We start from the raw sequence: 144,179 nt of genomic DNA on the forward strand, positions 1-144,179 counted from the left end.
TGCCTCTAAAGGTTTCCTCTGCTAATTGCTTGGACTTTATTTAAGCTAATAGCTGGAAATGCTATTTTGTCACTGGAAGAGCCAGTTACTCTCCAGAGTCCTTAAAAACCAACATACTCTACATTACAAAATCCAGACAGGAAGCCCAGCTACAAAGGAAAATGGGAAATAGAAATTTCAGAATTCCTACAGAATACTCCCCTTTCATGACCATGTGCACTTATTTTCACTTTGGAATGTGAATAGTTGCTATTTAGAAATCTTTTATTCTGTGGAATTGTTTTATGATAATAAGCAAAAAAACCCCCAGATTTTAAAGAAAAGGCTGAAATTCAGGAGCCTTTCAGAAGGAGAAACACCTTATTTCCATGTTGTTCTAATTTCAAAGTTCACAGTTAAATCTCAAGAGATTTCTATCTGGTATAAAAGTGTCTGCAAAGTCTTACTACAAGATCGTGTATCATTGCTTTTTAACTGGTTACAAGAATTAAAAATAGCTGACAAATTCAAAGAGCTTCCTAACAGAAAGAGTTTCTATCACTGTAAGTTGAGAACATGATTGAAGAAAGCAAGGAAATGCATTTGGAATTTCAATTCATGTTCAGAAAAACACATAAGTACGTGCTTAGCTTTCAGCAGGGCAGACAACAAGCTTTAAGTTAAATTTGGTTAATATGCTTTCCTGAACAAAGATAATTTTCTGCATCAGGCTGTTAATGAACAAATGGTAAGTGAGACTCTTTTTTTCCCCTACACGTTCAAATGTATCATGGTAATTTCAGACTAGCAAGTAATAAAACTATATTGTGAGGAATACCTTACTAAGAAAATCTACTACGAAATGTTATATAAAAATAACAGATTGTTCTGCATTTGATTTCTCCAAATGATCTCATTTAAATGTAAATTTTAACTAAGTTATGCTTCCCTTGGTGGTATTACTGTTTAAACTAATTGCTGGCTGTTAGAACTCAAAATCATGTGTCTATGCAGCTGTGAATAATGAATTTCTATCATCTCGCTAAAGACCACAGGTTTTTCTCTCTTGATATCTCTTTGTCTTCATAGTATCTAACAGAACTAATTTTTACACTAAATGAAGTTAAAGAAACCTAAACTGAGAAATCTTAAAAATAGATTTTGTAAGAAATTAGGTGCCTCTCTTCTGAGGGAAACATAAGTAAGCTTGCACGATTTGACCTAAAAGTCAGTATAAGATCATTCACTTGTCTCAGCACAGCGACCTCTTGCAAATCTTTGCTGCTTTGCTCTTAATTTCTGTATACATTTTTTTTTCCTCTCATCAGAGCAGTTTATTTTTGGCAGAATTTACAATATGAGGACTAAACCAACTCCGCAGATTATGCATAAGTGGTATAACTATGCTATATCTCACAACTGTGATATTTTTTTTCTCTTAGATTCCTTTAATTTGTAGTTGGGAATTCTGCAGGCTCATGGCCTGGTTCAGATCTCAAGGTCTGTTTGTGCCTCATAGGCATGACCATGAAAAAGACCAAGATTTGCCCGCCACATACACATGAAAGCAAATTCCCCTTTGAGGCTCCAAAGGAAGAGCTGTGCATGTTCCACCTGTCCCCAGGGCTTAGCTTTCTCTTCCAAAGAGCTACACAGCACTTCAGCAGGGTGGCAACAGTTCCTCCCTCCCTCCCTCCTTAGTCATCTAGATGGTCAGATGAACATGGCCTCCACCCAACCTTGGACCCAGAATCACTTGTCTTCATACCAGTGAATGAGACTGGAAAGCAGGAACACACGTGGTGCAAAATGTTTCCCCAGGCAGTTTGAACGTATCAGGCAGAGATGGGGTTAAGCATGCTGAAGAATTTGGAGAGTAGCAGCTATTTGTTTCCAAAACAGAGCAGTATCTACTACCAATATGTAGAGTTGACTGGAAAGGGCATATGTTTGTGATAGCAGTTGGATCCACTCTGGGGATCCAAAGGAAAGGCCTTCAGCTCACACTTACCCTTCTGCATACTAAAAACACATTGCCATTTAAGCAGTCTGGGTATGAGATTGATTCTTATTGTGCATTTGAAACCTGCCTTGATCTTCCACTCCTCCGACCTTAGAAAATTTGCCAACAGTCATCTTGGTTCTGCTACTTGGCTCTTCTGAGCCCTTCTTCTCTCTTCTGTTTATAAGGAAATAGAGCAGGAAAGAGAAGCTGTTGGTCCATCACTAATTTCTAAAAGGTTTTTAGCAGTGCACAGGGGAAAGAAAAACAGAATTGCAATCAAGAAAAGATTTGGTGTAGGAATGATGTAGTTAGGGAGTGGCAGGTGATAAAATTTATGGTTTCACATGGGCAAATTGTGAGAATTAGAGAATGTTTGTTTTGAATTAGGACCAAATATTTGCAAAATTCTGCAAAAAACTGCTATTAGAAGTCATCTAAGTATAAAATTAAATCTTGTGGGGTGTTTAGCTACTATGGTCACAAACCCCCCTATAAATACTGTTATAGAAGTGTAATCAGATAAAGCTCTGATGAGAGTATAATCAGAGGACAGTGTGAATTCTGGATAGCTCTGAGAAATAGGAGATTTTGAATAAAACTGACTGGAGACCAACATGCAGTTTATCTGCATCATTTAAAATCCAGACTACTTAAAAAAAGTATTTTTTTGTGAATCTCTTGCCAGCAAAGCTGAAATATTTTACTTTGTCCAGTTTCCATTTTTCTGCCAACACTACAAAATTCATTCATCCTGCTGTCACTTTTCTTTAAATTAAGTTTCCAAATATTCATTTAACTTAAAATACAAGCTGCTGCTGCTAAGTTTAGCTCAGAGGTGGGTGTTTTAATGATTTAGGAAAATAGAAACTGGGCAGAATCTTTCAACTTTGATTACTGGTTAAAACCTAATCAAAGTTCCTTTCATGGGCTGGTTATGAAATTCATTGACACCTTGCACCTCATTCCTTGAACAGGAAACCACTTTATAACTCGCACTTACTGGCAGACCTGTTGGCAACCTAAGCAGAAAAAGCTAAGATTTAAGAGGATTGGAAATTGAATCTTTTCCAGGTGCCAAAGAGTGCAGCAGGTCCTTCTGCTGCTGTAGATGACGGGTTCAGCTCCTGAGCTGGAAACGCTGGGAGTCCTTCCACTTCCCACATGGGCTTCAGTTCACAACTTAAAGCTTCACTTAAACTTTTCTCGGCAGTTCCTCTGGGACTGTTAACAAGAACAGTGTCATAACATTATCACCATAGTTCATTAGTTGTATTTTAAGACTCCTGCACACAGTACTAGGAAAACACTAACAGTAGTAAAGAAATGGATCCTCCCCCAAACGGTATAAGCTTTATGATTGCCAAATGTAACACACCTACACTGAACCTGTAGATAGCCAGATTACACTGGAATACTTACCAGGTCACCACATAACATCAACAAAATTAAAATACTGCACCCCTTTTTATGTAAGTTCATGATCCACCAGATTTAGAGAGAAAAGGATAATATTCTGCAGTAGCTCTTGAAAAACGTTGATTTCTATAGTTACCGCTGGAACATAAACTGTGATCATTGCAATCAGTAGTAACATTTGATTTAAAGAATGAATCCATGCTCAAAATAAATGGGAACACTTCAATAACCATATATTTTGGTCTGTTTTCTAGTCTGCTAAAACAAATGGAAATTCCATTAAAGTATATCACAAAGATATAATAAGAGTTTGGAAATAAATCAGGAAATATAAAACGATGGTTCTGACCACAGCCATTATATTTTCCACATTGCAAAATGTCGTTGCAGCGTAACTTATTTTACTCACTTTAAATCAGGGTTAAGGCAGCTTAGATTGAAATTCTATTAATGTTAACTTACAAGATACCCACTGAATCTTGAGTAGCTCGGGACAAACCTAAAAGAGATTCTTCTTTTATTTGTTCTTGTTCTTTAGAAGAGAAATTACATAATTCTGACAAAAAAATACAGGCTTTCTCTTTGTCAGAGGAGAAAGACAGCATTTGTCACTTTGCAATATTGTCTCCATTGAATCAGATTTATCAGGAGAGTCAGTGGTCGTTATTTTATAAAATTAGAAAAAGAAAGTAGAAAATCTCTTGAACAGCATAAAGCAGGATCTGTAGTGGGGAAACTACAAACCTCAGCCCTCCTTTTTGAGAGTTGCTTGAATACTCTTCATAATTTTAGCTGAATATCTTTTTATTTGCTTTCATGGATTGCCTATGCAGCTATGGAACATTAGTTAAATTGAACCAATATAGATATATCATTTTGTATTATTGAAGGCAATTTTCTTTAATTAGCATAATAAGAGGAAAATTACATATCTTAGTAAGGGCCACTTGTGTCATTTCCCTGTGTACGCAGGTCTTTCCAGCTGATTGTTTTCAATCAACCTAGAAAGCACTACGAGTAAAGCTGCCGGAGTGCAGCAGTCTTACTTCCAACATTATTCATTGCATACATGACATATTTTCAAACATGGTTTCTGAGATCCAGACCACATGAAAGGATTTCTTTTGACTGTTTCAAAAGGTTTGCAGTCTATCTGTTCGCTTACAGTCATCATGGAAAGACTTACTCAATCACTGTATGTTTTTAGTGGTTTGGATTTTTTTTCTCCTTTTCTGTCTTGTAAGAGAAGATGAAAGAAGAACCTAATTACCCTAGGATTAAACTTCTTCATATGAAGGACATTTCACTGTGACTTTGAACATTAATATAGCTAGAAAACAGAGACAATAATTCTCATTTACCATGCAGGTTCAGATGATGCAATGAGCTGAATGAAAGGATGTAAAACTATAATTATATACATACAGCTTGTCAGAAAGTAAAAGGAATGTTATAATAGCCACTAATTAACTTTTACATAGTGAGCAAAGTTGGTTAGGTATTTCAAATTATGAGAAGGTGAAAAAACATGCTACTTCTGAACTGCGCACAATAGTGATAGGAGCACTTTCTCCCCCAAGAGAGATCACTCAAACACCAGATTAACTTGCGTTTGAAACTTGGCATGTCAGTAATGGCTCGTGATCGTGTTCTCTGATGCACTGGAAAAGATTTGGTTGTCAAATAACACAGGGCAAGTAGCAGCTATGGAGACATAGCTCTGAACTTTTAACAATGTGTTGTCATATATGCACATTAAAAGTAAATCTAAAGATCTGTCACTTGCTTTTCATTTATTATGAAGGGTTTTTTTCATTTTCTTAAACCTGAGAGACCAATTTAAAGAAAACAAGATTAATTTTTAAAAGATTACAGAAAATGTAAAAATGAAAGTTTCTGTTCAGATTTTATCATAAGACTTTATAGAAGCTAAAGTCTTTTCTGTTTGGTTTTTTTAATAGGTTTTTTTATGCAAATTAAAATAAATTACATTTCTCAAACAATTATAGTAGAAAATAAAGGAACTTTTGACATATACTTTTAATATACATCCACTATCGACTGGCCATGGCTCACAAGCTTACAGCAGTAGAAAACTAGGACATGCACACCAGGACAAGTAGCTAAACTCTATCTTTGGCTAAATGTTCTCATGTAGATAAGTCCTAATTACTCACCTAGACTCAGCCTGGTAACTTTATCTCTAGTGAGCAACACCCAGCTTCACCAGAAATCTTATGAAGACACTGGAGGAATGCTGACTAAAAGGAGAAATATGGAAATGCAATAGGAGTTCAATCAAAATCTGTATGTACCACAGTCTGTGTTCATTTCGAGCAATCTAAATTAGAAGAAAGTTACCCGTGTCACAAAGTATTGACTAGTGCTTCTGAGCAGAGTACTGATTTTTATTGTAAAATGACCTTTCAATAAAAAGTCAGATTATCATTTAAAAAAAAACCCAAAACATTCCATTTGCAGAGAATTGTTTAGCTGAAGTTTTATTTTATTCAGGCCAAATTTTCAAATGACCCAATTTATTATTTTTTTTTAATCTTGCCTTTGCATGAAGAACATCACTCATTGGCAGTGGGATCATCTGATTTTCCACGTTTCAAGCAAATCAAATTTTATCTTGGCATAAAAATGTATAGCATTCTTAATGCTTTGCCCTGTACCAAAGCAGTCATGACATAAAGCCCAGCATACCATTGTGTCAACCATATTTCTTATGTGACCATAATTCCAAGGTACTATTTTTACACTGCAGTTCACAAGCCTTTGAGCCAAACCCTTCCGTTATTCATTCCCTGCCTTTCCATTCTTTCCAGTACATGTGCAAGATTCTAGCATTTGAGGAGGCATGTTGTTTGCTTTTTATAATAACCAGTATCAGCATCCCCTCCAGGTTGCATCCTTCTCAAGTCAAAGACTACAAGGAACAAATAAATATCACTTTATGCTCCATTAATTAGCATTTCTTTTGCAATGACCAAAGGCAAGGTCACAGGGAGTTGCAAAGAACCAGTTTTGTAAACTTGTGCAAATTCAGTGCCCATGCTTCTCTGAGTAAATCAAACCAACTACTTTTTTTCCTAGAATTTTTAAATGTGAACTACCCACAAAAAGCTTCTGTGGCTTTGATTCTCCATTTGGATTACCTGCAATTGCTTGCTAGTACTTAGATGCAAATAAGCACCATTTCTTTTCAAGATCAAAGATTTATTGGATGTCAGATTTTATCTCTGACAATCACATCTCTATATGCACAAGCCTAATGCTGTATGTTCATACATTCAGTCCCACGTTCACTGTGTTAAACAGAAAGTAGGTCATTGCCACATAGTCAGTGAATGAGCATAACAGTATAAGAAATCTATAATTCTCTCTTGAGGGTTCAACAAGGGAAGTAGGGAAAGAGATTGGATTAATTCTACTGAAACAGTGCGGTTAGTCATTATTCTTTATGTGGATCAATATGAATTGAGTCTGGACTATTCTAAAATGTACTGCTACTTTCCAGAAGGCAGGGAGCTATTTTGGTGGTGTGCTCAAACTGTAATAGTTACATTTGTCAGATTATCTATTATACCTCATGTCTCCATAAAATTTCTCAGGGATTTGATGTGCTATTGGAATCATCTTGGATACTTTTACTTGGAGGTGAGATAATCTAGCTGGACCTATTTGGGGTAATTTTTTAAATGATCAACCATTCTTTAAAAAAAAATAATAATATTGAGGACAACTTGGTTGCAATTATCCCAGCCATCTTGGCTGCTTTAAAAATTCATTTACTGTCTAATCTCAGTACATCAGAATATACCGAATCAGACCTTCAAATATCAGTTGCAACCTTATTATTACCAGCAGAGTAGTCACTTCTTGAGTTTTTCTCCCTTTTGGAATCATGCAGCTTTCTTTCTTACCACAAGAATTCCTATGGATATCCAAGATGTATGAAATCCCGGTTGTCCCTTGGGAATACGTTCCATGGTGCTGTTGATGGCTGCTGATCTGATCCCGTAATGGGCCAAACAACTTCTGGAAGTGTTAAATTCTTTCTTCTAAGGACTAGGATTTTTGCTGATGTAAACTGTCGCTGAAATAAGGAGCTTCAATGGAACTATGGTAATTTAAATCAGCTAATATTTTGCCACCACTTTCATGATTTCAGAAGGAGTTGCAGCCTTTCAACACCACATTGCAGGATGAAGCCCTGAGGAATAAAAGTTAAAAATCCCCTTACAACCTCTATCATAAGGACTATGTGCTCAGAATGTATATTCAAGAAAGTGTTTAGAGCTGCATAATGTATGCTGTGCAAATGTCCTTCCTCCTTTTGACATTGACACAGATTGCCTCAACTCAGAATCCTTCCTGCTTATCGCTAACTTATTTTTCCTTTATTATCTTCACTGTATCTAATGATAGCGGGCACAATGTGCAGTCATTTGGACCAAAGCAGTGTGCTTCTATGTATTCCTGGTAAATGGGAATGAAACAAGGATGTCCAGAAGCAAAGGAGGGCTGCAAGAAAAACACGGAGGGCACTGAAAAGTCAGCTTTTTGAAGGAAATGTGTAAGGAGATTATTGTAATCATCTTTATATGAAGAAAAAGTACTTGACCTTTATCTTCACTGCAGCATTTAAAGGACGAGTGAAGTGTTTTGGTTTTTAATTCAAAAGACAAGAAATAAAATGTGCAAAAAAGCACCTATTTTCAGTGGTAGCTTTATCTAGATGGTAAAATTTATTTTCTTGTATTATGTTTAGTAGACACTGCTGCTCAGTAGATGTCAGTCAAAGCGAGTGAAAAGAGTTATGAACAGTGGCTCAAAATTCTTTCTTCTCTCGTTTGTTCAGATTTCAGCCTCTTTTCTCTTGAGATGTCATAATTCCATTGTATCTCCAGTTACCATATAGTCTTTCAGGATGGAAAAGAGCTGAATGCACATAAAAGGAGAGCAAGTGACTAACAATGAAAGAAAACCTAGGGTTTTTCCTTTTTCAATATTACTATTAAATGAGATTTTTGTTCCTGAGAAAATACGTACAATGGATTAAATTAATGCAATGCTGACGTTGTGACATGAAAATGCAAGGTCATTATTCATTTATTACACCCTACTAAGTCACAGAATTTAGAGAATGTGCACACATTCACATTCATCTCACACTGTATTACCTAAGGTCCTTGATCCTGCTAAGATGCACTTTAAACATGGAAATAATTTCATGTGTCTGTAATGGAAAAACTGACATGCTTAAAGTTAAGAAGCTGGATAAGCCTTTGTGGGGTGGAAACCCAGACACACAAGGCAGCTGATATGAATACAGAAATTAACCTGAATTTCTGTACACTAGCTCTGGAGAAATAAATACTTAGTTTGCTTCTGCTGGAATTAACAGCTTATTTTTACCTCGTGGATATCATTACACAACAGGAATACAAGGAGATTAAAACAATATATTACATTTGCAAACCAAAACCCTTTAAATTCTGGTAATTATCTTGCCTACAGGTAATGTTTCACACCTCCTCAACATATTTGCATTAAATCAACAGGGAGTGCAAACATGCAAAACCCTTACAAACCAGGTCAGTTGGGCAAGTGATGGAATGTGGATCTGGGCTTAGGATTTTCAAAGTTAGATCCCTCCTCTGCAATCTGTCTTCAAACCCAAGGGACTAGATGATGTAAGTGCCTGAATCTTACCGTCTTTCCTTTGATCTCCTGAAAATTCTAGCCTAGTATTGAAACCTGGGTCCCATTAAAGCCAGTAACAAATCACTCATTTGATTTCAACAATGTCAGGATCTCACCCGGGACATCTAACTTTACCCACTCCCAGACAAATGCTCTCTAGGAGCTTGTGTCTTCACCCATTAATAATTTCACTTAGAGCTAGACCAAACTATAGGAGATTAGCTTGACTTCAATGCAATTTAAGGTGAATGACCTTTAAGGAAAATGATCGTATATCCAATAAGGCATGAACAAAATATCCCCAATAAAAATCACAAATTTCTGCAAGGAGGACACGGGGGGTTTATCATTCTTTCAGTGGGCAGAAGCCAGTATCGCTGATCTGTGCTGCCACCCTGTGTCATCCAGCGCTGTGCCTTGTACTTTCAGCTGCTCACATACGGAGTCTTTTCCGTACAGCACTTGCCCCTCTCCCCTCTCTTTTGTATTGAACGTCGCCCACAGAAACCCCCCACACAAGATTTCCATGCATTGAGTGGCTACATATGCATTTTGTCTCAACCTTGATCCAAACCCGTGTGTGCCTTGACAGTTAAAAATTAAAAGCTTTCATCATACCAAAGTCAAACTGATATTTATTTACCACTAGGGACGGACATCATTGCATGCTAATTGTCAAATAGGTTATGCCCTGATTTAATTGGAAAACCACAATTGAAAATGATGGATAATGTTTTCATTATGTTTATTTCAAGGCATTGCTTAATCATACTTATGGTTCATGATGGGGGAATATTTTAATTGAATTTCACTCGGCCAGTCTGGGGACAAACACTGTCCTTTCATTTTCATGTGAAGTCCTTCAGGCAAGAAGATTTTGATCTTTAATCATGGCCTTTAAACACAACTAACAATTAATAGATACATAGTTTACATACATATATATATATTTAGCTGTAAATTATAGCTTTTAATTCTGAGTAGATACACAAGAGGTTGAATGGACACGGGAAAACCTAGCTGGCTGTTGCCTCACAGGCAACAATTAGTGTTTCCCTCTGTTGAAGGGTGCAAAGGGCAGAAACATTCATTCCTTTCAACCACGTTGTTCCAGTTCTTTAGGAAAATATTGCATATAGAGGACCTTATGATCTATTTGTTAAAGTTAGCTTCCAGCTCAAGCACATGATGCCCGCTCCCTTGGCAGTGAGGTAGAGGTAGATAAGGTAAAAGGATCAACTGAAGAATAATTTCTTTTGCACTGGGCAGTATTCGCTGATCAGTGAGCACCCAAACTTTATTTTCTTACATCTGAAGTGGCCTTTACTCTCTTCTGGTTTGTTCTTCCCTTCAGATTTCTAACAGCCAGGATGCTTTACAGAGCCTCCACAGACTTGGCTTTGACTCTTCAGGCTGTTCCCAATTCAGTCATTTTCCTTCAGAATTGCCTCTTTCCCAAACTGCCGAGTAGGGCATTTCCCATAGGTCCTGTCTCCTTTACAGAAATACTCACTAGATGCCTATCTTTGTGTTATATTTCACAAAACTACGTTAAGAGATTTTTAACAGGTATACAAAACCAAGCACACAGAAAATGTGAGACTAAAGACTTTTAGTTAATTGTAAATTAAGGAATGGTCTCTTTGACAGCATATTTTTTTCACAGTGTTATTTATTGATGAGTGTGGATACTACACAGCAAATTGGTATTCCTTTTATTTACTGTGTGTCATTTAAAGCTGTAAGAGTCCATAGGATGCTTCATCTCTTCTTCATGGGCCTTTGCATCAGTGTTATACAGCATGCTGTCTTAGGGACTTGGTTTTGCCACAGTATGAGAATCACAGTGTGTCTGTAACTCAGACCAGTATCTCTGCAAAGGAATGCACTTTGCTGTTTATCCACTCCAAACTACTCAAAGCTGGCAGAGGGGCCTGGAACTGTGTTGTCTTGTATCACACAAACATGGCCTCATCTTCCTTACACTGTGAAAAAGTAGAAATTGTTCTTCCTGTTTTAGGAAGAAGGACTATCCAGTTTTGTTCCAGTCTTGAAGTATCTTGAGCTCAATTTTGCAGAGCAGTTAGCATTTTTATGGCACTTTAAAGTACAGTTCCTTTTGGCTCCATTTGCAACCCAGATCTTGCTTTCAGTTTCAAGTTAACATCATCACATTTCAAAGCTCTGTCATGGCATGGCCAGTTTTGTAAAAAAGCAATAAAACCCCAGCCTAGACCACAGATTACAAATTTTGCATGACTTCAGCAGGAATCTACATCTCAACCTAGACCGTTTACAAAGCAAATTATAAATTGCACATGCAGTAGCCACAGTCCATTTTCAGAGGTGGCAGTGGCCAGCATTGGAGGAGCATTGGAGGAGCTCTAGAATAGAATCCCAGCTGCCCAGGGAGCTCTGGGGGCATGCCTTGCCTCACTGCCAGCTGCGGGGACAGGAAGCTATCTGAGCAGCGAAGGGATGGAAGCTAAAGCCAGCAGCATGACTGTCGGGAAAGCAAGGGTTAAGCTGGGGCTTTACCGTAGGAAGGGGTGATAACACCAGCTTTAAATGAGACACGGGTAGAAGCGGTGCTGTAACGTGGGATACAATCCTACTTCCAGGATACAACAGGGAGCACTCGCCCTCTAGAGGATTAAGGACCGAGAGCCAGCCCTTGCTCCGTCCAACCCACAGGTCCTTCACTGCAGTTTGGGAATGGTGCGAAACTGCTCAAGATGCAGAAAGTGCCTCTGCAGCCCTTCCTCCTCCCTGGCATCAGCTCTGCTGTGCTCCACGGCTGTGGAGAAGCCAGAGAGGAGGTGGCCAAACATACATCTGACAAAGCTTTCCCAGGAGCCGTCACAGGAAAAACTGCTATTGGTCCGAATGCTAAAGCTATCTTGAAATGATTCAGACATTTCTGGGGCTAGAAATGTACAAATTGTGACTTTCTTGGAACAAGTCAGAGCAGGTGTCACTTTCCAGTACCACTGCTTGAACAACTCTGCTCCTCAATCTCTCTTAAAACTGATACTACCACCATTTCCCATGTCATAACTTCAGCTTAGCTCTTCTTTCTTCCCGTTCCCTGGCCAGCATTAATGCCCCTGTGGGTGGCACAAGTCCCCACCTGTTTTCTCTTATACCTTACCCACAGCTTCAAAAGGCCAGGAACATCACAGAATCAAAGGACCACAGAATATACTGAGTTGGCAGGGACCCAGAAGGATCATCCAGTCCAATTCCTGGCTCCACACAGGACCAGCTAAAGGGACATTTTTTAAATTTTTCACTAATCCAATACCTAACATCACAGTGACCTAAAATTCTCCACTGCTGATATCAGTTTCCTGAAAACTGAGACATTAATACATGTGAAAAAAGCAAAATTTGCCACCTGAGGAATGTGCTGGGTATAACAAAACCTAACCCTGGTCGTGGAGGACAAAGCATTTTTTGATAGTTCCAAAGTGAGCAATCTCAAAGAGTATTCCCGAGATCTTTTAAGCAAGGTTAAACAGAACATTTAAGAGAAAACTCTTAAATATGCATGGTATGTAATGGCACTTTGGAAGCAGTTTGTACTTTTATTTTTGAAATATGTGTAAACTCGACCAGGGCTCCCTAAGGCCTGAATTTTAAGACTCAGTTGAATTTTAATTGCTTACTAACAACATTATGCAATTTTGCAATTAATCTTCTCTCAAAACAAGCTACCCATGAGATATTATTCCAAAGCCTATTTGTGTAAAATTGTTATTTTTTAAAACGAAAATAGATTTGATTTCCTAGCTGGAGTTAATAATTTCTATTTTAAACAGTGTGTTAAGCAGGGTCAGAAAATGTGAGTGACGGTTTTGCAAAGAAAGGCAGTCTTATTTGCGATTTAATTACATCAAGTCTCCCTCTGAAAACTCTCGATGTACCAGAAGAAGGTCTGTGGCCAATACTGGGACAGCAGATTCTACAATCTAGAACTGGAAGTGTTCTTTGCATATTTGGTAATTTATTTAAATTATTTGCACATGCATGATACACACATGAGCACTCAATACATTACATAGGACACAGGTAAATATTTTATCTTAGCCAAACATGGTTATCTGAAGGAAAAATGTCTATTTGGCGAGCTCTATTAGCAATAGATACACTACTGGAAGCAGGGCAATGATTTTTTGTATGTACAGTGATTTTTCCAGTGACTGAGGTTGTATCTGGCATTCAGTGTATACATTACTCCACTTATTGAAAACTTTGTTGGGTCTGTTTTCAATGGCAAACCACATGTGCTTGACTTATCACCACGGAAAAGCTTTTCATCGTTAACGGCACACAAACTGCAAGAGGCAAAAGCTCTGGCCCATGGCAATGCTTCTGTTTGCCAAGTGACACACTGTCTCATCCAAACGCAACTGCACCCCAAGTTATGTTTAAGAGTTGAATAGGTCAAAGTTATTATTCTGTTCACTTTTATGCTCAGCTCTTGCTCTCGGGATATAGTCTTTTGACACACACTGCCTGGCCCTGGTTTCTGTATTAGGTATTCATTTCATATGATGAATTAGAAAATGGGTATTTGATGCTCCAGAAACAGCGTGCCTCTTTCAGACTTGCTAAGTAGAGAAATATATGGGTAAAATGAAAAATATGTTTAATATTTTATTGACAAAAAGTGTTGAGAGCTTCAAGTATTCACTATTCATAGCTACACATTTTCAATTAGACTTTTTCACTCCCTGTTGTCCTGGCCTCACAACTCCATGCTGTATATTTTCTCTTTGTGACTGCGTACTACACAGTCATAGTGCAGTTCAGTTCTGGCTATTGCTTTTCCTGATAAAATGAAAGGACAAGCCCACATATGAAGCCTCACTGTGCTGATCCTATTTGCAGAATGGTCCTTGATTTGATGAGCAATCTTCACATCCTTTTCTTTCTCTCTTGTTTCTGGAAGACATGCAGTAATACATTCTAAACAGATAAAAAGCTGAGTGACAGACACATTCCACATAGGTACATATGAAAGCCTTACTGAAATATTGTTTGGGTTTTTTGTAAAACTGTAGGAGACTAAAGCTACAATGTTAATTTCAGAAGTTCTTTTTACACTGGTTTGGCTATGATTTTGACCAAAATGAGCAAGAGCAAGACACGGAGAATTTGTTGGTCCTGTGAACAATTCACCCCTGAATTTGCTTTCAGGCTCCCAAGAAAACTAACTTTAAAAACAGAAAAGTGTCAAAATGTGTACAGCCACCACAGAATTAATTCAGAAGTCTTTGCTCAAACCAGATTCATTTGTTCAGAAAATACATTTAAACCAAACAAATATTTCTGAAAAAATTACTTTGTTTTGAAATTCATAATGAAGGACTAAGATTAAAACATATTTCAAATATTTACAAACAAATTTGCCTATCTGTATATAGCGTGCCAATTCTTCAGGAACTCCTGAGGAAGTTTCACCCACATATGTCAACATACAGGTCCTATGTGATTCTAACAAAAAATAAATCTTGTTCCATAGTCCCACTGATTAGTTAATGAAATACTATTAGCTCAGTGTAAGAGATAGTAGTAGCAATCTTAACTCATGATTTCTTTAGGAAACTATGAAGCTAACACACTTGATGACTGAAGTAGATATTATAGTGAAGCAGAAGTCACTACTGACCTTAGCAAGGCCAGGGCTTCTTTTTGCAAGTCGGTGCTGGAGTTAAAAGATTCCTGAAGTCATGACATACAGTCTTCAGTTTTAATAACTACTAAAGGCATCAAAAATAATAACTCGATTCTTTTTTGTATTATTGGTGCAGGCAGCCATCCAACACTAAGCTTCTGTAGCAGGTTGCCTTCAATTATTAAGCAGTAAAAAGGTGTCAGGTCTTTATCAGGAACAGAGATGAAAGAGAATACTTTCCTTTAATACAAGAAGGGAGAGACATGTTGCTGAACATAATGAACTGTATACTGTGTGGAGTACATCATAATGGGCTCTTTATTTGGGTTACATGTGGAAGATGAAACAAATATGTTCATACATTCCAAAGACATCTTTTCAAAACTTCAAACCATAGCATTTCATTCACTTTGGATAATATTTTACATCTGACAAAGCATGAGATCATTCAGCAGATTAGGTCACATTACCCATTTGAAGACTTTATGGATTATTCAAAGGAGAGAGACTTACATGTCCTGAAAATCGTAGCTAAAATAAAACGTACATGATAAAACCCCTGGCTCAGCTCTGCAGACTTACTTCGATGAATGTCCCAGTGACTTGTGGCAGATAGCCACCGCTGCAGGAATGAGAGCTACAGGTACCCTGGCCAAAACCCTGAGGGTTACACAAGCTGCAGCTGTCTGTCAGCAGGCAGTCTGTCCCACTTTCCCAGGAGGACAGAGTGGTGCTACCGGCAATCGTTCACCTCCCCTTCCAGACAGCTATCATTACAGCCATGGATAAGTAGAATGCACCATAAAGAACAAAAGCTGTAGGGCAACACTTCACTGATGTTTACTTCATGAAATGCCAGTTTGTATGTCATTATGACTGACTACACCATATGCAACTTAGCAGAAATTGTTTGACCCATGAGACTTAAAGATTAACGGCAAACAAGGTTGTTGAGCAAATTAAAAAAAATTATGCACTGTTGTCACCATTTCTGAAGTGTTTCGACTCTGAACCTTGAGAACAATGACCCACATTTTGAAGTTTAACTTCAGCAGTACAAAATGATGCCACAAAGTGCAGACATTTAACAGGAATTACAATTGTGTCTCATGCCTAGAATGTGATTATAAGAGTTGGCCCACTGCAGTACCATGTAGACATTAACAGTGAAAGATACAGATGGTTTCTGCTTAGCATTTGTTTGTAATAACAAAGTCTACGTCAAGTTGCATTTTGTGCTGCATTTTGAACAGCTGTGTAAGAGCCAGTACAAAATCTAAAACCAAGTACGACTTAAAATATAACACTCTCTTGCTTTTCTCAGAAACAGTCAGTGAACTGGAGAATGTTTTGATTACTTTAACTTGAAATCTCTTGTGTGCCTTGGTTTTCTAAGAAAATTAGACTTGCAGCTCATGTTTTTCCTGTCTATCATTGAGTTCCCCTCTCCTCCGCCAACTGACTAATTGCGATGGAACCTGATGAGAACAGAAGTCCCAGGGATATTAAATTCCATGTTTTGTTAAAAGAGACAAATGAGCAGCAGAAAAACTTAAGTGCTCAGATGAAGGAAAATCAAGAAGAGCCCATCCATTATATGTTCAGTTTGCTGAGCAATCTGTCCATGCATCACTCCCAATCAGCTACAGCGTATGATTTCACACTGCTTGCACAGGCAGAGCGAGATCACAGCAGGGAGGAGAGCGTCCTGAGGGCACTGCAATATGGGGACATACAATGGGGAATGGCTTTACTTCAGTGTAATGGATGTAATAACAAGAAACAATATTCGATTATACCTGCTGGTCATGGAAGAACTTGTCCAAACACCTACCTCTTTACATAACAAACTTCCCATACCTAAAAGAGTCACAGACGCAAATACAGCATTTTTACTGCCACTGCTACTTCAGAACGTCAGAATACATCCAGCTGAATACACTCAGTGTTCAAACAAGCATTCAAATAAGGAAAGCTGAAGATTAGTAAAGAATTACTCTGCTGGTTATTGGAGTACTGACCCTGGCTACACAATTCCCTGATGGTTCAGATGACATAAACATTAATTCACTCTCAGGCTCTCTTTTGGAGTGAAAAACCTAGTCCTGAAACAAAATCTGGTAAGATTCTGGAGATGGTTTGTTCAAACACCTCTTCTAAAAGACAGCTGGAGCAAGACTTTACTGGGTCAGGCTGCCATCACCTTACATAACCTTCTGACTTAATCCTGGGGCTACCCACTCTCAGATTTCAAGGCCCTTTTCCCACACATGGGGTGATGCTGCACAGTTTCACGTCATAAAACCACTGTCCCTGTAAGCTGTACTACAGCACTCTCACTACTTCTGGTAATTTAAACTGAAATTCTCCTCCCCTCAGCTATGTCTTAGGGCCACATAGGGGCCAGAGGAGACCAAGAGCCAAATGCTTAATTCTTATGAACCTTCTTTGCAGTTAAGACTTCTGAACTTCTTTGCAGTTAGATGATGCTGTTCATAATGGAGATGCCCCGCTACTCTGACACTTAAGGATGTAAAACAGCCGCAAGAAATCTGAGGGTTAAATATTTTTTCTCTTCCTTCTTTCCCCTCCCAAAAATGAAAGGTATGCCAATATGTATCTGCACAGTTAAGGACTTTCAAAAGGTTCTCTGTCAACATGGTGACAGGAGGAAGTCTGAGGTGCTGTGCTGGAGCTATGTGAGATCCCCACATCTGCACAGCATTAATCTCTATTCTGGCTTGTCTCACTCTGGTGCAACAAAAAAGTTAAGAAAGGGAACGTAACCCAACTAAATCTAAAGGAAAATTCCTATAATGTGGATGATTCTGCACTATCAATAACTTGTTTATCCTCTTTTTGATACTGGGATACTTTATACAGCTTATATAAAGCTCTGAGACATCAACAGTGGAATTTCTCAGTAGTGAGTTTTCGTTTTTCTTCTCTCGGCAGAAATGGACTCAGATATAACTCATGATTACCTATGTTATGGCTATCTTTCAAAAGCAAATAACATCACTCAAAGTCAAATTGGAGATATTCTCAAAGTGTTTATAAAAGGATGAATGAAAAAAAAAAATTATAAGAATATGTAAGTCATGGAGCTGAATATTTCCAGGTATTATAAGCAACAAGCAAAAGAAGATCCCTCCATACAGAATTACGTTGGAAAATAAATTATCATTATTTAAGCCATACTTTATGGAATAAAATGCTGCCACTTTACTAATTCACTGTTTTTGTTATCCCTGAGATTCATACTCCTTCATCTGTCATCATTAACAAGCAACTCAGAGTCTGAATATAGCATCAAATTGGAATTTGGAGGGAGGATGCAAGTTGTGTGTGAAGTTCTGCTTAATCCCTGAGAAGTGAGGTGCTGAGCAACTTTCCACTCCTACACTTGTGATATTTTATAGCAACAGTTTTCAGTTAGTAACAATCCTTTGTGATATCCTGTTTCATACAAATAATGTTGATGTCAGTTTAGCTTTCCTCACTTATGTGTATGCATATTACAGAACCATAGAATTTTTGCCAACCTTGACCCAGCCCCTCTCTTCCCTTTACCTTCCCCTCTTCTTCCTGCCCCTGAACTCCTCACTCTCACACTATTTATTAGCAGGGGAAGGAATCAAAATATTTAAACCTTTTAATAAAGATGTGTGAAAAGATGGGAAGAAGGGTAGTAAAATTTTTAAAGGTAAATATTAAGCAAAGTTTTCATCTCGGTTGTAACCAGGTACTGCTGTCTGCTTAAGGTAATGTTTTAGCAAGACACATGATTTTCCTTTTTTCCTTCTCTCAAATCATTGGTTGGGAAGTAATGTGCTGCTAGCACTGTAGCAATGGGAGGTATCTGACAGTACAACGCAAAGCAGGGTCAGCACATGCCAGCCTCAGTCTTCCATGGGGTCACATATCCTGGTAAAGAGCCCATGTTCACCTTCTGGAGTCTTTTTGAGATAAATTTTCCAAAAATAACTACACTGAACGTTGTTCCCAGTTTTCATTCCATTTTCTGCTGTAAAATCTTTGTTGGGAACATTTCCTTCTGTTTACTACAGAATGTTGGGAACATTTACTTCTGAATAATGTGATGTATTCACTCTCTTCCAGCTGCCATGGACAGGAGTCCAGCTAAAGGGCAGACAATCTCTAGGATAGTCCCAAGTCCTAAGTTTCAGGCTAACCAGATGCTTGTGAAGGTAGGAAGGAAGCAGAAAAACAGCAGCAGCACAAACATCAGCTTCGGTCTCTACCTCTTACTTGCAATCCTATCTGGAAGAAAACATGGACAGTGTGCTGAGGCGTGGGAAACTAGTGGGGGTTAGTGATGTTTAAGATACAGCTGAAGCTGGGGTGATGCTCACATCCTCTCAAAGACCTGTTCTTACTAGAGCCTCTATGAGGAAGATGATGGGTGGTGACCACAGGGAACTGGGGAAGAGAAGGGCTGGCATCTGGGATGAGAAAGTTCATTCTTCCCAGCTCACTGGCTGCCACACCGTTGTCTTGAACTCCCTTAAAAGTCATTACTCATCGAAAAGGGTTGACAGGCAGAGTGTCCTTGTTATTTTGTCCACTGACAAAGCACAGCTTCTGACATCCCAACTGTATGCCCTTTCTTTCAGAACACCCTGAGCATAGCCTGTTTTCTCTTAACTTTTACTGACTTTCATACAGAGTTTTATGTTGCTTCTGATAACATGTAGTACAGGCCTGTGCAGAAAATCACTGGTCTCTGCCCTGAGAGGGTGAAGCAGCCACAGAGGAAATCACTTTTATTAACTTTAGCCCTGAGAAAACCCTGAGAAAGGTGCAGGCACAGTCTATGTTCTGTGGAGGGAGAAATATTGAGACCCAAGCATGCATGGTAGGGGACACTGTAGAAAAAAAGGTAGCTTCCCAGATGAAATAAGCACGAAATAAACATTTTTAATTTGGCAAAATTGGGGCCTTATTGTCCATGAAGATAAGAAAGGATGCAATTGACAAACAGGAGGGACCAACCTCTGCTGCAGAGATAAAGAATGGAACTGCTTAGTTAAACACAAAATAACATTCTTATTCCTAAACAGTTTTAGTGAATTTTTTTGAAAGAAAAATCTTGTGCAGGCATGGGACTCTTTAGCCCAAATATTTAATTAAGATAAACTTGGAAGTGATTGAAAACAAAATCTTTTGAAGGAAAAAATAACACTAAGTAAAAGTATCTCTCTAGTCAAACATTGAGGATTAAATAGTTAACTCATTTTCACCAGCAGAAAAACTGTTTGAACTAACTGCAGCTACACAGAATTTGTTGTTAAACAACTGAAAGCAAAATCTGGTCATGACAATCCATACATTTTTATGTGATTTATCAAGACAAGTCAACCAAGATACTAATTATGCTTATATCAGGCAACAAGGATTTTCTGAGTTACCCTTAAGAGGCAAAAGCCATGTTTACAAAAAGTGTGTATATATATATACATATATACATGCTTATGTGTGTGCTTGTATGTTCACAAAGAATATAATGTACTACTCTTACATTACCAGTGCAGCAGTAATCTTACAGTACATGTAAAAAAAAAAAAATGTAACACATCAGTTTCTATTCCATTTCCCAGAAGAAAAGTACAAAATGTAAGAAATACATCAAAGACAACAGCAGGAGAAAAAAAAAAAAAAGTATTTTTAAGTTGTCTAAGGGGTGGTATAAAAGATTCCATTTTGTGATTAAATTTAAGTTTAGGAATTATGTTTGTTGTACTTTGAAACTCTGCCCACTCAGATCGGTTAAGTTTGTGAAAGGTTGCCTGTCAAATGCTATGTCAGTGATATGAAAACAGACAGCCAGTAAATCATCCTTCCAATATAAACATCACCTAAAAATAAATAAATGTCTGCAGCAGAATGCCAGCCTGATGTTCCATCAAGATGGATGTTACAAAGCATGAAGCAAACTAAATATTGATGACAAGAAATCCGTAAAAAGAGACAGTAGCTTCTGGTCAAGTTAAGAAACTGTTAGTAAAGCCAAGCAACTGAACAGTCAACAGTCTTTTAAAATAAAATTGCTGCAAATTAACCTTGTTGTGACTAATGATACCCCATATAAAAATATTTAGACATATGTGCAAATTGAATGATACAGTGTAAACTCATGGTTCTATGAGAGTCTCTGAAGTACTACTTTTCATATGTTCATTATGTTGAGAACATTGTTCATTATAGGTTTATATAATTTTATTTTATTTATATGTTTTTATCTTGAAAAAATGTGGAAGTTTCTATCAGAATTGGGTCTCCATGGTTTTAGGAGCATACAGTTTCTCAAAACATGTCCTAAAAAGAAACATAAACTGGAAGCAGCTCCTATTGAAGCAGTGTGACTTGAGTCTAGTCTGAAACAAACACAGGGGGAAAAAGGACAAAAAACCACAGGAGGTGAAATGGCAGAAGGCAGGGAGGAAATCAGATATAGTGAAAACAGGGAGCAAACAAATTGCATTCACTAGGACATAGCATCTAACATGAAAGTTACTGGATCTTTTCACTAGCCTTAAAAAAGAATGAGAAAGATATGTAATTAAGATAGATGATGGGTTATATAGGTTAATGCACAACATCCAGACTTTAACTACAGCAAGTTATTGGCTTTTTTATTTAATTTAAAAATTAATGAAAAGGGAAAATTACATGGAAAACACAAACAGAGGAAATGAATGGTGCTGGAGCAACCAGGAGCCAGGGGAGATGGAGGACATGCCCAGGGCAGGGAGGGCAGAAAGGCAGCTGAGGCCTGAGGCACGCAGGAATGATAAAACCCTGACGTGACCAATCCCAGGCAGCAGCAGCCAGCAGACAACTGCATGAGAGACAGCAAACAGGGGGAAGAGGTCAGAGATGGTATAGATAAAAAATTCCCAGGACTCTTCAAATTCCAAATTTTTAGTTAACAACATAGCCAAAAAATGGGGTACAAGTAGTGTGGGATGTGCCGAGCACCTCCTGTCCACTCTGGTTTTGTTTAAAACCTCACGTAGTCTCCTCATCTAAATAGATAATCTGGCTCTTACACTGAGGAAGGAGGGATTGGCAATTTGGTGGCCGTACTTCACAGATGTTGGACTTCTGGGAAACATGAGCATACTATGTGGAATCAATTCTCAGGTTACTGTCCAAAAAACACATTAGTTTGCAAAATGGAAGGAATAAAAGTCCAGGCATGTACGAGCACTTGGTGGGTCCTGTGAAGCTTCACCAAGGTCCCTGTAACAACAGTGACTGGGAGAAGTACATATGCTCCTGTGCCAGGTTATCTACACTGTGCTGTCCCTGTGTGAAAGGCCCTGTGCAGCAGATAAGGGCTCTGCTCACACATAATTGCTGCCCTAAAGCCTGCTGTAGTTCCCCACTTAGTCTTGTTTACTTTGCTCATTTACCTCACAGTATCTTTGCATAATAAGATACACTGGCAAGACATGGCTAAGGAGAGACGCAGCCCTTGAAACACGTTTCTCTGGAGTGTTGTGGGTTGGGATTTTTAAATTTAAAAAAGCAAATAATGGGCTCTACTGAAAGATCACTCCTTTTACAAGCAACACAGCTTTTGATTTTCCTGGGAACTTCCTGAACAGGCAAGGACACTTCCAAGAGATTCCCCAACCCCTAAGATCAATCCTCCCCAAACAGTTGGACCTAGGCAGGTCCTGCCAAACTAAACTGATCGCCTTCTGTGACAAGGTGACCCACTTGGTGGATGAGGAAAAGGCTGTGGATGTAATATACCTTGACTTCAGCAAAGCCTTTGACACTGTTCCTCACAGCATTCTGCTTGAGAAGCTGACTGCCACTGGCCTGGACAGACATACTCTCTGCTGTGTAAAAAACTGGCGGGCTGGCTGGGCCCAAAGAGTTGTGGTAAATAGAGCTAAATCCAGCTGGAGGCTGATCACTAGTGGTGTTCCCCAGGGTTGAGTCCTGGGTCCAGTCCTGTTCAAAATCTTTACCAATGACCTGGATGAAGGGATTGAATGTTCCCTCAGTGAGTTTGCGGACAACACTAAACTGGGAGGAAATGCTGATCTGCTTGAAGGTAGGGAGGCTCTTCAGAGGGATCTGGACAGGCTGGATCGATGGGCTGAGACCAGCGGGATGAGGTTCAACAATGCCAAGTGCAGAGTCCTGCATTTGGGACATGACAACCCCATGCAGCACTACAAGCTTGGGGGAGACTGGCTGGAGAGCTGTCAGGCAGAGAAGGACCTGGTGGTGTTGATTGACTGCAGGCTGAATATGAGCCATCAGAGTGCCCAGGTGGCCAAGAAGGCTAATGGTATCTTGGCATGTAGCAGAAATAGCATGGCCAGCAGGTCCAGGGAAGCAATTGTGCCCCTGTACTCCGCATCAGTGAGGCGGCATGTTGAATAATGTGTTCGGTTTTGGGCCCCTCACTGTAAGAGACATAGAGGTCTTGGAGTGTGTCCAGAGAAAGGCACCCAGGCTGCTGAAGGGGCTGGAGAACAAACCTTATGAGGAGCGGCTGAGGGAACTGGGGCTGTTTAGCCTGGAGCAGATGAGGCTGAGGGGAGACCTTATCGCTGCCTACAACTATTTGTAGAGAGATGGGTGTTGGTCTCTTCACCCAAGTGACAGGTGATAGGACAAGGGGAAATGGCCTCAAGCTGCACCAGGGCAGGTTCAGATCAGACATTAGGAAAAATTTCTTCACCAAGAGGGCTATCGGGCATTGTAACAGGCTGCCGGGGAGGTGCTTGAGTCACCGTCCCTGGATGTATTTAGAAGATGGGTAGACGAGGTGCTCAGGGATATGGTTCAGTAGCGGACAGGTACAGTTGGACTTGATGATCTCAAATGTCTTCTCCAATCTAGCAATTCTGTGAGTTTATACATTGGGGTGGTGTGTCCCCTCTCTCCCATGCTGCTGAGGACCCGCTGCCCCCAAGGCCTGACCCTGCCGCGGGCCAAACACCGATCTGCCCCGCACAAGCAGCCAGGCAGCGTCCCCTGCCTTCAACCCGGAACTGCCGGGCCACGGCTCCGCTCCTCCCGTCGGCTGTCGCAGCACGGGGCGGGCCGGTGGCAGAGCGGGCGGAGTCTCCAGCCGCCGCCAATGCGGGCCGGGGCCCCAGCGCCTGCGCTGGCCTGGCTGTGCGGCCCGTCCCGTTGCTGAGGTGCTGAGCCATGTGGAGTCGCTACCGGGCGGCCGGGGGGCTGCTGAGCCGCGGCAGGTGAGGACGGAGAGGGAGCTGGGGGGACTTCACTTGTACTCTCCCCGCCTTGCCCGGTCCTGGTCCCCCTACTCGGCACTCCGCGAGAGAAACCGACCTCCCGCCGCTGCCCCGGGCACCGCCGTGGGCCTGGGCGGGCTCTGCGCTGCAGCCGGCTCCCGCGCTTGACCGAAAGACGCGGGGCGACGTGCTCTGTGCCTGGCGGAAGGGGCCCCGCTCCTGAGGGGCAGCTCCTCGCTGGGGGCTGGCGGAATCCCCGGCCGGGCGGTTCCGAGCTCTTCGTCTTCCCCCTCCCCACCTCCGTCCCACAGCGCGGGGTGAGGGACGAGGTCCCGGAAGGTCGCCGCGGGAGTGGGTTTGTTATAACGGGAGGTATTTATTTCAGGGCTCTGAGCCAGAAGTGGTGGAGGTGGAAGAGCGTTTCCGCTAATGAGAGAGCGCTGCAGTACCGCGTAGGCGAGCAGATCCATGGGTTCACTGTAAAGCAGGTAAGCATCTCCCTGCCTTTGCGTGACCGCTGCCTTAGTGTAGATGATCTCTCCCGGGGTGGAAAAGTGCCCAGTTGAGTGAGCCCAGGATCCTACACCCTAAAGAGTTGCATAGGTGCTTCGGGTGGTCAGTTAAAACATGACACAGTGGTTGCCTGTAGTTGTCTCTCTGCAACCAAACTCTTTAGGTGATGTTAGCACGTTACTGTAGGGAGTTGCCACTTCTAGAGCAAATAACGCCCCGTGAGTTTGTCTGCTGCAGATGTTGAGCATTTGGTGTGGTCTTCCAGAAGCCCTGACAGATAATGGAACTTCACTGTGTGCTATTGTGTGAAGCACTTTCAAGTAATAGCTTGTCTGCTAAGCTGCTTTTAATACCTTTGTTAAGGACATGCAGTGGAAATAATATGTCAAATTTCACGTTTTTAAAGAAAAAAATCAAAGGAGAGGGTAAAGGTAGTTTGTAAAAAATGCTGGCTGGTGCTAGAGCTGCTGGGTTGCTTGATTTTTCTGTTGCTGTCCTAACCGGTGGCATTTGAATGTATGTCTTTGCTTTGTATTTCTGATTGAGTTGTTCGTATCTTAATGCCTATACCAGAAGAGTATTGTTCTTTGGCTGTAGTGTATTTTAATTGTGTTTTTTAAAACTTTCTTTTCTATTTGCATACTTCTTTCCCCCACCCCCTCCAATCCATAGGAACAAAGAATTTGTTTAGTACTGTATATGGCCGTGTTACATACAGGATCAACAAACTGATCATTGCTATATGATCCATGATTTGACGTGGTTGCAGTCACACTGTAATACAGATGTTGTCTTCCAATGCAGGTGACAGCTGTTCCTGAGCTGTTCCTGACTGCAGTGAAGCTTAGCCATGATGGAACAGGAGCCAGGTATTTACATGTGGCTCGGGAGGACTCCAATAATCTCTTCAGGTAAAGTATTAATATATATAAAGTGTATTCCATTTCAGCATCACCTTGTGGTTTCTAAATTGTAATCCAGCTTCATACATGGATTTTTCTGGGATGGCGAAGAGGATAGAACTTCTTTTGAGGGACTTCCTTAAGAGTTTTTCAGGTTGGAACAGAGATCATGAAGTCCTTTGTTAAATCAGGGTCAGCACTTAATTCAGATGCTGTTCTTTAGACATTTATCTGAGTAGGCCTAGCCAAAGACAAAAATTATGCAGCCTCTCTGGCAACCTGTTCCCAGTGTTTGACTGTCTGTATGCTAGGGTCTTTTTTTTTTTCTTTAATATCAAGTTGGAGTCTCCCTTGCTTTGTTTTATGAACATTGTCTTTTGTCTCTCCATTGTGCATGCCTATGCAAAGAACTTGTCTTCACTGTAACCTTCTTGTAGGTAGTGGAAGGCAGCTGCTGAGTCCCCTGCAGCCTTTCCTTCTCAGGGCTAAATGAGCCAAATTACCTCTGCATCTTTTCACACTGTGTGGCTCCAGCCATATTTGTGGCTCTCAACTACACTACTTCAAATTTATTATCATCTCTTTTATATCAATGAGGCAAAAACTGGACTTTCTGATAAATTACCTTATCGTTGCAAGATGTAAACCAGTTCTTTTTTCCTTCACCTTCCATGAAGTTTTTGTCTGAGCCTTTTGTATAAAACATGCTTAGTTACATGCTGAAAGCACATGCTTAGTTACATGCTGAAAGCTTCTGTATGACCTCCAGAAGTAGAAGTGCAGAGGTTCCATTCTTTCTAGAACAGGTGACTGAACTCTCTAGTCTTTCTTAATAGCTCAGTAACTGTATACTGGCTTAGTTACTGGACAGTGGTAATGTTCCTATATGTCTCAGCTGCAGGTAGGTGGGCTTCTCATCACAAACAGCTGCATTCCTCTCTGTGCTTTCTCTTGCAGTATACAGTTTCGAACCACTCCAATGGACAGCACTGGGGTCCCACATATCCTTGAGCACACTGTGTTATGTGGTTCTCAGAAGTATCCTTGCAGAGATCCATTCTTTAAAATGCTAAACAGATCACTGTCCACTTTCATGAATGCATTCACAGGTGAGCCAAAAGTAACTAATACCACCTAAAATGCATGAGGTTTTATTGCGGTAGAGTTGCCTGTCCTGCAAAGCTATTATTTTTAAGTGTGAATGTTGCCAGGGAGAGATTAAAAAAGCTAACAAAGCAAGGCAACAAAATAGATCTTGTTCATTTGGCAGTTACAAAGTCCCAGTAGACATGGATCTTTATCCTCATGGGGGACTTCAACTTCCCTGACATATGCTGGGAGTACAGCACAGCACAGAAGAAGCAGTCTAGGAGGTTTTTGGAGTGCATAGAGGATGCCTTCCTGATGCAGCTGGTCAGAGAGCCCACAAGAGGAACTGCCCCGCTAGACCTGCTGTTCATGAACAGGGAAGGTCTGGTAGGAGATGTGAAGGTTGGGGACTGCCTTGGACAGAGTGACCATGAAATGATACATTTCTCAATTCATGGTGGAGCTTGGAGGGGGAATAGTAAAACTGCTACCTTGGACTTCCGGAGGGCGGACTTTGATTTGTTCAAGAGACTGGTAGGGGGAGTCCCTTGGCATTTAGTCCTAGCGAACAAAGGGGTACAAGAGAGCTGGTTGCTCTTCAAGAAGGAAGTCTTAAGGGCGCAGGAGCAGGCGGTCCCCCTGAGCCGCAAAATGAGCCGGCGGGGAAGAAGACCGGCGTGGATGAATAGGGAGTTATTCTTGAGGCTCCGGGAGAAAAAGAGAATCTACCGCCTGTGGAAGGAGGGACGGGCAACTGAGAATGAATTCAAGGAAGTCGTCAGGATGTGTAGAGGTGAAATCAGAAAGGCAAAAGCCCAGCTTGAATTTAACTTGGCCGCTGGGGTGAAAAGGAATAACAAACTCTTTTATAAGTACATTAACAGTAAGAGGAGGACAAAGGAGAATATCCACTCTTTACTGGATGAGGCTGGGAATATGATCACTGAGGATAAGGAAAAGGCAGAGGTTCTGAATGCCTTCTTTACGTCTGTCTTTAAAGGTCAGACCAGTTATGCTCAGGGTACTCCTCTCTCTGACCTGGTAGTCTCGGCTGGGGAGCATGCTAACTCCCCTGTGATTCTGGAAGAAACGGTCAGAGACTTCCTACTCCAACTGGACTGCCACAAGTCCATGGGGCCTGATGAGATCCACCCGAGAGTGCTGAGGGAACTGGCAGAGGTGGTAGCCGAGCCGCTTTCCATTATCTATCAGCTCTCCTTGTTGACTGGTGAGGTCCCAGAAGACTGGAGGCTTGCCAATGTGACTCCCATTTACAAGAAAGGTTGTAAGGAGGATCTGGGGAACTACAGGCCTGTTAGCCTGACCTCAGTTCCAGGGAAGGTTATGGAACAGATAGTCTTGAGGGAGATCATGCGGCATCTGCGGGATGGCCGGGGGATTAGGCCTAGCCAGCATGGGTTCATGAAGGGCAGGTCCTGTTTGACCAACCTGATCTCCTTCTATGATCTAGTGACCCATCTGCTGGATGAGGGAAAGGCTGTTGATGTGGTCTACCTAGACTTCAGCAAAGCCTTTGACACTGTCTCCCACGGTATTCTCCTGCAGAAGCTGGCAGCCCGTGGCTTGGATGGGTACACCCTCGGCTGGGTAAGGAGCTGGCTGGAGGGCCGGGCTCAGAGAGTGGTAGTAAATGGAGTTAAATCCAGCTGGCGACCGGTCACGAGTGGTGTTCCCCAGGGGTCGGTGCTGGGGCCTGTCCTCTTCAATATCTTTATTGATGACCTAGATGAGGGCATTGAGTGCACCCTCAGTAAGTTTGCAGATGACACTAAATTGGCTGGGAGTGTGGATCTGCCTGGGGGTAGCGAGGCCCTACAGAGGGATCTGGACAGGCTGGAGAGCTGGGCTGAAGCCAATGGCATGAGGTTCAACAAGAGCAAATGCCGAGTCCTGCACTTTGGCCACAACAACCCCAGGCAGCGCTATAGGCTTGGGGTGGAGTGGCTGGAGGACTGTGTGGAGGAAATGGACCTGGGGGTACTGATTGATGCACGGCTGAACATGAGCCGACAGTGTGCGCGGGTGGCCAAGAGGGCCAACGGCATCCTGGCTTGCATCAAAAATAGTGTTACTAGTAGGAACAGGGAGGTGGTTGTCCCCCTGTACTCAGCACTTGTGAGGCCGCATCTCGAGTACTGTGTTCAGTTTTGGGCCCCTCACTACAGGAAAGACATTGAGGCCCTGGAACGCGTTCAGAGGAGGGCTACTAAGCTGGTGAGGGGTCTGGAACACAGGCCTTATGAAGAGCGGCTGAGGGAGCTGGGATTGTTCAGCCTGGAGAAGAGGAGGCTCAGAGGAGACCTTATGGCTCTCTATAGCTTCCTTAAGGGGGGTTGTAGTGAGCTAGGGGTCGGCCTCTTCTCCCGTGTAGACAGCGACAGAACTAGAGGGAATGGTATCAAGCTGCGGCAGGGGAGGTTCAGGCTGAACATTAGGAAGCACTACTTCTCTGAAAGGGTAGTCAGGCACTGGAATGCACTGCCCAGGGAGGTGGTGGAGTCACCGACCCTGGGGGTGTTCAAGGAAAGACTGGACGTTGTATTGAGGGACATGGTTTAGTGGGAGCCAGTAGTAATAGGTGAATGGTTGGACTGGATGATCTTTTAGGTCTTTTCCAACCTTGATAATTCTGTGATTTCTGTGATTTCTGTGATTTATGCTATGCAATGCATTTAATTATTTATATGAATGGCAAAAGCAAAGTTTTCATGGTAAAATAATTAGAGTGCTAAACTTCAGTGTATTCCTCAAGAAAAATATGTATTATTAAGTTTCTTCTCTTCCAGTTATTTATATAGAGGAGAGGTTAAAAATCAATGAGGGCAAAATACATCTCAGACTTTCTAAATTCTGATTTATTTTTTTTTCATTTATACACAGCTAGTGATTACACCCTCTATCCATTTTCAACACAAAATCCCAAGGATTTTCAGAATCTCTTGTCGGTGTATTTGGATGCAGCTTTCTTCCCATGTTTGCGGCAACTAGACTTCTGGTAAGATGTGGACTGCTTGTGGTGTATGCAAAGCTTAAATTAAAAAGAAAACAAAAAAAACCCTGCCCAAACCCTCAAACTCCCAACTCTTTCTTATAAATTTTTTTCAGGCAAGAAGGTTGGAGGTTAGAACATGAGAACCCAGATGATCCTCAGACACCTCTAGTCTTCAAAGGAGTTGTTTTTAATGAAATGAAAGGGGCATTTGTAAGTTGGGGTTTTTTTTATGATATTCTTTTTTTATTTGCTTGTTTTGTGAATTTTTCTATTTTTGTTTGTTTGTTTTAATATCTTGTTTCTGGTAAAGTGGTTATCAATGGCACTGTTGCACCAGAGATTTCCACCCCTCTGTTGTAAAATTTAAGTTCTCAGTAAGGTCAGTAATCCATTGCATGGTTATTCTTAAAATTAGCCTACTGAAAGTTTGTTTACATATAAAGGAGCACCTTGCTAATGGATTTTATTGTAGAATTTTCTTTTAAATTGACATGACATAGGTAGCTTTATCTAAGGGACTACATGGGGCTAGAAAACAAAATGCCTATGTAGAGGAGGAACTCCTGTGTAAGTTAGAGCTCTGAGGTCTTATTGTATGCCTCTTATTTTAAAAATGTGTTTTGATGATTTTTATTGAAATGTGGTGTTTTGCTCTTAAGACAGATAACGAGAGGGTATTTGCACAGCACTTGCAGAATAAAATCCTTCCTGATCACACTTACGGTGTAATATCTGGTGGAGATCCATTGTGTATTCCTGATCTTACATGGGAGCAGCTTAAACAGTTCCATGCCACGCACTATCATCCAAGCAATTCCAGGTATCTGAAATCTGTGACTGGCTTCCTAGGCCATGCACTGTGCTTGTATCTTTGTGAGGGAAAGCCAGCAATGCAGTGTTTCCATTCACATGGCCAGCAGCTCAGGTAACCTGTGCCCTCCAGCAGCCAGCATGGCACTGGAGTAAGGAATTTGCTCTCGGGAGAGAAGTGAAGGGTGAACTGGAATCAGGGGTTGCTGAAAGAGAGTTGTCTTATTTTCTAGAGTACATCTGCCTGCTTGATTCCGAGGATGTGTTTTGGGGATTTTTGTTTACAGATGTTTCACCTCTAAATGGCTTGGGGAGGGTGGGGAAAGGAACATACTACTAAGTATTTGGCAGTGGTGTTAGGGAGCTATGGTACAGGTGGCACAGATGAGTCTAGGGGTTTCTATCCTTGAAGTCAACCCAGATTAAAAGGTACTAAAAAGTTACAAGTGCAGGGCTGTTCATTTGCTCCTGAATCACACATTGCTGTATCAGGTTCTAAATAATTGATACTCATTTGAGTCAGACACTTAATTCTGTTGGTACTAATAAGGTGTTTAAGCTAAACACCATTTTGAAAGTGGTGTGGAGGGAAATTGTATTGTGTGTTCTGTACCAATTTTGTGATCAGTGTATTAGTCTGATTAATTCAGTTACGGTACATAAACTTGTGTCATGATAGTGATTTTGCCATCCTTAGTTTTTCTCATCCCAAGTATTCTACTCTACCTGTGTTTAGACTTTTATCGGGGAATAGCATTTACCTGGGACATACCTCATGCTCCTATATAACACAGGGGAACTCAGCGGGGTTTTTTGTAGGTATGGGAGTGTGCATGATAGGCTGACCCACAGAGCCCAGACATGTTTTATAGATGAGCTGAGACATGGATCAGACCTGTTATCTCTGAAGACCATAGGAATTATATCTTTTGGAAGTTTAGAGCACTGGGATTCTGGCTTCAGTTACTAATACTCTTTCTTCAGACACGTTATATTGCTGCAACTAAATGTATTCTGGTCTTTTGGCCTCGAGCATTAAAAAGGAGCTGAGAAACGTGGAATTTTACCAGATCTGTGAGTTCTATATATGTGCCAGACTGGTGACTCTTTAACCTAGGAGCCTTACAAGACATGTCCCATTTTAGCTGTGACTGAATCACTCAAAGCCACATGAAATTCAGAATATAATAAAAGCTGCTACTGTAAATTTAATGTAAAAACAAATGCTTAATCCCAATCTTTCATGTAAAATACAGATTTTTCACGTATGGTAATTTTCCACTGGAGCACCATTTGAAACAAATACATGAGGAAGCATTGGTAAAATTTGAAAGAATCGAATCAAATACTGACATCCCAAAACAGAAACTCTGGGAAGGGCCTGTAAGTAAAACAAGTGCACATCCAGTTGTAGAATTGCAGAAATATTTTAGCCTAGCATGCTGGATTTACTTTTTCTGTTTGTTTGTTTACAAGCATGTGTGCTTGTAAAGGAGCTGGACTATTTTTATTTTTGGTTACAGTGGGGTAAAATTGCATTTACTTTTGAGTTTGAGTAATGTAATGACCATGCAATTGTTTGTTTTCCTGACTTCCGGTTTTAAAGTTCCTCGGCATTGGAGCACTGAAGCATTTATTAATGGAAAGCTTTTAGTGCTACTGATAGAAATATTGATACTTATTGTCAGGAAATACACTCTTTAATGGTGCCTAAACTTCCAAACAGTGGTATCAAAAATAACTTTTCCCATTCTCTCCCATCCACCTCTCCTTTTTCCTCTGTGGCTTGTCCAGAAGCATAAACACTTCTTCGAAACCCAGCTCAGAACATTAATTATGGCCTGATTTTCTTGATCCTCTCCTCTTATTCTCCACTTGTAAAATATGAATGGGCCACATTAATTTTCAAGCTATCTTGTGTTTATATATTTACTCATGAATATCAAACTTACTCGTTCGATATACTTAACTCAAGTATCTGTAAAGTTATTTGGAATCTTTGGAAGTAAGAAGCTATGAAGAAGCAAGCAGTCATTTTTTATTTGTAATTGCTGCTCTGAGTTTAGTCTGCATCAAACCTATTTATTATACCTCACAGAGAGAACACAGTATAACATGTGGCGTAGACTCATTTGCTGCCGATCCTTCCAAGCAGACAACTGTCAGCGTCAGCTACTTGTTGACGGAGTAAGTGTATCCACATGAAATTGTGACTCAAAAGCTCATTTTAGAACTTTAAGCAAGATGCTGGCATGTTTCATGTCCCCCCAGTGCCTCTTCATAAATGTCATCTCCAAGTTAAATAATGCCATGGGAAAGCTAGACAAATTCTGTCAGTAAATGAAAGTTTAATTGCTAAGCAGAGTTTTTTCCCTTTTTCTTTACCACATAGACATAACTAAAACCAGCCATTGTCTTACAGAACTGTTTAGGGGATTAGACTTCTGGGAACACAGGCTTCCTGTCTCAACTTCCTGCCATGTGCAAGCTTTTCTATATGACCCTACTACTAACTTTATCCTTTCAGCCCAATTTTAAATTGCTTTACTGCTAGTTACCAAAGTTTGGTGCAGTGTTCATAACTGATAATATTTCTCCCTTGCTCCCTCTACATTGTTTTATATAAATAGTTCCTCTGGAATTAACTCAGTTGTTATACTAGGGTGTTATATATATAGCTTGATTTTTATTATTTTTTTTTTGTATTTTAACAGCTATTAACTTTTCTTCAGTATTACAGACACTTTTGAAACATTCACACTGAGCCTGTTGTCTTCACTGTTGGTTGATGGGCCAAATTCTCCTTTTTACAAAGCCTTAATTGAGTCTGGTGTTGGTACGGATTTTTCTCCTGATGTTGGGTAAGTGTTACCATTTACATTTCACCACAGTAAGCAATATTAGAAAAGCTACAAACTACAATACTCTCACCATTAAGTTGGGAGAAGTCATGCCTCATACAGGCAGTTTACACTAAAATAATGTTAAAACATCCTAAGAGTTTCTGCAAACTGTTGAATTATAAAGCATTCTCACATGTAATTTTGGCTTTAAACAAAGTTATTCTGTTGAAAGCTTATGAACAAGAAAAAAGGGTAGAAAAAACATGCCCTAATAAAATAACAATGCCCTAATTACCTGGGGTTTCACCCTGGCCATTTAGTATTGCTCAGAAGTTTGCTAGCTCTTCTTGATGCTGCGTTAGCCTTGCTTTCTGTGGTTTAGTAGTAGGTAACTGGCACAAATGTGCTTTTGTGCACTTAGGTGCCATTAACTTGCCATTGCTTCAGCACAGAAGGGTATTCCTGCCCACACTTACTCAAAGTGAAGCTCTAGCAGCCAGTGTTGCTGGTTCTGTGCTGCAGACTAAGGGTGGGTGGATTGTCTTCACCTAACTACAGGCTCAGCTGCTCATCATAGTTTGCCTTTATTGTTAGCATAAAGAAAGAAGCGCTTCTGTGGCATGGTTCATCTGACTGATGGCAAAAATCATGCCTTTCTTTCCACTGGCTGGCTAAGATGTTTGAGTAGGAAACCTTAATATATTCATCTCTTATTTCAGTGCCTTAGGGTACTCTGCCTGGCTTGAACTGTCTCTGCATGAAGTGATGGGCTTCCTGTGAGCCTTGTGTCATGCATGCCAGTGCCATGCAGGTATCACAATATCACAGAACATGGCAGTAGACATCTCTCTTTAGGCACTGAGGTAGTGATTCAGTTGTATGTTCTGTCTGCTGAGCCTTTTCCAGGTTGATTATGTTAATATGATGTTGAACCATACAGGGAATTGGCTTTAATTTGCCTTAGGTTGATTCATCAGTGCAGTCACTAAGTTTGAGTCCAAAGATCGGTATTCTAGAATTCAACACCCAAGTTTACCATTGAATTCCATTTGTGGTTTTTAGACATGGAATAGTGGATGTTTAGAATTGATCCACACATACTGTTTCTTAAAGTACAAGTCTAAAAGTACTGCTCCACCCACCTGCTTAAGTAGAATGTATGTTTGATGTTACAGGCAAATAAAATTTCCACCTTAAAAAACCCCAAACATTTTTTTACCTGAAAGCACTTACAGATGAATAGGAAGATGAACAGAAAAGACCAGCTTTTCTTTAATATCATATGCCATATGTTTCTTAACAGTGCACTACAACTACTGAAATGGAACAAAAATGCTTTTAAGTTCTATTTCTTGCCTCTTTGGTCATAATTTTTCTAGATGGCTAGCTTTTAAAATCCTGTGTGTATGTGGAAATAATGGGTATTTTTCCCCTTCTACCCTTGCTGGCAGGTTTAATGCTTAAGTTCTAGTATTTGTCACTGAATTGAATATGCGGGTTTTTTTCTAGGTTTAATGGCTCAACAAGAGAATCTTATTTCAGCGTGGGTCTACAGGGTATTGCTGAAAAAGACATTGATACTGTGAAACAGATAATTGCTAGAACAATTGATGAAGTTATTGTGTAAGTAATACTGTATTTTTGAGAACTTAGTTCTTTCATACAGTCTTGTGCAATTAGATATTAATAATATTAGGCATATAATAATACAGGCATATATATAAACATACCTTAAAAATTTAGTTATATTAAGATAAATGCTCCAAAGAAGCAGTAATATTGTTCAATACTTTTAAAACTTGTAACTGCTACTTCCTTTATTGTAGCATATTCATCAGCATAACCTTCAGGAGTTTAATGATATTAGTGCAGTTTCACTAAATGACACAGGATGATAAAACTATTTTATATCAATTTTAATTCGGTGTAGAAGACATTATGTTGTAATGCTTCCTTTATCGATGTTATAATTCATTTTCATAACTTCACTTAAAGTGATTAGTCTTAATGGATATGATTTCCTTTTTTCATCACTCCTTCCCAAAGGAGAGGATTTGAGGAAGACAGGATTGAAGCTCTACTTCACAAAATTGAAATCCAGCTAAAGCATCAGTCTACGAGTTTTGGACTTGCCCTGACATCTGTAAGTCTGTATGTGGGGGTTGTGTATTTTTAGTAATGGATAAGAAACCTACTGTCTGTATTTTTATGAAATACGGGGTCATTTTGTAGGCTTTTGCTATATAAAACTTTTCACTTAAGGGTTTTTCCTTTGTCATCTCACTTAGATATATCTTCCTTCTTTTCAGTAGCCTTTGAATTATTTCTGGGCTCCACACTGTATGACTTAATCAGGCAGTGAGCCTGTTGTCTTTGTCTGAATTTGATAGCTTTGGCTGTAGTAGCACTGATTACTTCTGTAAGAGGAGCATGCCATGCTGGCTCTTGGAACTGTGTGTTTTGGCCAGATGCCTAAGTATTTGAAAAAGTCAAATAGAAGGACTAAGTTTTACTATGGGATTTAGGGTTGTATTGCTGTAATTTAATTTCAAGATTCATGAGCGAAAATTTGCACTAATTCAATTTTTGGCTTAAAATTTTGATACTAAAGCTGTTACAGAAAATGTTTTCCACAGCAAGATATAGCTTCTTTGAGAAGTCTGCAATTAGCTGTAAATTTGGGAATGAGTTAGCTGTAATATTTGCAGTAAGTTTGGAAATCAGGGCTTCCTGCTGCCACTGGTTCTGCAGTGTCCCCTGGGGTTTTTTTCTGCACTGCAGCAACTTCAGTTGCTTAGCAGCTCTTCTGCATTGTGTCTCTCAAGTGTTGTGGCTGCCTTGGGCGGTGGTTGAGTCACCATCCCCAAAAAAGAGGTAGATGAGGTGCTCAGGGATATGGTTTGTTAGAGGACAGGTATGGTTGGACTCGATTTTAAAGGTCTTTTGCAATCTATTGATTCTGTGATTCTTCACCCTGAACAGTTCATTACTTGGCATACAAAGTAAGGTAAAGATGCAGAGCCCTGGGTTAACGTGAGTCTTGTAAATAGGAGAGCAGAACCAAACACTGTTTCAAATCAGGTGTCCATACAGGGAAACAGACAAATTCTGGGTCTTTAATTGCCTGTCATGTATCGTAGTAGCATCTGGCAAAATGTGGCTGACTTTGATAGCCAATACTTTACAGCCTGTCTTCAGATTGTGTGAGTAATTCTGTCTAATGCAATATTTATGTATGTATTTCATCCTTCAATATTTTGAAGCCTTGCCATTGATTCCATTGTAAGGGCTTAATTCTAGAGCAGAATGGTCTCAAATTCTTGTTTCTAAAGACCAGTCACGCAGCATTTGGTGTTAATACTGCCATAGAGGAGGGTTATATTTCTGTACATTTCCCAGAACAAGGATGTTGTGTGGGATGGTGACTAAGTGGTCGAGACTGATGACATAAGTTTCTCTTCCCTCATCCACCAATGTAGTCACTCCCATTGTAGAATGACACCAAATTAGTCAGGTGCAGTTTGCCCTTTTTTGAAGCTGTCTTAGATGACAGCCTGTGTAATTTTCAATGTTGTGTGGTAGGTTGGAGTGCAGCCCTGCAGAAAAAGATTTGGGGGGGGGCAGGGTTTTTTGGTGGTAGGTAAGCTCAATACAAGTCACAAACATAAAAAGGGCCAACTATGTCCAGGGTTGAATTAAAGACAGGAGCTAACTGGTCAGAAGAAGTGATTGTCCCACTACATCCATTGGTGTGGCCTCACCTAGAGTACTGTGTGCAGTTTTGAGCTCCCCAGTAAAATAACATACAAATATTAGAACATGTCCAAAGGAGGGCAACAAAGATGCTGAAAGGACTAGAGGGTATGACTTATGGGGAGCTGCTGAGGATGCCAGGCTTGTTCAAACTGGAAAAGAGGAGACTGAGGCATGACTGCATTGCTGTCTAGAACATCCCACATGATGGGAGGTGGAGCAGGCACTTCTTCCTTCTCTCTAGTGTCCAGTAATAGGATGTGTAGATGTGTCTATCTCCATGTCAGCAAGGCTTTTGACAGCGTCTCCCTTAACATCCTCATAGGCAAACTTAGGAAGTGTGTTGGATGAGTGGACAGTGGGGTGAGTTGATAACTGGCTGAAGGGCAGAGGTTAGAGGATTATGAGAAGTGGTGCAGAGTTTGGTTGGAGGCCTGTAGCTAGCTGTGTGCTCCAGGGGTCAGTGCTGATCCAGTCGTCTTCAACATATTCACCAGTGACCTGGGAGAGGGGACAGAGTGTACCCTCAACAAGTTTGCTGTCAATACAAAACTGGGAGGAGTGGCCGATACACCAGAAAGCTGCACTGCCATTCAGTGAGGCCTGGACAGGCTGGAGAGTTGGGTGGAGAGGAACCTAATGAAGTTCAACAAGGGCAAGTCCAGCACCTGGGGAAGAATAACCCAAGGCACCAGTACAGGTTGACTTGCTGTGGTTGACCTGCTGGGAATCAGCTCTGCTAAGAAGGACCTGGGAGTCCTTGTGGACAAGAAGTGTTCCATGAGCCAGCAATGTGCCCTGTGGCCCAGAAAGCCAATGGTGTCCTGGGGTGTGTTAAGAATGTGGCCAGCAGGCTGAGGGAGATTCTCCTCTCCCTCTGCCCTGGGGAGGCCACATTTGGAGTTCTGTGTCAAGTTTTGGGCTCTCCAGTTCAAGAAAGACAGAACTACTGGAGAGAGTCCAGTGTAGGGCTACTAGGGCGATGAAGGAACTGGAACATCTCTTGTGTGAGGAGTGGCTGAGGGAGCTGGGGCTGTTGAGCCTGGAGATGACTGAGAGGGGCTCTGATGAATGTTTGTAAATATCTAAAGGGTGCATGTCAAGAGGTTGGGGCCAGACTCTTCTCAGTGGTGCCCAGTGACAGGACAAGAGGCAGAGGGCACAAACAGGTGAAGTTCTGCCTGAATATGGGGAAAAACTTCTTCACTGTGAGGGTGACAGAGCGCTGAGACAGGCTGCCAGAGAGGCCCTGTGTTCATGAAGTGTTTGGACAGCGCTCTTACCTACATGGTTACCCTTTTAGGTTGCTTACAGAGAACCAGCACTGGGTTCTTGCAGTGACCCCACGTAAGCCTGAAATAAGTATAGACTGCTTTTCTTTTAAGAGAATTAACTCGAGCATATTCTGGAAGAATAGTATTCTTTAAAACATACTAAGGAATTTCCACAAAACAGGAACAGATACTGCTGAAAAAATCTGAAAGGCTTGTGATAGCTGCTTGTAATTAAAGAGGTAAGTAAGCAGAAGGGAGTTTTGACAGTTCTGTTACATTTGCTTCCTATATGCTTTTAAGGGCTTTTTCCTTCAAATCTCTTGAGATATTTTTTATTATTATTATTTTGCTTTGTTTTGTTTTTTCCCCATTGACACAGAGTACAAATGGAGAAAGTTTTGCTATATTGCCCTGTGGGTGTATTTGAAGAACTTTCAATAGCAACTCAAGCAAACTTGATAGTTTCAAACCAGAGAAGAAAAGTAGAATAAAAAAACCTTCCAAAAGAAATATCCTGGGGATATTTCTAGTTATTTAGTATCTTCATTGGAGCTGGTTGCACAGGGAAGTGATTGAGTCACCATCCCTGGAGGGATTTACCACACACATAGATATTGAGCTTAGGGACATGGTTTAGTGCTTAGATTTTATGATCTTAAAGGTCTTTTCCAACCAAAACTATTCAGTGATTCTTTCTCTGAAGTCCTATCTGTGTTACATGTTTGAGTTACCTTATTATAAATCATTTCATCTGACTGATATAATAAATGAGTAGACTGTGATATTTATGTGCTACTTTGTCTGTGCCACCTGTTCCTTTTGTCCTCCTTTCTTGGGCAGAAAAATATAGTTTAATTTTAAATAGGATGGAGGAAAGAATATTACAATGCGTTTCCAGAATACAGATATGCACACCTATGCAAAAGAAAGAAATAAAAAGAAAGAAAGGTGGTTTGACAAGACAGAGTTACAGGACAGAATGGAGAGAACAGGGCAAAGATGATGATGGAATAGCCCTTTAATCTGAACAGAGATTTCAGAGTTTTTTCCCCCTCCAACTATATTAAACTACTCATTATATGTCTGCTATTAAAATATAAATGATAAGGTTGCTTTGGAATGCAGTTATAGAAATGTGGATGGATTGCCCTGGTCCTGCTTACCTAATTAACTCTTTTCCATTCAGTATATAGCTTCCTGCTGGAATCAAGATGGGGATCCAGTGGAGCTTCTGAAGATTGCAGATAAAGTCTCCCGGTTCAGGCAGTGCCTTAAAGAAAACCCCACATTCCTTCAGGAAAAAGTTAAAACCTATTTTAAGGTAAGAAAACTTCTGGAGAAATATCTGCAGTATTACTTTTTAAACAAGTTTGTAGTTAAAATTTAACTGAAAGCTGATTTATTTTTTTTTATAACCATACTGCCTATTTTTATGTGTGAGTGAACAGCAGAACTTCTGAATGAAGCACATTAATTTTAAATGGTTGGAGTGACAGCTTCTCAAAATGGGAAAAATTGTCTGGTTGGATGTTTGGAAACACATATTAGAAATTGATCAAATGGTGATGTTTTACTGAATGTGATGCCTGATGTTAGATGGGCACATGGGTGTTTCGTCATGAGAAGCTCAGGTGTGAACAGAGGACTATGGGCATAGTGATATGTATGATATAGGCCTAGTGATATGTATTGGCATAGCAAGATATATTTTTTTCTTCCTCAGAATTACTTTGGTTTTAAATAAGATTGTTCTGGTGTTCCTCCTGTTTGCTGAGCTGCTGTCTGAATGTGGCCATCCGTGCTAGTTTCTTTCTGCTCATTTTTTCCTCTCCATATGTTCTACTGGAGTTCTTGAAGGGTTATAACCAGTAAAGGCATGATAACATTGAATACTTCTGAAGCCCTGAATTTGCTGATGACAAAGAAAAATAAACAGTGGTAGTAGAGCAAAAGTAGGTTTGGGGGTGGAGGTGTGGGGGTGTTTGTTTTGTTGGTGGCGTTTTGGGTTGCTTTGGGTGTTTTTTTTTTACCCAAATTGTTCAAGTTGTTTTGAAGTGCAGATCTATTACATGTAACCTCCAACCTGATTTAATAGTGAGTAAATACTGCTTCTCATATAGTCAGTGGCATCAATTGAAATCTTTTTCCCTAAAGGCATTATTAGTGTCTGGAAGTAGCAGGGAGCTGTCAAAGTTTTGGCTTTTGTAGGGAAGAAACACGGGTGCGGTGTTTTTAAGTGTCCTTTACTATGCAGTTCTGCTAAGGGGGGCTAAGGCAAAAACATGACTCAGTAGGAATTAATGATAATAATTGGATGTATTTCTATCAGAAGATTATGTGGTGTTGTACATTGAGCCTGGAGATTAATAAAGCAGGAAGGCTTGGGAGCAAGGGAGAGAATGCTGTTCATCCTTCCCATTTCACTGTGCCTGGTTACTTTTCCATTTTCCCCTTCAACTCTGTAGTCAATCAACCAGGTTTCCACAGTCTTTCCACATAAGTGCGGGAGATAAACTCATAAACCAGGATCCGATTATGTTGCCCCAAATTATTAGCAGTGTCTGTCAGTGACAGATGTTGCAGTTTGACTCCTGCTTTGAAATGGGCAATGTTTGAGGTTGTTATTTTTTGAATAGCCTCCCAGTGTCACATAAAATGGAGGCTGCGTGGGTAATTTTGTTACTGAAATTCCACAGTCCATTATAAACAAAGAAATTGCACAGCAGTCCTGACACTTGCATAATGCATGGAGTTCTCTGGCAGCAAGACCACTGTAAAGTGTTTCTGAGCAAGATAAGGCATGTACGTTTTACATCATATGGCATCTCTGTGAGCTCAAGCTTGGGCAGGTTGAAAGAGGTGTTTCATGAAACCCTCCTGCATTTAACCAGATTCCCCATCTTAGAACGTTCTCCAGATACAGTTTGTGGCACGCCACTCTGCAGTGTTATGTACAGTTGTTTAACCTTGATTTAATTAAACTAATGAGTACTATGTGCTGTTGAAGGATTCTGACTCCACACTCAATTTTCACAGAAGGTTGGTCGTGCCTGTTCTTGTGGCAAGCTGCCTCTCTTCTCCATCCTTGCAGCAGGCTGTCCAGTATGGAATGAAGAGTTCAGATTGCCTGTTTGTGATACTTTTGATAATAGGCAAGCCAAACAATGTGCAGACTGTTTTTATCTGCTGCGGATGGAATGATAATGTGAGGCAAAACAGGAGGATGTTGCCCTCAATAATGCCTTGTTTTGGGATATATTTCTACAGGATAATCCACATAGACTGACTCTGGCAATGAGTCCAGAGAAAGACTACCATGATAAACAAGCAAAAATGGAAGCAGAAAAGCTGGAAAAAAAGGTCAATGCTCTTTCTGAAGAAGGAAAAAGACAAGTCTTTGAAAAAGGTTAATGTGATTTTTTTTTTTTCATATTTTTATTGGGGTAACTTCTTAAAAACACAGCCAGTTTTTTCGCTGGTGTTTTGTAGAATATCTTCAAATCTCAGGTGCTCTCCAGCATTTGCTCTGAAAGGGATGGGTTTTTTTGTTGGAAGTTTGTGTGTCTGTGTTGGGGGCTACGCTGAGTAATGTTTGCTGTACAGTGTATGATTGGCGTATTCCATTAGATTTAACTCTCAAAAATAGAATGTTCAACGTCTCCAGGAGGTCCAAAGAAAGTTTAAAAATGTTAGTCTGCTTATTCTTTTCTGTGTTAACTTGTACTCAGTACAAGATGAATTCCATTATTTTCTCTGAAGCTGTTTGGTTTTGAGCCTATGAAGTCTGCTGCTCCATGCTCCTATATAACTTACATTTGTAGTTCTTAGTTTTTCCACTTAAAAAGCCAACTGCAGAAATAACCTTTTTTTTTTAACTTAATCTAGACAGTAGCTTAAACTTGGAAACCCTGAACAGTCATCTGATTTTGTGAAAATAGTGATCTAGTCATAGAAATCCTCAAAAAAAAACCAGCCTTAATCTTCCAAAGCTTTAGTAATAGGTAGGGGATAGGGAAGCAGAAAATCAGAGAAGGTTTTCTACTGAGGTAAGTACATTGGAGAGTACTTAGAGGTGACCAGCTAGTATCTGCAAGAGGCTGGAATGTAAAATTAAACACAACAATTTGATTACATCATTGACAGAGCACTTAGTAAGAACTGGGGGGGAATGGGTTAGAAAGAAGCTTCTTACCTGATCTGGGTTGCCTAGGTTGGTGTTTGCAGAGCTGGGTGACAGGACAGGCTGCAGATGCCAGTTCTTCAGGGTTTAAATTGCAGGTTACTGTCAACAGGATGTGAGGGGGACTTTGGAATGAGAATTTACTGAGACAGAGTGATCTCTTTGCTGTTGTGACGTGCTAATCTGCAGGATTTGTTTCATACAATATTTGAAGGAACTGTTGATAGAAAACTCTGAACTTGAAAGTCTTTTGTGCTTTTTCTGCACTTCCATTAACAGCTGAAAATGACAAGTGGGTGTTCTGCTCCCCTAGGTTTGGAATTACTTGATCTTCAAAGCAAACCTCAGGATACCTCTTGTCTCCCAGCTCTAAAGGTGTCCGACATTGAGCCCAAAATCCCATTCACTGTGCTGGAGACAACAATGGCAGGTTGGTGTAAATGCTATTTCATCCTCACAGGAGCAGCACCATTGCAGTGTCGCCTCGCTGCTTGCCGGGTGTTGATCTTCTTTCTGCTCTTTACGAAGCCTATACATGCTCACGGCTTGCTGTCCGCAGCTCCTTTCCTGTAGTCCCAGCGGCTCCGCAGCCGACAGCTTGCAGTGGATCTGCGGTCGCTTCTCGCTGTTGCCTCTGAGGGGCGATATGGGGCTGTCCTCAGCCCGAAACAGCCACCTGCTCCTCAGGGCTCTGGCTCCGAAGGGAGCTGCCTGCGAAATCGCTGCCCACCCAGCCCTGCAGCCAGAGGACTCTCTAGGTGGCAAGTTCCTCTGCTCTTGAGCAATCTCCTCCCTTTACAAACACTTACCCAGGGTGCAGCACCCTTCCTTCCTGCTCTGCCTTCCTACTTGGCTTTTACAGAATATGATGGACAGGAGCCATAGAAAAACCCACAACCCAGTTGTTATCCTTCATGACTTCAGTGCAGGTTTCTCCCTGCTCATCTACCCCACAGCTTGATGAAATAAGAAATTGTAGATCTCAGTTTTGTTACATTTCTGTCACAATCTTGCAGGTAATATTGCTCTGTAGAATATTTCTAACAAACACTGTCAGCAGACGTCAACTACTGTATAAATTAATAATGAAATGACCTAGTTTTGTGAACATTCTAATGTGTACAGTCTGTTGCCCTTGCTCAGAATAGTACCTACAGCGTGGGAACCTACTTTCCTTGAATTTTGGGTGATGAAGGCAAACCATAAGAACAACTTCTTGAGGTGTTCAGAAATAAATTGCTGTTCTTTACTTGAATGTTACTTCTTGTAGAGGCCCCTGTCAACAGAATTCTCTTATCAGATTGCCCAGGAATCTGTTACCTTACCATAGTCAGAAACAATAGAACCCCTTCAGCCCAGCATTCAATCCAATGTGCAAAGCTTAAACAAGTGGCTTTAAAGTGCCAACAAAAATTACTCAATATGAAGCTCTTGTAAGATTTATTTGCTTTTATGCATTTATAATAAGCTGTTGGTTGTTCTTTGCTTTTGTGTTTATTTTTTATCCCTAGCTGATGAAGTTCCTGTCCAGTACTGTGCTCAGCCAACCAATGGGGTGGTTTATTTCAGAGCTGTTTCCAGCTTGAACACGCTTCCTGAGGAGCTCAAACCATACGTGCCCCTCTTCTGCAATGTCATTACAAAGTGAGGTTTACTTTCTTAGAAGCTAAAGCAATAAGATGTTATACAGCTTACTGAAATAATATTGCTTCTAATAAGTCCTGCAGCTCTTCTTGTTGAAGGGAAATGCTGATAAGTTGGTGTCCTGCAGAAACAGTGGCCTTCCCTCTTCACCACAGAGCTGATAACTTCTCCCCCCTTCTCCATCAGTCTCTGCATTGCCTTGTTCCCCAGCACCAACAAAAGCAATCCCCAAACAGATTGGAAAATTAAAAGAATGAAAAGCAGTCTAGCAGAAATTAAAGTTTTCATTGGATAGATTTTTGGTCTGACTTGGCCTTGTGGTCACAAGAACACTGACCCCATCACAGGGTGGAGAGTGGCACAGGGCAGAACAAGTCACCTGGCCTGGGAGGAACCTCTTCTTTTTGTTGGTGATAACAGCTTATGTGGTGTAACTCCTGCAGTTCCTTATGGATGTTGGTAGCAAGTCTGTACATAAAGCACACTTTTAATTTACCATTTTGAATTAACAAGATGCTTTAATTGCAAGGCTCAGTGTATTATTTTTCATAAGGTGTGAAGTATTACGTTTGCTTGATAACCCTCCACATTGTTTAGTTGCTACATTAATATTGTCTTAAACAGTCTCCTTTATGAATGGTGTATGGACCCTGGTGTTGGCATGCTCTGAAAATGGAAGTAAAACTCTTGTTCTCTGCAGGATGGGATGTGGAGCCCTGGATTACAGGGAACAAGCCCAGAAAATAGAACTGAAAACAGGTGGGATGTCTGTCAGCCCACATATCATTCCAGATGATTCACACCTGGATGTGTACGAACAGGTAAATTAATCATAAACCTGAAGATGTTACACTTGTAGTAACAGCTCTGTAGTTAAGGGTCAGTCAGGGCTCCCAGCAAGACAGTCAGCTGATGTGTATTGAAAACTTTGTGTATAAAACCCTTTTAGCATAAGATAAGGATTTGACAATTACAGTTAATACTTTGTTGTAAGGGGTGATTGTTTTAAGACAGTACTTCGCTAACATTTGTTGCTGTATATTTGAGAGGTGCAAAAATTTTGGAAACACAGACTAGAGGACAGAATGGTGTAGTGCTTTCCATACAGAGTGCTGCTTATGGGTGTGTGTCACTGTCAGTATGATTCAGAAACATGCAATGCTTGAAAGAGCATTAGATCTTGGTATTGGGCATAACAGTTATAGCAACACCTCTTCAGATTTTCATAGACTTTCCGGGGTTTGCTGCTGTTTTCTGCTCCCCTGGATCCTGGAGTTCAATTAGGGGAACCCCTTTGCAGAAAGGTGCCATCCCCACAACAGTTTTATTTGTCCTTCACGTGAAAAATCAGAAATTCTGTTTCTGAACTCCTTCTGATTGTTGAGGGAGGAATTGACAGGCTTGCTTTGTGTGAAGAACAATCACATTTCATATCTGCTCTGATTTCAGTAGTACAGCCTGCGTTAAAGTGGTTTTGTGATGTGTAGCATAAGGTTTGCATCACTGCATTGCTTTCATAAAAAGTTACTGTGCATTTCTCAGGCCATTGCTTTGACTGTCTTGTGTGAAGCGTGGGGGTTTTGTGTCTTTTGTTTTTTCCTTCAGGGTGTGCTCTTTTCATCTCTCTGCTTGGATAGAAATCTGCCAGACATGATGCATTTATGGAGTGAAATATTTAACAAGTACAGTACATTGGGTTTCATTTGTTTATGTGTGGCTTTGCATGTGTTTTGGCTTCTCTTTTTTTCTTTTTTCTTTTTTTTTTTTTCCCCTCTTTTTCTATCTATTCCCTTCTTAGAGAACCTGCTTTGGGATTTCTTTTAGTAACTCTACCTTTGAATGGCTCTAACTTTCTAAACCTAAGTATTCCATCATTTGCATGACTATATAATGGATTAAATGGGGAGAGTTAACAGTCTAAAGAGCTTTAGGTTGAACCTGGGATGATGAATGCATCAGTATTCCATTGGTGTGGTTTTGCATGAGAGACCTGCTTGTACTTTTGTGGTTTTTTTCTTCAGCCCCCGATTTGAGGAGGAAGAGCATTTCAGAGTGCTGGTTAAGAAAACAGCCCAGGAGCTGTCAAATGGGATTCCAGACTGCGGGCATTTGTATGCCTCCATCAGAGCCAGCAAAAACCTTACACCCTCTGGAGAGCTGCAGGAGATGTTCAGCGGGATGGATCAGGTGAAAAGCTAACAGAGTCCTTCAGTGAGGCCCAACTACTTGGCTTTGGAATCACAGCACTTGGCTTTGCTAATCCTTTCCTAATCTGTCGTCTCTCTGCCTTCCCACGCAGGTGAAGCTGATGAAGAGAATAGCAGAAATGCCCGATATTAAACCAATCCTGCGCAAACTGCCGCGCATTAAGAAGTATTTATTGAATAGTGACAACATCAGGTGAGTTCCCCTAAAAAGAAAAGCAGTTTTATGGTTAAAGAGAGGCTGTGGCCCGTGAGTGTGTATTTCTCAGTGTGCATCATGGAGTTCTGGGGTTTGGGGAGAGGAGAACTCTGGAAAAAGTACAAAAATGTTACCAGCTTAAATTCTCCTTGCTTGCAGAGTGTAGCTATGGCCCATTTCAGTTTTTAACAGGTAGGAGAAACTTAATTTAATCTGTAACTGTTGTACCAAAGGTGTGTAAACAGGATGTTCTAGAAATACTCAAAGTTTTGCCTTTTTTTTTTCCTTAAAGGTACCCAGGACACAAGTACAGTTTTGTACTGTAACAGTAGAATAAGTTTGATTTGGATTATTTTTCTCCTACAAGGAAAAGTAGCAACATTCTGAAATCTGCTATTGGAAAAGTAAGAGGGCACTTTAAGGTGTTGGTAGCACTTCAGGTGTTATTAGTTCCAAAATTAAGTCCATTTGAAGTGACATAAGTTGTGAAGTGTTTTTTAGGGAAGCATGAAATGATGGATAAAATTATGGAAAGATGTGTACTGTTTAAAACCATGGTAGGTCTGTCTGTAAAGACAGAATACAGAGGGCATTTTCTTCTAAGATGCTTATATTTGCAAAACTGATGTAGTAGTAGTTTTGTCCTGTGCACAGAAGTGGTGTGACAGCTGCTGCTAAAGTTTAGGTCTGAAGGTGGTTTTGGGCAAGCAAAAGGAAAGCAACTGGCCTGTGACTTTTTGTGTGTTTGCTTTGAGTGTGTTGCTTTTTTATCAGTGACCACCAATCTAACATTCAGATGATTTAATAGGAAATGTGTATGGAGACAAAGTGGTGCAAATTATGAATGACTGTCTGAAAACACTATAACATGTTTTTAAAATTGCTGTGTACTTTTTAACAGATGTTCAGTGAATGCAGCACCTCAACAGATACCAGAAGCATCTAAAGAAGTAGAGAAATTTATAAAGGGCATAGCTAGAAGTAAAAAAGAGAGAAAACCTGTTCGTCCCCATGTGATTGAGGTAAGAAATTACTTCATTTGTGTCTAGGTCATCAGACAGTTGGGTGTGATCTTGTGCAATCGGGAGAAGATCACTGGAACTCAGACACCACATCCTTACAAAGATGTCTGAAGGAATTTGCAAGAGTCAGCTCTGTGATAAACTGCTCTGTGTTTTGCCACAGAAGCTGCCTTCACCTCAGTTAAACAGGCAGCAGTAGTCCTGTAGATCAGCTGTCAAGCCTTACCCTGAGGTTACTGCTTTTGTGTGGGATATGGAAAGAGAAGTTCTCTGTCACATAAAACTGATTTCTTTTTTAGCAGAGCTCTACTTGAAGCGTTGGCCAGAAGGAAATGGGACATAATATGCAGCTTCTCAGTTGCATAGGAATTTGTTTCGTTGTCTGGACATTGGGCATAAAATGTGCTTGGCTCGATGGAGCTGACAAAGGATCTGCTTTGTTAGTATGCAGATCTGTCTTAATATCTGATGAGACTGGGATAAGTTCCCTGACCCAGAAGGGACGTGACAGTCTGAAACTTTCTGGGCCACATTTAATCTCTGTTTTGGTGTCTTTCCAAAAGAGTAATTTTGTACTGAAGTTTGTGGCATTAGCTTGGAAGTCCAAATATAAAGAAGTAATGTTAGAAGTAAAACTTGCTTATATATGTCTGTGAAGGCATAGTCTTGTAGTGCTTTCAGATAGGTTTGAAGGGTCAGGGTTGTGTTTGTAGTATTATTAGTTGAAGTTGTTGCATAATCTTTTCATATGGGGGCTGGGTCTCTTGTAGAAATCTTCAGAAGTCCAACATGTGGGAAGCGAAGCACTTACTGGTTTGCAGATCACAAGGAAGCTAGTTAATGTGAGTATCTTATTGGTTGGGGATATTGGAATTAGAGGACTGTTACTGATACTAATGGTCCACCTTAAGCTGTTAGAGATGCTCTTGCTATTCAGAAGCTGAAACATAACATGCCCTTTGGTTCCACCCGCTAACTGGATTATTTCTTTGAACTAGCCATTGGACTACTTCATCCTTCTGTGTAATCCTTTCTGGTTCTGGTGTGAAGGTCACTAGCTAACTTCACACCTGTGTTTGCAGGCAAACACCTGCCTGTGCTGTGTGTCAAAAGTGATGTTGATTTTATTTTTATCCTGGCTTCAGAAGCACATCTGTGTGGTGTCACTCCCAGTTACCCCCTTTTCCTTTACTTCCTCTCCTTCCTAAATGATTCCCAATGTGAGTGATAACTGACAGAGGAGGATCAGTGACAATTAAGTAAGAATTAAAAAATGTATTTGGCTGCAGGGTGAGCTCTCTTTTTGGAGAAGTAGTGAGAGGTAGCTCAGCCTGTGGTTTTGCTTGCTGACCAGTTGTGTATACGCCGCTGTGCTTGGCCCAGCCAGCCAGAGAGCTGCAAGGGGCTGGGAAGCAGGTTTCTGAAGTTAAGAAAGACTTGGGAGCATTGAAGTGAGGTCATTAAAGCTGGGGGAGGTGTGTAAGGCACTGATAATGCTTAAGTAGGCACACAAGCAGGGGTATGTGTGACAGGGGTAAAGCAATGAGTTCTGTGGGGGGCTGGAGACACAAAAAAGACAGGAAGCTTTGAAGTGGAGCTGTGAGGAAGAGTATATTGCAGAGGATGTTGGAGCAGAAATTCATGTGACTGCTGCTGTTCTCAAATAGTTTGCATTTTTTTTATGGATTTCAGCTTCTGAACCTAGTTTTAATACCTAAATTGAGTAGGTGGATTGACACGTGATATGGTGACTGTGCCCTTTCTCTAGCGGAGAGTTCCGAACACGTGGTTCAGTCAGAGACATAGCAGGGGCAGCATGGTGGGGGAAGCTCATTGGTGATAGCTCAAGGGCCAGTGTCTGTGTGCTTCAGTTTCCCAAGGCACTTCTGTGTGCTGGGCCGTTTATGCAGGCACAAGCCACACCTCAGTGACTGTGGTGTTAGTCATGTGGCAGCTTCAGCACTTCTGCTATTGCTGGTGGAAGTTCACAGCTCTCAGAAAGGCTGGAGTTCTCACATGGATTGGTGGCCTCCCCGATGCTAACTGTGACAACAATCCATCTTTCTCCTAGGACCCCACTTTCAAACCGTGCCAGATGAAGACCCATTTTGTACTTCCCTTCCCAGTGAACTACGTGGGGGAATGCATTCGAACAGTGCCCTTCACAGCTGCGGACTATGCAAGGTGGGAACAGAATCTGCAGGGAGCTTCTCTGTGTGTTGCATAGCACAGAGCAACATGGAAAGTGTGAGGCTGACCACAGAAAGAAGGAGTGTTGATAGAAAACATGGTGCATTTGTCACAAATCCTTTATGGAGCAGTCTTTGCGTGCCTAGGCTTGGAAATGCCCTGTTTTAGTGAATGCTGAGATTAAGTAATGAGGGTCTGCTGTTCCCTAACTACCAAATAAACAGCCCTGCCTGCTTTAATGGGTCTGAATTGCCAATCCTGTTGCATGAAACAAACTTTAGGAACGTGCTTTATATTTCATAAAGATGAATTAAATGGAAATAATCAAGGAACGTTCCAAAGCAGTGCCTCTCTTAATGCTGTCACCTTATTCAGCTATTATTAAATATTGAGCGTTACTGTTGCTGTTGTAGCTTACAAGAAGGTACAACTATTGCAGATGGGGATTTCTGTGAACTCTAGAGGAAGCTGGGTATGTTACCCTTGTCCAGTTTAACATCTTTGCTGTTGCTATTTCTGTCATTACAGCCTTCGAATTCTTGCACGGTTGATGACAGCTAAATTCCTACACAGAGAAATCAGAGAGAAAGGAGGGGCTTACGGTGGAGGTGCTAAACTGAGTCACAATGGCATATTCACTTTCTTCTCCTACAGGTAACAACAGCTGGTTCACTCTTCCGTGTTCATGTGTGAGGGGGCTGCTGACTGCCCTCACATATATGTTTTTTTGACTTAGTTGTTCCTCTCGCTCAAGATCAAGTGAAATACAAAAAATGTTGAATCACAAAGTAATTCAGGGCTGCAGACGGTCATAGCAGTTGTTGAAGGTGTATCAGTTCTGTTGATAAACCCCTCCCAGCTTTCTGGTTTCTGTCCTTCATGTGTACTCTCTTGGTACCAGACTTTCATACAATTGGCTCTCGCTTGTTTCGTCCTGGCTTGAGGGGGACCTGAAAAGGAATTCAAGATCATTCTAAATTTGAGACCAGGCAGTAGATGTTTGAAATGCTGCAGCTTCCTTTGGTGACTGGCCAGAATAATCAGAGGTTCAGCAGAAAGCATTGCTGGTGATGAGCTAGAGTTGCTTTTCTCTTTTTCTCTCTTTCCTCACTCCAGAACAGTTAATCTTGCGTTGGTCTGACCAGAGTGCTTTTGGATCACGTTTGAACTGGAGCTTGTTACAAAGCTGTGTGGCTAGAGTCCTGGCTTAAATAACTTCTCTAGACCAAAGGCAACCAAAGCACAGTACTCAGTCAGGATTCCTGGCTAAAATTCGAGCAGCCTTGCCTGTCTGTGAAGTTTCAGCATGGTAGGGCTTGTCCTGGTTGGTATTTCAGTAGCTGTTAACCTGTTTCACCTGTTTTGCAGAGAGCAGGAACAGGTGTAGCGGGAAACACAACTTGGAGAAGATAGGGCATATCATAAATACTACTGGAGTTGATATTAATGGCAGTTGTGCTTACTAAGCTGTTGCAGCAAACTGATAGCCAGTTGTAAACAGTGCTGGTTGACCATCTTTTTAAACACCAGTTCTCTACATGCTGCCTTGGAACTACTTCTAGGCAACTGAACTTGCTGTATTTGTGTATCTAAATTGGAAAATATGCTTGGTTTGTAACACTCCTTCTGAACATCAGAACAAAACCCCAAATAAATCACCCCTCCCACCTCTCTTTGTAAAGAAAGGAAGTTTATCACTCAGTTTAATCCCCTTGTATGTATGTGTATGTCAGGCATAGTAAACTATGGATGAAACAAACACAAAGCAATTACAGTATTTAATTTTGTAAGACCAAACTAATTCATTTGACTTTTTTTTTTTTTTTAAGAGACCCAAATTCGTTGGCCACCTTGAAAACATTTGAAAAAGCAGTTGACTGGGCCAAATCTGGAGAATTCACCCAAGAAGATATCGATGAAGCTAAGCTAGCAGTATTTGCTGCTGTAGATGCACCAATAGCTCCTTCAGACAGAGGTATGGTCTCACCAGCCTCCCAGTGCTATCAGTATTTGTTTATTTTTTGTTTAAGTTTAAAGGGGGAAAAAAGTTTGCTGAACTGTATCATCTGCTACAGTCTGTACTGGGCAGATGTGAGACCAGGAGGTGAGGAGGTAGATTAAGGAACAATTTTAGCCTCAGAAAGGGCATTAGATAGAAGCAAAATAAAGAAATACTCATCTCTTGATTCAATGAAAACCTTAAGGATTATTTTCCTGACACGAGTGTCTGTATTGGCTGTGAATGTCACCGACCTTTTGTGCATACTTCTGAAGAAGTTGAAGCATAAAAGTCTGCTCTGTGCTACAATATCTGTACAGATCTGTATACTTCTGATGGCCTGGGAGTATCCTCACCTCTTTTCAGTTTGCTCAGGTCACTTCTCGCTTAATCTCAATTTCATTTCAATCCCAAATTTTGCTAAATTTGAAAAAAAAAATGGAATACGTTCCTGCCCTATACAGAAAGGGTTAAAATTAGTGTTATTTCAATATGTGCTTGTATTGACGCTAACTTGGTCAACAGGGGGGCTTCAAAGGAAGTCAGCTTTCAGCTGATGGAACTTGGGTTTGGTCTGGGCAGTTAAAAAACGTAATCAGATTAAGGTGCAAATGAATGAAACGTTCATGTTGAACATCCTTGTTTGAGAACGCCATGACTTATGTTCTTTGACAGTTGAAGATGCATCTTACTGGAGCTCTGTCACCTGTAGTGACACCTGAATGGAAGGGTGTTGCTTGATGGGCCTGGAAGCTGTCGTAGTGGAGCAGCAGCCCTGTTCGTCTTGGGGCCCTGCGCAAGGATGAGCACTGCCTTCTCAGACTTGGGAGTCAGCCCTGCTTTGGGCAAGAGCTTGGACTAGTTGACAGATGTCCTTCCAAGCCACTCTTCTCCCCCCACCATGATTATTTGTGTAGCAACAAGCTTTTCTATCATTATTTTGGAGTTCTCTGGTTGATCATGGACCAGTGTTAATATTAACATTAAAATACCATAGGTAAGATTCCAACAAAGGCCTTAGAGTGTTTGTATGCACATTTCTGTGTGTAGTGCAAACAGGGATCAAACCTTTGTTGCACGTATACTGCAACAGATTGCAAACTCTGAGAGTTTGTTGTTACAAACCACAGTACAAAAAATGAAAGGCTGGTGAAAGGGAAGTACTTTGAGGGGAGTACTGAGGCACCATGGGATGGACCATGTTGGGATGCTGTAGGTTTCCTGGATCACCAATACATTTAGATTTTTTGACAAACTAAACCAATTCCAGTACACCAGTGCGGGGTGGGGTTTTGTTTTTTATTTCCCCAGGAATGAATCACTTCTTACATGGGATTTCGGATGAAATGAAGCAGTCGCACAGGGAACAACTCTTTGCTGTCAACAGTGATAACCTGGTTGATGTATCAAACAAGTAAGTCTGTGCTTGGTTTAGGAACATGTTGACTTGAAAAGCAGAACAAAACCCCAAGTGTTTGTACTGAAGTTCTTGGATTTCTTCCCTTGGACTTTTGTACTGCTTTCACCATTTGCTTTTGGAACGGGGAGAGAGAGGTTAATTCTGTCCTGCTTATTGCATTTTAGAGGATGTAAATCCCCCTTACATTCTGAATTTGTGGGAATATTGAAGGGTCCAGAAACTGCCAGGAGAAGGAGTGTACTCAGGCATCCAGGTCCTGGCGGTATGAGCTGGTTCTGCAGGACTTGTAACCCTTTGTGCTGCTTCAGAATTCCACTGCTGAGGGTGGCAGAGCAAAGGCGCCTGGATCTTGGCAGTGTGGTGTTGTGATGACTGGGGAGGAGACACTTGTCAGTCCAGACGATGCTGTGAACACAAACAGCACTTCTTCCTGAGATAGGGATCATTTTTCCTTGTATAGCAGAGTTATGGATAACTGCATGCAGCAGCTTCTCATGTGTTTGGGGTTGTGTCTTCTTGCAGGTATCTTGCAGTGGGGAAGAGCACTCGTGGTCAAGCTGTACTGGGCCCAGAAAATGCAGATATCACCAAAGATCCCTCATGGGTCAAACGATGACTTACTGCTGAACACCCGAGCTGACCCGAAACACACCATCTGTGTGACCATATAATTAGTTCTTTGTAGTAACTTTAAACTGTGCTATGGTCCCAACATCAGTGTTCGTTGCTGCTTTTACTGGTGTGCAACAAACCAAGTAAAAGCTGTCCTTGAACTAACCATGTGAAAAATGTTCTAACCCTACAGAGTGTTGGAGAGTAAGAATGATTTGCTGGTATGGCGAAGACAGACCATAATATTTCACTGAGGACTCCTTCCTCCATTCGCATATGAATACTATATAAATTAAATATTTTTGTATGTGTAAAACTCTAGTTTTAAATTGTGTTTGTTTGAAATCATGTTTGCTGATGGATATATAAAAACAGTATCTCATGCTGCCAGAGTTTGTTCTTTGGTGTGACAATTCCAGCTTCCTTTGAATGAGGTACCTGCAGGTGCAGGAGCTGTGTGGCAGGACCTTCCATCTGTAGTGAATTGCAGCCTAGTGCGTGAATCAGCCATTCCTGCCTCATTAGTAAAATCCTGGACTTATAGCATCTCCTGAGGTGGAAGGGACCTATCAGGATCATAGTCCCACCTCCTGGGTCCATACCAGGCCAGCCAAGTCAGAGCATGGGAGACTAAGAGCATCATCCAGACGCTGCTTGAGCTCAGCCAAACTCAGTGCTGTGACCACATCCCTGCGTAGCCTGTTCCAGTGTCCAGCCACCCTCTCAGTAAAGAGCCTCTTCCTAATATCCAGCCTAAACCTCCCCTATCACAGCTTCACGGTATTCTCTAAGGTTCTGGTAAGTTCAGCTTATCTTGCGAGTCTGGGCAATGTTCAGTCACAGTGTGATATGACATGGCTGATTTTGTCAAGGTCCAGTTAGCAGATAAGTTGGCACAGGGAACCGTTCTTAGCCATGTCTTCAGCCTGATTTCAAAAATCAAGTTTACCCTTTTTTGTCACTATGTCAATTAGTAGCCTTGAAGAAAGGAAATGAGAATCAAGGACCAGATCCCACCCTTCACCTTTTAAATTGTTAAAGCTTTTCTCTCCTCTCCCCTCTGACCCCCTGCAATAGCTTGTTTTTTCACCCTGCACAATGAGGAAGGATTCCTGGAGGAGCAGTGCAGCCCAGCTTGTCCTGCTGTGAATACTTTCTGCAGGGTTAGGGCAGGAAGAGGGCAGTTGCTCTTTATCCTCACTAGAGGGTGCAGAGAACCCTCTGTGAAGCACTGTTACCCCCACTGTTTAAAAGCCAATGAGTATTTCTGACACATGCCTCGTGATGTTTGCAACAGTACTTTATTTCACTTCAGATAGATTAAGCACATCCTGTAACTCAACACAAAGCTAGCCATCTACACGTAGGTCTTGGGTGTAAGTACTCTGAAACAAAGTGCAGAAGATGAGTAACTTACAGAGTGCGTAGAACAGTGTTGCACTTCCTGGTAGAGGGGAGTATCAGTACGTGGTGCTTAGCCATTAGATACTAGGGTTTGTTTTAAACATAACACAAATACAGGACAAAATCTGTGACATCTGAATTGTTTCACATAAAGTGCTGGTACAATAATTTAAATGTTACAAAACAAAGCTGTAACGATTCTAAAGCATTGTTACTCACAATGTGCATCTATTACAATAACTCTAAAAGTGATTTCTTTAGATGGCTCCGGTTTCTGCTTCCTTTGGGCTGTGCATAGCGACGTGCTCCAGCTGGCCTGAGTCTGAAACATCATAACTCGTCTTGTACTTGGCCAGGATTTTCATCAGGGGTCGCAGCTTCAGCCACCACTGCTCCTTGGGAATCCTGTGCCTGCATGAGAGATGCAGAGAAAAAAACAGGTTAAGGCAGCTCTAACAGTCGTGGCCTTGCAAACGGGATCAGGCACAGGCATTTGTGGTGAGGTACAAACCCTGACTTGGCAAGGACAGAATACTGAAGGAATGGGATTTTACAGAGGATGTTCTTTAGAGGCAAATACAACACCAAACCTGGCACAAAAATGCTGCCCCACTAAACTCCCAGAAGTAAGGTAATTCCAGGAACTTGAGCAAAGACAATTAAGAAGTTACTGAAAAGGACAGGGGATTCCTGGAATTCGTAATGAGACTTGCAAGTAGAATTAGGCTGCAGAGAAAGAACGGAGCTGTTAGGGAAGACGAATGGAGTGAATCGCTGGCTGACTGGGCCAGGGACAGGAGTGGAATAAAACGGTTGGCAAACACTGTGTCAGCACTGTGGAGAAGTTGCTCCTTTGATGTGGTGAAAGGAAGCCTGTGCTGAGATGTTTAAAATGTAAGCAGCATGTACATACACAAAGTCTGTTTCGTTCTTCAGCTCGGCCACCGGTTGGAAAACAAGGTTGCGTCTCCGCATTCCCAGCAGACAGACAGAGTCATCGGTGTTGGCAAATACTTTTCCTACAAAGAATGACATAATTCAGGATCTTTCTTGCTCACACTTCTAAGGGCAAATACCTTTTTTCTGCAATTAAATTGAATAGGGAGCTTACAGTAGCTTAATTTCAGTTACTGAACAATGTAATGATAAAACGTCAATTAGTACTTTAATGGGGTTAGGAGATGCCACTTTTAAAATTTAGCTTTGATGATTAGCAATGGAAATATAGTTTAATTAAGCGACAATAACACCAGAATTTAACATCTGATTTTAAATTAGATTTTAGTAAAAGGCACTTTACAAAAACTCCCAAAGAAAACGTATTACCTTCTTCTGTCTCCCATGTAAGCCACATGAAACAAAAAGGAAGAACAGATGTAACTATATAACCATCAATTCCTTCAGGCATGAAAAACTGCATTCACACTAGCATTTTTTTAAAGAAAGATAAGAAAACAGCTCTCTGAATTACAGACCTGGCTTGAGGAGAAATCATTCTGCAGGAAGCACAGCAAGGAATTACTAAATAACAAAAACATCCTCAAGAGGGAAACAAACTAACTCACATTCCAATGTTTACATGATATTCTTATATACAGATAAGGTAACCAAAGGCAGTAACAAGAAGAGCACCAAATATTCCTGCACCTTTTCTGTAGGTCTCTTTCAGCTTCTTGGAGATCCACTGCATAGCTTTGGCAGAAATTTTCGTCCCAAAGTTTCTATCAAATGGGGAAGGCGCACCACCCTGCATGAGAACGTAAGCCGGGGTTGGGTTAGTTTAGTTACCAAACCAGCACTTGTGCCTTTTATCAGCCATCTCTGTTCAGGGCCTGCTCTGCCTCATTTCCATCTCCCCTGTTGGAAAATCCAGCACACCAAAAACCCTCATCACACAAATCACACCAAAACATGGAAAATTTGCATTAAGCAGCTGTAGAATTCTCATTGCATCAATAATATTTTTCAGTTGGATAAACAGGGCAGTTTTCGCTCTTACACTTCCCCTTAGTGCTGAGGATGAATCACTGCCCAGCTACCATGCTACCGCAGGGCAACCTGCTGTCAACAGGAGAGACAGCAGGAACCTGTTGTTGAAGGGTGTCAGAGGGAGCCCTGGAAACACAGGCACTGATGCTGTCACCCAGGAAACCTGGGAAACATCGTGCTGTACTGCAGCTAGATCACGGAGGGCCACAGTGCTGTGTATGTTACACTAGCGTGAAACAACAGCATTGGCACTCCCCAGACTAGTAATCGCATTCTTTCTTTACTCTGGCTGTTTTCATTCCATGTGTAACAGCAGCCTTTATATAACTCTGGGAACAACAGTGTTTGGGGTTTTTTAAGCCCTCTATCTATACTATATAACATCTGACTTTTCCATCCACTTTCAATGCAGCAGATGGGACTGAAATAATACGTGAAGTAGTTCCAAATAGATCCAGATTGTTTGACTAATGCTGGTCTTGACCTTCAAACTAAGCTTTGTTAAATTTTATGCAGCAAGTGCCAACCTCAGTGTTGAATAATCTAAAAATATATGAGCAAGGGAAGTATACATACAACTTACTCAAAATTTAAAAAAAGGAAAACCAGTTGTTTCACTATTAGTACTTAGAAGTTTGACTGTGTATTTTTCACTCTAACTCAGTCTTGGTGGTTAATGTGGCCAAATTAGACGCTTACTACTTGTTCACTAACAAGTAGTACAGTGCAATAGATAGGTGCAAGGTACAAAGACCACAAGGAGTAGCTCACCTCTGTCCCATCTGCAAGAACAAGTAATCTGCACATGCTTTCTTAATTACAGATGGGCAGATATGCGTGTTCGAAGGATGTTTTACAATAACAAGATAAGATGTGTTATCTGTTTTAAAGGGTATAATTCTTTAATATGGACAAGAATATAAATTAAAATCATTAAGAATCTAGTATTTTTTTCCTGTATTTTTAAAAAAGGAATTGCAATAAAATATAATCCTAACAAAAACTTCTGAGCTACCTACAAATCCATGGACTTTTTTTTTTAATGCCCAGACTCACTTGGAATGCCTGAATAGCATATGTTCTTTGTTCCTACAAAGTTAAGCTTGTCTGTCATTTTAAGGTCATATTTACCTGCTGCATGTGGCCCAATACATTTTTTCGACAGTCAAACACTCCTTTTCCTTCTTCAGAATACAGCTGGTAAATGAAGTCAGTTGTGTAGTTCTCGTTGCAGTTCTCATTTCTATGACAATTAAGGTCAAATACAATTAGAAAATTTACCCTGAAGTAATGGATGTCTTTTCACCTACTGAGTGACAAATGTTTTCCCATTTTTTTCATACCACCAGACACAGCTTGGATCTTTTAATCTAAGACATAAGTTCACTTTCATATTATAAATAAATGCTCGAGAGAAGCTACAACCTGATTCATGCTGCCTAAGGAAATTAAACTTTAAAACATGCTTAAAAATATTTTAAATGGTTTTTTTTTTTAAATATTTTATTTTGTGTAATCTCCTAAAATCTAAGTAGGATTTTTACAGTAAATGCCATACTATATGCACACACATGCATGCTTGTTTTCATACTATCTTTAGTAAGAATCTACAATAAAAGGCAAAGCCTATGAGAAAATGGGGTAAAAGTAGGATAAAATATTATAGAGAAAAGTTATTTACATAGAAAGAAATAAATTTTGGACTTGAGCCTCCAGACAACTGCCATACTTGCCTTCTGGAATTACAGCTTTAGCAAAAATTTCATGCTAAAGGAATAATCAAGGCTTACAGACTTAGGAGTGTCTTTGCAAGTGGCCAAACAGCCTACTTGGCTGGAAGTGCTCTGCATCTCTGATGCCATCTATTAAAATTACTTTTACTTACCTCAGCACTAGACCACGCTGGATACTGGTTTTCATTTTTTCAGTCAAGTGTTCTACATTAGCCTAGAAACAACAGAAGTATTTTTACCAAGCCATGAAAAACTCTAAAACAACTTTAATGAGCCTACATATCCTGAGAACTTCAGTAATGTGTATTCCATCAAATATTACATACAAATTCAAGAAAGCAGCAGTATTTTGGAGATCCAGGATGATACACTGTGTATGGCTATCCATCTTGGCTTAAAACTAACTTCCCCCACGTCACAAATAACTGATTTTAACACCACCACAAAGTTGAGGTTTAGCGTGCTACACTGGCATAGCACCAAGTCAGGTAACATTAACATACATAACTTACTCCCAGCCCTTGCAAAAGTCCTACTATGGTCACCATGAGGCACTGCTGTGCTGGAACTCCCCATGTATGATATGAAGAGTACATGCCACTGAGAAATGACTGAACAGGAATTACAATGCATTTCACACCAATTTTCCTTTCAGAGAATTTCTATCCATTTAGCTTTGTATTTGTCCATGGCAGCACCAACTGCCTCAGAAGGGTAAAAGCCTCGTATTAGACAAGCTCCATATCCATTCACACCCTAATCTGTAATCCCTAAAGCCTGAGACCTTTGTTTTAGTAACACCTCCAAACATGCTGTGAATAGTTGTGGTATGAAAGTCAGCATCTAATACACCATCCAGACGGTACCACTCCTGACATGACTAGCTGTCTAACACAGCAAAAAGGTGGGTTTTTTCCCTATTTTTGTTATTCTTTTAAAACTGCCCAAGTCTGTTCATTCACATGTAATGCAAATTTCAATTAGAAGAATAAAAATTAAATAATTCACCTAGTAATGTTTAATGATTAATGCAAAAATTTTGTAAGTTAGCTGAATCTGATGCCAGGAATAACTGGTATATGTTCCTTACGTTACATGGCGTAAGAACTGGCATCATATGAAAGCTCTACTGACAAACAGAGCTTTTAGATAGAAACTAGACATTTTGGGGTTTTTTTTGTAACATAAGCTGTTTCAAATATATATATACATAATGCTATATGTGTACAACAATGTCAATTACTACCTGTAGCTCTCGAATATCAAACTGCTCCTCGAAGATATACGCAGCATCGGCTCCTGCAGCGAGGGCCCCCATGTTAGCCAGGTACCCACAATAACCACCCATGGTCTCAATGATGAAGACACGACGCTTGGTACCACTGGCCGATTGTTTGATGCGATCACACGTCTAATCAAAGACAGAATACTGTAAGTTTGGCTGAACTTCTGTGGTTTTATAAACCAGGCAATTTTGCATCACTTACTGGTGAAAGAATATAGAGAACTTATAAAAAAGTACATCTTTAAAAATTCCAACGCAGCATATAATCCACGTTACTAAAATTACTAAATAAATTAATTCTTATAAATCATACATTGAACACCACAGTCAGTAACAAAACATTTTATTTTATCAACTTCTGCTTGTTTGCTTCCTGCAAATACCAAAATAAAAATTAGTTCAGGTTTGTGAATGGAATTAGATGATCTGAGTTTTCTAACAGAGATACAAATAAATAAAAAGGAGCTTTTTTATCAACTCTAATGAGTAATGTGCTCTTCTTTATTCATTACTGAAGAGTTTATTTCTTCTTAGTATTGATTTTAAAATTCACTGCATTCCCAACCATACTTAACAGTTACAGTTTCATAAACTAAAGTCCAGAGCATGTATTACCCTATTGTTTACTTTCCAATAATGATATCCATATAAATATAATTCTTTTAGGCACTACTTGAGCCTTTTTTAAAAAAATGTTTTTGGTTTCTATTAATAGGTACATACTTACTGCAGAAAGACTACAACCTCCACTTGCAGTCTTACTCTGAGAAGCATAAGAAATGTTGTCCACAAAGAGAGCTCTTGCCTACGTGCCACCAATTAACACCACCATTTATTAGAGCTGCCTCAGAGAAAATCTCCACTGTCACAGAGATTCCTAAGGAAACTTTGGAAATTGTAGAAATGTGGGAAAACGTAGAAACCTAGGAACAGGGTTACTATCCATCTCCAGATTTCAATAATACACAAAAGGCTATTTGAGAAACTTTCACTTTCTAGAATGAGTTTTTCAACACTTCAAAGTTATTTTAAAGTCATCAGATAACATATCTTCCTTTCAGAAAGCAAATAATAGAAAGCATAAGATACTACTTCCTTCTTTGTCTTAAAATTAGATAAATAGGTTATACAAGACTTGGTGACAAGAAGAATTTTGCAGAACTGATGTACTGTCCCTGCATCAGTTCTCTTCAGCAAAAGTGCAATACAAATGTACCTGGGAAATTTGTCATCTTGAAACTTGAATCATGATAATATTAAAAAATCCCAACTCCTTACTGATTTTCTGAATGAGTAAGAGCAGATATAGTATTTGAAGTAGTTCTGTTTCAGGGATATTTATAACCAGAACCTTCACGTAGCTAACTGAAAATACTACTTCAAGCTCAAATGAGTATTGTGAGCAATACAGTCTTTAAAAATATAACTAAGACCAAAGAACAAATAATTAATTGGTACATGTGAAACCTTAATAGCAGATTAGAACTACTAACATTGTATGGTTTAAGACACAGATGGACCAAAACAGCCTATGGGTTTACTTAGGTCCAGCTACCAGAAAATACATTTAATTTATATATCTTTTATCTGCATATTTGTGTATGCCTGTGCTATGTGTATACAGACACACATGCAGATACAGATATACACACAAGAGCAGAATTCACATTCATTCAGAATATGGGCTGACATTCTGTTATTCTAAGCAGGAAGTATTGCCATAACAAACTACATCACAAACGACCACACTGAACGTCATCACAAAATGACACTTTCTTTTTACCTGTCTAAGATTTTGCAATGTTCTCAAGCGCTTTATTTTCCCCTTCCAGAGGTGGTTTTGTAAGAATTTTTGTGCAGTACTGGCATCTGATAAACAGTAACTAATTTATAAAAATCTCTATTAGTTTTAATAGTGGCATATGCAGCACTGAACCAATTTTAACTCACTTTTAAAAAGCTGCCTGGGACTAGATGGATAATGTGTGTTCAGCTTACAATATTGAAAAAACATTGGCTTTAGACACTACAGAAATAAATACACATGTGAATACTTCCTTTGTTTTAAGAGACTTAAAAGATCTGTAAGTGCCAAACCTGCTAAAAAAGTTTTCCAGCTGCTGGTAGCAGAAGGATTTTTTTTTGAGAAGCTCTAAGGAAGGAAGTAAATCATTTCTTGCTTTTGGGATTACTCACTTCAGATTTATTTGAAAGGATTTCTATCCTTGACTATACCAGAGTCTACTTGGCTTTCTCACTCAGAATGACTGTCACAGAAATACCCAAATACAAAACTGCATAGACAGTAAATTCATATATAAGTCTGTAGTTTAGAAAGGCCAACGCTCAAATGCCTGATGCAGGTTTTGGAAGCTTTTAGGCATGGTGACTCTTTTTGGAGTAGTCTCTGAAATTCCAGTGCTAGTTGAGCTTTCCTACAAGTTGAGCCAGCTTTGTGAAAAATCTTACAGCCAAAACTTGATCAAATTAGCAGTGTTCCATGTTTAGCATAAACATTCTAACCATAACGAAATTCAATAAATACAACATGTTGGGTTATTTTATTGAGAACATTACTGAAAGCTATAGAAATTGCAAATCATAATAAAAACAGTGAAATAAGAGGAAGCAGCAATACAGACGATCATGTTTTCCCACTGTGTTTTCAAGTTTTCACTTTTACAGGTCTATCATGGTTAGAAGTGATAACAGTCATAATTAGCAGACTTAGCCTGTCATTTGTAGCTGTAGCAGTTAACACCACAGTGGTAGAAGTACCCATGTCCTAACCACAAATGTATTGCCATGATTTACCCCCACTACATCTTAGGCCATCTTCATTCTGGGGTGCTGCATTGCATCTCCCGAAGACCAAGCTGTAATATATTCTCACACAGCTCTTTCAATTGTCTACTGGAGCTTTTTCACTCACTCCATTCAAATAAAGAGCACTGTATTGGAGCAGGAAACCAAACCTGCATTTCTCAGGCCCCTGAAGCTCCATTCTGACTTTCTTGGCCAATTACTCTGTAATTAAGTATATGGACTGATAATGAGGGGTTTGATAAAACCCAGAACTGTTCAGAGGTGTACTCATTTGTTTGCATTAGACCCTTTGCTGTGGCTCCAGCAGACTCAACAGGAAAGTGAAGTACTTCAGCAGTTGTACCAGGGGAAAAAGCTATGGCAGACTAAAACTAGAAAACCGGTTGTTCTGACTGAAATGGAGAAGTCAGTCATAGCAAATTGTGACTTCAAACAGTTTCGTTACCATCAGTGACAGACTTAGCTACTTACACTATGGATGTATTTATATGCACTTAATAGATGTTAAGCCTAGTGAAGTCTATGGGATTATTCATGTGTTTAGTGTTAACCGTGTACTTTAAATACTCAACTGCACTGAGCTCAGTCATTGGCCCATGCAAGAAATGTGGCATTTATTTGTAAAACGTGCTTTCTTCTTTCACCTAAGTAAAATGCTGAAGAGCTACTTAAGATTAAAACAAAAACAAAATCAAAGCAAGCGAAATATTTTCTCAGTAAATGTCCTAAGCACTAATGCAGCAGTCTTTGATAACAAAACAGAGTCTTGGAAAAGTTAACTTTAAAACATAAAAAAACCCACAGTAACTGCATTATTTTAGAAAATGAGATTTCAAGGTTTTTAGGTATCCTCATCTTACACACCTTATCTTTAACTTATAAAAGATATCTTACCTCCACAATAGCATTCAAGGCAGTGTCAGCACCAATGCTAAAGTCTGTGCCTGGCACATTGTTGCTAATAGTGGCTGGCAACACACAGATAGGTACGCAAAACTCCTCAAAGCGGGAACGTGCCTCGTGTAGCTGCAGACAACTTTCATAGGCCTGAAGCGGTGGTACAAGTATGAGTGACACATTGCTTGGCTTTGGATTGCTCTGCTAGTGACTCCTTGCCTGTGATGGTAAATTTGGCTGTCCACTGGCCCAAGTAAATACAAATGGTGAGATTATTTGGGGCACAATATCCTGTACATACCACAACAGTGCACTGGGTTGCATTGGCACAATGCTCTTCGAAGAATTGCGGAAGATTAGTGCGAGTTAATACAGAGTGAACGTGAAGTGTGCACAGCACAGAAGTCTGAAGCAGTTGAGCAGAAGACAGTGTAGACTAGAAATCGCTCCACAAGAAACCACTTAAAGAATAAAGTTTGATACATGTTAAGGAGTTTAGAAAGTTAACTAGTAAACCACCTACAACCTGAAGGGAAAGCTTAAAGAAAGCTGCTGTTTGAAAAACAATGTTATCCTATAAAGTCAGGACACACATCTATTTCCACCAAGAATAAAGGAAAAAAAGGTTTTGCCTATGCCTTCCAAGATCCTATCAACATCCCTCATTCTGCCTCTGTGCACAGACAGGACACAGGTGCAGTAAAACCCAGGAACACATGCACATGGATGAGTTAAAGTTTGCAACTACAGTTCAAGGATTCTTTGAAAAGCAGCTGTAGGTCCTTGGGAAGATTCCAAACACTACAAAAAGGTTAAAAGGATTAGGTGTTCCTAATTGGTGTCAAAATAATACTTGAAGGATAAGATTTTGCAGCTGGTTTAAGTCAATAAACATATTTTTAGTTACATTATTCCAATTCTTTCTAATCTAATCAGCATCTTTCATGATGTGTGGCCGTTTTTCAAGCTACCTATGTAACAACTCTCCACAAGAAAGCCCGATTACATAGTTCACTGTTTTTCTTAATCTCTTTCTCCCCAAAAGGACTGATATTCACAAAAGTCTCATTTTTAAAATTTCTCACAGCGGTTTAGAGAAGCAAATGATTGCAGATCAAAATTAAGATAGCTATCAGGCTGTGCCACAAATACCTTTATAGCAACTGACTGGAAGAGTGACTTAGGGGAAAGTGATGGGAAAAACATTCACACAAGAGTTCTGCTCTCCAAGTTTATGCCCTGGACAGAGCAGATCCTATCAGTGAGAGGACAGGACACATGGCAGTAGGTAGGTAGGTGCAAACTGTTGCTCTGACTTTTATCTCTACTCATGCATTTCATAAGTGGAACTTTCCATTAAGCGAAGTATCACAAAATCATAGAATTTTTAAGGTTGGAAAAGAGCTCTACAATCATCAAATCCAACCATTTATCCAATACCACCATGCCCTGGAGTGCCATGTCTACATGTTTTTTTTCAACAACTCCAGGGATGGTGCCTCTACCACCTCTCTGGGCAATCTGTTCCAATGCCTGACCAAAATGCCAGCCAGTACTGGGCATTCCAATGTCAGTACTAGGATGCATTTCCAGTTTAAGCCTGAAACACAAGTGTAAGCGACTCAGTTGTTATAGAACTGTAGCCCTGAGCAGCCAGAGAGGAAAACAATAGACTTTTAAGATATTTCTTTCTTTGAGTTGACAAGACTTCACTGAGAATATTTCAGTAGCCCAACTCAGCTCAGTCAGGCTGCTTAGAATTTTTATTTCTACTGAAAAATACAGACATCACTGAGTCGCAGTGATTTGGAAAACCACCTGGCTTCATTGAGATCTGCAAAACATGAGTGTCTCTAAAAATTTTTATATTGAGACTTTTGGGAAACCAAGTTGAAGGGAGACTTGGAGCAATAACTAACACAACTGGTTAGTCTGCATTTATGGTATGTTAAGATGCAGTTAAGATATGCTTTACTTGCATTAAATATTGCCATTTTATTTGATGCAAGAGATTTCAGCAAACATATCCAAAGATTGTACCTCCACCAAGCACAAGCATTAGATGATTATATGCAACATCTTCACATCACTGTGGCAAAATAGAAAAATGCTTTCAGTAAATGATTACAATTACAAAGGGTAAACAAGTGATTGGTGGGTTTATTTTTTATTTTCTTAAATAAGATCATGGAGGGATGCTGTACCATGTCAGTGGTTTAATCACTTCACACCCTTTTATTGTATTTGAGTTATTAAAAAGGGTATTGCCATAACCAGGGATGCTTTATAAAAATACACAGTCAAACAGCTACTGTGTTTTGTTGACTTCATGTTGATCTAAATGCAAACGGTCATTGAAAGAAATGGATTTTGTGTCCTAGCTCTACATCCAGTTGTTGCTAGGACTGAAGAGGATGAAAATAGAATGGTTTAGCTGGGTTGGCCAGGCTCATTTTCAGATTCCTAGTTCAGTTACATGTGGAGCCACATACACTAGTACTGGGAGGGTACAGGACAATGTTTTTCAAGGGAAATGCATGGAGACTGCATTAAGGTGCTCTGAGGGTATCTTGCTTTGCTCCTCAATGGCTGTTTGATATTCTTTTTCTCACAAAACCAACTGAGCAACCTGTACCCTCTTACCTTTGATGAAAGTTTGTCAAAGAAACACATTAATGAGTTTTAGGCTCCTCCTTTTTCAAGTTCTATTATTCTTCTTCTGATAGAGCTGACACCTTTTCCATTTCATTTCCCCACTGACTTCCATTACCTCCTAAATTAAATGAATATTCTTCCATACCTTTCCATCTTCTACCATCTTTCCATCCATTTCCTCAGGCCCATCAGTAGGCTTTGCTTTCAAATTAAATTTTCATCCTTTCCATATTCTGTAGCTGAAAGAGTCTATTTTTTTTATTCATTCTGCTTAATTACAGAATAGGTTTCTGTTTTTTACTTCCACCTGCAAAATGTATTGCTATTGCCTCTTTTTGATCAATTCTGCCATCCAACTTTCATTTTAAAAGAAATTTATATCTTCATGATTATGTAGTAAAACACCTAACACTTCTTTATGGTCGTATTCCAAAGGTCTCCTGTCTGAAATATTATTAGCAACATGAATTTGAGAATACATGCATTTTAATTATGGTGGTTATGTTACTGATGCTTCTTTTCACAGAATTTCATGTTATTATCCTGCAATCTTTAACAATTTATTTTGTACATCTAGGTACACAAGCCTTAAGTATATCTTTCTCAGGTTCAGAAGCATCCAGCTTTCCCATGTATTTTATACTGGAGTTTTCATTGACAATTGTTCTCACTAATATTCTGAAAACTTAAGTGAAAAATAAAGGGTATCATAAATTTAAAACACTACTCAAAAGACAAACCAAATTCTTGCATTTAAATTAGATCAGTTGAATTTAAATGCAAAATTGCAATTTGTATTTAAAAAAAACCCCAAGATTCAAGAGTGTGAAAGAATCTGTCATATAACTTAAATTTTAATTATTGAGAAATGTACCGTTCACAATCTACAACCTGGGGAAAAGCACACTGTTGCCTAATCTCTCATTCAGAAATTATGTATCTGTTGGTCTGTTTTTCATTATTTTTCTTCTTAAATGCAGCACCTTAACTCATTTTATCTGCAAATGTCTCAAGGTACCATTTATATGCCTTGACTAGTTTCAGTCAGCTTAACATTGGCAAGTGCTTAGTAATGTCAAACACTAACAAGACCCAGCAGAAACGTACTTACCTTACTAAAAGTTGTCAGGAACGCAGAAGTAAAAACAGTATCACAGAAAAACTTAAGTGTCATGACATTTTGGTGTTCATAAGAGGTACTAATCTAAGAACACTGAGAACTGTGATGCATTTATTGACCCAATAGTGGCAGTAGAAATACAAATGCTACAAACTGGGTATCATGGACTTTCATGTCCATCTGCTGCTTTTGTTTACCACTGTCAGTTGAATGGCTAGTATTGAGCCTACTGGTCATGTCTAATAGGGGGCACCATCACTATCATAGAATCATAGAGTGCTTTGGGTTGGAAGTGACCTCAAAAGATAGAGCCTGATCTGGACACAGGAATGAAAGGATACAGTTGTCATTAGCAGTTTTAGTGAATCATGTTCAAACAATCAGAGCAGAAAACCAAAGAGATACCAAACAGAACTCTTTCCCCCAACACAGAAGTCTGTTCCTTCCCCAAAAAAGAATAAAATTTAGTTTTCCACTGGATTGAATCAAAGTCTTGCAAAGTTATTACATTTCCTATTTATTTCAGAGAAAAACCTAGGCAAAATAAAATGGAAAAACAAGACAGAAGCTACTACTAAAAAAATATCATTTTGAGAAGTTCTCAACTACCGCATTGAAAATACAGATACACTGACATTTTACTATCTAATGAATGGTCTAGCAACCTAAATATAAAAGAAAATACTGCAAAAAGGAGAGAACTGATCATGACATATCCCCTCTATGTGAAATAACCTACAAAAAGAAGCCAGTTAGGTAAATAAAGTTTATGAAGAAAAGAAAAGAAGAAAAGTAGGTGTTATGCACTACCATTTTACTCACCTTAATTTGTGATCTAACATTTTGGAAAGGGTATTTTTATTTACCAGAACTGGAAACAACATAGAATCACAGAATAGTTAGGCTGAAAGGGACCTTAGAGATCATAACGTTCCAACCTCCCTGCCAAGGACATGGACACCTCTCACTAGTCCAGGCTGTTTAAGGCCCCATATCCAATCTGGCTTTGAAAACATCAACATTTATAACCTAAGTTGTCTATAAAAAAAATATGTTCAATGTAAGTTTTAGTTAGCTTACACTCTTGTTCAAGGCAATAGTTAAGGAACCTGAAATTTCCTTGCTGAAGGGTGTATTTTGCTGAATATTTTTATGTTAACATAGAAATAAAAAAACAAACCAACCCCCCTAAAACCTCAAAACAACCGAACACAAAAGAACCCCAAAATATATAAATATTTCAGTGCTTCTGAAGTTGATAGCATTTGTGGAATTCTTCCCATTTCTGAAAATTATGATTAAAAGCTTCAAATACGTCTAAGTGACAGAAGAACTGATATTTGATTTTGAAAAGCAACTTGAAACAACATTCACTCAGTGTTTGTTACAGCTACATATACTGATACCCTACATACAGCAGGCATCTTTTTTCCTCTACAGTACATCAAATGATTGTCAAGCCTCAGCTTTAGGATTCTTATGGTATGCAATAGCTATAAGCCATCTTATTTTCTAGTTTACAAATTTAAGGTCACTGTCATTTCAGAGGAAATCCAATGGAAGTATTTGTGTTCTTAAGCCTTCCCTTTTTTTAAGGTCTCATGAATGCGGCCCTGTCAAGTAACTGTATCATTTTCCAGATTACATTTCCAAAGTTCTGGTCTATAAAAATACCCAGTTCTAGCCAATTTAGTCAGTTTTAAACAGAACTGCTTTGTTAGTAAGCGCACACACCAGAATAGACTTACATCAGTTATAGTGTTCAGAGCAGTATCTGCACCAATGCTGAAATCTGAACCCGGTACATTGTTGGATACAGTTGCAGGAACCATAACCATTGGAACACAGAATTCGTCATATTTCTCTCGGGCAGCTGACAATTCCAGGAGTCCGAGGTATGCCTGTTGGGCACGGGCATTGGGTGAAAAATTCGGATTAATAAAATAAGGGCACAGTTGGAGTGATAAAATGGAAGGGGCCACAGGGGGAGCCATTTCTACCACAGCACACCAGCAAGTCAAAGCATTAAGGAACAACTAAAATCTAACACACACAAAAAACAAAAAGAAAGCATTAAAACCAGGTATATGTTTGAAAAACCCCCCAACAAATAGAACCCATGTTCAAGGAATATATAATTTAAAAACGTAACAACGTGCTTCGTACAACACCTGCCAACTAGTTCCCCGATCTTCAGGTACTGTTACTCATTTAAAATCTTAATATTCATGAACTAGTGCCATGCCTAACAGATTGGAAAAAACAGATGATTCATTCCTTCTCAAAATGTAGCAAGCATGTTCTTCTCTGGGAAGAGCTGGCAAAATACTTCTCTGAATCAACATTTCATGAATTTATTATTTTAGTAAAATGAACATGAATTGTGGAGAAAAAAAGAAAATGCTTTTCTAGTTCAATGACAGATTTTTTAAGTGCACTATGTGAAAATGAGTGGCGTAAATAAAGGACCACAGTGCAAGGCCAAGAACTGGAAGTATGTTCTAAGTATTGGCACAGTACAGACTGGATCTTGAACTACTCAACTAACTTATTTATCTTAAAATATAAAAATATTAACATGCTGTTTCACTTTATTTATCTATTTAGTATATTCCCTTTTCCAGTTACTAGTCAGACTTGAGCTTCCCACAGAATCAGTTATTAGTAATACTTCTGTTCCTAAACACTACGTGTGTTGTGTATCAAATATAGTTAGAACCAAATGCACCTTACATGAACATTGGGTAAAAATTAAAATCATCTATTCATTTTGTTAGAAATTCTACTCAGACATAATTAGATGCTTCAGGGTACCTCAAATCCACCAATAACCATAAGGGCGTTAATGTTGTTAGTGCGCATCTGGTCAGCAATCTTCTCCAAATATTTTGCAGGAAGAGTACTGAAAATTATTAAACCAAAAGAAAAATAAAAGAACAATTTACAGACTGCAGCAATAAAAACTAATTCTTAAAACTGAAAGAGTAAATTGAGTGGGCAATGCAATGTTTTGTTTTATATATTTATCCATGCAAATAATTCTTCCTGACGAGCAGTAAGGAATCATGTCAAAAGTAAAGAAACTACAGGTTTGCAATCCATTGAAGTGTAAAGACCCCAGGAAATTCTCAAGTGGAGGTCTCAACTCCCATATTCACTCCCTCTTCAGAACTGGTACAGCACTATAAAGATACCAAATTTAAAATAAATAAAATTCAGACTTCAAGCGTTATATGGAAGGAAAAGATCATTCAACTGTGCACTGGTTAAATAAAATATCAGAATTGACCATACCAAGTGGCAAAATATTGACCTTACCGTTTTGTACCAAGAATTGATCCTCCTTGACCAGTCCAGCCTCCAACATCTCCCCAGCTGATTTCCTTTATCTTTGAAACACAGTAAAAAACAAGACTCTGCTAAGTAATTATCCAATTACTTTTCTTGACATGCAGCAAACAGCAGTTACTGCTTAATATAAATCTGTTGGAACAAATGATTTGGCACAGACAGCACCAAAAATGAACTTAGCAAAGAAAACTGCAGTGAGAGGTTAACCTAATTTCTCTTGAATTCTTGCCAATCCCTTTCCATTGTGTTTGTTTCTTCATCCAGATCATGATGAATCCTATCTCCTTGTTTCATGGGGGTTGGACCCGATGATCTCTCACAGTCCCTTTCCAACCCCTATGTTTATGTGATTCTGTGATTCTGTTTCATGGTATTTTCACATCCTGTTCTTGTGTGAAACACAAAAATCCATAAACTAGGTCTTTCAAGTTAGTTTTGGGACCTGTGGCTCCAGCTGGGTGTAGAAAACCCAAGTCTTGTACTCAGTTTCTCCTCAATATTCCAACTGATGCTTAACATTTAAAACAGAATGAACACAAGAATCTAACTCACCTGGGTGTAAAAAAATATGCTTAACATTGACCAAAATTTGAAGGTAGGACTCACCTGAACTAATTTTATAGCTATGCAACATGATAGATAAATTAATCTATAGACTTGAATAGTTGAGAAATCCAGCTACAATTTTGGTTTTGTATAGCTTTATGAATAAAAGAACTTTAGAAAATCAGTTCCCACAACTGCTATGACAGGACATACCTCCTAAGAACATAAGCAAAGGTGGTGGTGTGGGATGGGGTACATTCTGCTATGTAATACTGACCTTCCCTCTAGCAAAACCTTCAAATCCGTCAATGACAGCAAACATTTTGTGGCCTTCAGTTATGCCAACTCTCACTGCAGCCCTCACTGCAGCATTCATTCCAGCTGCAGGGGCACCGACATTTAACACTGCCACATTAAAATTACTCTGCAAGAGAAAAATAGTATTTAGTAAGGACTTAACACAAGGCATAACAGTAACTATTAGGACCAGAAACTATAGCAGTTGTGTCACCAAGACAGAACTGTCTAGCCCGATATTTTCTAGTTATAATGGTATTTCACTTTTCAAAATGTTATTGTTAGAATAAAATTATGTGCTGCAAGCTTCTCTCTGCCATCATAATATTGAATAATTTTATAAAATATCCTATGGTATAGGTTTGAAGAGAATATGAAGACAGGATGAAGGGGAGAGAAGAAGAGCAGACATACATTATGCAATCAAGAAACTACTTGCCTTCGGAAGCTCAGCATCTGGTTTTTTGTGTGACAGTAATTTATAGGTGTTAAGGTTGTTTTCAAAGCTCCTAAATAAATAAGATAAATAGTAAATTTGTCATCTGATAGTTATTTTAATTGAATTTTTCAGAAACTTTTAAAACCAGTTATATAATATTTGGACCAAAGGTACTACAGATGCAAAACATAATAAAAACTGGAAATGCAGTAACACTGTAAAATAATCCTGTAAGATAACGATTAGAAAATATAAAATAACTATAGTTAGCAAGTGAGTTTTATTGATTGGTGATATGACTTGAGACAGAAAATGTTCAACATTACCACTAGAAAAATACCAGCTAATACAAACAAACTCACAGGATTCACCTCAAAACAAAACAAAAATAGGGTTGCTACCAGTCAGCTCATACGACACAGGAGGTCTTGTCTTTGTGTCCAGTGATACCAGTATCAGTTACGGGCTCGACACAGTATTGAACTGGAGTTTTCTTTGCTTTGCATATTTTTATGCAGAAGATTTTCAATTATTCTATTTTAGCAGATCTTCTGTCTCCTCTATTATTTTCAAATACATAAAACCATTATTTAAATTTAAATGTGAAGTGTCAGCAAACCTCAAAGCAATTGAGCTTTTCTAGAGCAAATAAATTGATGTAAGTTTTTGGCCATACCTTCCACGAAGCCTCACAGCCTCAACAAATCTTCCCTCATCCATGGCTTTCTGGACTTCTTGAGTCTTGAAAAAACAAGTTGATTACTTGATATGTTTAAAAAACACAGCAAGTTGATTATTTAATACATTCCAGTAAACAGATCATTCTGGAATAGTTTTCCAAAGTGAAAAAAGAAATATTGACATTGAATTAATTTATGAGCTACCTCTTATGATAGCATAAATTACAGTGAACAGAAGAGCAAAGTAGAAGCAGACACCAAAGCCTTCCTAGGGAGAAAATAAATCAATTAATCTATTTTGCATTTTCGTTTTTCAGTTTAAGCTGAACAGTTTTAGTGCAGAAACCTCTTCACTGCGTATCATGTGTAAAGAGATGCAAGCATCTGAGTAATCTGTTGTAGCCATAAAGAGAGAAGCTCCGAGATGAATTTTAAATCAAATTTAAAAATATTTCTAGAGTGTTGGTAGTTCCCAAATAAGTATTAACACGTAGAGAACACACATGAAGTTCATTATTCTCAAATGTGGAAAATTGCCGCACTCTTTTCCGTCACTGTTTCAATGACAACAGACAATTACTGTACACAGTGATCTACTGCAGTTAATGAGTAACTACAGACTGGAATTTTTCCCAAAACTCACCATTTGCACACACTCCATCAAAGGCAGACGGACAGCCTGGTTACCAGACAGGGACACAACACAGGCAGGGGTAGCTGGAGTAGCTTCTAAAAGGGCAAGCACAGCTTCCACACCCATACGACTTGCCTGAAAATAGGTAAATCAACATTCAAGCACGCACTTAAATGCACAAGGCTTCCAACCACAGAAGTGGCCACAATTTCTTTGTAAATCAAGCTGAAACCAATTACTCCTTAGGTGAAAATGTGGCAGGCTGTTCAATACTCTTCAGTATGGACAATTTTTCTCACAGCTTTGCTTTTTTATCCTAATAGAAATTCCTTTAAGAAGTGTTTCATTACTCTGAATTTAAGCTATTCAGACATTTAATGTGAGATCACTGGTTTGCCAAGTTAATCAGGTACTAAACTACCCACCCCCAAATACATAATCAAAATGTATATGTACCATGTAGTGCCATGAGTATTTATTTTAGCTTCACTCACCAAAATTCTGTCAAAAGCTGATGGGGTTCCACCTCTTTGCACGTGACCCAGGATAGTTACTCGGGTGTCAAAACCGAGCCTCTGAACCACAAGCTGCAAAGAATTTCAAAATACAGTGGGTTTTATCATCATTATTAAACATATGCCTGTGTTAGCATTGCTTTGCTTTACATGATATTAGTATAATAAAATTCTACATATACTAAACATTAGTATGTCAATCATAATGAAAACACTACATAAATTAAACTGGTGTTTAGTTTATTCCTAACCAGGTTCCTAATCTAAAGGAACACTTTAGTTATTAATGGCAAAACTGTGGCTTAGATTGCAATACTTTAACTGCAGTTATAACAGCTTCATTACACAGTCCTCAGCCTTACAAAACCAGGTCTAAACATTATAATGAGAGTAGCTGAAAAGAAGTTCAGTGACTGTTTTATTCACTCCATGTTTCAAATATGTGCAAGACTGTATGTCCCAAACGATTCTGAGCAAAACTTTAGTGAAGCTAACTTTTAACCTTAAATGACAAGGCTTTTAAAACTTGCACTAAAAATTGTAATAACGAAACTACTTCACTCAAGTCAGACCTTCTTTCCATTACCTATATGTTACCTATCAAATCTAAAGTCACAGAAAGACATCATTCATTAATACATCTTCAGTGAGTACATAAGATTAGGAAAAAAATAATGGCGACCACACAGAAAAAAAAATAAAATTAGAAGTTATTTAGAAAATCTTTTATCCCTGGTATTTTTATTTTTTGAATGTTTCTACTGGCTGAAATCTGTAGTAAGCAAGAATGTTTCTTCCACACACGCATAATAGCTATCTGCTGTAAGTACACTTAACACCACTTGGTGCTAAATTTTCCTTTGTAAAAATGCAGCTCTGAAGTAAGAGTCAAAGATTACTCTCAAGCTGACAGCTATGGAAAACAGAACTTCACAGTCACACATAAACCCCAGGTAAAGACAAAGTGTCACAGTTCCTCCCTACCAATGACAATTTTTTAACTTCTTTTCTTAAGGGACCCTTCCCTGGAAAAGCAGAATAATTTCTGCTTAAGTGTTTTCTTAGCCTTAGACACTGGTGAAGTTTTTTGCAAAGCAACCATTCAGAAAAAAAGCGACAAGGTTTGTCCAAAGCAGACAGCATTATTTCACTGTGACACAGACCATTACTACAATTTTACAAGAAGCATAAAGTAAAATGGGGTTATAATTACTGATTTGAGTTTATTTCAGACTCTCTACCCATGATGTTTTGGGATGTTGTCTTATTTTACAAGGCGAAAAGGTTCCAACTAGCAGCTATTGAAATAATTCCCCCTCAAGAGGGTCACGGACTCAGATAATAAAGCAAAAATATAAAATAGAACCAACAAGCAGTGATATGAGCTACTTTACATAAATATTTACTTTACAGAAATGTTGTTTCTAGTAACAAGTACATATGGATGTTGACACTTACATCCTTAACCTTCTCTGAAGTTATAGGTTTGTTGTGGCAATCAATAGCTCCTTCAGCTACAATAATAATATTCAGTCTTTTCTTTCGTGCACGATTCTATAATAAAAATAAAAGGAGATTCATATAATAAAAAACCTGAAAGGAATTTACAGTATCAGTTCCTACATATTAAGCTGCTAGGATCTGGGGAATCAGAGTTCACACACACATTACCTTCATATAGGCTTTTTCACTGATGAAGTTAAATGTCTTAAATTAAGGAATAAAGGAAATAAAGAAAAAGTGTGAACACTGCTTATATAGGAATAGTTTTATGTAACCCCTAGACTAGGTCAAAACAACTGCAGAATGCAGGCAAATAACTGTTTATGGTCAAATACTGCTATCTGTAGCACCAGAAGCAAAAATTTGCTGAAAGTCCTGATTACACGTTTAAATTGCTTGTTTTCAAATGAATATCCCAAACACAGTAATACATTACCTCTGAAAGCTTAACACACATTGAATCTTCCCATCCTTCTTCTGGTGGGTATTCAGGAATAAATACCCAATCTGCACCACAGGCTAAGGCACTAACAAGAGCTAGATACCTAATAAACATAAAAGAATGATTAGACATTCATGGTTCACATTTCTTTATCTTTCACAATTATATACCGCTGAAGATAATACATACCCACAGTGTCTCCCCATAACCTCCAGAACGAAGGTCCTCTGATGACTGTAAAAGTAAGAAAACAAATTAACTATAATACTGTAACTCAAAAATTCACCCCAAATGAAAAAAATAAATCTGAGAATCTTGAAAGATACAGTGAAAAAGTTTTTTCCCCACTCTAGAATTACTATAAATAGCAGTTAACCTGATTTCTATTTAACATTAACTTAAATTCTCCACTATTGTATGGCAATAGGAAATTTAAGATTTGAAGCATTATCAACTGTATTATAGAATCACATAATCATGGAATGGTTTTGGTTGGAAGGGACCTTAAAGATCTTTCTGTAATATGCAGAATTTACCTTTGAGCAGTGGTCATGATGGCATCCACAACCTCAATGATCCTGTGCAAGGCTGAGTCAGTACCTATGGTCATATCAGTGCCACAGAAGTCATTGTCTATAGATCCAACCATTCCCACAATGTTAAGGTAAGCATATTTCTTAACAGCCTCCTCATCAATCTTTCCTGTAAAGAATATCCAGAGAAAAGAGTTGTAACTTGCTGGGTTTTCTAAAAAATATTTTAGACACATTGCTTGGGTGCTTCACATTTGTAAATTAAACATATAAAAATTTAAATGATGTTTAGGTATTTTAAGTAAAAAGGTTAGTCAAAACTACAAACAAAACCAATCACACAACCAAACAAAAGAATCCTGCATAGAACTCCTTACAGTAAAGTAGGAAATGAGAGCTTTTCAGTCCATTTCAGTGTTAACAGATTATCACATTTTGTAACCAACCTTAAAATTGATGGTTTGGACTTCTATAATAGCATCTGGATTGTAGTTCCAGTGTATGACATACAATGACAAAGCAAAAGGATGCAAACTGGATGTGATTCTGGGCATATGCAAACAATCAAAAACCAGCCTTAAACTTTTGAAGGCAACACTGAAAGGCTCTGATTTCATGATTAATAAGCAGATAGAATGTTAAAGCTGCCATTCTTAGTTTTAGTCTGTGTTTCCCAAGATAAAGGTGAAAATGCTGAATCATTCAGAATTCTAAAGAATCCCAAGTGCTTTCATCCTTAAGTGCTTAAAGCTACCTTAGTATCTGTGGACGCAATATTTGTAAATATAATGCCAAAGTTTTAATATGGGATTGATTACCTATGTATCTGTGTGATTAATGTCTATATTAGAGAAAACAGTAGAAAACATAATGAAAATATAACTAATGTCCATGAAGACAAATACAACATTCTGACGAACCACCAAAATGTTTTCTATGAAATGTATACTGTGCATTACAAACCTTTTCTAGACTTCCAAAGGTGACTTAATAATCACATGAAAAAAGGATATATGGTTGACATATTTTACTTAAGATTTCCAAAAAGCCATTTTCAAGGTCTGTCCTCTAAAGATTTTGAGGAAACTAAGCAACCACAGCGTAAGAAAGAAGGCTTTTGCATAGAATAAATAATGTGAAACAGAGGGTAAAAACAAAACAGAGGGCAGTAGTCAATGCAAGTCCCTGTATCTGAGGAAAGTAACCAATCGAGCTCTACAGGGATCTGTGATGTTCAACATGCTCAGAAGTAACCTAGAAAAGGGAATGAGCAGCAAAGTTGGGTTTCAAAGGTGTGGAGTATCTAAGAAGAAATGAAGATGACTAGCAAGACAGTGGGCAGTAATGTATCAGATGGAATTCACTGTAGATAAATGTAAACTAATGCCCATGAAAAATGTACCCTAATATTACAAACAAAATAGTGCTATTTTCAGCATAATAATGCTGTTTTCATTACTAAATGAGCCTCAGTTCTCAAAAGCAATAAAAAAAAATTAGAAAATATTAGGAAAAGAACAGAGAACAAATCAAAGTTCATTATACTACTGTGTAGATCCATGGTTTGCCCTCATCTTGAATACTGGGTGCAGTTGTGGTCCTTCCCACCTCAAAAAAGGCATGGTAGAACTGGAAAAGGTTCAGAGAAGGGCAAAGATGATCAAAAGTATAGAACTTACATATAAGGAACAACTAAGCAAACTAGGACTCTTCCATCTAGAAAAACAGATGATGAAGGGAAAATAAGACAGCTGTAAAATTTCGAGTGACATGCAGAGAGAAGCAGGATTGATCATTCCGTTTGTTATAATGCAAAAAAATTACAAGCCATCAAATGAAACTAGAAGCCAGCAGGATCAAAATAAACACAGGATTCTCACAATCTTCATCATTCAGTGAAGCTGTGTAACTCCTTGCTATACTGTTTTCAGTAAAAATCTGTATGCTTTCAAGGTGAATGTATACATTCATGAGAGGAATCCATTAAGGACTGCTAACTGCACCTGGTTCAGGAAATCCTGAAGACAGAAATGGACGGAACCTATCAGATTACTTACGTATAATGAATAACAAAGCATCCACACAGCATAATTATTTAGGCTTGTTCTGTTCTTTTATTCTTCCCTAGATGTTCTCTTGGATGTTATCAAAGACAACTACTTGGCTGGATGCACTTCTAGCAACAGCCACTTAAAAGCTCTGATGTTAAACAAAAAGTGACATACAGGCAGGAAAGCATCACAGTTTAATGACAACCAAATGTGTAGCTTCTTGTAAGAAAGAAATTACAATCTCAGTTTGGATTTGAGGACAATGGGCTTTTCAAGCAGAAGGTTCAGGCCCTGAATATCATTCATAACTGGGAGGAGGGATGGGAAACCACACAGACAGTTGGCCAGTAACTTATTTGGCAATTTTGAATATTAATGGTATATAAGGGAGGATGTACAGAAATCAAAAAACTGTAACTTTATGAGGAACTGAGTTCCTAGAATGCATCCCTGTGATTTTTTAACTTAATAAGTATCCTCGGGATAAAGTTTTTGTATGTATAGTAAGGGTACATAACTTCCCTGGATACCGGACTAGAAGTCTAAAGGGTCTATACCCAAACTCACCTTTCTGTGCCAGTTCTTCTAGAAGTCCACTCCACTCTTCACGGAACAAATTGGCACCAGTTAAGCTGCCATCTCCACCAATCACACAAAGATTAGTGATTCCTCTCTGAACCAAGTTGTAGGCTGCCTGCAGGCGGCCCTCCCGGGTACGAAAGGATTTGCAGCGTGCACTGCCAATAACTGTACCTCCCTAAAAAAGGAAGGAGACTTTTAAATTTATAATCCAGTATTTTACCGTATTTTTTTTAAGATGGTTTAACGATTAATAGGTTTTTGGGGTTTTGGTTTTGTTTGTTTTTGTTTTTTTTTTTTAAGTCTCCATTGCTATTTTTGTGGTGAGAAAAATGTAATTAAAAACAAGGAATTATTAGACTTATGAGAAATTATGTTCACAAGAGTAGACATGTGCACCAAGGAAAAATGCTCAAAAATTACTGATAAAGAGTTACTTTTGAAGAAAATGTTAAAATATTTGGTATTAATGTCAGTAGCATTCCAATTAATTACCTAATTATTACTTACATGTGATGACATAGTAAATTATTTTCAAAAAAGTCTGAAGTGCCCCGCCATGGAAAACTGCAGCAACATGCTTAAAACAAATTATTACAAATGTTCTGTGTTTATGTAGTTCGCTCAAGCCAATTTTTTTTCCTTATTTATTGTCATGTCAAAAAGTAAAACAAGATTGCAAAACCATTTTTTTTTTTCTGCAAACAAACTGACAGGTGATTACCTCACACTTACCAAACTTATCCTTCACTTTAACTTACAGTAAATCAGTCACAACAATCTAAATTTAAGTTCAAATCTGTAGAGGATGTACTGATATGATTTGGCCTATCAGTAGATATTTTGGCTCTCATGCCAGTTCTAGGCACTGTTATACCTTCTACGATACAATACACAACAGCTGTTAGCTGAAAGGAAAAAAAAAGTGGAATAGAAGCAGTTCAGATTTCTCCACAGAAAAGTATACACATGAAAATGTCCTAAAAATAACAATCAGGACTAAAAAACATATCCAAACTCGGTATTTTCATACATAAACATAATGGAAAGAGACTATGTATTTGAAACAAAGTACTACAATTTCTTCCTATGAAAGAGAAATATAGGTTGAGCTGAAAAAACTTTTATCAAAACAACTAAACACATTCTTTAAGACTCATCCTCAGCTTCACTGCTGGTCTGCTGAATTCCCAGCAATCAGGCTCAGAAAGGTGTTAATGCTTATAGCATGCATGCTACACACATGGGTGAGATGTCTACATCCTGCTCCTATTTATAATCCCATAGTCCTGTGTGGCTTGGCCATGACATCTCAATTTTCTCTTAAACATCAGATTATAGATACTACAAAATAGTCACAGGATTAAAAAACAAAACAAAAAAAAAACCCAAACCCAAACATATGTGGACAAAATATCTTACAGTAAATCAGGATATTTGTTTGTTTAACATATATACTAGTTTTCTTTACTGACTGCTTCATATTTATTGTATTAGCTTTACAGAAAGCTACAAAGAAACCCACGCTTCACCTGAAGGTAGTTTTCAGAAAGCTTGTCAAGCAGTAAGGCCTCTTCGCCAAACATAGCATCTGCTCTGGAAGAGGTAACTCACTGTGCAGAGGAAAAGCCTAAGATGATCCAAATGGCCACCTTGCAGAATTGTTGTAATATAAAGTCACTGGTATTATCTGAGCTCTGATTGTACTGTAATTGCACCCACTACTGTAATTCTGAATCCACCTCCACAGAAATCCAACAGGGTTTTTCCAAAGAGAACACTTTCCTTATAATGCATGGTAGTTTCCTATTTTTGCCCTATAATGTCTTTTTTATTAAACATAGGCTTCAGGTGGCCTGTAATGTTGAAGACCTAGGACAACATTTTTCAAGATAATTTCTGTGCACCAGACATAAGATCAGACGAAGACCTTTAGAAAGTGTTAAGCATCCATATTGTAGAAATCAGGCTCTGCTAGAAGTGGCCTGTGCTGGTCACTCAGTCATCACAATTTGACTCCATTATTATAGGGGTTGCCTGGATCTAGAATTTTGGTTCCCCGTTTGTTAAAAGAGACAGTTTGGGTCCCACCCGCACTCCCTAACACTTACCACTTGCAGAATACTTGAAACACTTTCCCATGAAACTTCTACAATATTATCACCTCCATCAACCATTCCCTGGTAACCCTGAAAGAGAAACAGTATTTCAGAAGTCTAACTTGAAAACCTATGCAGTATTTCCACTGCAGTAATACTCACCTTGTGTATTTTAATGCAACTTTAAGTGACTAAAAATGCTGAATTAAAAAAACACCTCAACAAAAAAGAAGCAACATTCAAGCAGTTATCACACTGCAGGGGTGGGAAGCCAAACAAACTCTCTTCCTAAAAGGTCAATTCCAAACACCATTTCAAGATAAAGTAATGTTTTACACAGATTACAGAGTTGATAAACTACAATGACAATGCATATTTCCTTTTCTAGGAAAAAATATTCAGTTACTTTCTAAAAACTGCTAAGATGTAAGAATTCTGAAATGCATTATAAAACGTGCTTCCTAAAAACACCACCTCAGCCTGAAGTCACAATCTTCAAAAAAGATCTCTGCAACACTTTGCACACTTTTTTCCCCATGGTAGGTGTAAGATAAAGAAAATAAAGGGCAACAACAAAAAATTTTCATAAAGGATGAAGAAATCATTTCAGATAATCTTTATTCTTTTTTGAAGGCAGTTAACACAGTAAACAGATGAAAAATTTAGTAGAAAAATACAACTTTTAATGATGGATTTAAGAAACACTTAGTATCTTAATCTCAAACGTCTTCAGAAACCTATGTATACAGAAAGAACTACACGTAGTTGAAGGAAGCAAAACTATATCCAGGCAGCATCTGAAGGGCTTTGTTATGTCTGGCCTCATTAACTCTCTGCATAGCAGAAAGACAGTGACAATTATGGGTTCTTTTCCCTTAGGTGTTATTTGTGAACAATGATTGAAGTCAAAAGAAAAAAAAAAAAAAAGAAAATACAGCAAAGTTCTAACCTGGAAAAACTGACAGAGACACCAGAATAAAACTGGAGTTACCACTCAACTTTTTGACATTTATTTAACTCCAAAGGGGAAAAACACATTTTACGTTAAAGACAGCAAATAAAAAAACCACTCAGCAGAAATAAACATGACCATGTTTATGTCTCCGTTTTTAGGCTTTGTGTACTTAGGGATAATCATGCTGAGGAACAAATAGTTAAACTTTCTATTGCATGCAGTTCTTGCAAGATTGTATGTATTTAGCTTTAGGGTTCTCAATAATAAATTAAGTGGAACTAAAAATAGAAGAGATCCAGACTATATGTCGGTTTTATCCAGTAAGCATTAAGTTGGAAATGCATTAAACCTACACTGACTTACACTTATAAAGCCATATATATTATAGGAATACTATACCATACTTGGAGTTGCCCTCTAACTTGTTAGGATAAGAACACAAAGAAAACTTGGACTCGAGTTACTCAAATTAAGCTTTTCCAGTACAGATTCCAAGGGAAAAATGTAAAAGTTCCTGCTCAGTGTGACTTGATTAATGAATTTACATATAAGATGATAAAATAATGGTAAAGAAACAGCTAGCTGGAAAACAGCCTAATATCTTTACAGTCTTTTACACTCTACAGATACCTTTATTATGCATCTAATGCATACACATAATGACTTTAAGACATTATTTGCAAAATTCCTTCAAAATCAGAGCAAGTCTGAAAAGAAATGACTTTCAAAACCCTCCTGGATGTGTTCCTGTGTGACATGCTCTACATAAACCTGCTTGGCAGGGGGGCTGGACTATATGATGTCTAGAAGTCCCTTTCCAATCCCGACAGTTCTATGATTCTGTGTGATTCTACACACCAACTTAAAAAAAAAACCCTCAGATAAAGTACAAAGATCTTAAGGCAGAAATATTCCAGAGCTTGATGAACACTAATAGATTATTAAGGTCACTTATTACAAGTTTGCTTGTTTTCTGTTTTTCAAGCAAAGCACTCAATGCTCCTTGTATCACTCAGTAATGGATTGAAAGCATTTCCTACTGGCAACTGCAGCGACACAAGGATTCATAGTGCAATGTTGTATCCTAACTCAGTTTCTAACACTGACCATAGTAAACCACACTACATGCTGACAAAAACACATATATAGTTCACGTTTACTCCAATCATTCACTTTTCATTTTCACTTGAGAGGAAGAATAAGGCAAGCTGTTTCAAGAAAATATTATATACAGTAAATACATACATAATTATATACACTGTGACTCTCAGATGACTATTCTCAGTTTCTATTTTATTAACAAATCTAAAATACAGAAAAGTAAATTGAGAAACTAATATTTGAAATTCTAAGATTTGAATCTTTACAGCTAGGCTAAGGATGAGCTATGTATGACAGATTCCTGCATCACGTATCTTTAAAGTAGACAGACCCACACATTCTGAGCAGGAGTCCACATCCACATTGTTTCTACGTTCTCTGTGTAGACAAGTGCCAACAGAGCCTGTATTAACAATTTCTCCCACAACAAGGTAAGTGACAGGGAGCTTTTAGAACAGGCCTGATCCATTTTAGCTGTTAGGCTAGCTTTTTCTAACTCGGTGCCGCTTGCCAAGCAGTTTATGTAAACTAGCTCTGAACAACAGAACTAGAATTTCCACACTGTTCTTCAGTAACAGTAAGAGATCCAATAGCCGTAGAATTAAAACAACTTTCTAAGAAAAGCTGTAAGGAAAGAAATAAGACTTACTATAATCAAAGTATTAATAATGATAATGATTTCCATTTATCACTGATGCTAACTTGGGGACTGGGCAATCCATTATAAAGGTGGAATTTAATTTGAAATATTTTATCAAATAGTTCAACACTTTTACAATTGTCTGATTACTGAAAAGTATTGGCAGATGCAAATACAGACATGTCAATGTACTTCTTTTTTTAAATAATCTTACTTAGATTCTAGAAGTATGAGCTTGAGTACTAAAACACTAAACCTATGAGGCAAGTATTGAAAGAAAAGCATAGGTGTCCAAATACAGCAAGCACTGCACTTGAAGACCATTTCATGATTATTCCTTCCTCTACCTAGAATCTGATTATTCAAAGATGAACAAAAGGAAGTCTCTGTGCATCATATGTCCACAGGGTACATACATACACACTGTAACTCCTGGAGAGAGAGGCAGAGACATCAAACCTTACTTCCAGCCTTAAATCTACAAACAGCTTTTGAAAAAGAACAAGCCATCTTTTGGTATGATACATGCGAGACATTTGGGGCTTTAAGAGTTTCTTTAAGTTTACTCACTGAGCTTTTTTAGCTATTGCTCAACAACATAAAATATCATCGTCACTGAGTGCACAAACCACCACATAAAAGACATGACGTTTTTCCTCACAGAAATCCATGACTGCCGTACCATTGCATTTCCAAAGCTGGCCTCTTGAGAAAAAGATTCTTAATCAAGATGAAGAATCTAAAAGTTCCATAGCTTAGTAGTAAGAGCACGCATCCACTGGGAACTATGTGCTTCAATCCTGGAAAAAGGGCAGGTTATTTGTATTGTATTATATTTAAGACCTCAGGTTTTAATATGAATTGCCATAAATGAGAGGCATCACTTTTTTTTCTCCTCATTCTCACTTTAAAAAAACAAAACAAAACAAAACCAACTTAAATCACTGCTGTTTAGCGGGGGAGAAAAAAATTAAAATAGCCTCCTAGCACAGCCTGGTACTTTTACGTAAGTGAAACAGGTCCACAGGTATACAGATTTTAATTCTGACTGAAGGAGATTTGAGGAATAATGTAATGCAAGTCAGGGAGGGTGACTACGGACTGTTTATGTAATAAAGTCAAATACTAAAAGATGCTAACATGAGTAAAATACGAGCCTAGGGCAACTGTATAGAGCAAATACTGTTTCCACAAGTTAATAACAAAATAATTCATTGGCATTAGCACATTTGAATACGACACAAGTTTGGTTGGTTGGTTTTTAAATTGTATCATTATAAAATTGGGGGGGGTTACATAAACTATATAAATTAGACATAAATATTACCAAGTATATTTTTTATATAAACTATTTTATTGCTTTTAATTTTCACATGATTTGTAGTGTTGGGTTTTTTCCCTTTTGAGAATCAAAATATGTTCAAATAGCCTCTGAATACCTGTTTCTTCATTAGGGCTTTGGTAAACCCAACTTATGAAAAGGCTAGAATGTTACTTCTATATAGTTCGTTGCCAATTGTATTTATCTTGGAAATATCTCTCTCATCACAAAACGAAGAAAAATGGAGTTAGGAAACACAAGGAAAATGGAGTTATTGTTTTACTTTTAGTATGGAGCTAGATTTGGACACAACTGTAGAAGACAGATGGGTTTACAAACAAAAAAAAAGTGCTTGTGAGAGAGAAAAGTTACAGGAGGAAAAGAGCATGACAACTAGAGCAAAGTAGGCTTGCAAATGCTGAGACCTTTACCTCCATTTTTGGCTCCAAATAAAAAACGTTTTTCACCTTTCAGGGGTTGCCAATTCAGGCTTTTTCTTCACTTTTTGAGAGTAACTTCAATATAAGCATTACTTTACCTCTACATATGCGTGTCCAGTTAATGTAGGCTAAAAATACAGTATCCTCATTGCTTAACACATTGAAGACTGCATTTGCTAAACTGTAATTTAGAAAGACCTTATTAAAAGTATTTGATCAAATAACTTCATATCTATACAAAAATACACCTCCTCTGTATACACCATGCAAAGGATTGTACTGGAGATCATTAGTGACAAAGTCTTATCCTACGATTTTTAACTTCCATTACATTTGTCACCTCCACTTGTTTCCTATTTTGTGCTGAATTCAATAGCTTCATTTCAAAGCTTGCAGTACTGTTTCTCTGAAGTACTGTTGTGCATTATGAACAAAAACTGACTTCATATGTTAATTAACACAGAGAGGAAAAAAGTTTAGCATTCAGTACCAGCTGAATAGACCAATGTAGAAGCAAACATCTCTTTCAGATCTACTTCCCATACTTACACTAAGAGGTACATTTTTCTCCCAACTATGTGATTACAATGAACATAGAACAGCAATATAGAAGGGAAACTCAAAGCTCCAACACTGACTCACACTGGCAAGCTCTAGCAATTAACAGAGAAACAGGATAACTAGCATAACACAATTAAGCTAAGTTCAGAAAAACGGAAATACCCAAATTTCTTTGGAAGTTTATTGCTGAATACATTCATTGATGCAAAACAGTATTTTAGAAGGTGAAAAAGTAAACATACTGTGAAATGAACTAGAAAGATCGTAATTCTTAAGTTAAACAATTTTAAAAAACATAAACCCCCCACATTCTGTCCTTTAAAGATAGTCAAAACGCCCTCCTTTCCACAAAAGTATCTGACCCATTTCAGCAAGCCTGCAAAACAGCTGAACTCTGAAGGAATTCTAGAGATTCGCCATGTAATTAGCACACACTAATTATTCAGAGCTACTTGCTGTAGCACCGTAGTACAAAAGAATTTTGGAGCACAGTGCTCTGCTTATTTGCATTTCAATATACTCCGAATCTCTTTGGTAAATGAACTATAGGAAGAAGTAGACAAAGAAAGAAAATGGATAAATAGCTACCTTTTAAAGCTAAATTGTGCATTTTGCAAAGGCAAAAATAAAATCAAAGTACTTTCCTATCACTTCTATGAATTCTAGTACTCCATGGAATATTGCCTACCAAGTTTTGCCTCATATGAAAGCTTTATTTATTATGATTTGTAATCACCTCAAACTTTTTAGGAGTTGTACAACAATTCCTGTGTGAAGAGAATGACTTCTTGCTCAGTGTATTTACTGTGTAGTTCAATTTTCAAATTTTATAAAAACTGAAAGTGTGATTCATGTGGAAGTCTAACTATAACTTAGTCTTCCAATAAGACAATAAACTTGTACCATCTTTTTCATATAAAATAATTGTTACAGACATTAACAATCTTCATGTCCAAGCACTCAGAAGGTTTAATTACAAAATTCTGATGTCTGGACATCATGATGGCACGGTTTTTTTGGTGGGGTATTTTTTGATTGTTGACTAGAGTTTTTTCAGTTAGAACTCTCTATCTGTAAACCAGGAAAGATGGCAACAGCCTGACAGTGCTTTTGAATAAAAGCCAAGATCTGTGAAATGAGGGATATGGCACAGCCTTACTGTACCCAAGGAAAATGGACCAGGGAAAAGCCTGGGGGGGGTAAGAATTAGTAGTTCAACTAGGTTTGGGAAGGTATTTATACAACACAGTATTTCGAGCCAAACACCTAACAAGTACACAAACACACAGCTCAATGCTAGGTGAAAACTATCTCTGGTTTTCTCATTATTTTCAGCTTCTGGTGGTACATAATTAATTCTATACACCTAAATTACATTAAAATTAATTATTTTTAGCATATACCTTGTAAAAGAACTTTCCACATGGAAGTAAAAAAACCCGAGACACACAAAAAATTGATATAATGAAAGGAAATGATATCTACAATGTTAAAATTTCTACTATTCACTCATCATGAGATTTCCACAAAAGCTCACATATAGTCAGAAGACAAATGTAGAATGAATAAAACAAAAACTAACCTCATAAACAAAATACACTTTGGCTTTTACATAGATTCCCATGCGTACTACTGCACGGACAGCAGCGTTCATACCTGGGAAGAAAAAGCAAAATCACATTGTTACAGGTTATCTAGTATTTTGTGTACACTATGAATTGTCAGTCTTAAAAAAAACACAACAAACCAACAAAAAAACATTAATTCCTAAAGAAAGACAAGGATCAGCATCTATTAAAACAGAAATTTGCTTAATGACACTGCAATCAACCCATGAACATGAAGAGTGCAGAACTATTTGCTTTGTTACAGTAATTATGTGGATGCCAATATGCCTGTTAATCAGATATTCAATTGTGTCTGATTGTAAAACGTAACTGTGAAAGAAACAGCTATTAAACAAGAAACAAAGTAAATTAATTTCATAATAAATATTTCGTTTCTATCTGAAATGTAAAACGTTCAGCCAGTTAAAATTAAGTTTCTCCAAAGCAGAAATTATATTGCAATCATTTTTTCCTGAGCTTTTCAAAGTAACACAGGTGCATAGAGCATTTTGTGGGGAGCACAGCCAAAGCTTGTGACATGGACAGGTGCCCACTTAAACAGATTTAGCAGTACAATAATGCATAGACTCCTTTGACAGAAGAGTGCCTAAACACCATTTTGCTTCCCATAAGAATTCTCTGTTCACAGATATTTGACTAGTTATACTAATGTAGAATCTTCCATTCAAGTCCAATATTCACACACTTAATCTGAGCAATAATGCAAATTTCACTGCCCCCTACACGGGTCAATTTAATTTGTTATAACACATCCATTCAGATATTGCGTTACCTTACTCGGTATTCAGGAAGTTACCAAAAGTAATAAACTAATTGCTTACCATGTAAAAAAGACATGAGAGATTATGTAAATCATGAGGACAGAAGTAATTAGGCTACGTTGAAGGAAATAGCCTCAGCACATCAGTTGAAAAAGGATGCCACATATGTGACAATCCAAAATACTGGACACCAACTCCCCAAATCTGTAGCTCTTAGTATCAAAATGGCAAAGTAGAAGGTTATCTGTGCCGTTAAACATAGGCATTAAGAAGTGTTCACCTATCTGGAGATGCAAAGTCAATAACTAAAATATACATACAACATAGTAAGCCATAAAGGTCTCTTCCTGCAATATCCATCATGCTTGGAAAAATCACTGAGCTATAAAAAATTAGCTGGCTGAACAAATAATGAGACTGAAGATTTCTCAAACGTTTACTACTTAGTAATATACCACAAAGCCCCTGAAGTTGCCCAATGGAAAACAAAAAATTAAGTTTGACAAAACAAAAAACTATTTCGCTGTTTGCATACAGATGATCACTTTGCCTTAGGATTAAAATCACAAGTGTTTTCACATAAATTCTGCGTTAGGGAAATGACAGTGAGCATTCTCTCAGACAGAGTCAGCCTTGTGGCTGGAACAAGCTCTCAAATGCCAAGGCAGTTAAATGCACAGCACTGGATCATGAACTGGATGATGCAAAAGAAAAGCAGTGAATGTCATCTCAAGAAATGTACTGAAAAGTTAGCATGCTAATTCTCAGATCAGAACTGATCTACTACACAGCAAAGTTATCTCCAAACTGAAACAATTTCCATAACACAACAAACACCCCCCACAATATTCCCTGGGAAGTTGAGACAAAGACCTTTAACTTTATAAAACTGACAGTTCTCCACAGCACTGCCCTTTTCCTCAAACAGGGAAGATGGAAGCACAAGCTCCTCCTTTCACAGAAGTCCACAGCTCACTTTTAATGCACAACATGTTGTGTGGGAGGTTGTTTTCTTATTTGGTAGTTTGGGTTCTGTGGTGGGGTGTTTTTTGGGTTTTTTTTTTTCCTTTTTGGTGGGTGGTTGGTTGTGGTGGGTGTTTGGGTTTGGGGTTTTTGGGGGTGTTGTTTGTATGTGTAAAGGATTTGTATGTGTAAAGGGTTTGTAGAGACAAGAGTAATTTTTGATACTATCCACTTTTCTGCAGAATTTTAGAAAAGCAGCCAAAATGTTAATTTTCTGAAAGAGTTCACCATCAGCAAGTGAGGACTACTCAGAACTGCCTTTTTAAGAATACTTGGGTTTTGAGATTCAATTTTGTCATTTCTCCCATTTGGCACCTCCAAAGAAGCACCAAGACTGTTTCAGTTATCTAGCATATGCTCAGTTATGCTAGATAACTGCTAGACTGGTAGCAGTCTTTTTAGCAGTAGCCTCTGTGCTCTAATTAGAATAAAGAAAAAGTGTCTCTGATCCAAACATGGTAAAGCAGAATAGCTTTGTCAGCAAAATTAAGCATTTAATTAAGTAGGAAGACTTTAAATATAAGCATTTGCACCTACCAAAGACACATACTTTCTTGCTCACGTTTCTGCTTCATTGGTCATGTATCATAGTTCTTCATCAGTGCATTTTAAAGGGTAGCAACTCTGTTTTCATTAGATTCACCATACATTAGCATAAATTAGCCAATAAACATTGATTTGACTAAATGTTCATACTACTCCTTAACCTGAGTAAAATACAAGCATTTACTTCTCAAACTTACAAATCCATTTATTCTTTCTCTAAGTATATACTCAGCATACAGCCACATAGTTTCTTAGTGAATATTTTCCAGTTTGTATCCTACATGAAAAAATGGTAAAACACAACAAAGGTCAAAAAGCCTAGGAAAAAACCTCACCACAAATTGCACACGGAAAACATTTTCTCCTTACCACCACTGCAACTTTAGAGTTTATGTGACATGCAATTTATGACTATTAAGCCATGTACATTTTATCTCTTTATACAGAAAAATGACTTTGGTGCCTGAAGAAGCAGCTTACAATTCAGAAGGGCTGATAACTGAAGGATGTTATAATTTGGTATCTACAAGATACAGTTAAACACTCAAGTATTAAATGTTTACATATTGGTTATCTAAATTAGAATACACTCCTTGCAGTGATTCAAGTACATAAACACAGAGACTTTCAAAAAGTCTCTGTAGAACTCATCTAACAAAATGTTGCTCTATTTGATTACTTATGGAGTCCTACAATAGTATTTGTAAATTACCATAATAACTATGGAATGTAATTATATGCATATCATTGAAAAAGAGATTTACTGGGTTAACCATGGATTTACTCTGAAATAATAAATAAGAGTGATAAACATACAGGATTAGAAGAGCAGCCTCAAAAGAAAGCTACGAGTAAACCCAGTATTTTTTTAAAACATAATTATTTAAAGTCTGTCTGAATTACCAGCTGCTTTTGTGTTAAAGTATTTGACAGAATAAAAGATTTATTCTGCTCTTTTGGACTCAAAGATTAAGTAGTCTGCAACTACTTCCACGGCTTTACATAATGTCTGAAATCAATTAAAGTTGAAAATTTACTATTTTTCTTGATATAGTCTATTCAATTGCCTTAGAAAGCAATACTGATGGTAGGGTTACAAGCAGTACTGCAGAAATCTTTATTTTAAAGGCACTCCCTTCCCCCAAAAGAATACTCTCATGTCTATTGCCTGTTCCCACAAACATATGCACCACTACAACAGAAGAGCTTGAGTAAAATTAAAACCCTATCTTGCGTTTAAGACAAGCTTTCCTCACCTTCATCAGCTAGACAGACCTTTAAATAAATAACTGTGCTATTAGTCATAGAAAAGAAAAATCAAATCTATGCATCTTGGACAGCATCAAGGAACACTTAAGCACCACCAATTTTAAAGATAAACATTGGCTTTAACGCGTGCTTAATGACTTAGCACATATGTTTAGGTGCTACCCTGAATAAAGATCCAAGCATAAAAGAGCATACAACACAGAAGCTAATAAAAGTGTCTAAACAACAGTAAGATTTTATTCGATGTATCAGTAATGATGTTAGATCTTATAAATGTCAGAAGGACAAAGATGGTGCTGTAATCATCAAAAGAAAAGGTGAGAAGCAGTCAAACACAAGAAGTGAAGAAGTTATTAAGAAAACATTCTGGGTTTGCTCTATTTACTTATTTTTACTTAACAGATTTTACTGCATATAGTCACAATAGTGACTGATCCTATAAATCCTATATGTTTATTCTAAACAGTAACACTGTTTAGAACATTCTACGCCACAAATACGCACACAGCATATCATCTAAACTCCATACGTGACTCCTCCTTCAGAATTTAAGACATCTTGAGACTAGTTTTCATCATAGAATCCACTAATTATAAAAGCAGTTCACACAAACTATTAAATGCATTGAAAGTTACAGACATTAATAACATTCCTTATTTTTTTACATATAAGTTATATTTGTATTATTATATATAGACACATATGCATGTAATACATGCATGTTTACACATACACACTACTATTTGCTGTAAAAGATGCCTTGGGGCGGGTGGGGCGGGTGGGGGGGCAAGAATTCAAAAATTCCTTGTCACTATTTTCAAATTACATACATGTTAACAATAATTAGGATGACATAAAAGGGGTGTGGGGGTTTTTTGTGGGTTTGGGTTTTTTATTTTATTGTATTTGTTCAGTGTCAGAATTTCTTCTTCCAATGTTACCAGGACAAGAGCAGTACATCTGCACTAGATTTTCAACATGCCTTGAACTGATGAGAAGCCTGTAAAGCTTACAACAGACTTACGTAGATCTTTACTTCAGCAGTCCTTTTCTATGATACTTCAGACTGTTACTAAGTCCCTTACTCATGCTGTCTTTTACAACACTGAATCTTTGAATTAATCTCAAAAAATAAACCAGTCACATTCAAAGACAGTAATTTTCAGTCAGCAAATTGGGTAATACCTCAAAGTAGCCACAAACACATCATTCTCCAACCATATACAATCACCTTCTGTCTGAAGCTTTCAGATGGCATTGTTCCTGCTGCAGAAACATGAAGACATACCTACCACAGTCCTAGAATAAAGTCTGATTGGAGGTTCTATGAACATAAGGTACCTGAGGCATTCGAATCTGTGTATGGCAGCCACTTGCAACCCACATAAAAATACCACCAATGCACTTCAAGCAGACAGTGGCCAGAGTCCCACAAAGTGAAGACAGAAGCGTGACTTAAAGCCACCTGTAAGTCCATCTTTTTGAGATGCAACCACTGGAATTTAGAAATAGTCCAGATACTGAACAACTCAAATTTTGAGAATGCGTTGTCAATATTTCTTTGTCTTTTCAAAGTACTTGTGATTATGGTGGAAAGTACTTGTTTTAGTTCACAATTTAACAGCTGGCTAGCTGAAGTGATGGGACTGTCATGCTCAGTACTTATATCAGTTAAGTGTAAAAAATACAAATTTTTTTTCCTGTGAAATAAGTCACCGATAAATGAACTGCATCAAACAAAAGAATATACCTGTGTTTCAGATGTGTCGACTAAACCATAATAGTTCTAGTATAACACAAACACATTCTATAGCCTTTAATATTCCACAGGTAGTAACAAGAAAAACAAACAAAAACCTTGCAAGGAAATGCCACAAGTGTGGGGAAGCAATTTGAAAGTTAATGTGTTCAATAAATAAAAAGGTTTGTGTAATGTACATGCTACTTCTATATTATTAAAAAGTACAATAACAGCAAGAGTAGTAATTTTGATTTCAAAATAATTTCAAGCATATTACAGTCCAATCTAAATCAGGGCACTTATTGATATGAAGATCATGTATTTACTGCAACACTAACGGGTGTTCTTTCCACTCAATTTCCTGTGCGTTTAGTTTGCATTACAGATATTCTTAAGATTCCAGGAGTCTTAACAAGTCTAAGAAAAAAAAAAAACAGGAGTACTTTTTGCCTGCTTCAGAGGTAGTAGTTTTGCCTCAGTTTGCTTGAGCACATAGTTTCAAACAGCTCTGCAATAATGGCAGCATGTTTCTTTCTGCGCATACTTCACAACTTCTCTTACACATCTGCCCTACAAAGGGCAAATGACCTTGACAGGGCATGACTCATTCGGGCCCTTGTTTTAACTCCTAACCTAGCATGTGAACAGACTAGAGGTTGCTTATTTTACACTTCTGTACTGCTACCAAGATAGTATGGGTTATGAACCTCAACTGTGTTGAATTGAAATGATCAAGTTCTAATATATTGTGGCGCTTTTTTCCCCACTTGTTCTTTTAAATGAGGACAGCAATGCTGCCCACAAAATGACTTGGAAGGCATCCAGTTTACTTTGTTTGGTCTTTGTGACAGTCTCACTCCTCAGCAGCTTTCATTTCACAGGCTGCTACTTTTTATCCCTCCGTATAAACATGCTGCAGTTGCAATCTGCCAGATAATAAAGGCTAGATGTTACCCATGGATTCTGCAAGCCCTGTAAATGCTTTAATTCACATAGTGGCAAGCGCAGATTAATACTTTATTAAGAGATACATCTGCTGCTGCATTATATAATCTCCAGCCACGCGGAAGCAAGTCGCAGGGCTCAGCCCCTTGCTGAACACACTACTGCTGCTTGAGGCAGTGCCCTGCTACGCTTTAAAATGGCGATTTGGCGACCAGACCATTGGAACAGGTATGCCTTGATCCGCAGTCCCACACAGAATCATTTAGCAGAGAAGTTGATGACACTGGGAACGAACTGTGGATAAAACTTGAACGAGCGTAATCCCGCCGAGGGGCAAAAGAGAAACCATTTAAACCCATCAGCTTGCATTTTTTTCTGGAACTGCAACATTTTCGTCTCCGATTGTTACCAAATCCCTTCTATCCTTCACTAGAAAGAGTTTCAGATAATCCCAGGAAAACCCGGGGGCTCCCCGTTATTCCTGCGGGCAGAGGGAGGGAGGATGCTTCTGCCGGCCCAGATGACGCAAAGAGGCGGAATCCGCAGCGACTCGCAGCGGATCACGTACACACCGGCGGCGGGGAGGGAGCGCGGAGACACACTGGTCCTTGCGAGCTACCACCTCATGGCCGCGCCGGGAGAGCGAGGGGAGGGGAGGCTGCCGCCCGCACCCGCTGCGAAACCGGACGGGTAGGGACGGCCGCGGGCTGGGTCCCGCATGCCCCCGGGGAAACGGGCATTAAACTACGCGCCCACACAGAAACGGAAGAGGCGCACCCCCCACCCGCACCCCCCCTCAAGCGCGAATAAAACTGCCGGTTCTTTGAGTGAAAGTGCTTTGGAGACACGAAAAGAAATAAAAAACAAAGTGCACAAGACACCAAACTCCCCCAAACCTAAAATAATCGTAATTTGAGGGAAGGAGCTAAAAGTAATCATGACTAAAAACTCTCCCGGCAAAAGCAAAGCACGAGTCCTCTCCAACAGCATGGAGCACTGCACATTTGAAATGGTAATTAACTGAAACTTCCAACCATAGAGATATAAGAGGTTTTTCTAGTAGAAAAGGAGAAACGAAAGCGTAGGAAAGCATGACTAAGTATACTGAGATCAAGTCTCTTTTCTTTCCCTTTCCTCTTTATGTCTGTAGGTCTTTTGTTCGCCCTGACCTGTAGCTAGAACTCCCTCTACACTTAAGAAATTTAAGGAGGTGAAACACGTTTCCAACATACTCCTACGGGGCTACAGAGCAAACTACCATGTGAGCTTTTTAAATCATGGGTAGGAACACAGACATGTTCCCGGTGCCAAAACGCAGCGAAAAGCAGATGAGGCGAGGGCTGGCAGAGCCCCAGCAGCGCGGCCAGCCTCCCACCCGCCGTGCGAAGCGGCACGACCTCCTCCCACGCTCACACCAGCCATCCGCTCTCCACTCCACACCATCTCCCGAGGGGTGAGGACATTTTGGTGGCAAAAGTTACTGGTGCATTCCTACCGTCTTCCCTGCCAAGGCAGGCAGAGAGGAAACGTGATGAGAAAGGCAGGGAGGAGGAAGGGTGAGGGTACGTTTGCAGCCCGGACGCCCAGGCCGCACAAAAAATGATTTAGCCTTTAAATGATCATAGTAAGAGACAGCTCGAAAGGCAGCACGGAAAGAGGAACCCGAGACCCACGGCAATCCTGTACGCCCCACTCCCAGACCCACCTCCACGTGTCCCTACCCGCGCGGCTTCCCGCAGACACCCCGGGGGCAGCCCATGTTTCCCACCGCAGCTACCCCCAAGCCACCCCGCACTCCTGCCTGGGAGGCTCTTCACCCTCCCGCCTCCCTCACACCAGCCCTCGAGGGGTTTCCCACCCTCACCCTCCCTTTCCCCTGCCCTTATTCTCTACTCGTGTCTGCAGTTCCTACCCACACACCCCCATCTTCTGCCTCTTCTTCCCCTCCTCCTCCTCCCCTCTCTCCCGGAATGAACGGCGTGAGCAGCTACCTTGGGCATCGCCGCCACTGGTCAGCACCCCGATGGCCTTCCCGGTGCCCGAGAGGTTCTCGAAGAACTTCGGTTGGTGATCCATGGCGCTGCGGGGGCGGCACGGGTGGGCGAGACGAAGCGAGGTCGCTGAGGGAGCCCCTGGCTGCGGGGCTCTGCCCTGCTACCTGAGGGGCGCGCTCCGCTGGATCTGTGCCCGGCCTCTGCGGGAAAAGAACCCGAAAACCCCCGGTGTGGGTGTGTATCCACAGGCAGGTCTATTTCTACAGTAAAAGTGAGGGCGAGGGGTGGCTGCGTGAGAAAGCCCAGGAAAAAATACCCAAAACTAAACAAAAAACCCAAAAGCGTGAGGAGAGAGCGAAGGAGAGAGACAGCCCTCACATCGCCGCCAGCCGCCCGCCTCTTCCCCGCCGTACCCGCCGCTGCTTCCTCTCCCCGCTGACAGCCCTACGCGGCGCGGCCCAGCACCGCCTTCCAACGCCCCTTCAGGAGCGGCGGGTGACTGGCGCGCCAAAGGGCCAATGAGAAGGTGAGCTGCCGCCTCGCGCGGCGGCCGTTGCCACGGGCGGGGCGGGTAGCGCAGATGGGGGAGCGGGGAGCTGGTGGGTTGGGGTAGTGGCAGTGGCAGTGGCAGTGGCGCGCGGCGGCAGGAGCGGTCGGGGGAGGGGTTGCAGGTGAGGGCGGGCCCCCCGCGGCGCGTCTCGTGGGGGCGATGCGAGGAACATGGCCGGCGTCTTGCAGGGCGGCAGCGGAGGGAGGGAGTTCTGACGGCCGGAGTTAACCCGGCCTCCCTCGGTAGTGGCTGAGAAACGCCGCGGGAGCCCTTCGCGCTTGTGGAAGCCGCGGTAGCGGGCTGCCGGCGCGGTCCCGCGGGGTGGGGCTGGTCTCTGCGGGGTGAGGCTGCAGTGCCCGACCCAGCCGTCTTCTCCGAGTCCCGTTGCAGTCCTGGCGGGCGGGTAGGGGTGCGCGGGTGGGAGCGTCCACCCGCCTCAGCCAGAGTCTCGAGTGGGAAATCTGCCGCCAGCATGTCGGACGCTTTCTGTCTGACTGTTGCAAGTCGGCTTGGCGTGCCCTGTCACGCTCACCTGTTGCTCAGGAGGCTCTCATCAGTGAGCAAAGATCACAGTGCTCACTGTGAATGCAGAGTTACTTCAGCCGCCTGGCAGGGCTGGTGACACAGGGGAAACGTCTGCCTTGTCAGATGGGGGAAACCAAAGGCCCAGAGTTCCACTCAATCTCTTTTTGCTTCTTTTATCCCTTCTCAGGTATGTCTTGCTGCTGTAGAATCCCAAACCCGTAGCAAGTATTAGGCACAGGTAGGAAAACAAAGTTACTTAGAATCATAGAATATGATTCTAATATGGGGTGGAAGAGACCTCAAAGATCTTCTAGTTCCAACCCCCCTGCCATGGGCAAGGGCACTTTCTGTAAGTATTTACAGCTTAGAGGCAAAGGTTAAGTTTAAGGGAACAACAGAAGTATAACAGCTGGGAGAAATTAGGTAGGAATTCAAGTCTTAATGTCTGCTTTTCTGTTCTGTTGTACACCAATGGTTTTTCAGGGAAGTGCTTAGCACTGGTAGACAAGCGCTCTTGAATTCTTTGTGTTACAACACTGCATTGGAGTACAGCAGAATAATTCTGTTTATCATTGCAATGTATGTAGACACAGAAACAGCTAAGACCCGAGTTTTATTAATTTAAGCAAATAAACCTGTATTGTCCTGTATACAGTTCTTTGTGCTAGTATTTGCAGAATCAGGGATGAAGTTACTTGCCCAAAATTATAAAGCAAGTCAGAGAGAGCGTCAGGAACAACAGCAAAATGCTGACTAAAGTTTTAGACTTTAATTGCTGTAATAATTACTGTTTTTATTTAACATCTTCATGACATCTTAGACTTAACTCACATTGTGAAAATACATGTGCTCATGCTGTCAACTTTCACACAGACACAGGCAGAAGTACAGTCATTTGAGTAGTTCAGTCAAAATTACTCATAGATAAATGTTTGAAGAAACTGTACCTGCAAATAGATATCTACACCTAGTATGTGTGGGCAGCTCGCATTTGCAAATCAACTCAGAGGTTAAAATGAGAGTGTGATTTGACAATGGAAAAGATGTATTTGCAAATAGTTTGCATGCCATGAACAATAGTGACTCTATGGGGAATTTACCGTATTCTTTCCTGAATCTGAAGAGAGCTTCAAGTCATGGAGTATAATAAAGATGAACTTATGTTACAGAAGCATATAAACCCCCATAAAGTCCCACTCTGTTCAATGGGTTCAGGTTTGAATCAGATTCACATTAGTTTCTTGGAGAGCAGCTCTGCAAAAGAAAAATTGAGGTCTTTGAGTGAACTGGGGCTTGATCCAAAACTTGTAAAATTAGTAGGAAGGTCTTTGCTTAGTATAAACTATTATGACTACTTTAAGGTCACAAACCAATCATAGTTTGTCATCTGAGCAACACTTTGAGGAAGCTTTCCATTGGTGCTGTTTCATTCGGTGCAGATACTTTGCCATCCTTTAGAATCAGCTTATTTTGTTTTATTGAGTGTAGCTGAAGCATTCACACTTTGCCTGGAAGTAGACTTGTCCCTCCTGTTTCCAAATATAGCCTTGATGCTAAAAAGCTATTATTTGGAAAGTATTTTTTCTCCAATTGCCTGATGGTACATAAGCAACTTATTTGTGATGTATTTTTTTCACCCTTGTCTAATTAGGAACCTGCTTATAATTTGACTGTTTTCATAATTTATTATAGCTAGTCAGTGTTCTTCAGCAGAGCTCTCAGGAAGGAGTTACATTTTGTCTGTTTCAAGTTACTAAAGCAGAGATGGGAGGAGGGGAAAAAATGTGGAATTGTTTGTTCCTGAGGCTGTCCTGATATACTTAAATATCTTCCAGCAATACAATTGCCTATAATCTTAAAAGGAGTGAATTCTTGGCTTAAGTATGGAAGATTGTTAGGGGGAAACAGTGGTACTTAGCCTTTTGGGATACAGTTGCAATGCAGCTAGGTACATAGGTATAAATCATGCTGACACTAAGAGAATAGACTCTCTTGAGATATGCAAACTGATAATAAAGAAACCACATATCTGAATAAAACCTCAACAGTTAATTTGCACACTACATTAGGCACACTAAATGCCCCTTTACTGTAATACTAAATAGAACCAGTTTACATGGGATAGGGAGAGGACAGGTTGTTTTTGACTCTTCCTTTACTTCCAGTGCACATGCTCTGCTGCATACTTTTCACATTGCTTCTGTTCCCTTTGCCATCTAGGTCAAGTCTATCTCATCATATTTGTAGCTCAGAGCTACCTAAGAAATCCTGATTGATCGTTTCAAAATACTTTGGATTGCTGCTCATCTCAACTTACTGTGCCAGTATCATTGCACATGCTGCCTTTGAACTATAAATCAGTTCACCCCATGGATGCAGTATAATGGATGCATTCAGTACTTAATTTGAAATTAGGTTAAAGTAAGAAGAACAAGTCATGCCCAAAAGGAATGAGATTATTGCTTGAGGAACAGAGCTGAATGAATGGATTTTCAGCCAACTGAAACTTTTCTACAGCTCCATTTCTACATTTATTTCATACTTGGATTCTCTGGCATGTAGTGCCATGTGAGCCCACACTTCGAGTTAGTCTGAGGTGCTTATATGGGCTGTTTCTTCTGCCCAACTGCCATTTTCATGAACTTCTGAGTCATAAAGACAATTAACTTTTGCATTTTCAGTTCTCTAATACTATTAAAAACTGGTGAGAGAACAGAGAATGAGATGGAAGGATCTACAAAAATTCCAGAATTTCCATTAGCATGAAAAGAAGGAAAGAGGATTTCATCAAGATATTATTTCTGGGTAGATGATTACAGTGATTTCTTTAAGAGAACTGACTGCTTTCTTCCATTAATACTACAGCACTCCCTGGCCCTACATGTTGCACATAAAGTCTTCTATTACTTAGTCTTTTCCCTATTTCTTTTCACCTTTCAATTGTGTTGTTCTAACAGTGTAATTTCTGTAGTACAGGAGCTAGATTTTATAGTTGGGTTTTTTTTTCTTTTTTTAATTTCTCTCTTGCGTAATGGTAGTGCTACTGACATTAACGTACACAAGCCCTTCTTTATGCAATAAATACAGGGTGTAAATAAGAAAAAAACTAGAACTAGTATAAGACAAGATAGATAAGAAAACTCCATGAGTTTTGAAGAAGGAATTTGCTGTTATCATTGGATGAGCAAGGAAGGGAGATGAGGGCAATGGAGAGTTAACACAGATTTGAGAGGACATGATTGTATCCAGCATAGGTTAAATAAATAAATATTCATATAATATTGTCTCTTTTTTTTTTTTTTTTGTTCTTGTGTCCAGTTGGTATTGATTCTTTTTTAGGAAGAGAGCAACAATTAACACAGTCTTTTAAAGGAATTTACTTAAAACTGACCAGTACAGCTGTTAGGGAAAAGGCAATAAAAATATTAATCTGTTACTTCATAATAGTCATATAAAATGCATCAAAATAATTTTCACTGTAATGATAGATAACCTAAATCACTGTAACACCAGCTTTTAAAAGAGAGGAAGTTTTGTCTCTGGTCTGTGAATATGCCCGTTTACACAGGTACAAAAACACTTAGCAACATTCTGTAGTCAGAGTAAGCCATTTAAACTGCCCAAGTCAGCCTGAGCAGTGGGAAAGGTAAAAGGATGTTTTATGATTTTCAGTGAGAGATGATAGTGTAAAACATCACCATGTTCACTGTGAAAGGAAATCACGTATTAAGCATCAGCTACAACTTTTTTTTGAATGTCAAATGGCTGTTGCTTTGAATTTGCTCTATCTGACTCTTCATTTCAGAGTTTAGGTACTAAACTAAGGCATTTATGACATTCCCACTAAAATCAAATGACAAGATTTTTGATGGTACTTGAATCCATGTAGAAGAGAAAACTACCAATCTAATCCCCAACTTTGCATAACTATCACTGTTCTTCATTTAAAAAAAAAAGACAATGACTGAACATTATTTTTCTAGGAGTTATTTCCTCCACATTTTTTAATGTCACAATATAAATATAAATCATTATTAAGCCATATTGCATTAATTCCTAGCAAATATATTTAGCTGGGAATTGTGTTGTGTAACTTGAAAACCAAGTATTGTTCAGCCCTTACTAGCTGTGAAGCATCCATGTTTTTATGGGAAATGCTTTATAAATAATTATATGGAAAATGTGTCATTGTGGTCTTCAAGCCTGATAGTTATTTCTTCCATGGGAAATTCATGTGTCTTTTCTTAAATGACGTGATCAGCAAGTTCATTATGGGGCACTGTTTTCTTTCTCCTGCTGCTAGCTGTTAAATTCATTGTTTAGTGCCACCATCAAACAAATATTAACATGCTATGTATTTCTAGGTTATCTAACTTTCAAATTTTGATTCTTGCAAAAAACAAGTTTCTCAGCCCCTAAAAATGCATCTTTCTGTGGTTTGACATGACCTGCAATCAACTTCTTAATTTAAAAGTCAGTTTATCTTGTTTTATTGGGTAGGAAAATTTATGACTGCGCTAAGCACCTCCCAAAAATATTACAGATCAAAGAAAATTGTGTGATTTTGAAATATATATTGTGTCAAATATACTAGGTTTCAAATAATTGTGCCATGCTAGTCATACATGCATCATCATTGCTCAGAGGTTTAAAAAACTCAGAAAAAACTGTCTAAGACATTGAAAGGAAACATTGTGCTAATTAAATGGCTAATGAATCATAAAATTGACTAAGTTATTTCTTCTGGTTTGGGGGAGAATAATATGTAAGCCTTTCTTTCTCACCTAGGAAACTTCCATAGTGAGACATCATTAGGTGCCAGAGGAGAATTTGTAAGCTTGCTGCACTATGAGCCACAAAAGGTGTATGTCTCATCACGAAATGGGGAGGCCCATGTATGTTTATAGCCAGCATTACAATGGTATCCACAGAATGTGGTACTTCTGCATCAGTACAAATGATCACAAGATAGTGAGGAGAATTCTTACTGTTTCTGTGATGTGACTGCTGTTTGCTTACTTTAACACTCAACAGAAAAATGTGAAGCAAAAGCTTAGAAAGTCATCTAGAATGTAAAACTTCTTTACCTGAGCACCCAAAATACTTGGTTATTAGATGGTATTGTCCTTTGTACAGTACTTCTGGATTAATGAATCCTTGTAGCGGCAGGAGTGTTGAAGTGTCCTTATTGAGAAAAATGTCCTCCTGCTTGATGAGGAAGATTGCAAAGGAAGGCTTCAGTGTACTTGGGCAAAACTGGTGTCCAGAGTGTCACTTTCTGGTCATATGCTGTAATTGTTAGGCTATATTACAAAAAAAGGGAGCACTGTAGAATTTTACATGGAGGTCACTTCTGTTGAAGATTAGATGACATTAAGAAGTTCTTTGAAGATTCATTATATTCCTCAGCAGAGTTTGGTCAGGTAATGCGTACTCTTTTGTTTTCTGAAAGGCATGAGTATAGGGCACATCAACTAAGTGCTTATGTGGACTGGGGCCAAATGGACAATTTGTCCTGAAGCTGTCTCTGATTTCTTACCCCAGCAGAATTGTTGGAAATAACTGCAAGGGAAAAAAAATATAAAGAACTAGGTGAGATAAAAAAGAATTTACATGATTTGTGTAACTTACAGTTGCTTAAGGAAAGATTAACCTCTTCCTCTGTTTTATGGCCTTGGGGGTCATTTTTCTGTGGAAAAGCAAAACAACAAAACACCAACAAACAAAGTTTTTCTACTTAGAATTATGTACCCTTAAATATACTTCAAGAAATGGTACCATTAGTACTGATCTAATCTAATTCAGTTGGTTTGGTAAGTTTAAGTTCATTTCTAGATGTAAACTTTGTTGTTCTACAAACATCACAATGGTTGTTCTATTCAGCAAAGACTTGAATTTTATAAATCAGAATTAACACTATAATTAAGCTATATTGCATAGTAATAGTAATAGTTGCATATTTACTGATATGATTAACTAAAAATCCAGTCACCACCAAATATCTGCATATGCAACAGTTCCTCCAGATATGTAGCAGGTTGCATGATACTGCAGAATTTTAGTTTATCTAAAATTAAAACATTTGAAACTGTGGTTTATGATTTGCAATCTTTCCATGTTTTATAATACATAAGAGTTAAACAAGTGAACTTGTTCTCTGTTACATTGTAAATACTCAACTACCTACTTACTGCGTGGTTTTGCATGAGTTATAGTATTTATATTGATTTTATGAGTACTGAAAAATGGTTTGATACATATTTCTCATGAGATTTTTTCCATTTAAGGATAGAATTCATTCTTTACAGTAGAGGTTATGCATAATTCTTTTTGCAGTTTTGTGGCTTGCCCAAACATGGAATCTCCAGTGATGTTCAAAATAATGTAGGTGGCTGTGGAGACTTCAGGCAGCCATTAGTGATAGATTGCTCAGATAGATAGAATGATACATGACTGTACTTCTTATTGTAGCTGGGGCCATCGTCAGAGCTTGTGTGTTACCAGCCAGCAGTTTCTGAGACAGATTACACATATTTAGAGAAAGCAGTAAACTTTGGTATTTGGTCTGAATAATTTGCATTTCAAGAAGCAGTGTTGATTTTTTTGGTTTTGTTTTATTCTGTGATGGTGTCGTGAATAATATATAACAGCAAAGATTGTTTCTTCAAGAGGATTTATTGTTTCCTGATTAGTCAATACCTCTCATTTGCAATCTTGCTTTCTCACTCTTTCTCCTCCATAGTCCAGCTTTCCTTTTCCATTTTTCACGTATTTTTCTACTATCTATTTTCCTTTGCTTCTCTTTGTTTTCACTCTTTGCAAATTCCTCCCATCTCTTTCTTCCTTTCTTCTAAATGATGAAGAGAAGAAAAGATGTCAGGGTTTTTTCATTGCTGTTGGCAGTTTTACTATGGTAAAGTGGTACATATTTAATATTCTTGCTTCTAAATATTTTTGTCATATTGATTGGAGATCATAACTGATGGTGAAATATATGGAACATTTCCATTTGTGGAATAAAGAAAAAAAAAAAGTGCCTTTAATGACTAGCAAAGCCATTTGAGAGAAGCCAGTCTGGATGCCTTATGCAATGTGATCTGTTTTCTTCCTGTGAAGGGAATGAATAATATCTCATTTCTCCTTGTCTGTGAAATTGAAAGTGAGCAGAGATTGTATTTAATATTGGTTTGTCATAAACATGCATTTTGATGTGTGCTTTGCTCAGAGTGACGCCAGAAAAAGTCTTATCTCACATTCTGTAGCACAAAACCTCCACAGACTCTCAAAATTCATATTACATGTACCAGATCTACAGTTTAGAAATACTTTGAGAGACATGACTGAGAAGTTAAGTAACAATTATACTGTGGTAGAGAACTGAGAAAAAAAATGGGTTTGCTTTTATTTACAGTCAATAATGCCATAAACTTATATAGAGTGTAGTATTTAAGATTGTGTGCTACTGCTAAGAACATACTAAATATCTGACTTCTTACACATTGATTTTTTTTTTTTTGTACTTCCATTATAATTCCTTGGAATTCCTTAGAATTCTAAGAAAGAAAAAAAAAAATCTCTGATTGTTTATGCAAGTGACCAAAGTCCTTTTATGAAATGTTTGAGCAATGCCATTAGGTGACCCTAATGCCATTGCAGTATGTGAAATAATCACTATGTTGTGAATAAATTGAATGGTTATTGTTGTGATAGGACATAGATGGAGCATGTTTAAAGTTTACAGTCAATTATCTAAGGCTCATCATTTCCCTTCCAGGAAGGCAGTGTTTCTTTGATGTTAAATGCTATTTGCTACTGAGACTGATTGTCTCACACGACATCTTGCCTTTAAAATATAAATTTTGTGTATTAAACAGTTACTATTAAACAAAAAAAAAACCCCAAATAAACAAACCCAACAACCCAAAAAAATCCCAAACAACAAACTAAACCAAACCAACCAACCAATCAACTGCTGAAAGAACAGGTGTAATAGCAACAACTCGCTGGAGACATTAAAAAGAAGATCCTTATTACTACAAAGGAAAATTAATATTATACATAGATGAAAAATTAACTCATTAATTAACATGATATAAGAGGCTATATGCCATGGTATTTTCTCTTCATTAATACTTTTGTGAGTTCAGAACTTGATCAAATTAAATTTTACTATCACAAGCCAGAAGGCAAGTTAGCTCGCAGAAGCAGCAGCAGCTAGCTCCGTTTTGTGATGTGGAATGGATTCTAAAGGAGTGGACAAGTTGTACTGGTTTTGGCTGGGATAGAGTTAGTTTTCTTCACCTTAGCTGGTAGAGGGCTGTGGTTTGGGGTTGTGCTGAAACAGTGCTGATAACACAGGGACATTTTCATTGCTGCTCAGCAGTTCTTTCACAGAGCCAGGACCTTTTGTGCTCCTGACCCCACTCCACCAGCTGGTAGGCTAGGGGTACACAAGGATTTGGGAGGGGACACAGCCAGGACAACTGTCCCAAACAGACCCAAGGGATGTTCCATACCATGTAATGTACTGATCAGCAATAAACTAGGAAGAAACTAGGCTCAGGTGCCACTGCCTGGGGACTGGCTGGGCATTGTATGGTTGGTGCCTAGCAATTGTTTTCATTTGCATTACTTATCTTTCCTGGGTATTATTGTTCTTGTTTTTGTTGTTGTTATTATTATTATATTAAAGAGTTCTTATATCAACTGTTGTGGTTTGACCCTGTCTGGAGGCCAGATGCCCACCAAAGTTGCTCTATCATTCCCCTTTTCATCTGGACAGGGGACAAAATATATACTGAGAGGCTTAGGAGTCAATGTAAATACAGGGAGAGATCATTCTGCAATTAGCGCCATGGGCAAAACGTTCAACACAGAATAAAGGAAAGAAAACTCTCTAATTAATAACACTGCACTGCACACCCAGGAAACCAGAGTTGGACAATGAGAAGTGCGACCAGATCTTAAAGCACCTCCCCCAATCCCCCCCTTCTTAGCAGATTTCACTTTAGTCATGATTTCACTCCCTTCCTCCCCCCACATTGTGCCACAGGGAGGGGCAGGGACTGGGGGAATGGGGCTTTTGATCAGTTCCTCAGGTGTAGTTTTCCTTCTTAGCGGGAAGGAAGGGGGAGGGGGGCATTCCACACACCCTTCTGCTGCTGCACTGTGGCGTCCCACCCAAGGGAGACCCTTCACGAACTTCTCCAATGTGAGTCCTTTCCACGGAGCTTCAGCTCTTCACCAGCTGCCCCAGTGTGGGTCACTGCTATGGGGTGCAGCCATAAATCATAGAATGTCTCCCAGTCTGTCAGGCCCAGACTGCTCCAGCCTGGTCCTCCACAGAGTCACAGCCTCCCCTCTCCCTGCTCTCGCTATCAAAGCTACTCCAGCATAGGTCTCTCTCTCTTGCTCATGTCTGTGTCTGTGTCTCTCTCCATGGGCTGCAAGTGCTGGCAGAAGCTTGCTCCAACGCAGGTCACAGTGTCTTCTGTATGTCTCTACCTGCTCCAGTGTGAGGCTTCTTCACGGGCTGCAGGTGGAGTCTTGGCTTTTTCCGTGGGCTGTGTGGGGACACCCACTCTACCATGGGTTTCTCCATGGGCTGCAGGGGCATCTTTCTCTCTGGCACCTGGGGCACCTCCTTCCCCTCCTTCACTGGCCTTGGTGCCTACAGAGTTTCTTATATCTTCTCACTCCCTTCTCTGGTGGCAAAAAGCTTCTGCTTGCATTTTTTTTCTTCTTAAATGTGATTCTCAGAGGTGCTGTGACCATCACTGATAGGCTTGACCTTGGTCAACAGCGACTCCAGCCTTGAGCAGGGTGGTGTTTACCCTCTGGGGCCTGTAGAGAGCTTCTAGCTGCTTCTTGCAGAAGCCACCCCTGCCACACAAAACTACAACACAACCCATGGGTTTCCTCACTTTTACCCTTCCAACTCTATTTTCCCCCAGTTCCACCATGGGGGCAGTGAGCAAGCAGTTCTGTGGTGCTTAGTTGCCATCTGGAATTAAAACATGACATTGGAGTAGGAGAGGTTAATGGTAGTTTGGAAAATCATGTGTGGTAGACTAGAAGAGGATCAGCTGAATTCCAGGGCAGGACGAGCCCTTACGAGAGGAAACCCTTACTGTCCAGCTCACAGGGTGAGCAGTATGAGTCAGCACGAGATAGTGATTAATGAGCAAACAGGGAACACTTCATAGGTAGAAGAAAGTCAGGCTCAGGGGGTCCCTAGATGGATGTCCACGGAGAAGAATTTTAGAAGCATGGAGAAGCCAAAACAATTGAAATTACAGTAATTTTCTTTGTAGTCACTAAGGACAGAATTTCCCTAAAAGCTGTGCACGCTGGCAAGCAGTCAGTCTGTGCTGCTGTAGATGACGTGATCAAGTGAGGATGTTGCCATAGAGTCATAGCAGTAGTGAAAATGAAACTGCAGATGTAGAGTAGGTCTGACAGTAGGCAGCCACATCTGGAGCAGCAGTGCTTTATATGGTATCCTCAGACAGCCACCACTGGTAATAATCGTCCTTAGTAGGAAAGACGTGATATGGGTGTTGTAGGGGAGAGGCAGCTGAGCATGTGTCCTGCACAAGGATCACATTAAGAGGGCATCTGAGGGCAGATTTGTACTCTGTTCTTTTATAATGGATGTAATTCAGTTTTACAACCATTCCAGCCTTGTAATAGGTTGACATAGTCATGTTTGCAGCACATGCTCTGCTGTGGTGTGAGTTAGGGCTTCATTTGCATGAGATAACAGACAGTTAAAGTGAAGTTATAAAATATTTCTTATTTCCTTTTTCCCAATGCCACTCACAATGGACGTGAAGTTTAACAAAGATCATAGGAGAGCAGTGTAGGTGAGAGGGACCTGGGGGTCCTGGTTGACAGCAGGATGACCACAAGCCAGCAGTGTGCCATCATGGCTAAGAAGGCCAATGGCATCCTATGGGTGTATTAGAAGGGGTGTGGTTAGTAGGTCAAGAGAGGTCCTTGTTCACCTCTGCTCTACCCTGGTGAGATGACACCTGAAATGTTGTGTCCAGTTCTGGCCCCTCAGTTTAAGAAGGACACAGAACTCCTTGAAAGAGTCCAGCACAGGACCACCTGTGCTGAGGGAGTGGAACACCTTCCATATGAGGAAAGGCTGAGGGAGCTGGGCCTGTTTAGCTTGGAGGAGACAGGGGTGATCTTATTAATGTTTATAAATATGCAAACGGTGAGAGTCAGGAGGATGGAGCCAGGCTCTTCTCAGTGATGGCCAGTGATAGGACAAGGGGCAATGGGTACAAGCTGGAGCATAGGAAGTTCCATGTGAATATAAGGAGAAAGTTTTTCCCTGTGAGGGTGACAGAGCACTGGAACAGGCTGCCCGGAGAGGCTGCGGAATCTCCTTCACTGGAGAAACTCAAACCTGCCTGAATGTGTTCCTGTGTGATCTACTCTAGGTGATCCTGCTCTGGCAAGGGGTTGGACTATGTGATCTTTCAAGGTCCCTTCCAACTCCTAACGTTCTGTGATTCGGTGATAGAAGTTTGAGATAGAAATGGTTGGCTAGGCCATCTGTCTGATACCATGATACAAAATTATTTTCCATACTTTATTTTCTAATAACTTAGTATTTCATTAACAAGTACAACTGTTAAAACTGACTGATCATAATTTTTCACCCCCACAGTTTCCTTCAGATGTATGTGAATAGTAACAGTGTTGTTACCAGTGTTGAGCTTGGGATACTAGGTCAATTTTTTGGTTTGGTTTGGTTTGTTGTCATCACAACACCTAGTGGTGGTTTTGGTTTTTTCTCAAGAAAGGCTGCTTTTGTCAGTGACTTGTGTACATAAATTTAGACTCTGTGTTACTGATACTGATACTTCTTAAATTTCAAGCTATACAATAATTTATATTCATGTAAAATTCAATTATCTTCAGTCTTTATTCTTCTTCTTTGAAGACTATTTAAATATTTTAAGCACTATTTCTAGTGCCTTTTGCCACCACTATTCTGTAATTTTTGTATTGGTGACCTGGAGCATATTCTTGACCCTGAAAAAACCCTCCAAGATAGGTTCGTTTTCAAGTCACCTTGTTCATTTGTAGTATTGATTGTATGGGAAATCTGACAAGAAATACACCTCTTCCTTTATAGGACATAAATGTAAACATAAAAATATGATTACAGTATCAAAGTGCTAACTTTTATTTGCCTTGCCTCCTGTATTCTGATTGTGACTGACCTTTCCAGTAATAATTCATGACATGTACATACATGTTCTAAAATTTCTGTATTTCACAGCTTTATGGTTTAACAGATGGGCTTGAAATAATTTCCAAATTAAGTAATTTTGCTGGCTTGATACTGTACATAAAAATAAAAGTTGCATTTGGTTTTGTCTTTCAAGGACACAGGAGTTGAGGAAGAAACTTTCTTTGACCAGAAGACAAGAATTCAGGTTCTATAGCAGTATCTATACTGCTATACCATATAATAGAAGTTACCATATTATAGTAAAGTAAAAATTTCAGTGGTGCAGTGTTGGTTTTTTATGCAAAATTCACATTATGGAGCTAAGCTTGTTTATTCAAAGTGAAAACACATTGAACACAACTAAACTTTTCCTTCTGTTATTTTCTATAGTTGAATTTTATATGCATTAATATATTTTATATATTTTAACTTTACAACAAATGTAGAGCAGGCTGTTGTTTATATTAAGAGTATAAATAATTAATATTTATATATAACAGGTATAGTATTCACTGGCATTTTACCTGGGTTATCTATATTGTTTCTTAAGAGATCCACAAAAGAAAAGTTTGGACAGTGGTTAAGTATCAGGAAGAGTACCTGAAGTAATGCTTTCATTCTAGCTAACAACATTATCAGCTCCGTGACAAAAGAGAGGAAACTCTTTGTAATTATGGCAGTATAGACAGTGAGAACCATGTGTCCTGTTTAAGGCTAAGTCTAGAAAAAATCTGACGGTCTGCTGTGCTGGACAAGGGATAAAAGTGGTCTTCTGTCTTCAACCTCCCCTTCTAGGTGGAAAAGGTGGTGTTGTAGCTAAACCCTGTATTCCTGGGAAGCAGTCTTATGAATTCACATCACAGGTGATAGAAATTTTTTCAGTGCTGCAGTGAAAGCCTGACTTGGAAAAGTAATTGGTATCTCAGTGTCCTGGTTGTGGCCAGGACAGAGTTACCCTTCCCAAGCAGTCAGCCCAGGTGAGCTCAGTCAGCCCGGGCTGTTTTCACACCACTCCAGGGCAGTCTGAGTGTGTCTGGGCTTGGTCCTTTTATTGTGCAGTGCTCTGTGTTACTGTCAGGTCAGTAAGGTGCTCCATGCTGTCGCTGGGTGTGAGTGTAATTGGCTGTTATTGTTCCCATTTCACGGTGCTTTAGTCGGTAAACTGTCCTTATCCCAACCCACGGAGGCTCTGTCTTTCTTTCTGTTTCTCTTTGAGGAGTGAGGAAGGTGTCTGTCTGCGTGGGGTGCTCAACCACTGCTTGGGACTGAAGCACCACACTCAGCTGGACTTTTCTAGGTTTTTCTGATATGTGGTTGTGGTGTGTGCAGGGAAAATGCATATGAAGCAGGAAGGAAAATAAGAACACAACCAGGCAGGCAAGAGCTTTCACCATAAAGTACAGCCTCTTTACTGCAGAAGTGCTATTCAGTTTGTCAGAAATGGCATCGTCTGTGAACAGTTTCCATTAGAAAGAAACAGTTTGGTATTCCAATCTAGCTACAGACAATGGGGCTATTAACTTGTACTGAACTCAAGTGGTTTTTTTCAAGAAGTAGTAATTTAGTAACACTGTAATGAGTGACGTAAAAAAAGAAAATTGGAAGGAGCAACGTGTTTGTTTAAAATCCTTAAGATTGTTTTTTCTGAATCTTTTAGAATTATCTGAAGTAAACTTAACACTTTGTTTTAGGATTATTACAATAAAACTGTCTCCTGGTTTTCATGTGGAATGGAGTTAACTTTCACAAGAAGCTGGGAAGGGACACAGCCAGGACTGCTGACTTAAACTAGCCAAACAGCTATTCCCTACCATATGATGCCATGCTCAGTATAGAAGAGGGAAGCTGTCCAGGAAGGAGGAATTGCTGCTCAGGGGGGATGGGACAGGGATCAGGTTCCATGCTGTGCCATACCTGTTGCACTGAGTATCACTCACTTGGTGTATTCTGCTTGCTGTCCCGGTAAATTGTCATCTCAACCCATGGAGTTTTGCCTTTTTCTTCTGATTCTCCCCTTCAACTGCTGGCTGGGGATAAACCACAACAGGCTGTCACATGAAGTGTGTATAGTTAACAAAAGCCAGTAAATAATACAAAATTATCTTTTCGTCAAAGCACTGTAGAGTGTTAGTTTTGATATATAATGTGGAATCTAGATCTTACAAGCGTCAGCTCCTTAAGCTAAATGGAAAACACTGGTATGATTTGGGAAGAAGGAAGGTTCTCTGAGGTATAATTCAGAGCAGCTATTTTTTTTTATCAGTTACAAATAGCTTCCCTAGTTTGTGGCAGTCTTTGCTATACCAAGGTGTTTTTTTTCTCTTGTAAGTATGTCTCAGAGTGAAGATGATATAAAATGGCAATGCAGGGCTTCTTATTTTCCGCTCAGAGTGCTTGTAGCACCACATAGATTTTTAAACCAAAAGCTATGCATAGTTATTAAATTATAGAAACTGGCATATGGTCCTCATTTCTCCTTGCTTTCAGCTGTAAGTTCATGATAAAATGGTGATGCATTGCTGTTTTCCTAATGTAGCTGAATAAAAGTAAAAAAAAAGACTCCCATTCATGACTTTGTCTCATACTGCTCTTGCATGTCCCCTCTTCAGATGCCTCTGTGCAAAAGGAATGTTAAAGAACTTCAAACTTTAAGTAAAGTGTATATTTCATTGGTCATACATGAATAATGTAAACCTTCCATTTTCACTTGTGCCTGCTATTCTTGCCAATCCTGTACACCACTAGGTCCTTTTCTCCTGAGTAATAGCTGGGTCAAGGACAGCTGCAAGCTCTTAGCATATTGGATATACTAAAATATACACACTGAATCTGAGTGATAAACCAAATGATGTAATATGCTTCATTAAATTAATTAGTTTAAGCCCTAAGGAGGGTACCACTAGACTCTTAATAGGGTGTTGGTTATCAGATGTAGAACAAAGAAGAATCTGAGTTCAAATTACATGGCATGATATTGGAAAAATCCAGTGTAAATAATGCAAGTATACAAATCTTCAGAGTCATTGTGGAGCTACATTCATACTTGAAAGAGTCACAGCTCTCTTGTCTCTTCCACACATTGGAATTGGAGACTTGCTAGTAAATCTACTCTCAGTAAAAATGCTATTTAATGCACCGTCTGAGTAGTGTTGTCCCTTAAAATATGTTCTTCACTTTAAAGATTGTTTCCTATGAGCACATACACATATCTTGTATTTATCAAGGCAACTACACAGGGATAAGATTTTGCAGGCAGGCTTCTAAGGTGAAATTCTGAGTATGAATATTCAACGGATACCAGTAACTGTTCTTAAATTCTGCTATTATTCATTCCTCTTGGCAGATACAATCAAATTTGCTGGACTCAAGTGATTGTGATAGAAAACAATATTTTTAAGCTTGTGCAGACTAGTGACTTCAAATATACAAAAAAATTAAATCTCATCTATTCCAGAAGTGCTGTTTCATAGTGTATACAACCTTTGTCTATATTCTGAAGTACTTTCCTGTTGAAATACTTTGGAAAAATATGTGAAACCAGACAATACGTTTAATACTGTGTCTACACCTTCCTGAGAGAAAGCATAGGCTGTTTAACATGATTGTTCTTTCACATTTTGATTTATCTTCCTTTCAAAAATTGTTCTACCTCCCCCCTTTTTTCCTTAGTACACAATTAGTGTTTTAGAAAATGTTGAATAACTTTAGTCTTTTTTCAAAGCATAAAAACCTTTAGCAATTCTAATGCTGTTTTCCAGGAAAAAATAAAATTGCCATTCATGATAGTAAATTATACATTAGCATTTTTGACTTGTATTTTTGCTGTATAAAATTAGTATAGCTGTTAATCTTCATTGACTAAGTGAATAACTGATGCTGTTATCTCTAGTCTGAGTTTTTATCATATTGCAGCCAAATGTTTTAAAGTTTACCAAGGTATTTTCACACTGCCCTGTGCTGCAGAGATGTCCTCAGAGTGAAAGGTCCTTAATGGAGACATTAATTGTTCCTCAGGGGTCACTTCTGGGTCCAGCCCTGTTTACTATATTCATCAATGACTTGGATGAAGGGACAGAGTGTACCCTCAGCAAACACATATATATATATATTAATAGATGTATTTTGAACTGTATTGAAATGAACACATTAGAAAGTTAAGGATAATTGTAAAAATTTTTTTAGATTTTATTGCCATCAGTATATATGACGTGCTTAACCTGACAGTGTAAATTTTATGATGGAAATGTTGTATCCACATCCCGACTACTGCAATATGCATTAATATCTGCCTTAGAATGCAGTAAATGCAAAAGCACTTAATCAGTTCAAAGATGTGGGAGCTGTGTTCATTATTTTAACTTAATATTTGTCTTGGTTGAATTCATTAATGGAAGAAGTCTGATTTTTGTGTTGATCGCTCTGTCTTCTAGGGGTTGTTTTCTCTTGTTGAAATACTGTCTGCACTCTGCTCAGTGACACAGCTCTCAGCTGAGTGAACAGCTTCTGACTCAGAATAAGGAAGGCACTGTAATGAATATGCCATGAAAGGAGATCAAGACTGTGTTTTTTCTTAAACCTGTTGACAAAGCTGTAGATCTAAAACAGTTAATGCGGAGTACCTGCTTGCTCTCCTTTTCCTTTGTAAAACATTAGAGTTTTTTTCCCCCAAAATCATTTTGAAAGGAGAGCTGAGGAGTCATAGGGATTTGGGGAAGTCATATTGTAAGTGAGGTGCTAGACTGCCTGTGAGGACTCACACCAGATTTTCAAAAAAGTAAAGTTCAGGAATGGTAAGGAAATGAGGCACATATGGTATTACAAATATGCTTACTCTTTTCATCCTTGTGTAGTCTAACTTAAATACAAATACGAGACTCTTTGGCAAAGTCTCCTGATTATGAGACTTATCTCTGTAACAAAAGATGTTATGAAACACCAGTCATTCATAGTATCCATCCTTTCTCCAAAACTGTCATAGATTTTTTCTCTTTAAAACCTTTCAAATAATCAGAGAGCTGTTTGGAAAAATGTGCCAGTATGCAGTGCTGCCAGGGCCCATTAGATACCTGTGAATATGTAAATGTGCTTGGCTTTTTAGGGTCTTGTTTGTATAATGGAATGCAGAGGTTTTGGTTGGTTGGTAATTTACATATGGATGATCAAACTGAAATCTCAGAATTCTTCATAAATGCTCCCAGAAGCCTGCTGGCATGGCATTGTGGAAGCAGGCATTTCTTTTTGACACGTGAATGGCTAGGTAGCCTTGAAACTGCAATGGTAAATATGCAGCAGTGCAAATGTGTCGTACGAGATGTGCATTGGGAAAGCATTAGGCTGTTAGGTTCATATTCCCATAGCTTGATTAACATACTATAAAATCAAGTAGTATGACTGATACATTAACTTTTTAGCCTAAGCTCAAGATTTAGAGGGCTGTACCTGATACTTATTTTATGAAAAATGTCCCTTCTTAAAAAAAACAACTAAGCATGAGCATATTTACATGGTCTTCTGGATAATTTTATTAAGACTAAAGTTATAGTAGCTTAGACAAATATATTGACAAAAATAAGTTAATTAGTTAATAGTTCTATACAGAAAATCTGTAGACTACTTTAAGTTTTAGAAAAAGCAGACAATTTTTCTTGACATGGTAGTAGATCCTCAAAGTATTTGGTGGAAACAGACTGCTAATGTGTTGCTCTTCTTTTGAAGGAGTAGTTTTCAATTCTTTGAAGTACCTCTCTGGTTTGTGCGTGGATCTCTTGCCAAGTGCAGTGACCATTTGACTGTGAATAAAAGATTATTAAGAAGTGTTTACTGGTGGTTTTGTAAAAAAAAAAATTACATCCAGAATTATGGCGAGCAAAGTGCCAATTGAGAACAAGCATGTAATAACTTATTCAAAAGAAATTTAAGGAAAAAAATAACATTTGAGGAAATCTAGTTAACATTTGAATGTTCTTTGGTAGATAAAATGGTCATAACTTTTCCAGGTGAAATAAATATAATCAGATGCATGCCTAATCCTGACCCATGCAATATAAAGTATTTCTAAAGGCATGGTATTTGGTGCTGAATTAAGATTAAGTGTTTTTTAAAAGCCTGTGATTATATCTTGACTTTGAAATGGATGTCAGCCAAAAGGTTTTGTGAGAGTGAAAAATCCATAGTGCTTGGTGATGAGGCACAATCCTGCAGATTCATACAGCTTTGATCATCTCTGGGCCTGATTGTACAAGCAGCTCTTCTATATCTTTAAAATTCCTTGAAGTGAGCTGGAAGCAAAGAATCCACCTACTTACCCTGTCCACAAATTTGTCCATTTTCTTGAAGCATTCTTTCACTATAGATGCATCAATAACATTAAGTGTGGACTTCAACTGTTATTTTAATAGAAAAGGAAAGAAACTGTTAGCTTGAACAGTGCAAAGTAAATAGATATTAAAATTAATCAGTAAATCAGTACCCTCTGGTAGACATGGTCATGACTTGAAGGTATTGTAATGCTTCTGTCATATGCAAGCCTATTGGTAGTGTAGCACACACTCCCTATGTCTACAGAGATCAGGAAATTTATACATCAGTGTTCAAAGCAAAGTAAGGGATCTATGGACTTTTTTCATTCTGTGACAATACTGATTTTGCTTATGTATATGGTCTTTGAAGGAAACTGATTTCTGGTGGTTGTTTGACATAAGATGTTCTGGATGTACCTACATGATTATGTTCATTCATTAAAAAAATAATGTGCTTAAGCAAGCACTGATTATTATCCTTTGCTACACACATCTTGTCCAGGCCAATCAGAAGCAACACTGTGGTTTGAGTTTATGTCAAGTTGTGGAAACCTCTCTCTCATGCAGAAGAGTGCAGTGGGTTCCTTCCATGGCAGCATAGAGGGGTATTTCAGGGTGTATATTTGTATGCCTAGTTGTGTTCTGCAGGTTTGGTAACAAATCTGGTTCCTGGCATAGATGTTAGGTGCAAGGCAAGCTATAGTAAATCTGAGACTTCGCCTCTGTAAACAGTTCTTAAGCTGACCCCAGCTGAATGAACTACTTTTGCATATGTTTAAGTAATTTGCTCAGCTGAAATACGCTGAATGCAGCTCTAAATACTTTTCTAGAGTGCTTTGCATATAATTTGCTTGTAATTGTTTATGTTAGCTTTTCTTGGCAGAAGTCATAAATACTTGAAGAAAAGCATATGAAATTGATACTTAGTGAGAACAGTGAGTACTTCTGTGTAGATCTGGTGTTGAGGAGAAGCAAGTTAAATACTGGCTTAGTCACATTTTTAGGCATCGCATCTCTAACTTAGTTCACAAATATATGTGTGTGAATTTAAAACTGCCTGTTTTGTATAAGTCAGTAAAATTACTGAAAGATGCCTGTCATTACTTGCATACAGGTGTTATAGGTGCTATTATTTGGAAACGGAGTCTTTAGAATATTCTATCACATTTTCAACATACATATTATCAGTTTTATTCACCGTGACTATCTAACTTGAGTATCATGCAGTGTAGAAAAAAAATAATTATACTTACACAAGTCTTGAGCTGAGCATGGGCTTCATACATTCCTCTTAGGAAAATGTTTTTATTTTCAAAAGGAGTGTCTGCTCTCTTGAAAAACTCAGCCATTTGGTGCACAATATGAGCAATGGCTGCACTATCATATTTAACCTGTGATGACAAAAAAACCCAGACAAATTTGATTTCTGAGCTTTCTGAAACATTAACTTAAGTTTTGGTTAACGATACATTTTTCAACTGCCAGTCCAGTTATCATAAGTTCTTGAAAAACTTCACCAATTTCTTGTGGTCTTCTAAATTTTTTAAGCACAAAACTTACTGAAAGTTATATTCATTGCAAAGGTGGTTTTAATTTGAAACCCAGGAATAGTATGTGCAATTTCTGTTGTGATTTTTGCTTTATTAAGGTGGACCCCTATTTTGTAATGTAAGTATATCTTGCATTCTTGGACTGCATTGATGTTCTTAGATATATAAAATGTATCAGGAATAGTCAATAAGAGGCCAAGAGTCAAAAGCAGATCTTACGAGTTCAGACCCAAGAGAACAAACTAAGAATGTGCAGCTGGTCCCCCACAAGCACAGATCATATCTGATGAAGGGGAGCTCCCTCTATCTCAAAGAAGAGGGAAATACAGGAGAGGCTGGTAATGCTCTCCATCCCTTTTGTTCCAAGGTTATGTTTCAGAAGCTCCATAGAAGAGAAGAGCTGGAAGTGGGCTGAATGAATTTGTTTGGTGCTGTAGTGCACACTCAACCCAGTGCCACCTTGTGTTGTGACATTGCAGACCTGGCCTGAAACTGAATTGTGCCTGTAAAGTGCATGCATGTGCTGAGTAATGCATGAAATTACCGTACGCTACTTTTATGGGGTCTGCTTCTGACTGAAAAAGCTGGCATGCAGTTCTGGTAGTTTCCAGGCTACCAGACTGATTCCAACTAATTTTCCACCTCAACCAGCAGGATTAACAGAAAAGCATCTAACTCTTTTCTTGTAAAAGTGCTATCAGAATTTATATGATAGGAAAAGCAAAAAAAGGTGATTTCCACAAGTAACCTCTCAGGGAAAAGAATTTGGACTGAGAAGCCAACAGTCAGATTTATTATTTAAGCCTATTTAGTATGTTGTAATTCTCATGTAAATGTCTTGTGACAAGGAGGTAGAGCTGTTACAATGAGATAATGTCAAGTATGTATCTTGTTCTACTTACAGCTTTTAGCATCTGCTCAGGGAAACACAGGTCTTCATTGCTCACTTCCTCACACTCCAAAGAAAAGCCGTTTTTGTTCTTAAACAAAACAGTAAAGAAATTTTAAGCACGTGTAAAACCAAATTTACTATGGAAACAATTCATAGAAGAGTTCACTGCTCAATCTCTTGACAATGAAGTCTATAACTACATCAGCATAGGACACTACATATCTCATGAGGTTGTGTGGAGAGGATTCATTTGCTTATGTTCCCAAGCCTATATAAAATGTGAGAAATAGCTGCTTGTTACTTACTTCACTTTTTCTCAGATATTCCAGGGAGCTCAGTCTCTGACTGTTGAGGAAGGGGCAGGACACAAAAGCCAGATTGCCGAAGGAAACATGCTTTCCACATAGCTGATTTCCAAAACCACTTTCTGAGAGTATTTGTACCACAAAATTTGTGATTTCAGATGCCCTTTTCTTTGAGTGGGATTATGTCATGGTGAAATTATTTATGGTGGTGTGTTTTCGGTTAGCAGGAATCACAGATGACTCTCTACTCTAAAATGTGACATATGTGTGGAGGATGTGGAGCTCTTCTTGGGAAGACACACAAATGTCATATATTCAGTGGGATGAGTTTGAATTTTAAAAATTCAAATTGATGATTTTTTTTGGCTTTGTAGAGAAGGGACACCTGGCTCATTTTTTAAATAATGTAAAATAACACATAATCAGGCAATTATTACATATTTAAGAATTCCTTATATTTAAAGTGAAGAAAGGTTGAAAATGACATCTGTAGATTGTGACAGCATTTTACACATTGCCTTACCAGTTTCTCAGTCTCCTTTAAAAGCTCACCCCACTGCACGCTTTGAAAGCACTGATGACTGTTGCTTTGGTGATTGCCAAGGGATGTAGCAATAAGACAGACAGTTAAGAGGAAGAAGCAGCTCCTGGGGCAATACATTGTCTTGTTCTGGAACAATAAGAAGACAGGACTTAATAGAATCGGGATGGTTTCATAGTCTTGTGAAGTCACATGAACCCAGTTGATCATTTGCTCCCACTTGTCACTTTTACTCTCTATTTGCTAATGTGCTATGATAGGCCTAATGAGTGCAGAGTTCATGGTAGAAGATTTGACAGTTGAACATGTTTATCCAATGTATAAATAGGAAAAAAAATAATACAAGAAAACCTTTTTTATGCTATTTATGTAATAGGTAAATAGTGGTATGTGTTTTTTTCAAAATGCAATTCTGATTGTCTGGACTACTTATTTTCCCACTGTTTCCATATGGATAAAGGTATACAATGTCTAGGAAACTTGGCATTATTTGCTATAGTAAATTTGACTAACTGTAAATTATCATCCACTAAATATTGGATTAAAAGACAGATATTTTTTCCAGAAGTTTGCTGCATAGTAATATCTGTAGCCTTCTTACCTGTAACATGATTTAAAGTAATTGCTTCTAAATGTAAGGTTATATTTTAGTCAGATTTTGTTTTCATAAAACTCATTTGGTATTACACTAATGAAGGGAAAATGAGAAATGAAATAAATTAAATTAATCTCATCTAGAAAAATGAGCAATAAAATCAAAGAAACCTACCTTGTGGATTATATTCAGCTCCTGACTGTGCACTTCTGTATGGCTCCTGGGGTACCATTCTGTCAGCTATCTCAAGTCCCTTTTAAATGCTCTTCTCCCACTTTTACAAATCCCTGACCACCTCCTTTCAGCAGATGATGCAGAGTGAAACTTCCCTCTCTCAGCATTCCATCTCTTCAGGTATGTTGATTTCCAGGTAATGGAGAGGTTGTATGTGGGTTGCCATGTGCTACAGCTTGTATTCAGAGAGATGAAAACTAGATGACTGGTCTCTAGAAAAATGTTTATTTTACTTGATTTTATATCAAATTGATAGTTAACAGTTTCTAAATAGTCACATACAGGTGAACAAATATTGTCTTCTGGTTTACATTATGAATGTACATACTCATATAACTTAGTCATGTGATTTCTGCTTGTATAAGTAATTTTGAATATAATAGAAAAAAGTTTAACTGCACTTACTCTATATGAACATCTAACTTTATAATTCTGTAAGTGTCATGTTTACTTTTAAGTTTAAAATACAAATGCATATGATTCTGATATGCACACACATATACATAGGGCTCATATACATTTATATATGTAAGTGTAGGTACTTAATATACACATATGTTACCTCCCCAAGTTACACCAAGTTCTATGAAGTAATCAGCATAAGTTTTTCATAGACTGTAGGTTGGAGTATTCAAAGGTACTGAAGAAAATTAACTTCCAGGAGAGCTAATACCTATCACATTAGAAAATGTCTTAATAATATGTTTTCATTAAATTTTCTCCCTGGGGCTTTAAAATCCCATTAAAACTCAAAGCAACTCTAGCATCCACCTGTACTGTTCTTGTTATTTCATACCTGTCTGAGCCCCTTCATCTCACTGCCGAAAGTTTCTCTGTGATAGTTTATCTAAATGTTAAGCACTGCACTACTTGCAGACAGAAAGAATTTTGGATCAGGTTTTTAAAGTTTGGTTTGGGTTTTGTTGTTGGGTTCTTTTTAGAGGGATTTGCTTGTAGTTTAAAAAGGCCTCAGATATCTAACAACCAGTTTCTGTGAAGCTTATTAAGATCATATTTGTATCCTTCATCTGTCCCAGTTTGTCCCTTTACAGAATACCTCCCCATCCTCAATAATTTTACTTTACTAATGCTAGTGGATGTCATATTGCTATGTAACTGTAAAAACTCCTTGTGCCAGGAGATCCTGTTCTGCTTGGGACGGATGTGTGTGGGAGGGTGTTTCCACTCCACCCTGCCTCTTTCTTTTTTTTTTAGTGTGGGTGTGAACTAGATTTTTTGGAAAGGCACACCTTGCTGTGTAAAGTATGGCTGCAGAAAGTGAAAGCCAAACCTGAAAGTGATTTCTTGCTGATCAGGAAAAGTAATCCCAGCAATGTGGAAGTTAGATATTTAACCTCATCCTGTAGAATTTCAAACTGGAGTCCTGTAAAGGAAATGATAGTGTGAAAATGCTCTCGGAAAAAAAAAAAATTACTTTTGCCAGCTCAAGGTGGATAGCAAGCAAATTATTAATCCTTCATAAGCCTGGTATAGACATGGGTTATAAATCACCTTTAAGGTACCAAAATGGAACTTTGAAGATCTGGACGCTTGGACTTTATTTTGGCCACCTTTGTGCCATCACATTTTCTTATTAGTTTAATTTTTATCTCTGTAAGAGTATCCATATGGCAAGTTGGGAGTGTGTTAATTTGGAGGACTTTAAGAGAAAGTTTGTCTGCAGAGTTACCTGAATATTGTTACAGAGTAAAGCAGGAAAACCTGTCTGCAGAGTTACCTGAATGTTGTTACAGAGTAAAGCAGGAAAACCTATGTGAGAGCTTGAGATAGTAGCATAGCCAGGAAGAAAGAGAAAGCTCCCTGGATACTCAGTAGTGTGAGCATGGATAAACCCTTCCCTATCGTAATTTGCCACTCGTACCATTCTTGCTGGAGACAGCTGCAGCATGGTGTAAGCCATGCACACGTTTGCATGGCATGCATTTTTCCTTTTGGCTTCCACAAGATAGTTGTCCTGCAAATCTGTCATAGCTCAGAAAGGCAAATCTTAAAACTACAGTATGTACCAGGAAAGGGAGAGGATACTAGCATTTTGTGGCAGCTATAGACACCTGGCGCTTCACAGGAAATAAAGTCAGGTTGCTTATGAAAAACCCACTACCAAATTGTCTCAAATTAAATTTTCTATCAGGTTGTAATATTTTGAGGACAATTAGGACATTAATTATGGAAGAATACAGAGAGTGATTTAATAACCTGTCATTAAGATGATGGGGCTTTAATTCTATTTGACCATCAGTATTGTCTTGAAGCAGCATGCAATGTTTCAGCATGGAAGAAAAGGAAAATGTGATTAAACTGGGATTACATACCAATGCTTTATTTGCTTTTAAAGCAAGGTGGTATTTGAATGCTAATGCTCTGAGTATGAGGCAGGGGTAGGCTATGGAGAGTGACAATTGTGGACTTGGCCTAAAGGTGTCACTCCTCAGATCCTAAGTCATGTGCCTTCATATCTGTAAGAAGCTGAAGTGCTTAGAAAAAGCAGCACAGACTTCACTAGGGACAGCTCTTCCGCTGTACTTAGTTTTGAGAGACACTGCTATAGAGGGACCATTTTAAATATACTGATACTGAATTTTCATTCTGAATGTCCCCAAACTCAAGCTCTTGGATTCTGGAACAATTTTCTAATCGGAGTAGTGATAGGTACAATTTGTATTAACATACATTGAATTTTGTGATCCAGCATGTGCTAGAGCTAGAGGCTGAACTTGGTGATTTTTAGAAGCTTCTTCATATTTTTTAATAAGGTGTGAGCTGGAGTAAATGTCCTTCAGAATGTTCTAGCTCTGCCAGATTGAATTGTGATCTCAAAGCAGTAAAATAAAAGCTGCCTTTTTTTCAGATGTTCTCACAACCACGTCACCCCCTAATTACAGTAATTGTACAAACTATTGGATTAGTTAAACATTCAGGTTGGGCCTGAACCTTGTTGGAGAATAGTTAACCCTCATCACTTTTGGTATCATTTTCTTCCATGGCTTTTAATAGTCATTGCTTTCTATTCCTGAAGTTTTTGCATTCATTTAGAATTCTCATTCATTTCTTTCTGTGTATAATTTGTCATGCATAGGCACAGCTTTATGTGCCAGATATTGCTCAGTTCATGCTTGGAAGAAGTGTGTGGTTTATATAATCTCTTTACCAATGTTGTAATACAAAGTGTTGTAGTTGTCATTATTTTGGCATCCATACTGAGGTAGTATCAAAAGGCTTGGCTTCCTGGAAGTCCTGATCTGGAACTTGTGCCTTTAGTAATTAAAGTATGAAAAAATTATCTGTTATTTTGAAAATTACAGCCATGTCTAACTTTGCACCTTTTCTTAAAACTTACTTTGAACCCAAAAATGTGCATTGAAGTAAGACCTGCTAGCACTTAGTTTTTATCAGTTGACTCATTTATGTCAGAAAATAATACAAAAAAGTTTTTTTTAAAAAAATCTATTGGTTAGTTATGCAGTTCAGTTGGTCAGCAGTGTGACAGTTTATTATTCAAAACTTAAAATTAAGATGTTGTTCAGATAACTATTTAACTCCCATCAAATTCCATATAACATCTCAGTAACTTAGAGGTAAATGCAATTAAAACATGAATGGATTTAGCTGTGAACTTCAGTTTTGTAAATATAAATGACTGACATTTATGACAGGACAGACAAAATACTTATATGGCACTACATGGTTATAAAAATGGTGGAAAAAACACTAAATTCTCATCAGAAAACTTCCTCAAGAAAAACTTCATAAGCCTTGTCATGTCTTTTATCTTTACATGGTTCCTAATGTGAAGCATGGGCTCCTAAGCTAGGCATAAATGTTCTAGAAGCAGTACCTGGAGAGGTCAGCAGCTTTACATCAGCTCTGGAACACGAGGTACACTGTGAGACTAAGCTAAAAAAGAAATACGTGCATTTTCCCTTGAGATGGGTTGTGTCTGCTACTTACTGAGCTGTGCTTTTACTCCTGCAGTTGGGGTGTCACTTCATGTGCAGCCAGATTGCCAGGCACACAGCAAGTTCCACTGCTTTCCATAAGGGAAAGAAAGAAATAGGTTAATATATGTTGAAAAGAAGCAGTTTTTTAAAACCTTGTGGAGAGGTGATCCTTACCCTCTACTCAGCACTATCAAGGCAATGCCTGGAGTGCTGTGTCTAGTGCTGAGCTCCCCAGTATGAGAGATGTGGATATACTGGAGAGAGTCTACTGAAGGGTCATGAAGATGATTAGGACAGTGGAGCATCTCTGCTATGAAACTGAGGGAGCTGGGACTGTTTAGTCTGAAGAAGAATTGGCTGGGGGGGAATTAATTATATAAACAGCTGAAGGGAGGGTGCAAAGAGGACACGGCCAGGATATTTCAGTGGTGACCAGTAGCAGGACCAGAGGTAATGGATGTGAACAGAAATGCAGCAGTCTCTGTCTGAGCATCAGAAAACATTTTTTTACTGTGGGGGTGACTGGTCACTGGCACAAGCTCCTCAGGGCAGTTAGTTTTGAATATACTCAAAACACACCTGGGCATGGTCCTTGGCAACTGGCTTCAGCAGACACTTGGACAAGGTGACCTTCCAACCTCAACTGTTCTATGATTCTGTCTTTCAAGACAAAGTTTTGGGAAAGAACATTTATTTTTCATTACAGAGAAGGTTACAAACATAAAAGGTCTACTTGGATGGCCATTGTCTTTTTCATCTTCTTGCACTAGTCATCAGTTCACTTGTTTTCTGTTGGAGTGCACTGGTGCGGATCTCAGGCTTCTTTCTCCTGAGGCTACCATGTACATACGGAGAGTGAAGCTTTATTACTTGTTCTGCTGGATAACTGATGTGTTCATGTTAATTGACATCTCTCATTCATTGTGATTGCATTGTTATGAGATGCTGTGTGCCTATGCAGTGCAGACCCTTCAGAGGCATGTCTTAGGCAGGGCACAGGACAATGGAGGTTGTCAGGTGGTGTGCTGGGTTACATCATCACATGCAGCTGTGGGATATGAGTTGGTGGATTTAGGAGACTCATGGCAGGTCCTTCCACAGAACTGGCTGTCAACATTGCTTATGGGGTCCCTTTCCCAAATGCTAGAAAGGCTCAGTCTTCTTAAGCATTCCCGTGGTAGATCATATCAGAACCCTCAAAGGTTAGACTGTAGGGATGCTCAGAGTACTTGGAGATAGTATAACAGAACTTGACCTTCATCCAAGTAGGAATGTTAACTGTTATGTTATATTGATATCTGTCTTCTAGAGAAATGTGTATGTACAGAGGAGCAGCCAGAAACTTGGATGATGTCCCTCAGTTTAAAATAAACCACAGCCTGGTGATTAGGGGCAGCTGTACCAACTAGACATGAAAATAATAACCATCCAGTTCGTGTTAAGCGTTGTGTTTAGTTAAGTCTTGTGCCTGCCGCCACTGCTTAATTAAGGTGGTTACAGGCAATGAGAGATGTATAGCTTTCCAGTTCAAGTGTTTCATTTATTAGCATGCAAAGCAGAAGAGGTGCTAGTGTTCTTTCCCAGTTAAGCTTTAAAAGCAAACTTCACTGACTTCTATAGAAAGCATAATGTGTAAGGCATAAATTAAATATTAATTCAATTAGCTTTGGAATTGTTCCAGAATAATCCTTTTTATAGAGGCAGACATTACTGCCTACTGTTATAGCTGTTTTGTCCCTCCTCTAAATGTAAATGTAATATACACTGTAATAGCACATCAATGTGAATTAACCTGTCACTTGAAAAAACTCCATTATTCAGAAGATTCCAGTGCCTGCAGGGAATTTCATTACAGGACTTCAGACATTTAAACTGTGAATGAAGCTAGAAATGTCCAGGGGACTTTCAACCTTTTAGAAGCTGGCAGATAATGACTAATTATTGTATGGAAAAGCTTTGGATTAGAAAGGAGAGGGAGGTAATCAGGAGGAATGGGTAATATAAAAAGGTTTTTTCCAATGAAACTTTACATCCTCAGTTCTCCAAAACATCCCCTGAAATTAGGTTTTTAGTGCCTATGAACATACAGCAGAAGAATACAGACACATCCTAAATTGTTTGTGTTAGGATGGCTGCTTCTGTTATCTAGTCTCATCTGTCGATTTGACAGACTGAGTTGTGTGGTCAAAAATGAATGCCTCATTTTTGCTGCCATACAATGTAATTGAAAGTGTCCAGAGACTAAGGACCTTCTTTTTTTTCTTTTTTTTAGGAAAATTTAGGAGGATTCATTTCTTTAAAAATTCATAGCAAGTCACTCATAACCATGTAAAGCCCAGTGAGTAAACCTGCAACCTGAATATAGGAAATGTAAGATCGGGACTCTCCTCTGCTTAATGTAGTGCAGCCTCTTAATGCACACAGTGCCAGCCTTATTTGGAATAAAATATTTATATTTATGGCACTTGTGCAGGTATGCTTAAATTAGCAGGATGCACACAAGCAAGTACCTTGGTATAATAAAACAGAATTTTTAGAATGTGGTAAACAAACGAAGATAGTTTTTGATCTGTTAATATGGTGTTAGGACTATCTCCACCCATTGATTGTATAACAAGACTGACATAAATGAATGTTTTATTAACATTAATGTTTTTAATCATTTGCAGATGGCAAAATCTTAGAAGATATTTTTTGATAGCTAGATATATATTAAGTGTGCTGCAGTTTCTGTTTCCTTGCAGCTGTTGTACTTTAAGGAAGCTTAATTTCAGTGCAAAATGAATAGGAAGTGAAGGTAACAAATGTGGAGAGAATGAAGCCAGTTTGTTTTCAGTTCCCAGAAATGGATATTTTTTGTACTGGAATTTTTGTCCTAGAATCTTTTAGATTTCCCGTACAAAAGGAGCTTTGTCTTGACTTGAAGTAACAATTACAGGTTTGTGTATCATCTTTTTAAATTTTCTTTTAAACAGGGTACCTATGGGAAAGTGGGCCATCTTTAAAGACATTTTATAAAGTCTGGCCCTTGGAAATCTATACCTGAGTTTTCATGCTACTTAGAAATGTAAAAGTATGATACTTTTATGTCTGAATAGTAAATATATAACAAATTTAATTTCAATGAGTTTAATTTTTTAGCACAAAGTTGGGTTTTTTTAAGAGGAGTTATTTAAAATAGCATTTAATTACTAGGTACTTTTAAAGCTCTATGATTTTCATAGTTTACTATAAATAGAATTTTCCCGAAATCCTAGAATCTTTCAAAGTAGCATAAAGTAGCAGATTTATGTATGTTTTAAAGATAAATGAGATCTGTTTATTTAATTTTTGCTGTTGTCAGAATGTAGGAAGATATTTCAAATGCTGAATATATATAATAGTGAGACATCCTAAACTGGTGCATATGACACATATACATATATGTAGAAACATAGGTTGCACAGATGATTTACTATACAGAAAATAAGTAATTTGCCAGAATATTTGAGAATGCCATTTGTTAAAATATTTAATATGAAACTTTTATATTGATTTCTTTTTAACTGAAGAGGAAAATCAGATCTTAAAAATCATTAACTCATAAATTGTTGATAAACACAGCCTAAAGCTGATAAGAAAAACCAATAAATAAGTTTGAAAAAGATATGAGTTTTTAAAATAGAACCTTAATACTGAGTACAATACCTTTTGTCTGTGTAATAGCTTTGATGTGGGCTTTGAAAGCAGTGGTACTAGTGTGACATGGATAGTTATGTACAATCTGCCTATGTGCATAGCTAAAACACTTCTATGTAGCTAAATTTCTAATTTCTTATGTTTTAGATTGTTCCAGTTCCCTAATAGTTTTTTTTTTTTTCCAATATGCTAAACCACAGTACTCATTTCCTAACTTTCACTTTTCTTGTTCAGAGTAGCACTGAATGGTTTCACTTTACTCTAAACAGTGTCTGGAAAATACTATCCATTTTTCCTTACAAATTGGACATCTCCCTTTACAAAATTTTTCAGAAGCTTTTTAATGCCCAGCTGAGTTTTTGTTTTGTTTTATAGTTTCTTTTAATTAAATTGAAAACTGTAATCTGTATTCCTGCCAATTCCAGACTGTGTGTGCCTGGGTTTTTTTGTAATTCATTCATTTCATTAGTGGGTTTCCAGGCAGTGAGTGGAACTTCTCTGACCATGACTTAATGAAACCTGGAGGAGTTACTACATACTTCATGATTCTAAATTGAGATAAAGTCTAACACATTTACTTTCCTTTCCTTCCAGACTACCCCTGGGCATTTCCTTGCTATATGCAAAGTTCAGTAGGAAGGACTGGGCTTTGTAGCTTGGAAGAAAGCCTTGGAAGAGTGGCAAGGTGTGGCATTACAAGATACTCATAATTTCCACAGAGTATCTCAAACCTGGTTTCAAGGCTACATTTGAAAATGCTGTCATTCATGTAGGACTGATGTGTTTGTCACTTGTTGAACTTGAGGGATCTTGTGAGCTGCAATTGATGGCTATTCATCATATGTCTGGCATGTAACAGTTGAAAAATAAGTCACTTGGGTTTCATTTTACTGAGGCACAGGACTTGCATAGGCTTCTCACTGGCCTATGTAGTTTGACTGAAAAACTCATGCAATAGCCAGCACCACTGCTGAGTATATTTTCCACTGAATACTAAAAGTAGCAAAAAAATACATATTTAAATTATGCCCTGTGAGGTTACACTAATAATGTCACCTGACAAAACTAAGTACATCTTTAATAAGCAGAGTTATCTTGTTTTATTATACAAATTTATGATACAGTAAGTGTAAAAGGAACACCAAAGCTTGAATAAACTTTGAAAAAATGCAGCAAAGTAGAATGACGATATAAGCAGTAACTTAAACATAAACATGCAATGAAGTCATATGGAAATTAATTATCTAATTCATCACCAGATGCCCCCATCTAATTCCATGTGATCCACCAGTGATATCATTTAATAATCATTTAATTTATCATTTACTTTCATCTGAATTGTATACCAGGAGCTTTAGAAACGTCTTGTAGACATGACTGAATGGCCCTCCCTGAAGTGAAGCTTAACCTGTCTGATAGTTCATTAGAATTATTATCATGCCTACAGGACAGGGTCTCAATGAAGAACATGGGGAGCTAGAGAAGATCATAGTCTTCTGCATTATCTGTCATAGGAAAGTTCCTTTGATTTCAAATTTCCCTGTACAGTGGGAGACAGGTTCACTTAGAACTCTTGAGAGGAAAAAAAGGAAACAATGCTCCTTCCCCAAGAGTCCTCTGGGAAGCAACTGGCTCCTAAAGCCTATGTTAATATTACATTCATGGAGACTTTCCAAATGTCAGGAGAAGGCCTCTGTACATCCTGTAATAGTTAGAGATAAAAATTTAATGTCCATATTTCTTCTTTTAAGTCAATACTTGCAGAGAAATTCTAAATCACAAAACTAAGAGCTTCAGTGACATGTGATTCTGAAAACTAGATGGAAAGCTGTACCCTCAGTGAAATACATGAGTAGTCTTAAACACGAATGAGTTGTTAGTGACTGAATTCCTTAAATGAGATTAATTTCTATTAAACTTATTGGTCTAAAATTCAGTCATGGGCTACGTCTTGATTAGAAAATGATTCAAGCAGTAGGAATGAATCTGTAGAACCAAAACAATTAATTCTGAGGAGCGGACATCTGCATTATGCAAGTTTAATCAGGAATAACCCCCCACCCAAATCTAGTCACATTATTAAGGTGTGATCCTGGTTTACTTTCTTCTCAAAGGAATTCATTTCACAGGCTGCAAGATGACTCTGGTGTAGGTGAAAGTGTTGTCCCCACTTATGATCAAAAGATTTCATTTTTTTTTTAGAAGTATGCTCCTGACCCAAAGCACCAATACGCCCTTCATCTCAGTTTGTCACCTGAGGTTTCTCTAGGAATTGATTAAGGTAAATAGGTAACTTCAGAATGTGATTTATTGGCACTTAGACATTCTCTGAGGATTGAAGTCTTGAAATGTTTACTTGTTTATCGATGTAAAAGGAATCTACAATTAGTAGCTCTGGCTTAGAAGTCTAACAGCTAAAACTGTGGCTTTGGGCTAGGGTTCAGCCTCACTATTATGTTAAGAGATCATTCTTCTTAAAATATCTTTCTTAGTTGCTCAAAAAAAGAATCACCTTAACAATGAAAATAGTTCTATTATTCTCAAATTGATCCATGTAGTTTTCTTTTATCAATCTATCTCAGCTGTCAAGTGTTTGAGGTTTTAGCCAAAGCCATTTCCTAATGGATCTATTCAAAAGTTTAAGTGTTTAAGTCTCTAAAGAAACCCTTTTGCTGAACTTGGTCCAGTATGACAATATTTTTTTGTCCTGGGAGACTCAAAACTGGACAAAGGATTCCGGGTGAGTTTTCACAAGTGCTGAATAAAAGAGAGTAACAATTTCTTTGGACCTGCTTACCTCCTCTTGCTAATAGAAGCTGGTATGCCTTCTTCACTGCAAAGGTGCAATGTTGTCTCGTTTTCATGACCACTGGGCCCATAGGTCCTTTTTGTAAAGCTGCTTTCTAGCAGGTACCACTCACTGTGTGCAGTTGAGAGGGGTTATTCCATCCAAAGTACAGGACTTTCCATTTACCTTCATTCAACTTGAGATCAGTCCCTATCTCTGAAATTTCTGAGTGAAATTCCTCCACCCTCCAGTGTCCAGGCCCCTTCCTCATGCTTTGATATTTTCTACAAACCTCTGGGAGTATATTTCCTTCCATTTTTCAAGTCATTAAATAAGATGCTAAAACTATTGACCAAGCATAGACATCTGAGGACTTCTGTTAGGAGCTCATTATCATCTGATCTTCATGCTGTTGATTGCAGCCCTTTGATCCTGTCCAGCTAATTTTCATTCCCAGCCTGTGTATCAAAACTGTATTTTACCAATCTAACTATTGGGATATTTTGGGAGACCATGTCAAAAGCCTTACTAAGACGTTAAAATTGCTTGAACATGGTACAAAAGCATGGAGAAACAGTTTTTAGTCAAAAGTTTGGGCCTCTGCTAAACCAACAGTGCAATCAGAGCTACAGAATAGGATGTCAAATGTTTAACTTTGAATGCAACTAGCCAGAGTCTGAAACTGTCACACGGTCATTGTGCTTTTTGCCATTTGAGTGCTCTAGATAAATGGGAATACAGCTACAAAGGCTCAGCAAAACATTCCCAATGATTCATCTTCATACTTGTCTCATCCTGCAGCTCCCAATATTTACTTGGAGTGCTATACCCTTTTGTATAACAGCTGTTTGCCTGTGTCTGAATATATGCAAGCTAGAATATGCATTCCAGGCAAGTACATGGCTGTTTCAGTCAGGAAGTAATTTTCTTTTATATATGATCTAGTGAATTAGGGCTTGAATCTCACCATACTGGGATATTCATAGCTGTATATTTAATTAATTAAATATATAATAATGTCCCATGTGCTTCAGTAAATGTCCTCAGATTTACTGGGACTACACGACTGAATTTACTAGCAAAAGATTTTGTATTTACAAGGCCTATTCTATACTTCAAGTGTAAAAATTTTCCATGGAACTAGTACTCTGGTTTCTCTTGGGCTGTGTTCAGACACTGCAGAGCAATTCCTTGCTATTGCCTCTTAGTGCATGCCCTAATCATGTTGGAACAAGAAGTGAATCTGTGTTGGGATGAAGCAATACTATTTTCCTTCCTGTTTCTGAACTCACTCCTATTTAAAGAAAAGACATTCAGAAAAGCCAAACCAGTATTAAAGGCCAGCTGAGGTTGCGGTGTGCCTCAAAGAGACATTCATTTACCCTGTTGGTGCAGTAACCTGAGCAGGTCCCATGTGAGGGATGGCTTATTGTAGCAAAGCATGTCTCCTGCTTACATGACATTTTTAACCCTAGAAGGCCAAGATCTGAAAATTTTCCTTCTCTGTCTAAGAAGATCCTGTCCTACATAGCTGAAAATTCATATATGTAATCTATAAGAAAGATCAAATACATTTTTCCCTAAAAATGTACTCAAAATCTATTTTCCCCTGTCTTTTAGAGATTTGTTTCTTTTGTTGTTTGGTTGGTTTAAAATAACTTTAGGAATATTTCTGAATGGGTCTAATAAAGAAAGTTTTGCCAAATAAGTTGGAGTGTAATATGAAATGGTCTTTCTGACCATTTAAACTCATCCTTTAAATATGTGGGAAAAGTAGTAACTTGCAGTACACCTGATCAGGTATTCTGGTCATAGGTGAGAGAACTGCTCAGTGCACAGACAAGCCTCTCTTTCTGCAGTATGTTCCTTTTGACCGTTTATTAAATGCTCCAGGAAATTAAGTTTCTTATTCTCAAAACCAGTCTTGTGGTGCATACCCTAGACACAGGATGTGGAGATATGACTGATATGTAAGACTTCTCCAAGCTGTTTTTTTTTCTACAAAGAATCCAACTTAAATATAAGTATTTTCTCTAGCTGCCCTAGACTGAAGAGGAAGAAGGGAGGAGAGGGTTTTTTCTTTTGACTAGGAACCAGGCACAATGTTTTTTTTGAAATAGACTTTGTTTAAATGGCATTTTCCCTAAGACTGTGCCATGGGTGGCAGAACAAACCTATTCCTCACATGCATGATAACTCCTAGAAAACAACCTCTGTTGGTGGCAGGTTGATGTGACATTAGCAACTTCTTAAAAAGACATCAAGTGGTACTGAATGATGATGATCTTGTGAGGGCTTTTCATTTGCAACCAGCAGATTTTTTGTTCATGCCTTCTTTCTACTTTGTCTCTCTTGCATAAACTGTGCAAGCTGAAATGAATAAAACATGCAACATCCAACAGGAAGCAAGACCTTGTAAGATATTTCATCAGGCTTACAGAGCAGTAATAGAAAACCACAAATAGTTTCTGGAGGAGAACAGGTTATCCCCACCTGTTATATTGGATAAAACAAGGACAATGAAACTCAGTGTTTCCTTACACATATGAAACGAACCTTATATACAAAGGGAAAACCTCAGCCTAGCGAAAATTCACCTGAGAATACATGAGCTATGTTAGATCAGTAGGTTTTTGTAGAGAAGCACTTCAGGATCTGTCACTGTCTGGAAGAAGTCAGATATTTACAGAACAGTTTAAAAAATTCCTCTTGATTCTTTGCATCAAACATACATTTTTATTTTCTTTTTACTTAATAAAAACTGAATAAAAATTTCAGGTACTTGTCGGTGCCAGCAATGGACCCTCACTCCAGGGAGTCGGTCAGAGCTGTGCCTGTGTTACTTGTAGATACTGGATAGCATATGCTGTAGCAGCTGGCAGCTCTCAGCTCTTTTGTCGCTGTTGCTAGTGTATTCCTGACTATTACCAGAACCTACAAGATACTATCACCTTTTTGCCTCTGAAGTCCGTAGTTTTCTTCTAAAATAATATTATTTACTTGACTACTTTTGTTTTTTCTTTCTATTATGCATTCTTCCCTCCAGTCATGCTATAATTCCTGGCTGAATTGCTCTATTAGATAGTATCCTGGGCAGGAGATAGCAGTTTCTGTTTTCAATCCTGGCTGTAGCACTATGCCAGGAGAATCTGTTACAGTTCTGCTCAGAAAATAATTTTGACACAAACAGATTAGCTTTATCACCTTAATTTGTTTGATTTTATATTTTTCCTGAAGATGGCATGTTCTTACACATCTGTGTTCCAGTTATGATTGCTATTTCACCGTTTCATACTCTCCTTACACTTTGGCTGAACTGTTGGATGTAACATCATAATGTTGAAATTCCACCTGGGATTAAGATTTTGAGCAGTTTTAAAGGAGGCTTTGCAGCTGAGCCTGATTTTCTGTATAGGCTTTTATAACACTCTGAAAAACTGAATACTAAATCTGTCTGAGGTATCTTCAGTGCTCAGCTAGCATGAATTCTTTGAAAATGGTAGCTTAGATGTATTCCAAATTGTCTAACTTTTCCAGAAGTTAACTACAGGCCTCTGCAACAGCTTAAATGCACATGAATGGGGATGATGCATTTTCCTCGGCAATGGCTGCGATACATTTTATTGTCGTACATACCAGTGCGCGTTACATCAGTCTAAGAACTGACTGCAATTAGACCAGCAAACTTTGTTGCATGCTTCAGAAATAGTTTGAACTACGCAGCTTGAATTTCTGTGTGTGTTTTATCTCCGGCCTGGAATAACATAGAATCCCAGCAGAGGGACCCCTCATACCTCACAATGCACATTTAGTGTTTGCACAGCCTGCTTCTCGGAGGAGTACGTTGCTCTCACAGAGACGTAGGGCTTTTCAGCCTACATAAAAGGTAAAGCACAAAACACTTGGACTTCGTAATAAGAGGTAGCTTGCAAAAAAAAGGTGTTAAGTTTTTTCCCTTGTCTTAGGACAGATTCAAAATAACAGAAAGCAATGTTATACTAGGAAATATAATTTATAGCATAAAAAAACTCTCAAAGAAAAGCTATCATTTCTACAAATAAAATATAGAACTAATTCTGGCCAGACCTTTTTTTTTTGCATGTGTTCGTGTTTGAATTCTAACTGTCAATTTTAATAGAAAGTCCCAAAAATTTTTATTGGTCATGCCTCTTTCAGCTGTGATAGACTCAATGTTTGGTTTAGCACTGCAGATGAATCAAGTTGTCTAGGTGGAAACCTATTCCTATAGCTTTACTGAGCATATTGAAAGTATTTTCTTATCACAGAATCACAGAATTGTAGGGGTTGGAAGGGACCTCGAGAGATCATCGGGTCCAACCCCCCTGCCAAAGCAGCTCCCCAGCTCATATTGCACAGATAGGCTTCCAGACGGGTCTTGAATATCTCCAGAGATGGAGACTCCACCACCTCCCTGGGCAGCCTGTCCCAGGGCTCTGTCACCCTCACTGTGAAAAAGTTCTTCCACATGTTGTTGTGGAACTTCCTGTGCTCCAACTTGCAGCCATTGCCCCTTGTCCTGTCTCCACAGACCACTGAAAAGGGGCTGGCTAATTCCCCCTGCATTCCATGCTTAAGATACTTATAGACATTAATTACATCCCCCCTTAAACTATTATACTATTTTGAACCCTTTTTAATCAGTTCAAGCAGATCCTGTGGAGACACTAAAGATATTGCTATAAACCTGAAGTATCTTTCTATTGATTTATGTGTAATTTCAGTAACTCTCTACAAGTTTCTTTGTATACTGCGTTTTGACTGCACTAGTACTTAGATTCAGTGCAGGAAAAGACTAATCTGAGGCCTATAGAATGCTGAAACGTTTTATGGGTATTTTTTTGCTGCTTTACCAATTCAGTTAAACCCTAAATATATTGGATCCATCACTGAAATCTTCCATTCATGCTGTCAGACGCCCAGCCCTTGGACCTGTCCGGATGCTGACCTTATGTTTGCTAGGAGGTCCAGCCTGAAGTTCAGCAACAGAGCACGTGCACACACACACAGAGAATATAGACCACTCTTGCACATAAAATAGGTAGAAATGGAGTTTAATGGAGAGGACGGGCCCAGGGCTTTGACACACAGGAGTACTGACATGCAGCCCGTGTACCTGTGACTTGCTCTCTTTTAGTTCCCTCTCCAAGCCTGTTCCTCCCAATACATCCTGATACCTTCCACCACCTTTGTCTTTTTCCCTAATAGCCCATACCAAGCTCTACGAACTCCTACAATGCCCTCAAAATGCCCCATAGTAAGTCTCATGCAGTCTCATAAGCATCCTCAAATATCGGTAAGGCATTTGGTTTTATCTATGAGACCCCTAATGATGTTGTTTGCATTCCTATCAGTTACAATGTGCTAGCTGACCCTTTCACCTGATGAGCGAATGGGTCCTGAATGGCCCATTGGGCTATTTTCTCAGTGACCTGCTGATATCTTTTGTGTACTTCCCTCTTGATTGACAACTTTTTCTCTTCCTTGTATGGCTAGTCCTACACTGAATAGCTGTTAACTAAATACCTTTCTGAACCTGATACTCTTATGTCAAACCCAGCCTGCAGCTTGGCTCTTCACAGCCTCTGCTCACTCCCCTCACAGTGCGGTGGGAAAGAAAATCAGGAGAGTAAAAGCGAGAAAACTCAATGTGTGGAGATAAAGACAGTTTAATAGGTAGAGCAAAAGCTGCACACACAAGCAAAGCAAACCCAGAAATTCATTCCCCACTTCCTGTGGAAAATATTGGGGAATATTGCTTTTGCAAACTGAAATGAGTTGTGGGATTTTTTTTTATGCTGACTTGGGAAGTGGAGGACTCAGGCTGCCTCATCAGAAATCCTTTGTAGGGAATAAATAGGAAGATAAAGGACATTTGTCAATGCAGGCAGCACTGGGTTGAGCCTTGAATTCCTTCAACAAACCTGAGTCCCAATCAAGCCCCACTATGCAGCTGCCTAGCAGTAAGATAAAAGCAAGCATTTGAAGGTCCCCATTTGGCCTCAATGGGCCCAGACAAAACAAAGATGCACAACAGTTAAGAGCTATGTGAGATAAACAATAGTGACTTAGAAAGAGACGGCATTTTGCTCAGTAAGCTCATAAATATTAATTTTCTTCACCAATGGGAAGCAGGAACCTGCCAGACATGCAATTGTCCTGGTTTTGGTCAGGATGGAGTTAACTTCATTTGTAGCAGCGGATGGAACGCTGTGTTTGAGAGTTAAAACCCTGATGTTATTAATTGCAGTCAGACAGTCAAGGACTTTCTCAGCTCTTCATGAGAAAGGAGGGGCGAAGCCAGGACAGGTGGCCCAACTGGCCAAAGAGAGTATTCCACGCCAGTTACGTCCTGCCCAGGATATCGGGGGGCTGATGGGAGGAAGGCCGAGGGCGGCTCCGGGACGCGCGGTTCTTGGGGGACGGTCGGGTTCCGGGACGGCTCTGGGTGGCACGGCCTGAGTTGTGGGTTTGGTGAGAAACTGCATTGTGTATCCACAGCTTCATATATTTTTGCTCTAAAGTCCTGTTAGCATTGTTATATTTTATCTTATGTTATCTTAGTAAACTATCCTTATCCCAACCCACGGGCCTCTTAATTTCTTGGTTTTGGGTTTATTTGCCCCTTCCCTTCCCTTCCCTTCCCTTCCCTTCCCTTCCCTTCCCTTCCCTTCCCTTCCCTTCCCTTCCCTTCCCTTCCCTTCCCTTCCCTTCCCTTCCCTTCCCTTCCCTTCCCTTCCACCCCCCCCCTCCCCGCCCCCTTTCCCTCTTCCCCGGCTCTTTTCCTTTAAGGAGCAGGCAGCTGTGTGGGTCTTGGCCCTCAGCTGGGGTAAAACCACGACAGCAATGGGTGTTATATTATGTGGTATTGTGAAGAAGGCGCCTAGGTTGAGCCTGTAAACCTTAGAAATACCTAATGCATAGATAAACAGGGGAGGGATTTTGGACGGGAATAGGGTATAAAAATGCTGCGAAATCTGATCACACGTGTGCCTACTTTGCTAGGACGTACAATAAATTACTGCTTCACTAGTACGGCTACCGCGAGTCCTTTCTTTAGGACCACTGGCATTTCTAACAGGATCGACATCATCGCCGTGAGGGGCTCCTGCCGCCGAAGGACGGGGGGACGCGTCCCGTTGATTTCTACGGTCTCGTGTATCGTAGACAGGAGGTTCCAGCGGTGGACTGACTGGATCCCGAGACCAATTTTAAAGGTGGACCTAGTGAACCGGAGGGGAGGATAGTAGGCACCGCCATAACGACCAGGCAACTCCGTGCATGGAGCAAGGTAAGAAAATCGGACGTTAAGTATTGCCTCGGTGGTTGGGACATTCGGGGAGACTTGAGTGTGTGTGTGAGACACGTACAGTCAAGTACGCGGTGAGTGCGGAGCCCGGGGCCGTGGTTCCGTCTTTCCGTGAGGGAAGCGGCCGGAGAAGGGGCAAAGCGAAAGGTGGGTTTGTTGTTTGAAAGTCTCCAAGGGACCGAATGGGAAATAAAGATAGCCGGCTTTAAAAGAAAATGGGGGTTGGAGAGAGAACCCCTGAAAACCTTTCTCCATACAGTCCCTTAGGGAGGATGGCCTAACCTTTTGGCAGTTTTTTTTCTGTGATAACACTTACTTGAGCTCCCGCATCAATTGTGAAATTTACAGGTCTGCGCCTGGGACCAGCGGTTAACATAACACGTGGGGCAGTGTGCTGGTCAGGCCGTTTTAAGGTGGGTATTACGCGAGTGGCTCCCCTTGAAATTCCTCTCGCTCTTTCTATTTTAAATCCATCAGGTCCTTCCTCAAGTCTGAGCAAGGACTGGCAGGCACAGACTCTACACCTTCTGTGTTTTGGTGGTATCAGAAAAATCCATAAACTTGCTAATTGGCCGCTCCACCAAGTTTATCAATGTGCGAATAATCTCTGAATTGCCCGTTTAGGGCTGGGTGAGGTAAACTTAGCGCTAATGCCTTAGCGCTAAGTATAGATCCCTGTGCTGAGGACTGGTTTCTCGAGGAGGGGTGGGGATTCTTCTCAAAAAACTCAAAATGTTGCAAAAGCAAAATTCTCCTGCATTTTCCAGAGGGTGACTTGGAAGACAAACACCATCACTCGAAACCTCCCCCCTTTCTTCTTCCCCCAGCTTTATATGCTGAGCATGACATCATGTGGTATGGGATATCCCTTGGGTCAGTTGGGGTCAGCTGTCCTGTCTGTGTCCCCTCCCAGCTCCTGTTGTCAGAAAAACCGATTTGTTACCTGATGTGCAAAACACTGCTTTTGTTCCATCCTGGGAGCTCGGTGGATTTCCACAAACCAAGCACACCCAAAGCTGTTTCTTTCCCTATATGTTATAAGGTAATACACTCCCAGTCCCATGACTGTCTATTAATTTACATATAATTAGACTATTTGCTGTATCATCTTCAGTAGTCACTACACCTGCATGGAGGAAGGGTCTTCACCTGGGCAAATGTTGTCTTGACCTATGGGTGCTCTCTTTAGTATTATTGATACATGTTACCTTCTCAGGCTGGCCAGAAGCTTTCCCTTGCAGAACTGCTAAAGCCCGGGAAGTAACCAAAGTATTGCTCCAAGAAATAATACGCAGATTCGGAGTCCCAGCAGTGATGTCCTCGGACAGAGGACCACATTTTGTGTCCAGAATTGTACAACAGATTAGCCACCATCTAGGAATAGATTGGCAATTACACACCCCATACAGACCACAATCAAGTGGTCAGGTGGAGAAAGTGAATCACCTAATCAAACAACAGATTGTCAAGTTAGGACAGGAAACTAATCTAACTTGGCCTCAGTCTTTACCATTGACTCTTATACGAATGCAAACCAGACCAAGAGCAAGAGAAGGGCTTAGCCCATTCGAAATTTTATATGGACGACCTTATGGGGTGCAAAAAGGAACATCTTCACAAATTGGTGAACAAATAATGACCTCCTATATGGTGGCACTAAACAAGCAATTAAAAAGAATTGAAAAGCATGTAATGGGAACATGTAGTAGGGGTCTGGACAGGCCTGTTCATGATATACAACCAGGGGACTATGTATAAGTTAAGTCTTTTACAGAAAAAGCCCTGGAACCACAGTGGACTGGACCCCTTCAAGTCCTTCTCACCACCTACACGGCAATCAAGGTCGAGGGACAGAATTCCTGGATTCACCATATCCAGATAAAGAAAGCCCCTGCAACTTCGTGGAGAGTAACTCTAGAGAACAGAGGATTGAAACTTAAGCTCATTCGGGCAAATAAAGGTAGAAACAATGTGGGTAACAAGTAAGTGAACCAAAAGAAGTTGTGACTCACCCTATGGAAGGGACACCACATTAAAATATCAAAGAAAAGCTTAGGTCAGTAACCAAACCCACTTTATATAGAGAAATCTTTATGATTAAATAACAAAATTTAAAATGATCTGCAGTAAGTTGAAACTATTAATATGTTTTAGCATCTTTTCCATAGCCTATAACCAAAAACTTAAAGATTGGCCTTGGAATTATGCTCAGAAGGACTTTACTGTGATGGGGGAAAATGTGGATCCAGGAATGAAAATAGCTATGGTAATCTTTAAAGAAGGTGATGTGTACCAAGGGAAGTGGGATAAAATTCAGGATGAACTAATTCAGGCATGGGGAAGGATAGGAGAGGAAATAATGATAGGATGTAGAGCATATCATGAGGAAGATGAAACTATGGTTTCAGGGGATACTATGATTGGAGTAAGAAAAACAATGTTCTCATATAGAGTTGGAGAATCATGTCGAGGGAAATTGATGTGCTGGTTCAACTATACCTTAACTGAACCAGTCATCATAACCTGTCTATGGCAAGGATCAGAAAGACAAATGTTGTTTAATAGAATTAAAATCAATATAATACCATCATTACCCACTGTATCTATAACAACGATAACTACTGAGTATCCTGAGACGCAGTTCAAAGATAGGATAAAGTTTAAGCCCAACGTCTATAAAATCGGCCCATACGTAATCAAAAATGTAGGACAACAACAGGTATTGTTTAACCCAGAATGGTCCCTCAAAAGAATAGAATTACAGATGCAGGTCAATGTTTCTGACATAAAACCATCTTGTTCCCCCTTCCTACAAACCTCATATGAGGGATGGACAACTTGGTTAAGAAGGAGGGGAAACATTTATCGGAACCGAATAATAAGAAACGTGGCTGGGGTGCTAGGGACAGGACTTGGAGTATTAAATTCAGTAGACTCAGAGCTAATAATGAACAAATTAGGAGCTACCACAGCAGATTTATCAAAACTGCAACAACCATTAAGGTCCTCATTACTAGCATTAGGAGCACACCAATGGTTGATTTCAAAGGTGCTTCTCAAATGGGAACAAATGAACATAAAAGCCCATCAGCTTGTTACTGAAGCCTTAGGTGGGTTACAGGACGATGTCGCCCTAGCCTTAAGTTGCATCCAAGCCCAACTATGGATGCAATCGGTAGCGGCATCCATAATAAGAGAAGGAGAAGAAGGCATATTTCCTATGGAAATCCAAAAGATGGTTTGGGACAGTGCTACAGAGGTGGAAAGGAAACTCCAGTCATGGTGGAATATGGTCAACTTCACTTATGACCCTAACACACATATGGTTACAGCTTTTGTATTAACAATACATAGTGCAGCAGTAATTACCATACACCCCATTGTGGCCCTTGGGATTAACCATGGTGGGACACTGCTTTACCCTTTTGCACATAGAACTTGGGCCAGGAAGATAGGCGATAAGCGGCAAACAGTGGACCTTGGATCCTGCATTATGAGGGAACAGCAAGGCTTCCTCTGCGAAAGCAATACCATAATAGCTCAGGATACTTGTTTAGATACGGACCAAAAGATCTGTCAATTTGAGGCTCGACCAAATGCAGACTTAACAACCATGGTTGTATATGCAGGGAAAGGATGTGCATGTTTGAGAACAAGGTGTGGCACAATAACCATAGATGAAAAAGTAGAAGAAATGACACAGTACTCAAACTACTGTATTTGTAACTTTACAACTATCACAGGATGTGATTTCAGCTATTCAGCCCCAATAATTACTCACCAACTCTTAAGATCTGATCTTACCCTATCAAAGACGATACTTCCTGCCCCCATAGGATTAAATATAAGTAATATAGAAAATTTGTTAAGACATGAGGATTTACAACGAATACTAGAAGAAGTCAGGAGCAAAGGGCAGGAAACTCTTCTTACAGTCCATTATGATGTGGAAGGGGTCAGGAGAATCTTGAAGAAGGTAGAGCAGGATGGGAATCATAATTGGTGGGACACTCTTTTTGGCTGGTCACCTTCTGCAACAGGGATTCTTAACAACATGATACACCCCATTGTGATTCTATTGGCCAGCTTAGGAGTCCTATCGATATTAACCATTATGCTGTATTTGTGGGTTTGGAGAACGTTTAAAAGACTAACACTCATGTATAATGCTCTGTATCATTCAGGGAAATTATGTAAGTAAAAGAATTTACTTAGCATAATAAGAAAAGGGGGGATTGATATATGAGGCCATATAGAAAGGACGAAATAAACACAACCATATGTGTATATTTAAAGGAATAGTTATAAGATTTAAGACAGGTAATCGAATCGTTTAAAGAAACACAGCTAAGGGGGAGGAGGCCTGTTTCTCAAGGACCTACTTGTGGGGTCCTTGCTAAAGGGGATTAGATGGCTAACAAGGACATAAATAAGCACAAGCTGAGAAAATACTGCAAGGTTGCAAGATCAGCGCATTCTAGGCAAGGGGTGAAAAGTACATCATGAGGAAGACTTATGACCTTCCTCCCAAGGACCACCGCCCATGATCAGAAGACCCCTGCCCACAATTTTGGAAAGATCTGTGCAAGCACAAAAGACTGATAAGCTAATTAGCATGTGAAGCGAGAGTAGGTGGGTTTAGGTGATGAATATGTATAGGCGACAATAAAATGTTCATTGTTTCATTGTATAAATGGGATGGTTTGCTACCTCAGGCATGCATGTTGGTGGTGGAGCAACCCCCCCGTGCATCTGCGCGCAATAAACATACCTACTTTATAACTTTCGAGTTATAGAGTCTATTTCCGTACGTCATTATAATGTGGACAAGTTCAGTTGGGGACACCTGGAATTCGGTTTTCACTGCTTTGTGTGTGGAGGTATCTTGCTAAGATGTTCTTAGTGTTCCAGGACTGTTAATGTACAGGCATTCCTTTAAACAATTCCCTTTTTCTTAGCAACCACCTAACAACTGTCTACATTCATTCTTAATTATGGAGCCATTGATAAAGAGCTATGGTTATCTTTTAAATTTTGTGCACCCTCAGCCTACTCACTCACTGGTGGAGTGGTGTGAGAAGCTCAAAAGGCCTTGGCTCTGCATGTGCACAGCTCAGCAATAATGAAAACATCTCTGTATTGTCAGTATTGTTTTCCACATGAATCCAAAACACAGCTCCATACCAGCTACTATGGAGAAAATCAACTCTATCCCAGCCAAAACCAGCACACCTTACAATCCAGATAACCTTACGTCGTGCGTTTCAACCATATGTGCCAAAGAAACTCCCTGACTAAATTCTTTCTCTGTGTCAACCTTAAAAGGAGGATGCTCAGAGCCTGAAAGAAATAATAAAAATTTTACAGTCCACCGGGTCCTATGAAATGAAATGAAGAAATTACACATCCAGGAGTAGTTGGTTGATTTAGCTATTCACAGAAGCATTAGCTGCTGCATTTCACTCATTGACTCAGTTTCCATATCTGGCACTGTGGTTTTTGCATGTTCTTTTGCATTCTGTGCTGCAAACAAACAAACAAACAAAAAAAACCCCTTCTAGCTTTAGCCAGACACAACAACAAAGGGGAAAGCTTGAAGTAGCAAATAAATCTCAATGCATTATGTATAGAATTGTTGGAGAAAAAAGAGCAGAAAGAGGATCGAAGAGGCCATCTCTTCCATCCTGCTGCCCCAACTCAGGCTTGACTCCCTCTGAACTATTCATTCATAGTGGCTTGAGTAACTTGTAATTAAAAAACTCAATTTAAAAAGCTTTTCTACAACCTCTGCATCTAATCTATTCTGGTATCAACTATCCTTTTAAATATTCTCTTACATTCTGAAGTAAATCTCCTTTAATTCAGTTTAAAATAAATTGTAATAACCCACCAGCCTTACTCTGTTGCTGAATTAGTGCTGCTACTTGGATTGTTGTAAAAGTATCCACATTGATGTTGTGAAAGGAAGGCTTAGCACTTGTAATCTTTGACAAAGGGCTTAAGTAGCAGAGTGTTGTATCAAGGGGAAGAAAAGAAAAAGATAGGAGAGAGTTGATTCTACTCTGTTGATGCAATTGAATTTCAGTTCTAAGCCTGGCATCTAAAGAGTTTATGTAATCATTGTATTCATTTGTCTGTCACTCTGCTAAATTCAAAACCCTGTAATGCAAAAAAGGAAACACAACTTATATATAAACCCAAGAATTTATTGTTGGTATAACTGAAACATCAACAGAATAATAAAAAAAATTGTTATATCTAATTAGTACAGAAAAAAAGGAAGAAAGTAAAGAAAAGACTATTACAACAAAAAGGTTTCAGTAGTAATAAGGTGGTTTAAAGGGCTATGCACACCTGGGTCAATGGGCTCAGCCTTTCACACAAAATAAGTCAGGAAGCAGGGGCTTCAGAAAGGTTCAGTGTCCAGTGTACCTTGCTGGGAGGAGTGAAGCTAATGGTAGGATTTATTCCCG

At 39.2% G+C, this 144,179-nt stretch overlaps 2 protein-coding genes across 5 annotated transcripts; one reads left to right on the top strand and one right to left on the bottom strand.

Moving 5' to 3' along the window:
- Positions 1-25,363: 25,363 nt before the first annotated feature.
- On the top strand, positions 25,364-54,090 carry PITRM1 (pitrilysin metallopeptidase 1). Its single transcript, XM_084260032.1, has 25 exons — positions 25,364-25,464; positions 26,413-26,564; positions 29,446-29,560; positions 29,671-29,767; positions 30,217-30,377; positions 31,624-31,750; positions 32,466-32,554; positions 33,100-33,228; positions 34,720-34,833; positions 35,257-35,353; positions 39,424-39,558; positions 41,505-41,643; positions 42,731-42,847; positions 43,929-44,061; positions 44,762-44,882; positions 45,667-45,743; positions 46,083-46,248; positions 46,361-46,461; positions 47,366-47,486; positions 48,257-48,328; positions 49,558-49,670; positions 50,205-50,330; positions 51,506-51,651; positions 52,987-53,089; positions 53,618-54,090. Exons 2-25 carry the CDS (start codon positions 26,435-26,437, stop codon positions 53,709-53,711), a joined length of 2,823 nt encoding a protein of 940 aa, XP_084116158.1. The 5' UTR covers positions 25,364-25,464; positions 26,413-26,434; the 3' UTR covers positions 53,712-54,090.
- Positions 54,091-54,989: 899 nt separating this feature from the next.
- Positions 54,990-96,292, bottom strand: PFKP (phosphofructokinase, platelet; the record flags this gene model as incomplete). 4 transcript variants are annotated; one of them, XM_084260132.1, is made up of 23 exons in its annotated part: positions 54,990-55,522; positions 56,025-56,130; positions 56,759-56,858; positions 58,232-58,343; positions 58,986-59,047; positions 60,080-60,244; positions 63,839-63,991; positions 69,365-69,517; positions 70,431-70,518; positions 70,935-71,005; positions 71,791-71,937; positions 72,250-72,319; positions 72,926-72,990; positions 73,573-73,698; positions 74,058-74,150; positions 75,537-75,632; positions 76,018-76,126; positions 76,213-76,257; positions 76,560-76,725; positions 79,175-79,364; positions 81,298-81,375; positions 87,886-87,959; positions 96,208-96,292. In XM_084260132.1, the coding sequence occupies 23 exons, from the start codon at positions 96,290-96,292 to the stop codon at positions 55,369-55,371; spliced, it is 2,508 nt and encodes an 835-aa protein (XP_084116258.1). In that variant the 3' UTR covers positions 54,990-55,368. The 4 variants fall into 4 exon arrangements, with proteins under 4 accessions (XP_084116258.1, XP_084116260.1, XP_084116259.1 ...); XM_084260134.1 differs by lacking the exon at positions 69,365-69,517; XM_084260133.1 differs by lacking the exon at positions 63,839-63,991.
- Between the last annotated feature and the right edge of the window lie 47,887 nt (positions 96,293-144,179).

Source organism: Gallinula chloropus (assembly GCF_964237585.1).
Source record: "Gallinula chloropus genome assembly, chromosome: 2".
NCBI lineage: Eukaryota > Metazoa > Chordata > Aves > Gruiformes > Rallidae > Gallinula > Gallinula chloropus.

Coding starts and splice junctions, on each gene's coding strand:
- PITRM1 (XM_084260032.1), top strand. CDS start 26,435: ATGGACAGCACTGGGGTCCCACATATCCTTGAGCACACTGTGTTATGT. Junction 33,229..34,719: donor GATTTTTCTCCTGATGTTGG/GTAAGTGTTACC, acceptor GTTTTTTTCTAG/GTTTAATGGCTCAACAAGAG. Junction 50,331..51,505: donor TTCACTTTCTTCTCCTACAG/GTAACAACAGCT, acceptor TTTTTTTTTAAG/AGACCCAAATTCGTTGGCCA.